This window comes from Bombus bifarius, unplaced genomic scaffold (assembly GCF_011952205.1).
Source record: "Bombus bifarius isolate JDL3187 unplaced genomic scaffold, Bbif_JDL3187 scf7180000009825, whole genome shotgun sequence".
NCBI classification, from domain to species: Eukaryota; Metazoa; Arthropoda; class Insecta; order Hymenoptera; family Apidae; genus Bombus; species Bombus bifarius.
In genome coordinates, this window is record NW_022885359.1 from 15,037 (window position 1) to 153,259 (window position 138,223).

The following is a 138,223-nucleotide window of genomic DNA, read 5'->3' on the forward strand; positions in this document are numbered from 1 at the left end:
TTATTGTTTCGTTTGGCACTCGAGATGTTCGACAAGTATGACGCGATGAAAATCGATTTGGAAGAGCTTCGAGAAGAGTTTCTATATCGAGTATCGACGTTTACCTTGCTACTCCACCACTACGAATAAAATATGTTTTTACGCTTGATTGTTTTTAATGCTAACGAAGTTTTATAATTGAAGTCGCTGAAACGTTCGTTCAATTATCTTTCGAAAACGTGACTTCAAATAAATAAATCTTATTTTACGATTTTTACGTATTTTCTAGAACAATCTATAGATGTCGTAATAGATAATGTTCTACACATTATTCTATAGTAGATATTCTGTAGAAGATAATGCAGTGGATAATCCTTTACCGATTATTCTACAATCCTATTCTATAAATAATTTTACGATGCATTTAGAAATTAGGCAAGTTCACGTATACTTGGCAGGTTTCATCAAACCGATTATTTCAAAAACGAAGCGTCACGATACATCCTATACTTTCGACTCTTTATTTTTTATCATATATTAGAATCAGCTCTTTTCAAATTTTACCGTAATCGCCGTATGACAGCCATTATAATAAGACGCTATCAACTCCAAATCATCTTCAAAACATAATAGATATTACAGCCGATCAATAATATATCGTTTCTTTGAGCTGAAACTTTCGAACTCGAAAGATCAACAAGAGCTCGGCGCAATTATTAATACAGAGGCTGAGGGATTAACTGCAAATAGAATCGAACGCTAGCCGTGAGTCAGCCAGTTCGTTTCTTAGGACTTCCTCGAGAATTCTGTCCCAGATGTCCTCGTCGAACGAAGGACACCAGAAGCGTTCAGTATCGCGGGGTAATTTTCGTAATCGGCGTCCTAGATCCAACGAATTAAATCCGCAGCCAGGCTTACCCCGACGTTGGCTACGCGGATTTCCTTTAAACGGGTTGCTGCCTCCTCCTTTGAGGAGCAACGAGATGCTTCGCGCTCCGCTTTTGTGGAATGTAATGGGAGTTGAACGGTGTACGGCTCAAAAATACAAGGAGGTATCGGGGTAAGTGGTGCGCACGGTGGAAAATGGCGTCAGGTCTTCTTGAGAGGGTAAATCGAAGCTATGGAATGGGACTTTTTAACGGCGCTACCGGCAGAGTTTCTGGTTGGTCCTTTTAACACAAAGTACCGCCATGTTCTTTCGTGTTTTGTTCTATTCGAGTGTGGTCGTTAGTTGCTTCCAAGGACCTTTTTCGACTTAGTTTTATTTTATTTCTATTTGGAAGTTTTAGGTTTAAATTGGAAACGTCTTCTGTAAGAAGTTATTGTTTCGTACCTGATAATTGGAGAGATATCATCCTAAATCATTTCGATTCTATAAACTACAAGTATCTTTTAAAATTATTATTTTATAGTCTTTCTTACAATTCTTTGCGTGAAAATAATTGTTGCAATAATGTTTTATTTTATTTTAACGCGAAGTACAGTTATGTTATTTTATGTTTTATTGTTCCATTATATCTCTTTTTATTCGCAACGTCTAAGTTGGCAGTGCTTTTTTGAGTAGTCGTTAACCTGTTATTGTTTCATATTGCTGGAAATAATCTGAGAGAATTTTTCTTATTTTAATAAATCGTTACATGCAGCGCTTTTCGTAAAAAAGATACTACAAATAAAAAATATATAAATAAATATCAATATTAATACTTCATTCTCGTATAAATCAGTATCATTCGCGTGTTTCAAAATTACTTCAAATTTAATTAAACATTATATTTAAACTAATTATACCCGAAATTAATGTCGGTTATGTAACAAAGTCACGAATTATCCTTTAATTAAGTAACTTTACATTACGTACAATAACAGCGGGATAAAATATTAATGTAGAATTTTACCACAGGCATAGTTGAAGTCAAATTCAATTACCATGTTGCGCAGGGTTTTCTCCAACTAAGGAATCACTTCAGTTTAAGCTGAAATCACGATTCCCATCTCGTCTCCCTTCGTGAACAAAGTAGTTAGTGTTTACTTAGTAATAGGTTTGAAATTACCGGCGAAACTTAAATTCGCTTAAATTCCTCGTGGATATAATAATAACTGTCATCTCGATTTAAACGTGAAAAGGCCCCGTTTAACCGGGCTCTGTTTCTCTTACACAACCCAGTCTCACAAACAATAACGGCACACCTACCTTTCCATGAACACGATCAAACGATGGCGAATTGACGCTGTAACGTAATAACGTTGTGTCGGATGCTTTTGAATTTATAACATTCTTGTTTCCACGAAACAGTCGATGCAGCTTATCGGGTCGGTCAGCTTAGTTTCTATGCGGATCCATTTACCAAAGCTTGGACAAATTCGTCAATTTCATTGATTAATCCTTCTCTAAGACTCTCATAAAGCAATTCAAAGCTTCAGAAACATATCGCGAAGAGTTCCACAATATCAGTTCACTGTCTCTCTCTTTCGACTTAAAACTTTCCAATCCTAATCCACTCTAACCTCTGCAAGTAACCCACCTCATCCGTGAATCCAAGCCCAATTTCGCACGATTCACTGCGAACATTTCACACAATTCTGGTCCTCCGAAACACACAGAGGTCCCGAAACTCTCTGTCCGGTCAAAGAGCCAGGAGTATATTAAGCCAGTGGCGCGACAAATATCGCAAGAGGTGAGCTTCGTTCAAACACGTAGCCTCTATTAAGTCGTCCTGTCGGTCAATACGCGCACGTTCACATGCCGGAAGTAATTCTCGATCAAATCGAGACGCGGAGGAAGGAGAGAGAAAGAGACCTTTGTCAAATACTTGCGGCGGATTTTCATACACAGCTCGACACCGATTAATGTTCTCTCTTCGTGAGTTCACGAAATCCCCCTCGCGTCGCTGTGTTTCGCCACGAATGCTAGATGGCTTTCTACGCGCTCGTATCTACATTTGCAGGTGGTGCTTCCGGCTGAATTCGACCACGAACGGCCTTAACGTTCCCTGTCGCAGACGATGCCGCCATTGCAATTCCGGCGATCTCCAACCCGCTTTCCGGCGTACGTGTGTACGTGAACGCGAGACCACCTCGATACATTTCGCGTGGAAATCGTGGCTCGCGACTCGTGAATAGGATTTAAACGTTACTCACCGAGGAGAAATTAGCGGCCGTTAGAAACGGTGCTTTATTCCGCGATTCTATCTGAGGTTTTTTCACCGCGGATTTGTGGCTCGCTGGTGTTCTTGTTAGAATGAAGAAAAAAGGGCTGGCTTTTGTTAGGTTTCGTCACTAGTATAAAAATGTATTTGGTAACCAAAAGTGGCGAAGTATATTAAAGTTATTTCGAAGCTTCTTTTATTATTCGAGGCTTCTGCCGGAATAAATATAGTCTCCATTATTCAACTATTTTTGGTAAAATTACATAAACACACATAGCATTTTATTAATATATAAAAATTCAGATTTTATTTACATGTCGTATAACATTAACTTAATTATCAAAATAGGCTTCACTGTTCAACTAAATGTTATAAAATTACGTGAATACACATCGTATATTATTGATTCAATCATAAAAGGAAAATATATTCGTCGGGTTCACGTCAAAAATAGGGTTAGGGGCATTTAACGAACTTTCGCTAGGATTAGCCATGGTTGTTATACAATAGCGGTTATGTTTATTATCACAATCGAGTAACCGCGGTAATTAGACATGAATGACGGTGGCCTCAGATTCGATAACGAATCCACGGCCAATGGGACGACGAATGCGATGTGATACACGATCCTGATGTCACTGAAATTGCAAGTAGTACTGTTCTGAATAGACACTAACTTTATGTCCAAGTGGAACTGCCCTTATATAGTCCTCTCCCCACCTCTCGGGTCAATCTTTGTTTTTAAGGAGAACTATATAATTATTCCATACCTCTGTTAGGTACACGTTCCTCCCGTGACCGTGGCTACGTTCAGTGACCCGTTATGTCACTTCGAGCCCAAGCCCATCGTCATAAACCTTGAGCACAACTATTTCTTAGTTTCATCATTTAAGTGTAGCAATAGTAAAAGTCTGGATTAGGGTATTGGGGTTTTTCCCAATATTCCAAAAGGGAGGCCCCGATGTCCTTTCATCTCCGACATATTTAATTATTGCAAAACATATAAATTAGTTGTATACTGTTATTATAGAAGAATAGTTGTTGTAAATGAATGCATTACTGAATTAACTAACATCTAATGATAGTAGTGCTTTGCTTAAAGCAATAAAACACTAAAAGTCCTTTTGATGTTTTAATCCTGTGGAAAAAGAATTAAATGAAACATTAAATCTCAAAAAAGGAAGCACTAAATCTGACAATACGACCGCTAGACAATGTACCATAAAACCGCGTCACGAAGCGTTGCTCTAGCGGAAATAAAATTATCATAGCTTAGAGCACGAGAGTTGATAATAAATGCAGCATGTGCTTGACGATCGATTTCCCGATGTTGTATGCGCTCGCATATTGTCAGGTTTTGTCAAACGATTTCGTTGAACGACCAGACAGCGTGATAAAACGTAGGGAGAAGGAAATCAAAGGAAATCTCTATTTTAGAGCGCGATAAAGAGAAGCAGCTGCAAACTTTTATTATACATATATGGCTTCTCTTTTCAACATAGCGACGAAGAAGAAATTTCACGAAAGGAAAATGAATATCCTACTCGATATAAAAGAAAATAGGGTGTATTATATACTTAGTGTCATTATTCTATGTATGGTTCGTTTGTTTCTTAGGGAAAAAACAGATTTCGTTTTACGTTAAATCAAAGATTCAGTTATTATAATAAAGAGATTTAATATATATTTGTTAGGTATGTAGTGGAGATATTTATGTTTATCATAGCAAAGAGAAAAATTAATTAAGACAATGATAAAGGGTTTCTACAAATTCGGAACAACAATTGCATTACAACTAGTAGATGTGCAGAACAGTGGTCGTTGTAATTAAGAGGCGTACCTGTGGCCGACTATATTTGACTTATACTACTGTACGCTCCTATTAAAAGCCTACATTTATTTCAGTCACTCTTGGAGACATTTAATTTTATTTATTAATTATGAATGAATATGGACAATGAAATATGAACGCGTCATATTCGTATTTTGAACACAGATATTAATGATTTATTTATGAATTTATATTATAACACGCAGTAATTGTATTTAATCTTCTGTGTCGCATTATACACACATGACTGAATGTAAATGATCTATTCCACTGTACTATTTGGAACATAATTTTAGTTCATTTATTGAACGAGTGCAGTACAAAATAATATCAATATTTACTTCAGGATAATTTAACATGTCGAGGATAATTTAACATATACACATACTTTTGATAAAATTAATATCTTTTTCCACTGAGATAGAAACGTAAATATATATATATTTGTTATTCGTTTACACATAATCGCTTACTTTTATCATACTGCTTTTTAATTATTAAATTAATTTTTTAATTATCTTTTTAATTATCACTTATGAATAACATATTTAGATAAACATTAAAAATTGACAGTTTAACATATTTTCATTGCTTTTAAGAGTGCACAAAAAATTGCATAAAGGAATACAAATTTTGATTGATAGAAAACGTTGATTCAATAAATGTACTTCTTATTATAAACCAGAAGCTATAAGAAGATCGAATGATGGTATTAACTATTCACCGTCCAGTCAGTGTGCTTCGTATCTGTCGAACGAGTTATTACATAAAGTTCGGACTAACCTAAACTTTAATCAGAGTTTTCTGAAAATTGTCAATGCCTTGTCTGAACTGCATGAAATTTTAACTAGCCATATCTTGTACATCTAAGATATGTACACCTAATTGCATTCAGTTTTTGGCAACCAGTTTTGTTGTAAAGCTATTAGTAAAGCTACTGGTAGAGACAATTTGCAAGAAAAATAAACTTTGATTGGAGAACGATTTTGTTCGTTTAGAAATATTTTCGATGCCTTCCCAAAATTGAATTCTATCATATTTCCAAATCGATTAAACTAAGACGTCACGTTTATTAACTGATTAAAGTCTAATGTTGCGGAAATATAACGTTTTATTTCCGAATTTTTAAATTCTCAAATTTTCTCTGGAAATTATAAGATACGTTTCCTTTAAAACTTTTACGAAACTTTCTTCAAATTTAGGAAATTTCCCTCAAAATTAGAAAACACGATCTCTTCAAAATTTCGGATATACTCCCATGAAACTTAGGAAAATTCGTAAGAACCATAGAACACGATATTATGTTAATTTTTAAGAATAACGAACATAGATATTTACGTGCAAAAAGCGATGCGTTCTATAAATTCTATCAATTAACAATGTGCTTTGATAGATTAAAAATTTCTTCAAAATTTGTCTAATAAATTTGCTAGAGAACGTTTACCAAACGTCACATGAGGACAACGATGACATCGTTGTTCGTCAGTTATTCGCGTTAACACGTCGATTGTCCTGTAATTCAGACGAATTAGTATCGATGCTTGGTAATACGAGCGGAATTTCGGCCGCTGACGGAAATTGGCACTCGTATCAGTGTCAATCACCTAATTGGAAGCCCGCTCGACTTCCCATTGCAAACGGCTCGTCGTTTTAACGGTCTCGTAAACTTTTACGACGTTGTAATTCAATAATTACGATCGGCTCGCCGCCGATAAAGTCACCTCTTCGCGATTCTCAACCATGGAAGACAATAGAGTAAATTATTATTTTGTTTGTAGCTGGCCGTTTTGTTTATGATAATTGCTGCATATAATAATAAATAAATAAAATAATCGTCCACGCTGTCCATACCTGTATTGATGAAACAAAATGTTTCGTACATGATTTTTATTTCCCATTTTGGCGACGCAGACGTACTTCGTCTTCTCATCAGTCTTTGTTAAAGTGAAGTTTTCACATGGTTATGTGTGTGAGATAGAGTTGGGAACTTGAAATTAACTGAGCTGGTACGTTCGTTTTGTGATATAGTGATTTAGGATATTGGTATTGAATTAGAGGTAAAAGTTGATTTTTGTAAAAATTTTTGAATGTAGATAATACGTAATTGAAATTTTTTCACTTTTCATTTTCATTACAAACGTTAGTCAAATTAGGTATTAAACGAGTGGCACGGATTGTTACTTGAATAGATTGTTCTGAAATGTTTCGAAGATAATTTCGTTTAAAAAGATAATTTCATTTGTAATATTCGAATTTAAACGCGAAAAAATTTGAAATGCGAAAAATTTTAAAATCCTGCACAAAAATTAAGTTACCTTTTATCAGACTAATGGTACAATAGGTTCCAAAGTAATTTTTATTAAAATGACTGAATTATTACAATATTTCCGACACCACTGGAACTTATTTTAGCATACGAATTCTGTCATAAATGGAACTTCACATCTCATTAAAACAATTATGATGAATTTTTTCAAACTTCAGTGTGTCACTGTTTGTATCATTATATTGTTAAGCTGGTTTTGAAAAGAATAATCTGTCTGGAATAAAAGTATATAAAACTAAAACATATAAGTATATAAAGATGTGCATGTGTTTCTAGGAAATTCAAATGTACAGAGACGCGAACGAAGAAACAAATCTTTATTCAGATCTCATTTTCTTAGTCGCAAAAGATATAAATTTCCTCGAACATCTACGATCTACTAATAAAACATATTAGTCACGTAAACGAATTTCGAGCGAAAGAGAATTGCTTCAACGAATCCTTTCCGATAAACCACAAAAGAATCAGTCGAATTGATCCAACTATCGTTCGGATGCTTCGAAAACAAAGGGGAAAAGACACGCGTATATCTATACACTTAATTACCATCTGCGTAAAAGCCACATCAGAGGCACAGGAACCCGCGACGATGACTCCGATCTTACTCGAATGAGATTCGAAGAGCGAGGTTCGAATTTCCAGCGAAAATTAGCTAGTTCGACGCGTAACGACGAGCCATCGCGTTGGCCAGTCCGATTCGCTCGAGTTGTCGCGTAATAGAGTCGATCGTCCGCCGCTCGAACATGGCCGACTACAATGTCGATGAGGGTATGCCACCGTTAAGTATATTACAGAAATCTGGCGTGAGATGACCGGTCCATTTGTAAATGAGATCGAAGCGACCGCGGAAGCGATCGTATCCGGCTACGGTAGAACCGAAAATGGAACGCTGCTATCAAATTGGAAGAGGAAGCCACGTAACGAGGGAAATGGAAAGGGAGAAAAATTGGATTTAAAGGGTTGGTGAGGAGGTTGCGGCGGGGTGTTGGTCGCGGTGCAGGAAATATCGTCGACCCTCTTCATCGACAGTGACGAAGCGTGTATTAAGTCAGACTTCTCTATTCCCTTTTAACCTCTCGTCTCTTGCTACTAGATCTCGTTCCATATGAAGAGGTTACGTAAGTAGGGGTTCTGCAAGTCCTTCAAGCCTTCAGACTTTATCCGAGTGCGTCTGTTCTCGTCGTTTCGAAGAGTTTCGTATAAGATATAAGGCCGTGAGTGTTACTCGAGGAATATTCATTAGCGGCCAACTTTTTATACAACGAGACTGGCACTCGGTGGTCGAGTAATCGCAACACTTGTAAGTACCATGTCGAGGAATTTTGCTTCACAAGTAAATTTTATTGTCACTTACTCAGTATGCGTATAGGAATGAAGATTACTTTCGTCGAGCTCTTTGCTTTGTTACTACAAGATAAATCATCCGATATGTGCGACAGCTATGACCAACGATAAGGGCTTCGGCCAGGCGTGGGTTAATAAAACGTGGAATTTATTGCAAAGATATAAATCTAGAAAAGTGTAGTCTTCCGATGTTTCGTTCGCCATGCTTAATTTACAAATTGATGCACAGATATAGATTCGGAAAAATCCAGTGAGACCATACAAAACTTTCTATAGAATGTATCTACAATATTTTAATGAAAATTCGCAGAATAAATACGTGAGATCCATGAGAAAGAACAGAATATTTGTAGTACAAATTGCAGGCAAAGGAAGCGTAAAAATGACAGAACCAAACAAATACGTATTTGTATTGCGCCGGTTTATTGGAACGGCGAATGCTTTTTGCATATCTAGACACGGGGCTCGCGTTACTCATCTACCAGAATGTATCGCGCGAGTGAAATTTTTAATTAACGCGGCATAAACAAAAGTTATTAAAGCCGACATTCTGGTATACGGTTCGTACTGTCCGCACAACAAACTGCATTACCATACTTGGTAAAAAAATACTGGTCAAATATTTAACGTCTTGCGAGCGAGATACTTTTTACTTATTCACACGAAGCTCCCCTTCCCGTCCTCGTTTCTTTCAGATCACACTTAAATGCATCGTTTACGATCTGTAAATCATTTTCATGGATTTTTCATCGATTATCGATTTGGGAGAACACGTTTAATTAGCTCCACGAAACGTAGAATTTGTTCAAGTATTTCCAATTAAAAAATACATCAATTCTCTTCTGGGTTGATATTTTATCACATTGTCTGTGTTTTTAATGGTATATGTATCAAATGCTTTAACTGGAATGAAGGAATATAAATACAAATTGTTCCCCTTAAAGTAATAAAGTTTATTACAATAAATAAGTTAATTAGATTGAAGTAAACATTATAAATCTCGAAAAAGTTAGAAAGAATATATGCATATGTATACGGTATAAAAGAAGGAACATATAGGATATATAGAAGATATATAACAATATATAAAATAAGATTAAAATATAACAATGCGTAAAATAAAGGTAAGGAATAAAAGAAATGAAGGAAAGGTATTGTTTAACGTAAAAGACGTTGTCGACATCGACATTGCGTATTTGTAAAATATACAAGAAACAGTCTTTTAAAAAGACAATATGTGTGTGTACTTACAGTGGCGAACAGAACAAAATTTAAAAAGTGAGAGGTACGAAAAACTACCAGGAACTTACGAAACTGAATTAACAGCCTTCCTGGAATTCTATTATTGTAAATTCAGTAGAATCATATCGCATTAAAAAGTTTAATAATCATTATAATACAAACAGGTTATAATAGAGGGGAGAATTCAGCTTCAGAGCAATTCTCTTCAGTACATAACAACGATGAAGAATTTTATCATCTTCACGCGTAAGATTTCATTGTTGAGATTGCATAATAAAGATTCCTTTGCAGTTTTCGCACGCTTTGAAATTTATGTATTTAACCGCATCCTTCTACAATCCGCATCACACACGTTTTCGATTCCATTAATTACGCCAATACAAATGAAATTTTTTTGGTTTGCCAGTCGAACGAACCATTCGAAAGCAAAACGACATACAGAGAACGAGCTCGGGGCCATAATTATTAAACCATTTCTATATCTTGATTTTAATATGTAATTATAACCGTTTAAACAATGTTCATCCGGTGAAAAGCGGTTCAATACGCAATTATATTTACGGTAATTAGACTATCCCCGAGTCGACGTAACGCGACTAATTGTAATTAATGCTACTTGCTAATGATTTCATCCTGATTACGTGTGTCTCGTTACGTTGCACGTCTCAAGCTATGATCGCTTCTCTACGCAATTATTTTTGTCTCTTGTCATTCCGACGATGCACAATTGGTCGACGTCTATTAGAAGAATACGACGATACAAAATTTAAATAAAAGTTTCTATTTAAATTTGAATAAGAAATTAAAATATTCTTTTTCATTATTGTAGGATATGTAGCAACATTGTGGCTTCGTATCATTGATTAGGAAATAAGAAAAGATCGAATTTGTTGAGCTTTTTAAACATTAATTTCGATATAAAAATAATCGAAAGTAATTTTCTAATTATGTCAAGTCATTAAGTTAACTATAAAAAACATGTCATCATAAAAATGCAACACAGGATTTGATGATTCTATTGAAAACTATGAACCACCATAAATACGAAACTTAAAGTCTTCGAAAAATTGATTGCATTATATGATGATCTCTCACACAAGTCTGATATATTTGTTCACAGTACAGTTCATGAGTGCTATAAAAATACTGTAAAAAATGCGACGTGTCGTTATTCTCCCCCCCCCCCCGCCCCTTCCCAAAAAAAGAAAGGAATATAAAGAGAAATGGAAATAGAAGAAAAGTTTCGTTGCTGCGATATCGATACGGAGCTAATCCATTGACGCTCCCAATACTACCAAAAGGCTATTTTTCGTTTTTTTCGGTACTATTGGCAACGTGCATTAACGGCGTGAACAAATCCATTACGAATAATGCATCTTTCGTTGTCCGACGTTTCGGTGGACCGTGGGGGAAACAGATGGCGTGAAGCAATCCTGTCGTGGAGTTAGTCCTGTACAGGGTGTTCGGGTATTATCTAATAGAAGATACAGTGACATTCGTTTTTATTAATAATAATTACTAATGTCCGAATGTTTGTGAAAATCCATATTTTTATCAATACGACACTGATTAAAGATATATTTCGGATGAAACTTAAATAAAGATTTGTTTCACCTACTAAATATTGCAACGTGCACTTACAGATATGCTTTATATTTTATATATCTGATACATTTTTTAATATTATACGGAATTTGTAAATTTTTACACGTCCAAATTTTTCATAAATACATGAAATTCCGCAGTCTAATAATTACATACACTCGGATATAGGTATGTTGTATGTAAATTCATATTTGAAAACTTGTGAAATGGAAATTTTCTTTATCCTTTTAATATTGCAATGAAGTCTTTACTCCGGTTATTTTATATTTATTTGCATATTATGTATGTTCTGTTACTTCTTGATACATTTAAATTTCGAATAAACGTTCGAAGAGAATTTCGTGGAGCTGAAGAATTCTTTTATCACTGTCAATATTTCTTCATGGATATTATATGAACTCCTTTGACACACTCTACTTGTACTGAACTTTTTGTTCAACCTCTTCGGAACTGCGTATAGAGTTACACCTTCTAAAGGATTCTGTAGAAATTCTTTAGAATTAGAAGACATTTGTAAGGCAATTTGTAATTCATTTTTTATACATATATAAATAGATAAATTATTTTCACAAATAAAATACGTAAATTATTTACGTACTAAATCAGATTGATAATCTGATAATGATATGTATAACTCACGGGACTCTATAGAAAAATTGTAGTAAGCACCTGTATCTTTCAAAAAATTTGAATCTCTCTTTACAATTATAGGCAGAGATATTTTTATGCCTAAAACACATTGCAAACTAATTAGAGGATTAAGAATAATCAAAATACTGAAACGCTGAAAACAAACGCGGTGGCTTAAAAATTATGATTCTCAGAAATAACAAAATTACGACATTTCATGTAAAAAATGCTTTCTACTCGGAAAAGCTTTTTATTCTAAAAAGAACTTATTGTTTCCTCTCCTTGAAAAGATTTCACGAATGACACATTATTAACATTGAAATGGTCACCCTATGTAAGGGTCATTCGTCGACCAGCGGGGTATTAACCAGGATTTAAAGCGCTATCAATGGTTGTAAACAGCGTTATCTTTGCAATTCAGCAATCCAATTGGGAATCCTCTATCAATCAGCCGCGGAAAGAAGTTAAAGTATCGAACTGCTAGAAGTAATTTGTAACAGGAAGAAATCCGTAGAAGGGCAAGGAGATCGACAATAACGTGGCGATTACGAGCAACAGCACATGCTGGTTTTCCCATTTTTCCATCCTTTTTATCTGGTGCTTTATGAAATCTGTATATTACACCACGTACGAAACGATCTGTTGCAAAAACAATTTGTTTGTGAACATATTAAAATATAAACTCGCGGAACTGTTGTTCGATAACATACTCGTCGACTTATGAAATTTTAACAACATGCAATTGAAGATCCGGTCTCTGTTCGCGGAAAGAAAATAGGGAGTCGTGAAATCGTTGAAAAATTTTTGCAATGGGATTCGAGATCTTTGGTGATTTTTATTGTATTGGAAAATGCCCCTTGAGAGTATATCTTATAAACGAATTGCTTCGAATCGTTGAAATTGGTTAATCTAACATACGTGCTCATCAGAATTTCGAAATATGTATTGTAAAAAATATCGGTTGCTGAAAGTCGACAATTGTAGGTAAATGAATGCTTCAATCACTCACTATGTATTGTAATCGTAAATAAAAATATTACTTAAATGCATTGTAGATCGACATTTACCGGCGTAATAAATATCTTATACATGCGTGTCATGAATGACAAATATCTATGCATATTTGTTTCCTAGCAATATATTTCTAAAGGTGTTGATTTAATCCTTTAACAGCATAAGCTGAAAGAGACGCGTAAATTATCTAGTACTATGAATTTCACGTAATATAAATAATAAAAAGTAGGCATTCCTCGTATTTGATATCCAGAATGTAGAAAATTTTGAACCTGAGAAGAGAATCATTTTTTAAATGTATTATTCTGAACTCCTCGTCATGTTATTACACTGTGAAAAGACTAAAGAATCTGCAGGAGATAAAGAGTTATTACAGATAGACGCTTGTGACAGGATCACTTGCTAGTAAGCCATGTAAAACTGAAAATACAAAAACCTGAACAGATTGTTTAAAATCCACCGAATAAATGTTAAGTCACGCAATGTACCTGAATATTGACACGCAGATGATAAAAACGTTAAATCTACACTGTCAAAAATAGCTATCATCCCCGAACATGTCATAAATCTTGGTTAACTCTGACAAATGTAGTTGCTAGCGCTTCGACAATTCTGAATGGACTATGATAGATTTTCCCCTGGAAAAAGATTTAAATAAAAAATGAGGAATGTGAGAAAAAAGATTCAAAACAAACAGAGGGGAGACGGAAGTAAATAAACAAATAATTGAAAATATAAACAAAAAAGAGAAAATGTAAACGATAACTGAAAATGTAAATAAACAGAGAAAATAAATAAGCATATTGGAACAGTGATTTGATTACGAACTAAGTCAGGGGAAAAAATATAATGGAAATTTCGTCATATCAATTTTTTAATCTTCTTTCTTACAACAAATATTTTTATCTCTTCAAAGACCGCTTAATGTATAGTTTAAAAATCGAAACGTTGCTTATTCATGTAAAAAGTGAGAATTTTCATAGTACTATTTCAAACCACATAAAAAATATAATTACCAGGATTGATATTCCTTGTAACTATTTTTCTCCTTGTGGATTCATTATTATATGTCTCGTGTGCATTAATATCCCGAACAATATTTCTATATATAACTCCAATTTTTATTTTCTGATCTTAATTTCAATTTTCATTTTCCAATATTTCGAATGGTGTCTCTAAAACTAAAAATTATGTCTTTCGTGTATAACTCTGATTTATTAACTTTCATTTATATAAATCAATATTCCTTAGAATCCAGTAAAATACAACAGAGTAAAAATGAGCTATTTTATCTGGATTTGGATATTGTTATTATATGAATCTTTTTGCATGCAAAAATTCGGAGCAGATTCGTCCCCGCTAATTTCGTATGCATCAATACTTCGAGAATTAACTGTATATACTAACTTTCTCGATCCTTGCTTTTTGCCAGCTTAGATTCTTCGTTGCGCTGTTTGTTTGATGAAGTTCCTTTTCCTGACCAAGGAAATAATCCCGTGGGATTACGTTGCCCGTAGTTATGACAGGCGATTAAGAGTTCGAAGAGAAAGTTTTTACCAACACGTCGAACGAGTTTCATCCCGTTAGTTTCGCTGTGAAACAGTGATACCTTTCTTCATTAGGATCCTGTTCGGGCTATTTCTTGTTGGTAGTCAGCATCTGCTACGGTTGGTAATATCGGTTGCGGTGATTAGGCGGATTATATCTTTGTTTTGGCACATTGCTTAATATCTTGGAAAATCGAGGCATAACCGTAAGTATTCTCTTAAGTGTTTGATCCATTAAGGATCATGCAGTGAAATCATGCATAAAAGTTGTGTTAGTGCAACGTTGTTGAAAACGTAATTAAATTAAGTCACATACTGTATCGTCTAGGTAGAACAAGCTTGTTATCAGATTGCGGATTTTCATACGTTTATGAGAAATTAGCAAAATACACAGATTGTACGTAATATGCAAGAATATATAAAATTGTTTATCTAGATTCCATTCCTTTGATTATATTCGTAAAAATAGGAATTGACATGAATATTATTTATATTTATTATATATATTTTTATATTTATACGTATATTTATATTTATTAGAGCAACAGATACTTATCTTGCAAAAATGTCCTGTATAAATTAGAATTACAACAAGGATTTTCATGATTTAAAGGAAAGGATATTATAGTAGAAAATCCAAAATCTGTAATTTTGCTCACATTTTCGTGGTCCGAATCTCTTTCTAATCAATTTGTCATTAACAATTGAGAAAAGTTAAACAAGGAAAAAGGATGGAAAGGATAGCGTTCGCGTACACTCTTGTTAAGAAACATACACGAAACAAAGCATCAGTCTTTTTGAACAGATTACGTAATAAGAACATGAAACAGAAACGAATAAGAAGTCACTAGGAATTAAGACAGGAGCTGTGAAGAAACATTTCAGAGACCTTCCACCATCTTTTTCCCCTTCTTCTCCTCCATTCTCTGAAAGCAACTGGTCTTTTCCTCAAAATAACGATTCATCATCGGAACTTTTCAACCGCTTTAAAAATTCGTTCGTATCTCCGCTTCCGTCCTTGCGAATGCTTTAATCTCTTCAGAATTTCTTCGTCCTCTGTTTTTCTTCTCTTCTGCGTACCTCACTTCGCTGGTAGAGCTTGCTTTTATTCTTGTTAAATTCAGTAACGTCGAGCCAACTTCCTACTCTCTGTCTCTCTTTCTCTCTCGCTTTGTATATATTTTTCATCCGCGAAACGTATTTATCTTGTGGTGCATTTTCAATTCGAAAGATTCAAGTGTTATACCCGTTAATGTTTCTTCGTTAACGTGTATTTATTGTAAAGGACGTGGCTTGAATTTGAATATGCATGTGAATCTATGTGTAGCATCGCGTCATAAATATATAACGCAAATGTTTAACGAGGGTCCATGACGACGTGGACCTCGATAATGAACGAGACGGATACAAATGGTCTTTTAAAAACGCAATCGAGAATGTTTTATGAATATACAGGGTGTTCCAGGGTTTAATGTTTTAACTTTCTTAGCATATTGCATGACTGTAATGACTACAAAAACCTTGGCACACCATTGCAATTGTTATAAGATTAACATATTGATTAGGTGTAAGAATATTAGAATTCATTTAGCAGTATTTCTATACGACTGTAAAAATTTGATATTATAAAAATAAAATGTAGAACCTGATTGGTAAATTAGAATATGTGCTAATACCTCTTGCGATCGTCGTATATCGAGGCTTATTAATACGATGGATTAACATTATTGGCCTGAAACTGGTCTGCATTGAAGAAATGAATTGGAATGTTCACAACAAGGCGCAATTATTAAAAATTAATATTAAAAACACAATCGTAATCCAAAGAATAACAATGTGACATATCGTGAAAGTTAAAAATCTCAGATTAACATTATCGCTCCTCTTTTCTTATTTTTATTATAACTTTTTAATAAAATTATAAATGATCCATGTTTATCGTAACGCTTTTAACCAAATAAAGGTATAACTATTACCTGTAGAATACATTGATGAAGTTTGGTCTTTAAGTACTGGGACACACTGTAGATTGCTTTAACTGTTGTACATTTGTCGACCACGTTTGTGTTCATCGTTTGGTGCCTGGCAATATTTCTAGAGCTCCTTTTTTAAATTAATACGAAACAGACACCGTTTAGACCTCCTCATCAATATTAATAATCGATCAATTGTACCGTTCCACGAATTATAGAGAGATATTTTAAAAGATATCTCAAGGTGAAGAGATGGAATTGAAAGATGGAATTGTTTAGTGTTTGATAAGAAAAAAATTGTTTAGCGCTCAATGGTTGAAAAAGAACGTTCGCTTGACGTTTCTCTAATGTTGTTTAATATTCGAGAGTTTAATGTTCTTGGTGAACGTTTGAAGGAAAAATTGAATCAAGAAGGACGTCATTGTATCGTGTTCGTGCTCCAGTCGAACATTTCTGTTTGATAATGCCCTCATGCGGATGTTTTAAAGTTTCAGAGGTGAATATCGAATATTAAGACTTAAAGGTCGAATCCTTAAAAATCTCTTACTCTCTATCAAAACTTTGTTTCTTTGTGTTGTCTCTTTATCTGTTCTTCTTATGAGATATCCATAAGAAAGATTCCCCGCAATACGTGTGAAATCTGAAAACTACGAAATTCCAACATATCCATTACACGAGTAAAAAATTAATCAACTTTCTTTGTCGAAATAGTCCGCGATGAAATCGTTTAATGCAGCGCCCCGTGAAAAGGAATACGTAATAAATGGGGGATCCGCATGAATTATGAATTTCCATCGTACAAATTTAAATCCGTTTTCGAATTCATTAGCGTTCGGTGTCGTCACATTACGCTTTCCCCTCCTCTTTGACGCTTCCGGCCAAGGTATCCAGGGAAAGAAAAAAGAAAACAAGGAAAACTCACGAGATCGTACAACGAATATTCTTCGAGCAGTGTATGGCTTAAGGTCGCTCGTCTTACTGCTGATTAAATGCAGACGACACCAGTATAAGGTAGTTAATTATCGCCAATTCTCGATTTGCGTGATGAAGGAAACCCTTGAGACTGTGTCCTGAATTAAGTCGATATAAGACGTAATTTAATCAAGCGAAATCGTGCACGAAATTTCGTAGGAAAAATTAGAAAGCGCGTGGAATTTTCGATATAAGAAAATATAATCTAAATTATTTTTGAAAATAGGGTTTCGTAATGTGTTTTGTGATCTATTGACTGTAAGTAATGATACTAATTGGAAATGATACTTAGTCTGTATTTTACTTTCTTTTTTATTTTTAAACCTAAATTATTTTAAATTGCTTAAAGCACCTTTTTAAATGTTTGATATTAAATTACTTAAAATTGCTTTAAAGTGTTAGAAAATTGTTAACGATGATCAAAATTGAGCTTTATGGTTATTTTTCTATGATTAAAAAATATCTCAAAGTTGCTCTTTAACCCAGCTTTAAAATTTTGTTTAAATCTTCGCAAAGAACGGAGACAAGAATGTTCTTTTTAGATTTTTATACAAAATCGATAATTCCCATTTTTGTTCGCGTGAATTTTTTAATTTTCTACTTAAATGATTATATTTGCTGCAAGATTCTTCCCTTGACAAGAAGAATTTTCTGTAAAGAAAATAGTGCCCGACGCCTGAAGAATTCAGTTCAGACTTTACTTCGAAGTGCACGCCTTCTTTACCGGCCAGCATTTCCAGTAAACCATCGATGAACAAAATAAAGAAGTGGAAGATTGAGTTACAGTTTCTTTGGCTCTACTGACCCCTGATCCCGTTCACTTTGTACACGGATACCGGAGGATCTGCAAAGAGAAAGAAAGAAAAAGAGAAATTCACGACCTCGATTTCTTAAATCAATTTTCCTGCACGCAACGCTGAAATAACGAGTATCGTTGTAAAATCTCAAACTATCAAAATTACAAATTTCAAACATAAATCTTCAGCTTCGAATCTCCGAAGTTTCATGAAGAAATTTCGGAAGCTATTTGCTCGGTACACTTCTCTTAAAAACTTTGCATTTCAATCATGTAGTATCAAATGTTTAGTGAAAGTTTGAAATATTTTTGGACGATAGATTCTAACAAATTCGATTTGAAAAATTAATAGAGGAGTTGGTAATATGGAACCAGAGTAAGAATAATATTTTATGTGTCCACGTCGCACAATAATCTTGTCACTACATGCAATGCAAGTATACAATAGCAACGTGGAAGTAGAAGTCTAAAAGATAGCCTAGAAATAATTTCAGCATCTTGAAGTGAACTATCGTGAATTATGAGCACAAAAAAGATTTTAACATATAAAATGGAAACAACATTCTAATTTAACCATTTCATTTCTCAAATTATTCAAAAGGACCACTTTGATCTATTCTATTGATTCAGTATGATACTTGAAGCGCATCACGATAACTAAAGAATGTATTTGTTGTGCCAAAACATCGAAAATAATAAAGAGTTCATAAAGATATTCATAGACATGATATGAAACAAAGAAGATAATAAGCTCATAATATACTAAAATGTATTTCTTATCTTCATCTACTGCAAACGTAATCCATTTCAAGAAAGAATTTTCTAATTGATCATTTAACATTGTACGTTTTAACCCGTTAAGGCATAATCAATCAGTTTATCATAATGTTCCGAACATTTGAATTTCTCTAAATTTCATAAAATCGTAGAATCTATGTAGATGAAAGAAATAGTGACAAAAATAATTGAGCGAATTTCTGGAACTTCCTTTCATAGCTGCAAAGTTAAACAATAGGTTTCAATAGGGCAAACTGATTGAAAAAAAGCTGCAAATGAAAGGTCGCGTTAATACAACGTCGATGCTTAATAAATTAGCATCATTTTTAATTTGATTTAGAAAAACAGTAAGAGTTATTTATTTATTTTTCTCCGGTAGCTTGACAACCTTTGCATCATCTCTCGTAAGCATGTTTCCTTGGTGGCCAAGTGTACCCGGCAATTTTTCCTCGGTGACGCTAATAAATTGCAGCGTCGCCGCGTTATCTGCCACTTATTTAGTTTCGAGCCCGAACCATAGTACACTCAGGTTAATGGGAATCAAGGTGTCCCCGTTATCTCGCGTGGATCCATTCAAGCAGCCGAGATGTTCTCTCTGGTACGTTACACAAAGTCTTTTATGCAGTTTCCACGGGGAAGAAGGAGCCCGAAGCAAATAAATCAAGCGGCCCTCGGGGCAAAACGTTTCCGTAGGAAGTTGAAATTAGTCGTCGGTGCAAATTGCATCGTTCTCCAAAAGTAATTGTACCCGGTGCCCGCGCGCACACCCTCTCGGAAACGATCCGATCGACGATCCTTTCAATTTTAAAAGCCGCAACGAAACCACGAGAGGAAACTTTTTTTCTTTCAAACTCCGTACCTTATTGCGTTTGTACGATCCAGCTATATTTTATGCAGTCGTATACTCGTTCAGGATTGAATATTCAGAATGTATTTGAAAGAATCGCTTTCTTAACTTTACGAGGTTAGAGGTGCGTATAGTATTTTGTTACCAGACGCTTGTAGTTAATAAACGGATTTCCGAAACGTTATTAATGTAACGAAATTCTTACCCTAGAATCAATCACTGTAATCAATATAGCGCGGATATTTATGGATTTATGCGAAAGTTACGTAAATGCGCAGAGTACACGTAATATGCAAATATGTACAGAGTATTCAAAATATACCGTCGTTCATAATATTTAGTGGCTGAAGCAAATCTTTGCTTACGTTTCACTTTTCGAGTTGTGTTGATGAAAATATAAATTTGCATAAAAATCTGCAATGTACTAATCACACGTATGGCGACGTAGTTACTTTCACGCTGCAATTGCTACGCTTGTTAAAATGGCGGGTTACAGATTTTCATTTCTGCAATTGAAGCTATACGCAAGTGCTCTTGATATGGTTAAATATCGAATATTGATTAATATTAACCGTAGAAACCTGGAACGTCTTCACGCTTAAAATGGAAATTTTAAAATGAATTCATTTGATAACTCCTTCACGGAGAGGGGGAAAAGGATAAGGGAATCCAAATACAATATACGCTAAAGAAATATCGCCAAAGAAAAATTACCAAAGCACTTAGAAGGGAGGATGAAGTGGAAGGACAGAAGAATATTGGTAAGATTCAGATGTGGAAACGAGACCAAAGCAAGGGAATATTGGAAAGAAGAGGGAGGAAAAAGATGCAGACTATGTAGGAGGAAAAAAGAAGACCTGAGACATGTAATGGACGAATGTGAAATAACGGGAGGACCAAAGGACAGAGGAAAACCGCTAAATAAGACCGGAGAAGGTTTAATAGAACTGAAAGCAATAATAGAGAAGAGAAGGGCAAACGATAGGAAAGAAGCACAGCAAGGAGGCTAAAGCCCAAAGTTGCAATAATGTTTAGTCATTAGTTGTTAATTTGTAGTTTCTAGTTTTAGTTTTAGAAGTAGAATAATAAAGGGAGTGCAATAGAATAAAGTGGATAAGAGGGGAGGTAGACATATAAGAAGCGAAATAGACATAAGAGATGTAAAACCGAAAATTCGTCCAAAGCCGAAAGGCACGGACTAAGCAATAATAAATAATAATAACTCCTTCACGCCCACGAACATAATGACGTATAACGAAGTTGAGTGTAAAACAACATTCCCGATAAAATGATACATCATTTTTGACGATGAAAGTGAAATTTCAATTTCAAGTGATTACAAGCGACGAAATTATTTAAATATATTTTTAGTATTTCTCCATCCAAATTATATACGAAGTTGTTATGCGACGTTTCCGTGGAAATAACGAACGGATAGTAAATGCAATATAAGCGTAGGCGGCAACGTTAATTCCGAACGATTGCTTCTTGTGTTTCGTGACCGATGGAAATGTCTCACTCGATTTCCAAGTAGTGCATATTACTTGTGCATCATGCACGAGCGCGTTGCTCGCTCAAGCCTGCATCAAGTCTTCTTTCTCTTCCATCATACCATAAAAGAATACTGGACGAGGCTGTCTGTTTGGAAATCCAAGTAAATGAAATCAATATATACGCATGGTTGCTAATTATCCGCGCGTTCCATGTTTCCTGCGAACATCCTACGGTGCGTTTGTAAACATAATTATTATTTCACGTGATTTTGCGTTACATTATTTGGAAACAACGGTTCGTCTTTAATATTCTCGATTCGAACGCATAAATTTGATCATTTCTTTGATATTAAGAAGGTGAAAGGACGAAGAGAAAATTTACTTTCTACGTAGAACAACTTTATCGAAAGAGAAGATTGTGTAAAAATTTAATATCCAGAAGAATAATGGTGGGTTCGAAAGGTTCGATGGGATTGTTAGATTGTATCGTCGCACAGATTATTATTATCGAGGTTTGAAAACTGTTTCGGAATTGGTACGTTATTATTGTTATTATTATTATTCGATGTACAATATTGGATGTGTAAAGTTGCAATTGTATAAGATAATGAAAATAAACGTATTGCAGAATGACAGAAGTCCATAAAAGTGGTCAGTGTTTTTGCTAAAATTAATATAGATCAACGATGATTGACAAAAAATCGCTGTTTTAAATGTGTCAATTATTGCACTTATCGAAGAAATTTTCAATTTCTGAAATATCGTCGATTTACGTTGGCTTAAAAAATTACAAATTTATACGATGATTAGTGAACTTGCTGAAGTTCGGAGAATCAACCGGAGGCCAAAGATGAAAAAGACGTTAGGCAAAGCGCGCGTGACCTTTCGACGATAAATTCGGGGAAAAAAGAAGAAACACGGAGTCGGAGGAAGCGAATCAAGGGTGATATTTGAAATGCAAATGGGTTTACTTAGTCGAAGACAGATAAATCCTTTGAAAATAAATTTCAGGCCAGGAAAGATTAGAAACGGGACGACCAAAAACATACATATACTACTGTACGCACCACCAGAAATGCAAAGGATTACTTGTTTGAACAGGGGAAACCAGAAATCCTGTAGCGTGGAAAATTCAACATATGCATCCTAATAATTTCACCGTCAACTTCAACTATCTCATTTTTCCGATATTAATATTACTTCAATAATAATTTCGTAAAATTTTTTCGATCCGATATTATCTATGCAAAGTAAGAATGCAAAGTCACACCATTATACGAACAATTTTCTCCTCTGACTCGATAGTGCATGAAATAAAGGATTGTTCCAGTAATTGAACGTTGTTCGTAATAATTTCATCCAAGCTTTTAACTTTCGTTCGAATTATTTCATATACTTTATCTCATTTATTTCATATCGAGACCCTTCTGTAAAGTATGATAGTAAACATTAAATCTGTATTAAATATTATACTTGTAAAATGTACATTACATGTACATTGTAAAATGTACATACATTATTGCTTTAACAAAATTAGACTTTTATGTAAATAATTGCTTTTTTTGTCGATACCGCATAAGGTACATATCCATTATTAACAATTTCACGCAAACCACCGATTCCATCTAAATATTTAATTTCAAACATCAATATATTAGGATACCTGTATATCGTACACATTCCGTAAATTTGGAAATTTCTCGTAAATATATAAATATCTATATCCCAATATTAATCACGTCAAATCATGCGTAATTTACAGAAAAGCTTCGCATCACCACTATTATCTATTGCAAGAGTTAATAATAATGTCCGTACGTTCATTCGCTTGAAACGCAGAATCCTTCGTGTGCTTACGAACTATCGTACGCGTGCGCTACTCTATACACGCGAAAACAAGCTGTGTGATGAATCAACACCAGTTCGTCTGCAAACCGGCACAAACACGGCCTAGTTAACCTTTACACCCAGCAAAGTGGTGTTTTAGCTTTTGCCGGCGTGTCATCACAGCGATGAAACAGTGCCAAGATAATCGCAGGTTAACTCTTCGAACGTCTCGAACCCAACAGCGTGTGCCATTTCTGAATTTACGTTGATCTCGTTTCATTTTCTTCCCAGCCACAGCCTTCCTTCTACAGCGTGTTAAAAAAATATTGGCTTATAAGATCGATTCCAACCAATGTAATCAAAAATTAACGCTAGGACTGTCAACCTCTAATCCGTACTTGCATCAGGAAGACTTTAATCTGTACTTGTTAAACTTACTTGCATAGAAGGTTGTAGATAAGATATAATAAAGATAAATAAATATACAGCAACTCGCGAAGGCATTCTAATTCTGTGACACTGTAATGAAACCCAACTACCAGGATCATATTGGTAAAGTTCGAAACTTAAGGTAGAAGCTACGAGATATTTAGTGCAAGTATAGGTGCGTATATTTGGTGGAGATCGCAAACAAATTTAAATAGTTAATTATTCGTTACATTAGACGATGCTCATTGTCAGTGACACTATTTTCTTTACACTTATTATATGTTTAAGATGGCTGTTCGTGCTATATATTAGTTTCTTTTACTAAATGTTTGTATTAAATAAATTCTGTTTTCGGGTTAATATCGTTATTGGTAAATATTCGCAAAACAGTGTACATAATACAACACCCTATATATTGGCAATAAGAGAATTGGAGGGGATTATGTAGGTCGTTGCAGGTGAAACGAACTCATTGAACTCATTGACGTTTTGTACGATGAAGAAACCAATCGTTGAAGCATATTCGAATATGCTATGCTTGCTCTCGTCGCGTTATATTTCCTTCGTTCGAGAGCTATTTTTTCGATCGTAGTAGCTTGAGCTTTATTTATCCCTACCTGGCCTCGTTCAAAGATGATCGACATCGTGTTGCTAATTACATATTAACTTGTTTGATTTGATCTTTTATTCGGTTAATTCCGTCAAGAGGCTTTTATATAGAAGGAATTAACGAGCGTTGTTTGAAAATAGTATCGAAACAAAGGATTTCGAAATCGGGTTGTATGAAAACGCAATTTGTGAGATTTAAAGTATAATTCTAGAAGGGTGGTGAAATAAATTTATGCTTATGTTCTATCTCTTTAATTGTGTTTATAAAAACATAAATTTCCATAAATACCCGCAGCCCATTTATTGAGCTATATGTAGAATGTGTATGTATTTGTTTGTATTTATACAAAAGAACATTCAATTTGAAATTCTACAGAACAGACACACGAGATATTTCTTTCAGATATTCGAGAAACATTTCACAAGGCTCGTGAATGCAAAGGGATTAACGACGCTAAATATAGAATATATTATACCTTTAAAAGCATAGTTTATTAATTTTTCTATTATATTAGATAACATTCAGTTATAAATAATGTAAAATATATATACACGAGATTCTCGTCCAAAGAGTCGTATAAACGACAACGTATTAGCAGATATTTCATTTGCGAATACAAAGGAGGTCAAGAAGTAAGAATCATTTTACGATCTTCAGACTCTGAACTATACTTAAAACGAATATTATAGAAGTACCTGGAAACTTGGACACATTGAACTAATATTATTAGCGAAATTTTCTAACTCGCGAGTTGTAAGTCGCCTGTGTTAATAAATTTTTTTGAGTAACAGTAAAAGTTTGGTAATAAAATTAGTCAAGCTCTGCAGAATTATACAGTTGAAAAAATTACGTACGATAGAAGTTTTCGTGATTTAAGCCGAGTCTCTAGTTTTCTCAAGATTCACTCATATAATTAATTGTATAGTATATTATTGTGCAAATCCCAATATCTTGGAGATATTAATGAACTATCCTTAAACAGCCTGTAAACTCCATCGACACACAGATCACAGCAAGTAGCCGTAGATGCATTGCAACCATCACCATAGTAATGAATTTATAATAACTGAATTGTATGTTCAACGATTAAAGATTTTATCTACAATTTCCAATATGTCGAGAATATCGATAAACTTTCAAACTCTGTCCATCAATAATGAAAAGAATAACCCTACAACAACGTTCTATTATCCTAACGAGCACACAGACAGCATCGAGAAGCCGTAGGCCATTGTCAACCATCAATTGAATCGATCAACTCGAACCGTTTCCCCATGTATGGCAAACGAGCCCGTCTCCTAGCTGTAACGGATCGTGACTAGGCCAACAGAGCCCCTTTTGTCGATCGAAGCAGCTGTTAACCATTCCCTTAAGTGGTAGGGACACGAATTCGTATCAGAGGGACCAATGGTCGTTTCTCATTAACGCGCTACCGTGGCCTAGTCGTTGAGAATCGGCGAAAAAATGTCATTATCGTGTTCGGTGTCTCGTGAAACGGACACGAATCGGTGTCTCGTTACGCCTTTCCTCGGAAGTTCGACGCTCGAAAGGATCCTCGAGGGCGTCCTTTCAGGCCAGCTATCCTTAATTAATCTGGAAATCGAATCGGGAAGGAAGAGGAACCTGTGAATTCTCGGCCGATAGGTCGAAGTCGGTATACTTCGGCTAGTGGATGGTTTGAGAGTTGGAAGGGGATGATCGAGCTACCGGAAATCCCTCCTGGCGGGATTTGGATTTCCCGTTTCGACTGTTTACCGCCTGCTAAATCGTTCCTCCCCTTTTGCCATCTCTAATCGCTTTTATCCCGGCGAACCTGTTATCGAGGAGGGCCGCGATCCTGACGATGCAAGGTAATTCATTGGTGAAGACCCGTGTTACCGGAAATGAAAACTGGCGGAGAAAGAACAATATGTACATTGAAAATTGAAATTCTGTAGGATAGGTGGGATAGTGTATCAATTTTTTTCTTTTTGCGAAAATATGCCTTCTATTAGTTTTTTGAAATGAGAAAGACCGATGCTTCACATTGATTAAAACAGCGACGTGCTGTGAGAAGCCCGGCACGGTTTTAGAAGAAGCTGTCTTACGTGGATCTTATGTATAGTAGTTTATCTGATGGTTACGTAGTTAATATGTAATAATAATGAGTTTAATAGATTTTTAAAGAGTAACAATCACGGGTCCTGATAGTTTATACATCGTATGGAGTTAATAACGGAAAGTTTGAAGAAGAAGTGGTAAAGATGGAAGAAGAAGGTTCTGGAAGAAGTGGATAATTTTCGTAAGAATTTCGGTAACAATTTTTATAGAAAACGTCAAATTTTTATGAAATATTTTGTGGAAAGAGATGGGAAGTAACGAAAGGAAAATAAATTTTTAAAGGATTTGGTGACAATCTTAATGGAATAGTCGGTGTAGTGTCGGATATTTCAGAAAATTATTAAGAAAAGGGAAGAAAGGTAGAGAACATTATTTCTGAGAGGGGAAAGTAATATTTTAAGAGTTTAGATGACAGTTTTAATGGAAGACTTGATATAGTATCAAATATGTTTAAGAATGACTAAAAAAAGGGAGAAAAAGGAAGAAATGAAATTTTTAAGGAAAAAATAATGTATTAGGGAATCGTGTGGCAATTTTAAAGAAAAATAATGAAAGACAGAGTATTTATTTTAGATGATAGTATCTACTGAAAGGGTAAAGCTAAAGGAATAAAAAGTGACAGAAGGGGAAGATAACAGTATTTTTTAATGCAATGAACGTCATAATGTGGCTATGACCGCGAGATTATGATATGAGTACGAAAATTATAATTGGAAGACTTTTAAGCATTAGTGAGTCTAGCGCGAATTTACGATTGTGTTAAGTGATAAGATTATGAAACTTAACAGGAACTGTATTTTATACGTACGCAATCGTAGATAAGGTGCAGATAACGGACCCATGTAACACCTGGAGGTGTATTTAAGCACTTATGTAAAATATTGAGTGAATTAATGTTATGTAAGGGTTCTAAGGGTTCGGATTATGATTCGAGGAAGAGATAGGGAGGTTTATGGGAATAGCCAAACCTAGTAATCGATATAATTTATGGTTTACGTTACAATACCGCATAACACCTCTTTTTACTATGTTACTCACATTCTCTACTTTAGCAGTTAGCTAGAAATATGAAAGTCGTATATCTGTGAATGAAGAAAACACTTAATTTGAACTAATACTAGATTTATCAATTTTATTATAATGCTTTTGTAGTTGTTAGAAATGGGATGCCGTTTTTGACGAGACAATGTTATCTTTTATTGAAAACATAATTAATACCTATTTATATATATATCTATCCATTTTGTTCATAACTCCACTTTCATAATCCTTTGTGTATTGTATATTAAAGTATATGCATATATACACGCTACAGCACACTCTTGCACAATAATTTATCAATTAATATATTATTAAATTGACGAATTGTAAGTTATTTAAATTATAGAATTCCCTTTCGCAATTATATATCAAACAGGACAATAAGATGATCCGTGATTTATAAAATTTCAGTAATACAATAGTATTAGTACAATTGTGCGATAGCGTCCAAAAATATAAAAATTTTTTAAACCTAAGTTAAAATAACATTAATATGTGGAATATTAAAAAATTTTAATGTCAAGTGACAATCTTACCTGATTCTCAAATTCTAAAAGGGAAGGTTTTAAAGTAAAAGAACATGAACAAAATTCTGCCTGATGTTCCTCTTTATTGTTTGAAATGTCATAACGATCAGATATGGATCATGTAAAATTACAGTAAAACGTAAATATGACGAATTCATCATCGTGTATACATATACGTATATGTATATATATAATATATTTATGTATGTATATATAAATTCTTGTACGCCACCAAAAAGGATGCGTCGAGAGATCCAAGAGAAAAAAAAGAACAGTTCAATTATCCCGAACGCCATAAACGTGAATCACCCTATACTTCAACCGCCAATCGATTCAAATTTATGCCTTTTGTCGTTCGATACCAATCACTCTCTCGCTTTATTTTTTAATATTCGTAAAACGAATCACACGTCGCGTGATTGTGATATCACTTCATCCTCATCGAGATCCTAATGAATTCTCCTGCTTACTTTCACCGTGTTTACCCCGACCCACCCTCTCTTTTTTTTAATTACACACCGTCATAAATCTAATTCACAATCATACACTATGTACAATGTCGCGTCTTGCGTAAACGACTCGCTGTTTCAATTAAATTATATTGCTATAGAGCTTTTTCATCTTCGCTTTCCATCTCCTCTACATGACCATCGATATACTTGAATCATATACTTCACGTACTTTATTCATCCTATGCATTTATTCACACGTATATTAACATATTACATGCGTGTACGTAAAATTCCTTCGTGGAATTATTTTTAACAAGAGTCTTTTCTGCATGAGCAACGAAATTTCATGGTGGCAGTGAAGAAAAAATTCGTTTCGAGGCTAATTTTCGCCTAACAAACGAATTCAAAAAGCCTAGCAACAGTAATTTTGTCTCTTCTTCTTTTTGTAAGATTTTCTCTTTGTCAGTGAAAAGTTAAGAAAAAAGTTTTGCCCGCGAATGTGACCGAGAAGACATCTAATGCGAGCAATTTTCTGTGATACGATGAATTTCACAGTGATAGCGAAGAATTAAAAAAAAGTTGTTTTCCTGACTAATATCGGCCTAAAATTTAAAAAGGCTAATGAAATCTAATTTTTTTTAGTCTTCAGTTGCATTGAAAAATTAAGGAAATTTCTTAAAAATTGCTCGCACGAAATATCAACGAGAGCTTCCGCAGGAGAAACGAAATCACACACTAGCAGTGAAGAAAAGTTGGATCTTTTGGCTTCTTTCGATATTTGAGAGGCAACAAGCTTGGGCATATTCGATTGATAGTCGTGAATATGTTTTATGTAAATAAAATATTCGTGAACCGATTATTTCATAATTTTTCAAATACGTATTATTAAAATATAATTAGATATAAAATTACTCTGGATGCAAATCTTGTTATATATATTATATAACAATCTAGTTGTACCACATAAGTTTCAAACACATGCCATTTAAAATTCAATTTTATATTAAAATCCAAATTGTTTATACTTTTGTTTGAAAGAATTGACTAAAACATAAAATATACAATTATCGAATTTTGACACAAAATAGTTCTTATGTTACTTTTAAACATTTAATTAATTCCAAAATAAAACTAATAAAGCATCTAAAACGATACAATATTTTTATTTATATCTCAATCAGAGTATACCCAAACCTGTAAAGCAACATTACCGAACAAAGTGATCCCAGAACGATCGAACGAGCTCCAGTGGCGATTTCCAACTGGTCGTAGGTTAAACATAAGAAAGTGCTAATATACCGTGATTAAACGATCGCAGTAAGAAACAGCAGGTCATGACGAACAGGGATGGAAGGTTTACGATGCATCCGGATCTAGGCGGTTCTTGCGCCAGTCGTTGATTGCTGGCGGCCAACGTTGCGGTTTCCGTTCTCTCAAGCGCCCTCGCGTCCATGATCCCTGGCAAAGTGGACTGACAGCTGAGATTCAAAGTTCCTCCGGGGAAATGGTGTCGTTCCAGGCGTAGAGTCAGCCCTAGTCGCGTCGAGGATACGATGTTATCCTCTGAGGAGGCTGAGCTTGGCAATTCTCTGGTCAACACTTTGTTCACCTGTTGATGACAGAGGGTGATAGTGAGAGTGAGATGGTAGTGAGATGATCCTTGTCTTTCGAGGTGAAATTTCATGCAAGAGTGGAGAGATGAATGGCGAGTATACTAGAGAACTCTGCACTAAATTTTCTGGTTAATGGAGGGACGTTAAGATAACGTATTTGGATGACTGGAGAAATTTGATCAATTAGGGGAAGCATGGATTTAATGGATTATTAATGCGCAGTTTAGACACGAGCCATTTTAAATGTTAAAGTGAATTTAAATTGATAGGAATTAATTAATAAGAACCATTGATACACATTAATAGATAAAATTAAGCTGGATATGGTTATCATAATTTCAACAGGATGATTAATTGTTTAAAAATATCGTTGAATAATTCTCTATCAGAATGTTATAATGCAGGGAAAAGAAATGAATATTTAGAATGCAAGTTTTTAAGCATTTATGGGAAATTTGAAGACGTAAGAATGCATAGAATGCACATAATATACAAAAGAATATAAAATATCCAAAGTAGAGTGTTTGTCATAATTCTTAGTAGATAAAACAAATTTCTATCTAAGTCCTGTTTCTTTAGTTGCGTGCATACAAATATCAATTTTCATAAAAATCCGCCTTCTATTAATGACAGTTCTTAAAACACCATCGCAATACGCAAAACGTTAACCGACCATCTAACTGAACTGACTTTCTTGGTTGATGGTCGAGGCAAATTTAATAGGGCAGCTTTCCGTCTGTTATTTTTTTTAAAACGAAAACAGCAGCTGAATGCACAGTAAGCAACTTTAAAAGTATGCTCGAGTCTAAACTGACGGTTTTAATTTCTCCATGCCCCACCACGACGAACTTTTTAAGGGGCCTGAATAAAGGGGCGCGGTCGCGAGAACACTAAACGAGCACCTTTTAAGCGGTTCCCATGATTTTATATCCTTCGCTAGCGTTGAATTTGCAATTCAAAGGCATCGCGCGTTCTCTTAATTTCCAGGACTTTTTATTCTCAATCCTCACCCCATTCCAGTTCAACGCTCGTTGTTTTACGTTGTTACGTTTACGACACCGTCAATTTCGAGAGACCATTCCAAACATTCCAAAAGTTTCTATGTTTGCAAGTTTCTACGCCTCAATCAAAATCTATCAATTTTTTTGATCAATTTTATCGTGTTTCTGATCACTTAGCAATATTACAGATTGATGTACAATATTATCGGATTATAGACGTTTATGAAAATTAATGTTTTTATGTAAATCGATATATTTATTTTATTCTAATATTCTAAAGTATCCTTTTATGTATATATATATATATTTGTTTTATTACAAAATAAGTGTTTATATACTTGTCACACCCACTAAATATTTTATATAGTTTTACGTACATTGTATCTAGTCCTGACATTTTTGCATTTTGAAATTTCTCAGAAATGTTTGAGCATCCGGAGTCGAGTTGTTATTCCCGATTTAAAATAAGTAAAAATTCGTGAAACGATTGTTCAATCTTTAATTCCAAAATAATTCGGTATCATTTCTGTATATCGCCTCTCAATTAAAAGAATTCAATATTCATCATTGTTTTCAATTAAAATAATTCCACTTGAATAAATACTGTTTCCATTTTTATACAAAAAATTCTCCAATTAAGAAAAAACAAATTAAATATCCATGCATACCCATTACCTGTATTTTTTCTAAAAACTAATACGTAATATTCAATACGTAATATTACCATTTATTTTCTATATTTAGGTATTATTTCTTTTCCGTGTTCTTCATATGATAAGTCTTGCGAGATTAGAGTTAAAATACCCTTTAAACAAAATTTTTCGATCCAGGTATCTTAATTCCATTTAAGGAAGCTACATTGACATTGAAATCTGTTTAAATGAGAATATAAAAGAAAAATCAAAATATCTTGTTAAGTTTCCTCCATCAAATCGAACTTTCATCCGAAACATGTTTATTTTTAGTACTTACAAAAATACTTAATCAAACATTTAAAACAAACGTACTTTAGAAAACCCGTTCGTTTAATGGCTAGAAAATCTTTTGAAAAAGGAGAATGCAATTAGGATAGTTCTAATATTGAAACAAGCAATGTGAAACATCGACCAACTCGATACAAGAACGATTCTCTAAAACAAAGTGGGACGGAATCATATTTATCATCACAGACGATCGTTTATCAAGGAAACGATAAACATTGAGATCAGAGAATCGCCTGAGAGCACCTTTCTTCGTATATCTGGTCTAGGCGATACATTAGGATAGACTGCACCGTATTTCACATTGGATATCGCGCGATCAAACGGACCGCACGTACCTCGCGCTGTTTTACAGATAATAAATGTTTATACACGACATGCAGTGTGTTAAATCGCTAGAAACAGGGCAAGTGCTCGTTCATAACAGTGTCAAGAAAATTCAGCGGTTCTCAGCGGGTTAAATCGAGCCAAAATTTGTAAGAAGGATGACGACAGCTTGTTCTCAAGGATGCAAATCGACGAGTTTCGTTTGGATGAAGAATCGAAGGTTTAATTATGATCCACGTTGAAAGGTCGAATGCTTAACAATGTGATATTAAGTGAAATAGAGTGGAATCAAAACTTCCAAAACTTTAAATTACGAACGAAGAGAAACAAATAAAAATTAATTGAATTATATGGGTGATATTAAATTGTATTATAATTAAATCGATAATTATCCAATTCTTAATATATCAAGAAATTCAACAGAATCCACTGTTAAAGCGTTGAACTAGATAAACGAACCCACAAGCGAAAAGACACGTGAGGGAAAAATCAGAATCGCGGAAGGAAGTTGAGGAAAAAGAAGTCCGCCTCGAGCGAGTCGTTTTTCCAGGCCGACTACAATCAGGAATTCTGAAGTTCACGGATGGCAACGAAATGTCTCTCCAGGCTCTAATACCCGTACATTCTCATAAAACTCTTTCTTTCTCTTACCTCTTTCCCGTTGAGGATAAAGACGAGCTGGGCTGGAGGGTAGCTGGCCGCGGAACTGCATTCCACTTGGAGTGTCTCACCCACTTCGTAAGACGGTCGAAGACCGCGCAGACTGGGTCGTTCCTTTGGCGGGATAGCAACGCTCATGTTTGCCTCGCCGTAGATCGTAAGAAAACTGGGCCCCTCCGAGGACACCTCGCAACCGTACGATCCCATGAGGTTCACCTTACCTGTCGTGTAAATTACTTTGTTACATCGCTGTTCTTTACTTTATTTTATTCGATTAATACATTGGTGACTGGAGCGTCTTCGTACTTTCATCTTGGTCAATTTTGCTGAATTTTTTTCTTATGAATAAATCCTATTCCTCGAAAAGTAAAAGCAACCTTAGAAACTCAAAAAAGTATAACCTACCTCAGTAGCACCAAAATATTTTTTTCGAATATTGGAAAAATATTTTTCGAGCCACTTTTTTGAAAAATATCGAATACAAATATTATATACCTTTACGAATTAAATATTCGTTGGATATAAAAGAAGAGGAATAATTGAGAACCGAAGAGATAATGTAGGTAGTTTCTGTTACTAAAGTATTGGATAGAATGACTTTTTAAATTTATTTTAAATGACATGAACATTTTTCGGATGTAGATTTCATGACAGAAAATTCCTGTCAATATGGAATCAATAAAACAAGAGTAAAATAATACACATAACGGATAGCGAGGGAAAAACAAAGCTTATAATCAATTCGTGACTGATAATGAATCCAACTGCATTTATATAACACCAATGCAGGAACAATGATTAAAACGTTTAATACAACGTATAATAATCATATGCACAGGTAAAAAATTTGAATAAATTGTACTCTCTGCTCGTATAGAATGGGTTTATCGATGTCCTACCGATTAACGCGTGTTTAATTAATGAGCTTTTAAATTGAAAAAAATTTGCATTCCCTTATTTCTGTTAAGACCCTAATTCCCTGAATAACAGTTAAAGAGGATATTTAAACGAATAAATCGAATTAATCTGTTGCTTTTTACTGTATCGAATTAACAATACTTCATTACCATGAAAATTAACTTCTTTCTCAAATATTACAATATGTATTGCTATTGTTCCGACCTACTTATTTTTAACGCAATATGACATTTTATGTATCTGTATTTCCACAAAGATGGGAAATGCGACAGGATTAATACAAGAATATTAAACAATTACGGAATAATATTGAAATGACGAGCCAGTGTTTTGAAATGGAAAAAGAAACAAAATTATTTTCTCATTTTCTATACCTTCGTTAATCTCGAGATATCAAGTGATTATTATGATAAGGTATTACACTTTCTTTCTATGATATGAAATCAGAAAGAAGTTGTTTTCAAATACTCTATGTCATCTCTTAAAAAATATATATTTCCGCATAATTCATAACTTCAAAAATTTCTTTTACACAGCCTCTCTATCGATCACCCCTACCCAAAACCTTCCTTCACGTCGAATCCATACGAACAATATCTAGATGAAACGAATCACTCCCAACCATTTCTCGACAGCACCAATCTCAAAAAAGCCTTAGCGCAGACAAAATTACCATGCTGTCAGTTTCCTCTTTCACGACTTACAACACGCTCTAATTCCTTTTAAGGAAACGTTCGATCGTTGCCGTTGCCCCATCGACGAGGTTAAACACGAACTCGTGTTTTTTTTGCGAGACTGATTTGAAAAGCATACTTCAGATTTTATTTAGATTTCCAATCGGTGGAACGTGACCCTCGAGGCAGTTACAAAATGTTTTCTGGGAAATCAATATGGTTATTTTGAATTACAATTTTGTTTCGAACGAAATTTCATTAGACAAATTTTCGACAATTAGATCTGGATATAGTTAAATTACAATGTTCTGAAAAATCTATTTTTAAGCCTTTAGGTGTTTAATGTGTGCTGAATTAAATATCCGAGAGAGGATGGATCCATAGATTTTTACATTCTATAGCTTGATAAATTACAAAGCAAACAAGATATTATTGTACGAACAGAATCAATTTTCAAATATTTTAAAATAATCTTTTTGTTATAATGAAAGAGCGATAAGAGGGCAATAAAAATACAGGTGAGACGTGTACAAGTTCAAGTCCTAAAAAACATGTTTTCTGGAGTAGCTTTTATTACTTTAGTGAGTCAGAGAACAAAGGGTTAATACAATTTTCTTCGCTCGACTAAATACACCTTTTTCTTAAATTTAAGTAACAAGATTTGCAAAACGTCGGGGAACGTTGTTCTAGAAAAGCATCGTCGACGAACGAAGCTAAATAGAAAAGAATAAGGCATCGCGTCATGGAAATTCATCACAAGATCAGCCTTTTCGATTATAATGAATTAAGAAAGTTACGCGGACTACTTTGAAAGCTCGAATGCAAGCACCTTGAAGATTAGAAACCTAATAGCAGGCGTAAGGATGGTGGAAGAACGTAGATCCTCGTGGACCAGTGAAAAATGGGCGGGAATAGAAATTTAATAGGGGCCAGTTTCATTCGCGACGAGGAAAGTTCGTTGGTTATTTAAGTGAAATTTCAGGCAGCCCGTTAACTTTCATCGCCTGAAGTTTCGTAAGATCTCGCAGAATTACTGTTTCGATTTTAATCTAAAATTGCGAAAAAATCGAGTTTCAAGAAGATTTGTTTCTCCTGTTTCACGTTTGCTTAGACATTACGGAGAAGTATTGCAGTTTGTTATGAGGATAAAAGGAAGGAGATGAATTTTCACTGTTTGAGGGAATGAAGATAGTTAATTGCAAGATTAAGGAATGTAATAGTGTAGATTATTTCTTATTATTCGCGTTTCTTACTGTATTTTGGATGAAAAACTTAAATGGACGTAAAGAAATGATGGAAAACGTGAGTTCTAGGTGTCTGAACGGCTAAAGGTAATTAAATGTAAAGCTAGAAATACAAATTCAATAATTTAGCCTGTATGATAAATGGATAAAAGATGATGGGAAAGATGTATGCGAGTTTAATGAGTTGAAAAGTCGGAAGAAAAGATATATTAGGACTGATAATGGAATTCATTAGAGTTGAAGAGAAAAACTTACGATTCTATATTTTACACTCTTTTTCTTAAATTTTCCTTGTAAAAGATTTTCATAAAATTAAATATCTTACAAAAACTACCAAGATCAATTTTTAAAATTTCGCTTGTTTTATCACCAATCTCAATTATTATTATACCAAACAGTTTTTTCGATTTCACTAACAATATTGCTTTAATTCTACAAAAGGATCCAGATAATATCCAAACGCAGGATGCTTCAAACCTCTCAGGAAAACTAAGAATCCGTAGAAACAAATCGCGATAGGGCATCCTACTCTTACCGGCATTGAAATGCGCAAACCAATACAGAACCTGAAACGCGCAACCTCGTCGACATTCAATTCAGCTTGAAACACTCCCCGCAGCAGTTAACAATTTATCAACACTCGGTGCACATTAAACCGCATAATTTCTTGGTAAATTGCGCTGCTTTCGATGCTACAGCTTCACGACCTCTCGCTCGACAAACCCTCGACAGTCGATCGTCGCGCATGATTCACCTGATACACCCCTTTCCTCGAAATCCATCGATCCTCAGATGCTCGTGAATTTCCCCTCAGACTACGATCGCACAAGCAAAAGCCTCGTCGAGTACGCACGAACAATGATCGTTAAATCGAGCAAACGGGACAAATCGCGTTTCTCTACGAACCTCTTCGATTGTTCGCCTGTCCCAACAGCGTCACCTGTTTGCTGTCGCTCTTGTTCACGTCAACGTATATTCCATCAACGGAGAAATTACGGCCAGGAGGTCTCGAGCCTGGCATGAACCTGAAGAACTCAGCCCCGTCCTTGTACCATTTGACGGAATACAAATCCTCACCGCCCAGATCGTACTCGCATTTTAGTATCACCTTCTCCCATCTTGGGTCCGCCATCTTCGGCACATCTAGCCTTAGAAGCTGTATGGAGGCTCCTGGAAAAATAAAAGTTTCGTACACGTTGAGAATTTTTTAAAAAAGATGTTAGATTTCGTAATTGAGAATTTTAAGGTTTCACAGTGTAATTCCCGTAGGACGTGCGTGGAAAGAAGGGAAGGTCCTCAATTCGGAAATTCGAAAAATTATCCGATTTTGAAGATACGCAGAGCGTATGTACAATGGTTACGAAAGGTATGCACCATTGTATTTATTGTAGCATACATAATTAGGTTCAGGTATATTAAATTCCACGTCATTTGGTAGTACGTTCATATGTTTATAAAACATGGAGTTATTAATAGTACCTTCGTAAGACCGTAAACAATTAGGCAAATAATAGTAGTTTTATACGACTAGAAATAAATCGATACTGTGAAAATGATATGCAAGATTTGCTAAAATAATGCTTGGTGAATAAGTGTGTGTAGTTTTTGTAGCCATTGCAATTACGTCTTACAGAATTTTCTTTTACTGCTCGAATTCATTCCAAGTGATGATAATTAACTTATGTAAATTCGTCTATTTTTTTTATCTTACTTTGTAACTCGTTTTACGACATCAAGCGCCAATAAAGTTTTAACGGATATGCCGATATAAATTTTGAAAGTGGAGAAAAGTGATCGAATGTCTTCTCTTTGGTTCTCTTTAATATGGAGGAGTATTTTATGGGGATAGAAAGGTCGAAAGTTGGTGAAAGAAAGGCAGTAAATTTCAAAGCTCGAGAGTAAAAGAGAAATTGGTTTCCATTGATGTTTGGTTTTCCTTGTGGAACTATGTTTGAGACGAAGAGTATTTCATGGGAGGTGAAGGAAGAGCGGTGAGCTTTTATCGGTATCTTCTACCGGTTTCCTTTAAGGCGTAGAATGTAAATAGGAAAGATAAATCAATGCTTGTGAGTTCGATGATTTCGGAACGTTGGGAATAAAATTTTGCTGCAACGATTCCTTTTTCAGTGAAAATATTATGTATAAGGGAAAAATACTACGCTGTTATCTGCACGTCAAAGAGATTATTATTTTTTAAGTTAAAATTAGTTTGCACTTGCATTAGTTTTGTTTATGACGTGCATTTATTTCGTGTTGTCAATGTGTAACTCAAAGAATTAATAGACATTTAATGTTACCAGAATTAATCCATAAGAAAATTTAGTAGTTTATGTAGCACTCTAATTTATATAATTTTAATTACTTTCGTTCAGCAATATTTTCGTGATTCTACCAATCTCGTATCTTAACCAAAATTTAGTAATTGAAATTCACTCAATTACTAAACTTCATTCAATTCTCTATTAAATTTCGACATTTTGCATCTTGAACTGTGCGATTCATATATTTTACTGTCTTGTTCAAATCAGATACTTCAAAATATATACTTCACCTACGCATATGCCAGACATGCTAGCACTGAGTGCACGGATATCAAGAGAACAGAACTTCCTTCCAAGAAATGAGAACTTCGTAGAAGTTCCTTCATAGCAGTAGCATGTACTCCTAAGTACTATCAGGATTCTAAACACATTTAGTTTATAACAGGATTTTAACGAAAGTGGTATACTTTAAAGTACCTTCATTACATATAATGAGGTCAAAAGTATTATACAGGCAGAAGATGATCGTTTGTGCAAGAATGAATCAAAAGTATGGAATGAAATTATCTCATTTCAAGCTTCATTTCGGAGAAAATCGTCTTTGAAATTCTCAATTAACTTCATATTCTTAGTTTTTAATATCAAATTGGCAGATGAATCTGTATAGCACAATCCTAGCTACAATTGAAAAACAATTACAAATTTTTGGTAAATGGAGTAAATGCATTAGGCAGACAAAAGATTCACGCAATGGATTTCTCGAAAAAGAAATTTTGTACAAAAGGTTTTCATTTTACGCATTTAACATCCTTTCGCTCGAATAATCGGCGTTATTCTGATTAAGAGATCACCGGGCGGAGCTACAGAGAATATTTAAAGCGTTGAAAAAAAGCTAGTTCATTAACGAACGGCTGTGTGAAAGATGTAAATGCGACAGAATTTGTTCAGCTGGCTAGTCGTGTAAACAAACGACAAAAAGTTTACATTGAAAGCAGCTCGCCCCTAGTCGAACTTCGTTTATCGGTTGGCTGAGCGCAGAAAAAAATAGCAATTATCGGCGTAATGAGTGGGTGTTAAAAAAAAAGAAGCACAAAAATCGTGGAACTCCGAATCTCTACAAGGGAATAATTTTCTCTCGTCCTTCGATCGAGTGTTTAACGCGATTGCATTAATTTGTTTATCTCCCTGCTTCGCCGAGCAATCGTAGCGAATAGTCTGGCTAATTAAAAATATCCGATCGACGAGGTTCGTGTAATTATCGTCCTCCAAAAAGCAATCCAACAGGCTCCAAAATGGGTGTTGCTTGGAAATGGCGCCACGATATTCCATTTTGCAGCCGATTGTGCGATTTTAACGCATCGACATTTTTAGAATATCGTTTGCATACGTTTCCCAATTGGAGAAAATGGACGCTTGTTTGATTGCATAACATTCCTTTGACTTGATTTTACCGATATCGGGACTTACTGTACGACAACATCGCGGTAATTTCTACATTTACATAGCTCATTCGGATTTTGACATTACTCGAGATTTAAAGTTTAAAAGAAGTTATTTATTTTTCGGATCGTCCCTATTATATTCGGCTGGAAAGTATTTTTATTAATGACAGCAATTCGCGTAATGGGTGTGTGTGGAGGATAAATAAATGTTGATTATTCTAATGATTTCGTTTTTACGAAACTGGACTACCAGGATTTTTAATTGTAGAAATTCCTCTGCAACTCAAGTTGCTGAACTCCGAACTATGGGATAACCCTCTTCAATTTCACGTGAGCCATTTTATCGCCGTCCTCTAGGGACCGCCTAGAGAAGAATTCGGCGACCAGTGCCAAAAACGATATTCCTGGAGGCTGTAGCACTCGTTCCGCGTCAAATCGCGAGCCAGCTACGCGCCACTTAAAACAATAACCTAGTCTGTCGTTCACGTCCACACAGAGAGCGGGTGTAAAAAAAAGGAAGAAAAATGAAAAAAAGAGGGGGGAGTATGGAACGTGAAAAGTAATTCTGCAGTCGCGACGTGCGGCTAAAACCGTCAAAATGTGCGAGATCGTAAACGATTTCCAGATCGTACGAATTTGTCATGCGTTTGGCACGTGAGCCGAACCGCCAACGGATGCGATAAAACCGCGAGAACAAGCGGAATTACCTCGGCCCATGGTATGGAGGAGGCAATCGCGACGAAACGATTGCGTCAAAGGCGTCAAAGAACTGGTTCCCGGTATTAAGCAGGCGAATGGCCAGACTATTGTTCTTCTGCTTTTTTACTTTGAAAGTAATCGTATTTTACTTGGTATTCTGAAATGATTCTGTAGAAGTTCTCAGTTGGAAGTGTCGTTTTATTTTAAGAGCCCATTCGCATTTGAAGACGTAATTTTTGGATGGATCTTAGAATAAAAATTGATTACACGGTTGTAGGATTAATTTCTTCGAAAATTTAAATAATATTGGAATTCCTAAGAAGATTGCAGAAGTTGGTGACAAAGCCGCGATTGTTCTATGTAGCAATCGGGGATTGACGATAAATGAAAATAAATATTTTGAATATTTCTCGAAAAAGGAATTACAAATATAGAGAAAGGCTCTTCGTTACTGTAGTTACATTCACCAGGACATATACATAACGTTACACTTTACAGAATTCTGAAAATAAATCATTTCTAATGTATTATTAAAATATTTTGTATTCCCACCAACAGCAATTACATTACATTTTTAAATTTACGTTTTATCTACATCTGATTTACATTTGCAATCTAAACTATATCCACACGTTCAAATTAAAAATATGCTGTCAAAAGAAAAATATGCAGAATTATTTGAAAAAATTTATTCACCGCACGTTCACCTTTCATATACAGATATTGCATTCCCAAATTTTTCGCCGCACACATTTGTTCAACGGCTTAACCATGGTTGAAATCCATTCGCGCTTTCTGTTTGGCAATACCTCCAGCAATCCGTCAATTAACGGCATAAAGAAGTCGTCCAAAGGCAATAAAACGGCCGTAAAGCCGTGATTGTTCCATGCAGCAATCTCTCCAGTATTTCTGCAGTCTGTTGAATCTCTTATCGTGCGAGAAACTGTGCATTGTTAGAAATCTTTACTCTCTGTTTACGATCCGACGCGAATAGGCTTATAGTTTTATGGGCGAATCGTAAACGCAGAAATTTCTCAAGCATCGAATAACTATTGCCTGAGAAGCAAATTTATTTGCAGAAATTTCAACTTCTGGTCGATATTCTCAATTTTTCGAATCTATTTGTACGATACATCGCAATGTATCTGAGAAATGCGGTGAGTCTAATTTGTGGCAATATTTGTATGAAAGATGTTTTAATTTATAAAATTAGGAGCAATTTATATACGGGAAAAGAACACGACAAACTATTAAAAATTTCGATAGTTAATTATATATGACTAAATTCTATATTATTAAAACTGTTCATTCATTCAGTTTACGCGCAATATTAACGATATTTTCAAATATTTTGTGTAATATGTTCATAGTATATTCATAAAAGTATTCAATGAGTGTTTAAATATTCACAATGAGTGTGTGAGTGTTTTCACATTTTTGTAACAACATGTAAAAGAATTCTTGGAAATATGATTTGTTACTATACTGTGATCACTATCACAAATGACCTAAGATTACCGCACAGTACTGTACATCTGTCCTCTATTTAGAACGATGAACTCATAAAAATTTATTGTTACAAAAAGCTATATAACAGTTAAAGGAATTGAAAAGAAAAATTCTACCTGCGGCGAATCTTATGTTTGTGAAAGTTTTTGAAGATAAGTTAGGCTGACACATGGATTATTGCAAGGGATCAGGATAAAAGTTAAACACGAAGATGCATTTCCCCGGAATGGGCTAACTTCTGACTTTGTCAACTTTTCACGTCCACGGGAAAGGTTTACGAAGCGTTTCTAGTCAAGTGCACCACCTACACCGCAAGCTTTCAACGTTGATTTTAGAGAAAGTAAAGCTGAGCGCAACGTATTATACTTTGAATTTTTTAGAGTTTTTATCGTATCCTTCGTTAAAAATTTGATAACGAGACACTGTCCGCGAAGCATTTAATTTCCTACCATATTTAGCAAGATAATATAATCGTTTATTTTCGTTCAAGAAAAAAAAAAGAAACAAAGAACAGTAAAAACAATTGATATTCACATAAAAACAGTTTCGAAGCACGAGGAATAAAAATCAATAGCTGAAACAATTCAAATAACAAAAATATAAAGCAGCACAAGGGAATATTTTTTTAAAAGCACTAGGACAAAAGAGTGTTTTATCAGTTTGGTTGACGATATTTGAAGACAGTACGACACATAGCACATTTCGCTCTTGGCTCACACCGCCCGATTGTTTCCACAGTGTATTTTAAAGAAAATTGCGAATGCGACGGAATTGTAAATTCGAGGTGGTTTTTTAATCCGGCGTTATGAAAGTTTGAGGAGGTACTTTACATTCAGAAACGAGTTTCTTCTCTGGTCGGTTTTTACTGATTACGAGAACCGCGCTCGAAATAAAGCCAGACGTATTAAATATTTATCGCCGAAGAACTCCGGGCTTCGGTCGAAAAATAAATCGAACCCACGAGATATTATACGAATAGATTATGGAATTAATTTCATCCAGCGTAATAAACGAAGAAACCCCTTTCAACGTAAATTGGGGTATTCTTTCACGGATGATGATAGAAATTTTTGAGCCGAGTTGCAAAATTGTTTCGAGTTGCTTTATACTTCAGAACGATGACAGATGATAAAAATTTCTTTTATAGACTATAAAGTATCATGAAATCCTTTTTTTTAATATATATATCTTTCTTTGTTCTTTTCTTTTTTTTTTTTTAGGTGATGATTAAAATTGTTGAAAGAAGCCACGAAGTTCTCTTTTTTTAATTTTGAAGCTTTTTCTAGACATTTGATTTTTTTAATTCCATTTTTTTATTTCTTTATTGTACGCTAAATAGTGAAATAGATCACGAAAGTAGTATTTTAAATAAAATTTAAGCATTCATTTAAATATTAACTAAATCTGTTTCGAAACAAAATTATGTATTCAATATTTTCAAGTATATGATACGTAATTAAACAACATCAAGCACGTAGTGCAACATGTTGCATTTTATTCATCCTATCCTTAGTTCATTTCTTATATCTTGTAAAATTAACAGAACGTAATAAAAGAAAGAAAAATCGTTTCACAAAACAATAAGTAAATTCAAAGTGACAGACAGATTCCTTTTATTTCGCCATAGCGATTAATTTATCATGAGCTACTGAATCGACGAGGAGCAAATAAACAGAAAACTAGGGGAGCTGTACAAGAATGAATGGCCCGACGAGTTAGATTGCTTTCTACGAAACATTATGATCGAAGACCCAAGCGACCGGTTACTCATTGATGCGTTCCATTTGTAGCGACAGTTCTGCCTGGTAGTGGCCAATAAAGTGCCTATAGGTCTAGTTCTCGTTGGAAGATCGAATCTCTATTCTATATTTGATGAAAAAATGATAGTTTCTTGATGGAAATACTTTTATCTGTTTTCAATACAATTTTCCACAATTTCTATTTGTTACAAATGGAAATAAAAATATGGAATATTTTTGTACCTTTTACTTTCAGATCCATAAATAACGAAAGTATAAGGAAAGGAAACGTAAAAGTATCATAAAAGCATTTCCGACAATCGTCCAATCAATTCCAAAAAAACTTCTAGCAAACCCTCGATTCTCAAATTGCATCAATCTTTATTTTTATTCGATAAGTAACTAAACTTCTCTAGATGAAAGTAAAATACCATATATATTGGATATATATTAAATATATACTGAAGTAAAATACAATAAATACATCACACATAAATCTCTCATTTAATTCTCATATAAATCTTTCACTTAATTGAAAATAAATAGCTACAAAACTTTAAAACTATTTCACAAAAAGATCTACTACTGAACTTATCCTCTCCAAACGGAAACAAAAAATAGAGGAAGAGGAAAGTTACAAGAATCGTAAAAAGACCTCGACAATCGTTCAACGAATCCCTAGCAATTCTCTCTTCACGTTGTAATAGTTTTTCATCTTACTCAATAAATAACGAATCCCCTCTAAACAGAAGTAAAATACCAAAACAGAAACAGGAAAAGGATTAAAATATAACACACACATCTGCTCCATTCAACTCGCATAAAACACGTAAACGATACAAAATTAATCTAAATATAAAGTACTTCATTTGAAAAAGGTAGCTGCAAAATTATAGCTTGACTGAAACAATCGATTGATTGACTTCATCGAAAATCCTTTGTCGAACTCGTCCTTTCCAAATAAAGATGCAAAAGGAAGACGAGAAAACACGAAAGAGTCAAAAAATTGTCGACAATCGCTCGACGAACCCATATCCAAACAAACTGGAACAACCCTCGATCCGCAAACTGCAACAATTTTTCTCTTACCCAATAAGCGACAAACAGTCTGGCTCCGGATCCATAGACGTGACGGCTTTAGGGAACAATCTAACGAGGCATTTTGAATAATTCGTTGTCTTTTGAACGCTTTATGCCACAGTAAGCAACAGTTAAACCGTGGTAGAACGAAGGCCAGACCCCTTATAGTTAGGCTACGATTCGAACAGGGGTGGTTCCATTTAGAGTTTTCGAGTACCCTTCCTACTTCGTCGGGACCTACTCCACCCTCCTTTCTTCTCCGCCGCCTACCATTTTTTTCGTCTTTGTCTGGCGCAAACAGAAAAATACCGGCGACCGATTCTTTTGTTTCTGTTTCATTCGTGGGCCCGTCGCTCGTTGAGACAAGTTATTGCATTATGCAAGTCGAATCGTGAGTTCCTGGTGAATACGAGACACAATGCCAGAGTCTCTCTCTCTCTCTCTTTCGTTTTCCCAGTGAAGAGCTCCGGGATCTAGGGCGCAGTTAAAATTTTGATATGTTTCGATCCTGCTTTGTTTCCTTCCGTTTCTACGTTTCTTTCATTTTGCTTTCGTCCCACGTTGCTTTTCCACGATGTCTCACGGCGGTTCGTCGATTATTTTTCTGTGATTCAGAAAAGGATTTCAACTGAAGCGAAGGAATACGGTCGGAGTGAATGGATGCGTAGGTTTGTAGACGAGATTGAATTTTTCCGACGAACTTGCTGTTTTAAAAGGTTACTTTTTTCGGTGTTTATAATCTTGAAATCGCTGTCCGAAAAATTATTTTCTGCACGCTTAAAATCTCACGGTTACTATTTTAAAATATTACTTTTTTGAATGTTCATATCCTGGAGATAAAATGAAATTTCTATTCGAAAATTATCTTTGGCTTAATTACAGAAATTTATGGATATTTAAGATTTTCGTGAAAGTTGCGATCAACATTGTTTTAAGAATAAAAATGTTTTTTTACACATGATATTTAAGATACGTAGTTTATTTGATCCATATAGATTGGTTTGTGTAAACTGTTAATGCCATTGAAACGCATTCGTACGCTTTCATGATACAATGCGCCATGTAAAATTGCCATGTAAAGTCTTTATTAATTTAAACTGTTGATCCGTCGATTTTTCCATCGATCCAGTGTATTTTATCTTTGTCGTTGGCCGACGCGTCAATTGAAGCAATATCTTGATAGCAATTGCTACGCAGCACGCACTAAATCAGTCCTACAGGACGATTCAAAGAGCGCGATCGTCGCGATAATTACGTGGATTTTATTTAACTTTGCCTTCATTCAAAACTGGCTCTTTCATTTCGATTAATTCCTCCATCATACATGTTATTTCTATTATTCGATAGAAACAACCCAATCAAATTGTCGAAGTTCATACAATGACAAGAATTCTTAATCGTATCAAGTACCTATAATACATCCTGCATGAAATTAACAATGGGAAATAGTCTGACTCTAAGAAACCGTTCGAATCTCAAAGTAAACTCATTCAAATTTATTATAGGAGTTGAATAAAGTTGACGTTAAGTCGTTCGAAAAGCAGTTCTCCGTTCTTGAGTTGAGACACAGATCGTCATCGAGTTCGAGCACCCTCGGAGGGAGCAGACACAATGGCAATTAGAGACACGAACAACGAGGTCTTGAAGATCTGAGAAGGCAGTTTGTGCACAGTTATTTAGTATCATGACAGAGATGAAATTCCTACGAATTTCGTGAAACTTTCCGTGAAGAATATTTTAAGAAGATTCGGCTTGTTCATACAGTGTAAGACTATACAATTTTTAAAACTAACATGTACAATCTCTTTTTTGTGCATGATATTACACAAAACGAAATGATATAATAACACACAAATTTATATATTCCATAAAAATGAATTCCACATTAGCTTACAAACGCGATCGCAAAAAATATTCAAATCATCGGACGTAGAAATATGAACAGAAAGAATGTATTTTGCTAACTTCGTTTCTGACTTCGTGTTCTGGTTCTCAACAAGCCGTAAAACGCAAGAATCCTCAGGCTTTTCGCGACACTGTCGAGAATACCGAATCGATGATGTTGAACCAAGCGACCAACTACGTCGCTATTCAACCACCCCTTTCTTTATCTTATTTTTCTTCCCTTTATCCTTTCGCTCGTTTTTATCTTGACCCTTTCCATCCCTCTTGTACCTTCGATCTTGCTTTCGTCTCCTCCGTTAGCATCAAGATCGAGCTGAATAGGAGCGAGCTTTTCGCGAGCCAATTAAGCCAGCAATTAGTTTAATAATTAGCGGATTAATTAACATGCCACGCGACGAGGCGGAACGAGACGAGAGGACAATAGATGGAGCAGCTGAAAGCAGTGTTCCCAGTGAGTGTCTGTCACTGAACGACCACCGTTCGTTGCTTGCTTGATTAAGGACCTTTGACAACGTGTGCGTGTGCGTTCATGAGAGTAGAAGTCTCTGAAGACGGGATTGACAGACTTATTTCTATTAGGATCAAGGCTCGACTCTTGCGTCACTCTTTTTAAATAGATTCCAAAATGTTAAGATTGATAGATATAACGTGTATTTCGATGTGTGTACTAAAGGTGCTTATTATTGTCATTATTTTAAAAAATGTATAATGGAACAGCGGTAATAGCGATGGGATTGGGAATTGGAATTATTTTAGCTAGATGCGTGGTTAATGGATTTAACAATTTAACAAATTAACTGTCTCATTCCGTTTAGGAGAGCGAAAAATCTCGTTGGTATTGTCCTTTTGTGTCGTTTTGTTGTTTGGAATTATGTATATAACCGAATTGAGGAGAAAGTAAAATTACTTTGTATCAAATTATAGAAACTCGTATAATTTAGATAAGAGTATTATTACTTTGTCTCAAAGGATTACTAAAGGTATAAATTTCGAATTTAACTTTTACTATTCCAACGACCAACATTTCATAATCAAGAACAGTAACTACAATAATTCCGCGCGCATATAATAAAGATACCAAGATTCCCTACGCATTAAAAAAGTTTTTATAATCTACCTATTCTACATATATTGTAACGAAGTACTTCTGCATAAAACATGGAGATAAAAATTTCACATTTATCACTCTCCATCCATCCCCCATGCAATACGATTATAAGATGTCCCTTTACATATAAAATATATACGTGAAATCAATTGCCTTCAACGCATAAAAACATAACATAACAAATCCAGTTTTAATTTTCAAACTTTTATTACCACCTTCTTGTCTTTCATAAAAGTAATTTCCTTCTAAAAATGAAAAAGAAAATAAAGAAGAATTTGAACTCACGATCTCAAGTTTCCGCTACAACGTTTTCTTTCTCATCTCCAACGGAATAACTCCTAACAAAACATAAAGAGAAACGAGAATGTACACGAGCAAAATCGGTATTTATCCCTAAGAAATTACAAAGGTCGATAGCAACGCGTTTAAATATGGCGTAAAGAAATGTACCAGGCAATTAGTGGTTTCCCATTTTCCGTGGTGGCGTCGCGACGAGAAAAACAGCCCCTCGAAAGAATAAAAAGAAGAGAAGCAAATACACGAGAGAAATCATTATTTATCGATAAAAAATTACAAGAATCCATGGCAATATGTTCGGACATCGTGTTAAAATAAAATCTATCGAGCAATTAGTCGTCTCCCATTTTTCCCGGCGATGCCGCGACAAAAATACTTCGGCCATTTTTCTGCGAGCAACAGTTTTCCAGCACTGACATCCTCGGTGTTCCCAACTGGCTACGACAGCCTATCGCGTACCGGCCGTTCTCTCGTTAATCGCGTTATTTGTCCATTAATTAAGCGCGCAATAAATTCGACAGGCAACCGGTAGGCTTTATTGGAAACGCCTTGTGTCCTGTTTATTTCGCACGTTTACCCATTGACTTGTGCCGTGTTGTTACTTGATTCAAGATTCTTCCTTCTTCTTTTCCTTCCTCTTTTTTCCTATAATTCTTCTACTTCTTTTTTCTCTCCTCTTTATTTTTCATATCTTGCTGCTTTCTTTTGCGCGATCGTTCCACTAGCAACCGGATAAATTCCTGGTTAAATCGAGCGATACGTAAAAAAAAAAAACGACAGGTTATATGCAATCTAAAAATTATTTTTTGAATTACACAGATTGTCTCACATATTGCGTGTTTTGAAATGTAAAATAATTTCTGAGTAAAATTATTATTTTATATCCAGTTCGCTTGTAAAACGTATCAATCTTCTATCCTCTCAAATACGTTCACACATTCTCAATCAAGTTCCAACTAAACCAAATCAAACATATACATCTTACTCAGTCGATATTATCTCCTCATTAAAAACAACTCTTTCAATTACCAAAATCGAAGCTTCCGAATGAAAATCATATTTTCTCCAAAGAGATGTCTGGAAGAAATCCGTTCATTCTTATTATTGTTTTATTTATTTCAGATTGTTTCTTGAACTGTACGTTATATTACATGTTCTCAAACAGCTTCGAACTAACCCAAATAAAGCGTACTTTCGCTACAAAAAATGTTCTTTCAATTACCAAAATTGAAACTTCCGGATGTAGATGGCACTTTTCTCAAAGAAATATTTGGAAGAATTCCCTTGGTCGAGCCATTAATTAGCAATGGCAACGGAACAGAGGGACTCGTGTCTCGTGGACGCGGGAAGATTAGTGGGAATTGCTGTAAATTTCTGGACTACTTGTGGGAAGGGCTGTAGGGAGCAGTATACGAGATGTGGGCGGGTCGGGATGTCAAGTGGCTGGCCGTCGTAAGTCGTGGCTCGTCGCCGTGAAGACGACGCTCCCTCGTCGTCGTTGCTGCGGTCGTCACCGTTTACGACGTCTATATACGACGTCGTTTTAAAACCGAGCCATATACGCGTGCCATTTAACGACGCGTCCTCGTATTCCGTTTTCCGGCGAGCAGTCGGCTGCGAACGCGCGGCTTAAATCGCGAGCTAACGAGCTCGCGAGCGTTTCTTCAGCGAAGGCCCCACCCTCTCCTCCGTAGCCGGCGTCAACGTTCTCATTTGTGGCATCGCTAATTGAACGTGAACGTGGTATTCATCGTTTTTCGTTGACAGGGATCCTCCACTTTGGTAATATTTTGTTCTCTGTGTTTAGACGAGCCTGTAACCGAATGCATCATCTGACTATTTTGAGGTTTTTTCGGGTAGGCGGACGCGCTTCGAAGCGGAATTTCTCCAGTGACAAGAAACTACTTTGCATCTCAGAGTCGTAGAAAATTGTTATCATCGGGAAGAATAATGAATTTGATATCGGAAAATATGTCATTTTTTTAAAAGGTAGACTCAATACACTAGCTCTGGGACTCAGATATTATTTTTTAGAACGTTTTGCACGAGATTTTTGGTAGATTAATTTAATGCTTTTTAGTATTGGTTTTGTAGATCACGTAATTTGAATCGTATCTCATCAACTCGATAAATTGAAAAGCAAATACAAGTTATGGTGTTGCAGATTTTATTCGTTAAAATTTACCTCAGAATTTATGATTATTTACAACATCCTATCGCAAAAAATAGACTTATGTAATAACTAACTTAAGTTCTAATTCATGAGAATGTAACAACTAATACTTCTCATAACACGCGGAAATAATATTCAGTTCCGTATTCCATCTTCCTCAACTAAATATTCCCAATTACAAACGTTGTCCTCTGTTCCCAAATACGAGTATTCACCCAGCTGTTTCATTAATACATATATAAGTTCGTTTATGAAAATTATGTTAAACATTCTCGTAGATCGTGGATTCCATTGTGAGAAATACAATACATACTCTCTTCTTGAAATACGATATTTCATTCTACACATACGGAAGAGTTACAGAGTAAAGCATTGTTTCCCAATTTAATACATCCGAATAAACATTATGATAATAACAATATCACAGCTACCTAAAAAAATGAATATAAAAGGAAATTCAGAAGCTTATAGTAAGCAGCGGAGCTTATTATGCAGCGAAGAAAGTTCCATTGTAACCTCGAAGAATTCACAATTTCTTAACTCGCCTAACGAGCAATAGCAACTCGCTGTCGTTCTATTCTGATTGCATTTGAAACTAGTTGTAACAGTAGCAAAGGGAAGCTGCTTGAAGGAGGAAATTGAGTCTTTCTTGGCTGCTTGTCGCCAGAAAATCCGCCACGACGTATTATACGTTGCGCCTTGAAATTTTCACGGTACATTCCCTTTCTGAAAGTCGTCGAACACTACGTCAAATTCCTTTGGCGGTGTGTCACAAACCGGGAATGAAAAAGTATCGAGTACGTATATATATATTAACGTGATTATGGTAAACTGTCCAATGAATCGCTTATTTGTCAATTCTGTTAATTCCATAAAATAAATAACAGAGAAAATTCCTGAAATTGTATAAGTATCAATCAAGTGTTCTTGCACCAAAATTTTAGAAATTTTATAAAATAGGGTTAATCAATTCGGTTCAAATAACAAATACTACGAAAAAGCTAATGACACGAATGCCAAAACTGATAATAACAGCGGCTGACAATTACATTAAATACATGTAGACGAAAACAACTGAGAAGAATTTTATTTTAATGTTGAATTATTAAAAGGGGTTTTTTAATAATTTCAATAATTTTAATAATTTTTAATAATAATGTCTCAGTATTAGCCAATTCTTTTAAAAATCTTGTAACAGTCATTATATTTGTTACAAAGCCGGAAAAGTTTAAATAATCTGAAGTAGGATAATCTGATACTCTATATCACAAAAAAAGTAACTAAGGCACGTGATGAGGTAGAGTCGTCGTACGTAAATGGAAGATAGTCAACTTTGAGAAATCTTCATTAATTTTTATGATTTCTCGTAATGACTTTCAACGTTTCATAAAATGATTCACATAGACACAAGAAACTGGCGAAATGCACTTGAATGTATTATATTTATGTTCCACAAAGATACAATAAATATTAACCTCGACACTTAGAAACTTTGACTTCATAAAAAGATACTTAACTTCATCGCAATAAAAAGAAAATATATTTCTCCGTTAAATTAATATTCTACGTCACTTCATATTCTCTTCACAGAGGGTAATATTCTCTAAACGACGAAGCAAATAAATAACTGTTCCACAACAGGCCTCCATCTATAGGAACCTTTCGTTGGCCTCGTTGATTAGTGCTTATTAAAAACGATTAGTTTTCAAACGATAGTTGACTCGAACCATCCAAGAGAGTAGAATGTCAGCCGTAATCGTGAGGGTAAACTAGCAACATTAATTTTATCCAATTTCGGTCGTACGAGCTGCTCGTTCATTGGCCGATCTACTCGGGATAGGTTGTAACAAGACGTACAACTCGAACGGAAGTGCGTGGTCGTAAAAGCAAATGTGACGCTGCGCGACGACGAATAATTCTGTTAAGACGAGTTTGAGAAGCTTGCTCGTCGTTGAAATCAATTTATAGTAATTATTCGTTTACTTTCGTGGAAAAAGTTACAGAGATTATATTAACGAGACTAATGATCCTCTTTTTTTTCGTAGAATAAGTTAGAAAAACTTATATTGACGAGATTATGAAGTAGGATAACGGAGAAATATCTCTTTTTTCTATTGTAATGAAGTTAAGTACTTTTTATGAAGCAAAAGTTTCCAAATGTAAGTCGCACGTATATTGTACGTTTCGATGGCGTATAAAATTAATATTTACCGTTATAAGAAATTTGTCAAACATTTTTTTAAATCTTATATCTTCGTAACTCAAACACGTTCTTAATTTTATAATTAATTTATTATAATTATATTATTTTGTATAATTAATTTTTGTTACTGCATAATTCTATCATAGACTAACGTTAATTTCATTCTTTATTGTAACTTCATCAGTAAAGTTCTGATTCTGCTAGTGAGCGAGTTTAAATTCTAATACCTGCATTTTACTGTAATACGTTTTAAAAACGTGCAAGCTTAATAGTGAAACAACAATAACTCTTAATCCTTAAGTTTTATTATATCTACCTGAATTCTAATAATTCGAAAGAAATTTTAAGACGATACTGATATATGTACGAGATTGGAAGAGAATATAATGACATAAATTGATATCAACGATAAAGCGATATATTGGAAGGATATTTCAATAATGAGGCATAAAGTCGCGAACACTCGAGAACTCTGTGGAAGGTCGGATTTCGCAAAAGGAAGCAGCTACCAAGCTCAATTTAACTTTATTTTATCTGAAAGTAGCTTTCGTATTTATTCTCTTATCCCATTGTTCGATTTTTCATTAATTTAATCTCTTATGATTATCGTAAGATAGAATGTAATAATATACACATAAGTGCTAACTAAACTATAACACACTTCTTTTTTATCACGTATTCTCCATTTAAGTCTGTAAAAATGGAAATGCTAAAATTGTCTATAGCGTTCAAGTGAAATGCATATTCTCTATCAGAGAAATCCTCCACTTCATCCAACAATTCTATTTAATCTTCCCATCAAGCATTCAAACTCGAGACCAATCTAACTTCAAACCAAAATCAACGCAAAAACGAAGCTTTTCGGAACGTATATATGCATGGATATATCTTATGAATGAACAACAATCTCTTTTTTCAATCTTCCCACCCATCCTTCCAATCAGAGATCCAAACTTAACAGCCATAACGCTTGAAACCGAAAAATCGATCTAAAAGTAAAACTTCTTGACACGTATATATATGTATCTTATAAAGCAACAGACCTTTCTTTCCAACAATTCCATCTAACCTTCCAATTAAAGGTGTAAGCTCAACAGCAATGATGCTTGAAAGCAAAAGATCAGCCCAGAAATGATTTTTGAAACGCAGATATCTTAAATTTCAGATATCGTAGATATCTTACAAAGTAACAATCCTCGTGGTATAAGCCTTTGGAACGTCGAAATTATAATCCGCGAATCTGAATAACGGCACGAGATATGAATATTCGATAGATATCAGCATGTGTTATCGATGTCCCAATATACTACTTTATATATCGGTTCGCGCATACTCTGCTCCTGTTAATATACCTTGAACATTATATCGAGCCCTCCTGGGTGTCATGACTGTGTCACTATAAATGATAATAGGACCTCCGCTGCGGAGTAATAGTACGTACCCTTAACGTAAGTTAATACATATTACATAGTATGTTATGTGCATGACGTTATAACGACTAGCAAACCGTGATGTATGAAAATAATGCTCGGCACGAGGGTGTGCGCGTTTGAATTTCATAAGTTCAGAGGGCGTGGAGGGGGTTAAAACGCAGCACGGTTCAGATGAGAGGGTGGTTCGAGGGCCAGATTTCGAAATCTCCACTCCTTCGTCGATTTATTAATCCTTCGTGGCTTTCAGCCGCGCACCATGCTTTTCCAAGCCTGCGCACTCATGACCATTATTTGATCCCGCAAATATTTCGTTCGTTTACGAATATAATTTACTTGCGGATTAATTTTCGTCTATTGGAAACTTTGTAATATGGATCATGCTGATTTCCTGATTTTAGTATTTACTGTGATTTACTGTTTAAAATTTTATTACTTACCGTTTTAGTATTTGCTTTTCGTTACTTAACATGTGTTTCTCTACTTATTATTCTACTATTTCATGTTATTTTATATACGATGGGATTCCGTTTATTCAAACTATGTTTAGCCGAATCAATGCCGTCAGAATCAGAATTTCCGATTTACTAAACTCGTTGAGCTCTTGCGCGAACCAACTGCCGTGGTATACCGCTCATTCGAACTCACGACATTCGTAGAAACAATCGCAACACGTTTGAAGGACAGTGGACGTTTTTCCTTAAACTCGTTGGTCCACTGTCTATGAATTTAAATAGATCAGTGTAAAACCAGTTATACAAACATCAGCTCCTATTATACGAACGAAAAAGAAATAGCGCAAAGAGTTAATGAATTCCTATTGTCCGAATCGTTTTGTTCCCCGAACGATTTAGATAAATAAAGTCCAATTTTATTATTTGCTATCCTCTACTTTGATGTATAGGTATTATATCTTTCTATTTAATTAACAGTAATATAGCGATAATATTATTAATGTATGAAATTATTACTTTACCACTTTAATATCTACGATTTTATATAATTTCTTAGTGATCTGAAGATAGAACAGTTCATTGATGCTCAAATTTTTCAATAGCGTTAGCAGGCAGATCTGAATCTGTAGAAAGAGTCTTTCGTCGACATAAATTGTTATTGTGACAGTTTTGAGTGATAAAAAAAGAATTGATTTACTGGGCCAGCTGTTATCACCTGGCTTGAACGCTCGTGTTCATAAAAGAACTCGAAACATACAATGTGATAAAAAAAGAACGATAAAACATAAACAGACTGTGAAAAAAATGTATTTGAAACTAACCGTTTATAACGCGCTGCATATATCACTGAAAGAGACATACGTATGAAGACCAGATTTTTTTATATTGAGTTTTTAATATTAACGTCAGTTGATGGCTGAAGGGAAATACATACTACGAATAGCATAAAATTTTACTAACACAGAGTACAGTTTTAAGAGGCATAAAATTTGATCAATATAGAATTCAATAGCATTGAAAATTTGTTAATTAATAGTCCTTTAAATACAAATAAGTTTAATATATTCAAGTACGTCAAATTCAAAAATTTCTCGTCTAAAAAAAAAAAAAAAAATATAACTAATCCTGTTCTGCTCTACAGTTTTTATGTTTCTACAATTCATAAAAGGAATCAGCGTCTTCGTATAATACGATCGCAGAATTTGATTCATTGAGATAATATGAAAATCGTCGTTATTTATCGTAATGGCATTACGAGAGGGTGGACATAAATCCTCCGCCTGTATTGCGAGGATTTTTCGCCGGGAATAAATTCGAATGTAATCAGTTTGCGTTTTCACAAGGAAATCTTTGGCGAGCAACAACAAAGGCAGCCATTTATGCAAAAATTCAGGTCGCCAGTTCGAGCATGTTCTGTCGATGCATCCTCGATTGTTATATCGTAAATAAATTTCAATGTATTATCGATCGCGCACGTAAAGATCGCATGTAGGGAACAGGATAAAAAGAAAACGACAAAACGATTGAAATGCCTGTTCTGCTCTCCTAGCAACAAAACCGTATATATCTTTGTTCTCCATTTTCTATGAAATTGTATCCACAGAATCCATCGAAAGAAAATATAATAGCTATATTTATCTGACAGTGAAAAAGCGAGCTTTTGATCTTGTCCCAAAAGATTGAAATGTTTAAAATCTAACTAATTCTCTCCTACGTTCAGCTTGTATAAGCTGATGTTCATTCAAGCTTATATTTATATATATATATATATATATATATATATATATATATATATATATATATGTCTAAAGAAATAGTATGTTTCGTTTTTCGAATATTTTAACAAGTATTTTAGTTTGGATATTTAATATATTTCTAAAGAATCTTTTACCTGTTTATTTTTCAGATTTAAGTCTACTTGCCGACTTATTAGGTATTCGGGTCATTTCATGTCAAATCGATCACTCTTTGACGTGGATGTCGGGGATTTTCTTTTTAAATAAAATATGACGTAGCAAAAAATATTGCTAGAACGCGTCAAACCTTCTACATTTGAACGAAGAATAAAGATAAAAAATAAAAAATTGAATTCAACAGCGTTTTTATAACAGTTTCTAAAAATTGTAAAATTCGAAACTCTTTATATTTTTAAATAAATTCGAAGCTAGCGAAGTGATGATTTAAACCATCCTTTAATATCACGCCCACTATATCATATTTTATTTTGAATAAAAATCTCTAACTTGATGTAAAAGGTTGCCATGAAAAGTAGTTTTAAATATTTGAAGATTTCTTTTCTTTTTAATCGTTTACAAGTATTTGATTTCTAGGGAAATTAGAAGTAAATTAGAAAATGTAGCAAGTAAAATCTCTTATAAAAAGGAAATAATTTTACTATAATAATGCTATATTCTTAAATTTCTCCTATATTTTTAATTTTCCACATAGTCGAATCTTTTCATACTCATAAAGTCGTATCTTTTAAGTAAAACTTTCTTTACAGTCTTATCCCCCCATACGTCCTGTAACTTTGAAATATGTTTACTTTTTATTTGCATCTTCTTAATTACATATACTAGTTTTATATAAAAATGAAGATAAATTCCACAAAGAAAATATTTCACGTATTTCTTCATCCATAAAATTAATAACCATCAGTTTCTTTTTAAAACACCTAATTTCTTACTTCAAAACTCTAGAACCTTTTAAATTTCTTTCTTCATAAAGTCAATCATTTCCACTTGATGAAACTTAAAATAATCTTAAAGGCAGAAGGAAAAACAGCACAAAATACAGTAAACTCCGATAAGTTTCATAAAATCAATTCTGATCGCGTAGATAATCATAGGGTTGCTATTCTAACGAAGGCGATTTCGCCACAGGCAAGTTTCGTTTGTTCTTTGGGCGATAATATAATTTTAGGACACGGGCAAACTTGTCGACGTTACTGGCCACTGCACACGGTTCACCAGAGTATACTATCGCATCGGATATTCACTACTTACTGGTATATTTACGCGAATCCGCGTTTACTCCAGTTGCGATAAAGTTTGATAGAATGCCAGTTAACATACGCACGTCTGATCACAGATCCATTTCGCTAGCTGTGCCGCGTTCATGTGTGTCTCGTACAAATCGAACTCTCGAATGTTTCGTTGGAATCGAATTTTGTTCGATTAATACGCGCGGCAATCGATATGACTTATGAAAAAATAAAATATATCACAAAGGTAATTCGATAAAATCTCGACTATTATGGAGTGTTTAATATTTATTTGTTACAGATATGTATTCTTCGTCGTAATATGGATCCTTTCAGTTTGTTCTAATCTTGTCTAGTAATAAAAAATAAATGATCTGAGAGAATGTAGAACAATATAAGTTTGAAAGAATAAAAGGAAATAAGAAGAAAACGGGGGAAAATTGTATAAATTATAATCCTGGTTAAAGCGTAGAATTTGATACTGAGAAAACAAAGACCGTGTAAGGGAAAATGAAAAGAAAAGAAAAATAAATAGAAAGGCTCTTAGAAAATAAAGAAAAGGGTTGAAGATATCGAATTTAATAAAGCAAGAATATGTACATACAACTTTATTTTTAAAAGGGTATAATAAAAGACGATGAAAATAAATACGGAATGAAAAAAAAATAGAAAGAAAATAAATTTAAAAGAGATCCTTAGAAAACAATAATATGGGATAAGAAAATATAGGATCGAAGAGTAAAATGACAGTTAATTGTTATGTGAAAACATTTAATACTAAAATGACACATATTAAATATTTTAAGGACTTTCAAAGACCAATTACATATCGGTAAAATTAAAATCTACTTATATCTTTTCACGATAAAATCGATTCATTTCCTCAATCACAAATATATAAACATTTAAGTCTCTTATCTCGTTCCACCCAGTGTATTTTATAACGAAACAATACAATTCTATAAGGAGACACGAATAATATTGATACCGTCCTGAAAATAGTTTCATCCGAAGAGAGAACTTTTTGATGCGTCGTAAGTCTCGCAATTTCTTTGCGAAAGAGCATCTATATTGTACCAAGGACGCCCTTTTAATGAGCCACCCCGTACCCGGCCTGAGTTACACAATCTGTTCCGAACAGTTTTCCCAAGAACCCCTCGAAGTATAACGAGGAAATGCTCGATCGACTTGTCTTGCAAACTCGCTGCAAGACTGCTTTCATACGATGAGAAACTAACCCTTAATTTTTCTAATTTCTTTGTCTTCGTTTTATATCTTGTGGATCATTTATATTTCGAGTAGTCGCGAGTATTTTCTCTCGAAACAAAGAGGCCAAATCTGCTTAAAACATTTTTTCCTTATTTTACTGTGAATGATAAAAGAAAGAGAAAGGAAGGAAATGCGATGAAAAATATTTTGACAAACAATGCGCACACATTGTACGTGTATTTCCTTCCCATGCAAAAATATCGGCACCGAGAAAAGAAGAGCGAATAAGGAAAAATCGAAGGCGATAATTTCCATTCGTTGAAATGAGAAAGAAAGTGGATATTAAGATCGTTTCACAATTTTTCTAGTGTTTCTATTAGCGAGCCCTCGGACTATCAATACATATTGTCGATATTTCAAGGTTCAAAAGGAAAAAGAAAATATGTATTATCAAAGGAATATTGTCAATATTTAGCAACGAACCGCATTTTCGTTGAGGACTTTGAAATATTGACAATACCATAATTGATTGACTGGGGACACTCTTACAAGCCTGACATGGAATTATAGCGAAGTATTTTGGGTAGATATTACGGATTTTTATGCATTTATGGGAAGTTTATAGAAGCACAAAATGCGTATAATATGTATGCAAAAATATGTGACACGATAGCCAAGTGTTTCGTGCATCTGATCAATTTTTAACATCGATTTCCTACAAAACAAAGCTTCGGACGAGAAAGTTCCACATCACTCTTGTTACATATGTAGGTATTACTATTAGTAGTATTATTAATTGGTTCAGAAGTTCGAAATTCACGGATTATTCTCAGATTTCCGTGCACTTTTTCTGTTCCCTATGACTCTGAGATAATATATGAGTCTAATCGATATTCTGTGCTCCCAATTCAAACACACCAAACAATTAACTCCACGTTTAATAACAAAACCAATTAGCACTCCATGAAAAACATTCCCTATCTCTGTAACGATAACGCTGCAATAACATTATCTCCCATAAAGTAAGGATTTCACATGAAAAATCGTGAGATTACGAGGAAATCACGATCGAAAGGTGCGCGATGCATAAAATCGCAAAGCATTTTTAATTCGATTTTAATGAGAGAGAAGGACAGAGAGTAGTCTCGATAATTGATTCTCAAGAGTCGTGCGTCCACTGGCTACTCGCCACGCCTACGTTGCGTTTTCTTTTTCGGAGTAATTCACAGCTGGTTCGTTGGTCGAACCGAACGGTGCTGATATTCTAGCCACGGGTTATGCATTAATTCGGAAATGTTCTCGCGAGAGGAATAAGGAATGCCGTCGGTGCTATTCTCGTATCAGCCGCTCTTTGGCCACGCTCGGATAATTACTTACGAGAGTTTACCCAACTATGAACAATCCTTTGCTTCGTGACCATTCCGGCGGAGCCCAATGGCGGGCTTGTAGATAGTGAAATACAGATTTTGTTCTTTAGTAGGTAGTGGTGGTAGCGTTTTCGCGTTGATAGTGTTTTCTCGCTTGATCGAAGTTCTGTTAATAAATAATTTTTGTAGATTCAATACTTGTCTGGTTTTCTTTATCTGGCTTTCTCTATATTGTAAAACATTGCTTATATACTTTAGATAGATTCGTATAAAAAATGAGAATCACAGATTCATGGATCGAGCAAGGAGGTATGGAGTTAAATGATTTTGTAAGAAGTACTGGGGTAGTAAAATAAGTTGTTATTCAAGTTGAAATTTTAAAGTTGAGACTAGAACTTGTAATCTTTCGTGGGAATAGAGATTCATGTCAGTAGATTTTGATTTGATGTAACGTTAACTAGTGTAATAGCAATTAGTTCGATGGAACTCATCAAGTTTTTCAGATTTATATTTATGAAATTATATAAATTTTGGTCAAACAGAATAAATAACGTTTATTCATAGAACAGAAATTTTGCAATCGATAAGCCGAAACATTTCCCAACCAATTTCCAATCATCTAAAAATCCCGAACTTCTCAAGTACTTCTAGACACTTATACACTGTGCTGCTAACAGTACATACATGATGGTCCACCATGTTGCATAATTGCATCTACACGTCCTTGTTTGAGTAATCAAACACAGCCACTATAGAGATAACTTTGGATTGAAACGATGGCAAACTGAAACGCCGTCACCGGTCCACAGTCTACAGAAACTTGAAGGTGCTCGTACTGTGGTACCTATCTTTAACAGTTCCTTTGAGACTAATCGCTTTTGCATGTATATATGCATGACGAGTCGTAGGTAATGGAAAGCTATTATGGCATGTGAGAAGAAGGGAAACGTAGAAAGAGTGGAAAGAATGTTCATGGAAATAGTTGAAACGTTTAACTTCTTCGAAGAATTTTCTGTGTTACATTATCGTTTGGATATTTTGAATCTCGTGCATTTTGTTCGGACTCAATATCGGTAGTCGGTTATAAAGACGAGCGCGTATGGAGAGATTGAATTGTATTTGATTTAGTTTTTTCTCTTTTGTTTTACACATTATTATATATTTATAAATATATATATATATTTAGTCATAAATAATATATTTGTAAAACAATTATAGCATACATTGCTTCTTGATGTTTACCCCGAAAGTTTAGATTTGAGAGTATTTATTTGATAAAGCTTGTTATTTGTGTAATCAAGAGCAGCCGACAAGAGCAACAGTCTGGTCGCATAATTTCAACGAAATAATTGATTTGGAATTCGGGAAATGATACACATAGAATTGATGCAAATCTCTTAATTATAGTAGTGTTTATAAATAAACGAAATTGTCTTGCATTTTTCTGTATTTTAGGAATCCCATAAACGGGATGATATGTATACATTTAATTCTGTTTCTAAAAAAATCTTTTTAAGATACAATTTAGAAACGCGATCTAATTCTCCTTTTCTGATTCTCACGATTTATTTTGATCTAACGTGGTTTAAATAATACTTTACTAAAATTGCTACTACCGACTTTAATCCTTTGCGTTTACAGATTTTCTGTTGTACTGTTATTTCATGTTTCAAGCGATGAAAATAATTTAATATCAGTGTTGGCTAAAAGAACTCGTCCATTGTGAAAAAGTGAATTAAATTTACTTTTTCTCTCCGAAGAATAATTGTCTTTACATGTATACCTACAATTATTTCTGTATCTTCATACAATATGAAATGTACTTCACTGAATAAAAATAAAATAAGGATGTAATTAAAGATACGCTGTTTGTACTGAATTTTCACTTAAAAAGTCACGTTTGCATTTTCTTATATTCACTGTTATGCGTTTTTTCGGGATTCTATCGTAAAAATAAAATTAAGTATATTTGCATAGAATTAAAATTAGAGGATCCAAGGAAATTAGGAGATTATTTTAACATGTAACATAATACTGACAAAAGGGAAAATAGTAAACTATCAGAGAAGTGAATTGGGATAGATTCCCAGAGCTATCCACGCAACCACTAGCTATCGATTTGCCCTAATTGTGGTAACAGAAACGTCATGAAACGTTTTACAACAATGATCTCCCAACGAAAGCGTAATGAAACATGAAACATTACTACAGAAGTAATTATGTTATAATTGTTTCTGCCTGATTGTCTTTCTTTCAAAGAAATCACGTGGCACAATAAATCCTCCCTATTATTCGACGTCGAACGTGAATGTAAAAGCATAAAGGACGAGCATTTTTCGCATAATAAAATAAAGGAAAAAAGGAAGTATGATAAACGCGAATCACTGTTTTAGTAGAAAATTTTTATTTATTTCATAAGAAAAATGCGCAATTATCACGATTCTTTCCATTGTGCCTCAATAAATGACGACTACGAGATCAAAGACCTTCATTTTCTATTTCACATTCATTCGTTGATTGCGACTCTTTTAATTTTACCATGAAATCGCAGTCTGATCAATTAAAACACACGGTAGAATTTGCAATAAAATTACAACTATATCATTGATATTATTTCATTCGTACTTCAATAATAATCAAAAACTAGTTTAACATGAAAAGAATTTCGGAAAAATTATTTGAGGAATTACTCAAATCAAATATGTAAAATTTCCAAGCTAAGCTATCCCTTATAACATTCAATAACTGAAGCACATCTTTATTTAATTTCCACGCCCTTATTTATGTCCATAAAAATATAAACCCGCATAAAGATTCGCAGCCTAATTATCACATAGCCTCCATGCCTGTCAAACAATCCCAAAAATCAACAATCAACGGCACACATCGTGTATCTCACCCCTTACAAACCTGTAATTAACAAGAGATCTCGCGAACGGTGCAATGTTCATAACGAAACCAAGAGATAATTCGATCGTATCAAGCAAACCAGGTTAACGGCTAATTAATTTCGTGTTATTGCTCGACTCGACGCAATTAACGTACACACGAGCCATGTATACCACGTAATTTTAATTGTGAAATTTATTTTACCGCCGAACGCGTTCCAGCGGTTGGCTCAATTATAGTATTAGTTAATCGACTCCGGTATCGGTGTCACGAAAGTGGATTAGCCGCGTTTAGCGATCTGTTCGAGCTCGATAGCCGGTTACAACCTAGCTCCACTTGATTCGGCATCCGCCGACGGAAATTGATCGAAAGTTTCGCCGTTTGATTGGCGTCGTTCGATGTTTCGTTGAACTTTATGATGAATTACGAGCGTCGTTGAACGGACGTAGCAGCGGAATTGCGGCTGATAACTCGATTATACGACGTAGGTTTAAAGAGAAGGAGAGCGCGTGTGTCACGTGTAACAGATCGTTCAGTACACTGTGGCGGATACACGAAAGTTTAAAATTCGTTACACTATGGATTTTAGTAACTTTTATACTAAAAGGTGTTCACCATATTGGTAACAGCCGTCTGTTCCGCGGTATAGATAAGATATATATGTATTCGTTCATTGCACTTATTAAATAGAAATACATTTTGTAAAATTCTGCGGTCTCTCTATATTCCTTATTTTATAAACTTTCTTTTATTCGTCACTGTAAGTATTCGAACATTGTGCAGTATGAGATATGACGAGACGAATTGTGAAAATTTATTACAATGTTACTGAAAAATTTAAGAATCGTTAGTTTGCTTAACAAATAGACAGAGCAACAATGTATCTTAATACTTATAATATACAGGGTGGTTGGTAACTGGTGGTACAAGCGGAAAGGGGGTGATTCTACGCGAAAAAAGAAGTCGAAAATATCGAATAAAAATTTTTCGTTTGAGGCTTTGTTTTCGAGAAAATCGACTTTGAATTTTCGCTCGGTACGCGTGCACTTTATCACGTCTAGTTATAACGGATCTCACTGTAGATCGTTGTCTCGATGGAAAAATTTAAAAAAAAAAAATAAAAAAAATTGTTATTCTATATTTTCGACTTCTTTTTTTCGCGTAGAATCACCCCCTTTCCGCTTATACCATCAGTTACCAACCACCCTATATACTTATAATGTAGCGTAAGTAACTCGTCGAAAACATGGATCGATTCTACTTTGTCTATTGATCAGTTTGGATAAAACGTGGAAAAAGGGAATATTATTATCGGAAATGAAGAGGTGAGGTATATATTCCGCTTATTAAAATAACTTGTTTGTTTGACCAAGCTCGTACAATATCTAAAAGGAGCAAATTATTCTGTCGAATTCGCAGTTCCGTGATATTCAAACACAAATCCTGACCTAATTATTCACGATGTGAGAATAATTTCGAATTCAACAACTTTTTCTCTGTTTCCTTGCATCCTTTGTTCGACGAAAGAAATCCAATTCCGTCGTCCATTTTCTATTCCGTTTCGTGTTCGTTCGTGTCTCGATACGACGCAACATTCTTTCCCGTTCTGCTCCGTTTATTAGCATAATTCAATGGAAATCGAATTCCAACCACCCAGGCATCCCGGAAATGCAACCAGACGCGTGTGTATTCTGCGAATGCATATAGTGACCATTAACCCTATCGAGGTGCAGATTGAACTTGTTTCGGGGCCGGTAGCCTAATTCCATCGCTGTAAGAACAATGGAAATACCTGATTAAGTTTCACCACAGACGGATACCGGGTCACTAGTGTTGAATCGTAAAAGTAATCTGAGTTAGAATTTACGAACAGTAGTAACGGAGAATATTTTTGTTAGAGTGCCCCAGCGTGTTTTTCTTTTTTTTTTTTTCGGAAGAAAGTTCCGAGCTACTCCCGTTGGACTGAATTTGTTTAACGAGTAAACCCACCTTTTTCTGATTCTCTAGTTCGAATGTATGTAGTTTGGAACTACTAGTTTGTCGATCGTGCGAAGAACAACCTCCCGTGCAATGTAAGTATCAAGTGGCGAATTGTTCTATTCTTTAAATGTATTCCTCCCTTCGGCTACGAAATTTTCTTTTCCTCATACTGAATCATAAATTTTGTGGCTCTGACGGTTAAATTAGAAAACGTACGTTTTTGATTAATAAGCTAATAAGCCAAAAGAATTTGGAGAGAATAGCAATCTACATATTGGTAGAAATGTGTATTTAGATATGTACAGAGTCTCGAAATCCTGTCAAATAATATAACATCGAGGCTGAATTGTTGCATCTGACCAGTTTAAAACATAATTCACGTTTACATTAACAATTCATTAGTAGAAATGATGGGAATTACTCATAAATATCGAAGATTTGAATGACAAATCAGAAAATTCGTTAATTTGTTAACTGAAACCTCTTGCAATTTCGTAGAAACATCCCCGGAAAAATGTCCAAAACCTAACAGACAGCTACACGCCTATTAGTGTAATTCATATTCGGATAACAATTCGCAAATTACCTAATATAAAACATAATCCAGGGTTTAACACAGTGTGGTTTCGAATCGGTGGAGATTAATATTCGATGCGTGCATTAGTGGCATCGAGCATTGGCGTGAGCCTATCTAGTCATAAATGCAATAGAAAATATATACCTATATTAACGGTTTGACGTAATAAGTGAATTATACTAAATACATTTACACCGTACTTAAAATTTTGTTTGACTTTGGTTATGAATTTAGTAGATACTAATCAATATCGGTGAAATATTTAAGTACGAAACATTCCTAAAATTGAGCTTTATCTTAGCCTGAATTATTTTATGTTCGTGTGTTTGTATCGTAATCACAAAAATACATAGACACCGGGAAAATTTTCCGCATTATACACTTGGAAAAAGAAAATGGTTGAACGTCGCACAGCCGCGCTCGCATTTAGCATAACGCACATTCTGTTAGAGGAATGTTTGAATTTACTAATTCATAGGGACGCGTTTTCATATCCAGCAGTGCAGTTTCGCTGTTCTACGGTGCCTTGACCGCATGAATTTTTATTATTAACCAGAATTTTTCTGCGTTGAATATTATATCCGGCCTGGATACGTGTGGTGTAATACGACATGTAAACCTTGAAATCGTGGAAACATTCTCTTTTTTTAAAGAACAGGACGCGACAAATTGCGAGTTCTCACAACTTCGTGTGAAAAATTTGTCCGATGAAAAGACCATATTATTCTGCTGTTTCGATGTTATTACCGTTAAAATTGAATTTTATTACTTAAATATTGAATTTATTACATTGTTATTTAAAATAATGTCACGTAGTAAATAATATTTCATCGCTATTTAGAATAATTTTGAAAGAATACCCTTTCCACAGGAAGCGATACGGTTAGTTAAAATAAAATTACATAGGGAAAAAGTTACTTTATTACTTGAAATTGAATTTTATTATTAAAATTTTCGTTAATTTATTATTATTTATTATTATTTAATATTTATTATTTAAAATAACATTCTATAATAAAATTATCATTGTAGTGACACTTGAGTCAAGGGAAAATTTCAATCGGGAGAGACTCATATTATTATGCCTTGGAATACCAACGTTGTTTTGGTTTACAAGGTCTAAAGGCAAACGAACTCCCGACGAAATATTATTGTCGTTACTGGTAATCTTCAACCGGAGTTACATAAGAACTTTAACTTTGAACTTTCTGTATATCGGATGTCGATATAAATATACGAACGTGCTCTCTAGAATAGTTGAATATTTGAATAGTTAGAGAGTTGGAGAGTTGAATTGTTATCCTTCCTGCGATCGGCATACGAGTATTGAGCGAGCGACGATTATAACCGGTATACACTATCGCTTTACTTGTACTCACACTGATTTTAATATAACTGACTATTACGATTTCATCACTCGTTTCTTTGTAAAACAAACCAACACGTTTAATACCACCTCATCATAAATAATGTAATAATACTTATTATTATTTTTCTTCTTCAATAATTTTCAAATGATATTATTTTCTTAATATATTTTATAATGGTTTCCTGTTCGTGATACTTGAGAATTACAATATAGTTAATCAACTGGTGGATCTAGAGATGGAAGAGCTACAGATGGTGTTCCGTAGCCCGTATCTTTGTTAATATTATTAGAGAGCTTATTTATTTGGATGGTTTTCTTCGTTCTTTCTGAGGAACTCTCCCGCCGTTCGATTACGTCATGAGATTATTACGACAATTTGGTCAGATAACGGCAGAACCTAGTGTCTCGTAGCCTTTCGGTGTTCCGTCGTAATTGATTACGTACCAGTTGATATAAGAAAGGGTGAACGACTCAAGAAATAGGCTACAGCAGTATGAGCAATAAAAGAAACAGAAACATAATATAATAGGAAGAATATAATTAGAAATAGGAAGAATATAATTAATGAAATTAAATAGAATAAACTTCTATATATATTCTATCAGTTAAGAGAGCAATACATTTTTTTGCTCACATAATTATAACTGTAGAAGAAAAGTGCAATCTCTCTTTCTACAAACTATTTATATTTCTAGAACTGTTGAAAATCTCGCGAAAGTTTCAAATGCTTAGAAATTTATATTTTATATCGAAACAAAAAGGAATAATATTGTTCACCAATGACATGGCAATAGAAGTAAAAAATGAATTAATAACATAGAAGCAAACACTTTGATGACATCACTTGCATGAAAAACATTATGAAATATTTCTTCAAGGATTATGAATCGACGGTTATACTCTCCAGAATGGATCAAGTAGTTATTTTACGCATTACAATTGGCCATATTCATCCCGTGACAAAGAAACTAGTCCACTTACGCAAGGAATGCAGCACGCTAGTCATAACAGACCACTTAATTCTAAACTGTGTTCAAAGTACAATACCGGTACATACATTTATCTTCGCGATGATTGTAAATTAACATATTCACACGACTTCTATGATGAAAAAGTTCGCGATTTATTAAAATTCATAGGAAAGGTAAAATTAACTACGCATTTAATACATATATAGCACATAATATTTTCACAGGTAAAATATTTTCTAAAGAAACGTTCTTTTCTATAAACGATTGATGATTGCTCTAAACGCAGTATGTGTCTGCATTTTTATATTTCTTCCCCTACATATCTTCATGCTTTCATCAAGCTTGACATAATACAACATATGACTATTACCTTTTACCATTTGTTTTTACTTCGTTTTCAACAAATTTAACATATCTTCAACAACTTCTTATGCAAACTATATTTCTTTTAGTATCGATATTTCTATGAATTAAAACAAGAATTCAAGTGATACGTAATATTGATTAAATATAAGAATCAACAAGAATATTTTTAAAAATTGCTACAAACTTGAGACTGCTATATATATCTTTTTAAATTGAAACGTGTTTTCATCATATACTGGAGAAAGTTTCCAATCCAAAACATGATCAAGCGTTAAAAGATGAAAAGGCAAAAAATAGATCGACGCCGTCGAAACAGATCGAATCGAGTCGATTTGAACGTTCTAGTCCCCCTTTCTTCGATGTTAATTAATAGCCAGCCGAGTCGGAGAAGGGAGGTGGGTGTCCCCGGTGGCGATCATCGTCATCAGCAATCTCGTTATACGAGCCAGCAAGCACCGAGCGCTGTTATTCCTTCATTGTCGTGATTACTGTCCTCCCACATTGTCATTCTACAGGCCGTGGCGTTACAATCATGCACTCCCCTAGTGTCTGTTAACGCGGAATGCAGCGGAGTGCAGCCAGTAATTTTAAACGCAGACCGACGGATATAATGGATATCCTTTCAGATGCGTCCCCGTTCTTCTTTTCCGTTGCTTCCTTTTGGATCAGACGCGACGCGTCGTCTCGTTGCCTCCATTGCGGCGAAGGCTGCACCTTGCTCGTAATTAGCTTTAATTTTTTAATCATCGTGGGACATGGTTACTTGGCCCCTTCTTGCGTCGAGTAACGTATGTCGCGATGATTGATGTCGAGAAGGAGACTTACAGTTGATGAAAATTGGTTAAATTCTATTCTTTTCATTGTTTTAGTCGTCTTTGTGTTGTTTTATGAAGATTAACACAATGATTGCTACGATGATAGTCAATGTTTTACTAAATTATTTAACACAATTAAAATTTGAACCAATAGAAAAATTCTCATTTGGCGAAAGCAATTATTTGTCCATTTTATTTTTCCAAGAAAATACAGCGGTAATTAATAATAAGGGATCTGAATGCAAGAGTAAAAAATCTTGAAAGAAGACCAAAATCTGTATGGCATGTATTATTGGCTTGTCATTAATCCATACAGTCTAGATTCTACATTCTTATATTCTTATTATTCATTCTACATTCATATATTCTTATTATTTATTTGCCACTATAACAAAGCAAGTGGATCTATGAACTATACTTGTGATTATATCGTTTTTACAAGATATTTCATCGCAAAAATTGCATGTACAAGATATTTGAAACATTTTCGTACAACATTCGATTTCATGCGTTGCAAGCAAAAATTTACATTTTACACATTTTTTTCGTTTAGTTCGAATTTCGTATTAAAATTATACACAATGGAATATTGGAGCAAAACAAACTTTGGAAAACCTAGATATTTGAGCTTGCGATATGATATGAAAGCATATTGTATAATTCGATGCTGGGAATAGAGATCGAATAGCTGCGTGGTGATTTAAATTGAAATATATTTGAAAATTTCGTTCAGAATACAGAATTTGGAAATTCCTTTTGATTTTTGTCCAGTGACACTAAAAAGGCACGAAGGTTGGCTTTTCACGCGCAATGAGAAATAACTTTCTATAAAACGGAATTGAGAAGCCTGTTTGCGATTGTGAACATGTGCTTGCGACAGAGAAATATCCTGTAAAGGTTTCAAATGAGAAGAGCATGATAATTACACGTGGCACAGAGACGCAGCTCGATCTTCTGCCGTCGTGATCTTCTGCCGTTTGAAAAATTGCAATTTTTCGGCTAATGACGGACCCCTTTCATACGAAAACAATGCAGGCGCGTTAAAAGTAATGAGATTTCTCCATGAACCTTTCTCCTCTGGCTTCATCCTTCCCTACAGTGTACTTTGTTGAAGAATATAAAAAGTGAATTTCAACCAGCATAATTTTCAGATAGCAAAAAATTCTTCCTCTGTTTGTTCCAAGTGTAAAAAATTTATTTAATTATTAATCATACTCGCAGCTTCCGAAATAGTGATCCATTTCTTATTCATAAATCTTGATTAAACATTATTCAGAATAGGTTTAGGCGTGCAGTGAACAAAAAAGTATTAGCAACATGTCTTGTAAAATTTGATGAATAGTTGTAAAAATGTGATCCTTTATTCAATTTCTTTATGTAAAATATAAGTAGATTAAAATAAAAAATGGTATAGTTTGAAATGAAATTGTCAAATAAAACGTATAAATATACAGAGCGAGTATCTTGGTTTTGACGACTTCAAATAACTAAAAATTCGCGTGAAAAATGTTTCTCGAAAAAACATATATATGAAGATATATGTACTGTGTGTAATGTTCGTATGTGTGCAATAGGTATAAAAAAAGAAAAGCACGTATGAACGTAGGTAAAAAATTCTACGGTTCTCTCGATTTTTATTTTTTCTCTATATGATTTTACTATTTTATTTATCTTTTTTATTTTAGCGCAATTCAATGTTTTCCAACAACAATTCTACAGTTCATGTCATCAATGATAGCGTGCAAGATAAACACAGGCCTACTTCAGATAGGATCGCGTCGGTCAACACCGTACAGGATTTATTCGCATACCACATATGTATTCACGTCCATACAATTTTTTTCGAAATACAGTGTTTGCCATAGACCAGAATGCCAACACAAAAAATCTACAAAATCGAAATTTATTTTATTCTTACTGAATAACAATCAGTTCCATCCATTTCATTAAGAGAATCCGGGACTTTATCCTTTCCAGTTTTATTTGTGCAGCACAATCGATATTATATACCAAACAACTGGGACAGTTCTATTGCAACGTTATTACAAAAGTAAATAACGAAAAATAAAATCGCTCTACCTTCTTTTACCAATAATACTACGATTAATTATCATTCTATGGAAAATGGACAAATATCAAGCTATTTTTAAGAGTTACCGTATAACAGATAAAAAAGAATGAAATTATTAAACCCACCATTTTACCTACTATTATCTTATAATAAAGCTGTATCCCACTAAAGGTAAGCAGATCTTATATTTGTAAGCGCTACATTATACATACTCTCACACAAAAACAGCGTTTATGCGAAAAAAATTCGCTATTGCTCTCACGATCGCTTTTCCCTCCTCCCTCATGACGATAACGTTAATAAGATAATTTAATCGGTCGGCGTGTGCTCGATTGATTTTTCATTACATTGTAAAGAAAAGAAAAAAAAAAGACGAGAAAGAGAAGCCTGGTTCTTTTTCGCAACAAAAAAGAATCCAGGAGCTTAACGTTACGGAACACTTTGCTCGTCTGCCACGAACAATGCGTTTTTTTCTAAAGTGCGCAAAGAAATGGAAAAAGTAAGAATGCAAGAGAAGAGAGAGAGAGAGAGAGAGAGAGAGAGAGAGAGAGAGAGAGATGGAACACGAACGCTTTAATCTCGAATGATAATAAAAACACCGGAAGTCTCGGATGAATTCAATGTTTTCGATTCGCTAGTTCCATTCTAGCGACGACACCGGAAGCTATCGGGCATTCGAGAATTTGTAATCTATGCGTCCGTACGTTGCCACATCCATTCACCGGGGCCATAATTCACAAAGGATTCCGATTCCCGGAGCGGCCGAGCTGCAATATCGACGATTGATTAATTTTGCCTCATTACGCATCGGATAAATTTCGCATTTCCACGCGGTTCTGCTTCGGACAAAGACGCGCCTCTCACCTTTGTCACTCGAATTGCTTCGTCCTGTTGCTGCCGCGCTCTGCGTTTACGGCTGGTTCGAATGTTAAAAGCATACGGGGCTAAGAACAGTCGATGGGAAACTGTGAATGATTCGGCGCCGGGTTAGATTGTATTATTTGGTTTATTTAGCGTATCTAGATATTTATTGGGATACTGTCTTTTCTGGAGAAGGCAAGTCGTTAGGAGGAAGCTTTTTACTTCTCTATGTTGCAGGTTATATATGTAACTGAAACGATTCCTTGTGAGATTAAAGCTTGACTGATTACTGCGATTCTCGTTCTTATATAAAAGTTGAGATTACTTTTGAAATTCCTATCTTTGCCGGGTTGCAAAAATTGATCGATGTCAAAATTCCTATTACCATCAGGAACAAATTATTCGATACACATAGCATTATAAACTAAGAACTAAAACATGTACCCATACCTGTACGAGTACACAACTTTCAAATCATATGATGTTACGATATTATAGTTATACAATCGCGTAAAGAACTCGATAAAAAATCTCTTCTCAAAGGAAGCAATAAAAATTGATACAATAATCATCAGGCTACTGTAAACACTTGCAAAGAAAGATGCACAAAATGATCATTTGTAATCTTCTTGATCACCATTATTCCCTCATTCTTCTCAAAGTTTTCTTGGTGTAGACCTCAATAACCTCATCTCGTACCGTAAGATTAGCGAACGTCATTCGAAGACTTGGAGAGGGCAGGTTCTTATCTCACGTTTCGCGACGATTTTACGAGGGAACACCAGTATATACATATCATGGATCGTTGCTAGAGGCTGTTCACTTATCTCCCTTAAATTCCAACCCCGCCAGCCGCGAAAAGGTACGACATTCACGAGGTATCACGATTTTCACGTGCCTCGTAATTTTTAATTATGCTTCCGTTTGCAGTCTTTTGTTGCGCGTTCGTGTGTATCGGTGGCGGATAACGAAGTCCTTTTTAGCAACATGCCGAATACGCAATTAAAAGCTGCTACGACGTCGTCGTCGACGACACCAGAACGTTGCACACCCTCTCCAATTCAAGCGGGGTACGACTCGTTGTCTGCTCGCATTCACGTTCTCCTGGCTTGTCGAGGTTTCCTACCGTTTGTTTTATTTTGTCCTGCGAAATCGCTCTCTTCTCGTTTCTCTTCGTCCTTCGATGTTTACAACTTTCATATAAACGACAAATGATTTATTACCTTTTAACAGAAAAGAAAGATAGAATTTTCTGACCAATTCAATGTTACATAATATTCTTCGCCTTTTATTTTGTTAACGTCGAAATTACACGATCGCATCTTTGAACAATAGTTGAAACCATACTGATCACTGTTCAGAAGTTGACAAAGAAGACAAAAGTAATGTCACTGCAAATGTTTCATCTTCAAATTTACTTTCGATCATTTCTATTATTTTCTTGTAACGAATAAACAAACGCGTTGAAGCAAGTTTTCACGTCCATTGGAAAGTAAATAATAAAATTGAGAAATTTACTAGACATGTAGAGTAGACCAATTTCCATACTCAGAAACGCAGCCATACTTTTTAATTTATACTAATATCGAACGAATCTATTGAAATCTTAATTTCGCCGATATTCTATTAGACATCAGACTTACAGAACCTTATGCTCAAGCTTCAAATTTTACCACAATCTCCTCTACAACCAGAATCCACGTAGAGGAAGAAGAAAATATATGCAGAGGATCCTTCGTAGTCTCGTAGTTGCTACATGTATCGCAACCCCGTTGCATTTTCGTTGAATAATGCTTCTTGTTAGGACGCAGAACCGCGTTGCCCTCATAATTATGAACGATTGTAAGTACACGTCGTACGGGGAACCGGTACAATGTGCTTGCCCCGTTTTCTCCCGCCGCGTATCTTCTTTCTACGTTTTCGTTCGCTCTCATTTTTCCGGAAGTTCCATACGTAGTTGGAATTTTGCGCGCGTGTTTGTCGTTCGGTTGGTCGTTTCGTGCATCCGTTTCGCGTTCGTCCTATTCGAACGAATTTTCACAGTATCGGCAGACTTTTCTTTTTAGCAATAAATACACACGGTTTGTTCAAAATCGGGCCCGTTATTTTTATTCCTGTTACGTATGGAATAAATGCCGAGATCGTCCGCGCTTTTGCTGGAAATTTGTTTGTTCTTTCTAGTACAAGCGCATGTTCGCGTTCTCTGAGATTTGCAGGTGGTTTTATCTGCGCGATATGATATACGCGCGGAAACGAACGACACGCTCGATAGGAATCACCGGTAAAGATTAATATTTGTAAGTGGTTTCCTTGAGGGATTTCCAGGTGAATGGGGTAAAAGGAAAGGTTCAGCTCGTGATTATCTCGCCAGTGAGTTATTAGCTTCGATTAATTTGGTTGGGTTAAATATGGAGCGGGAGGAAGACTGATGCATTGGAAAATAAGTGTTTGGTAAATTAGTATGTAGTTATGTAAATTAATGGATTTAGAGCGAGGAATAATTTTTTAATGTCTGATCGCGTGGTGGTAGAAGTTTTTGCGCGTTGATTAATCCGTGGCAATAAAGAGGAAGGTGAATCTTGATACTTTCCGTAATTCCATCTTTGTCAAAAGTGAAAAGGAATTGTGAAACAATAAAAATTTAGTTACGTGTGAAGGTATATAGATTAGTTTTTTCTCGATTATCTCAGAAATGTACAGAGATACAAATAAGCAATATAAATTCAATACACTTTTTGAGACTCAATCTTTGCCTGGGCAATCATTTGGGTAGTCATTTATATATTTCTTTTAACAATTTTTTATTTTTTTATTTTTTTGTGAAAATATCACATAACTAGATGCTCGTTCTTTGAATAGTTTTATTAAATATGTGCAACATGTTTTTCAATATTATGGTATCAAACTTATATATTGAAAGACAGGAATATTTATGTATCTTAGTAGCATTTACGCTATACATATCACACTAATCTTATATATACTATAAGTTTGTTATACTGTAGGAGATAAAATAATACTTAAAACTACCGAAAAGAAGAAACTTCTTATCCATATAAGAGATGCTTACTAAATGCTCTTCGTTCAAAGACTAAAAAGGTAGACGAGAGAAGCTAATGTAGAAATTGCCATTATTCCATCATTACAAAATTCTTAATCCTAAAAATACCATTCAAATTAATCTTATTTCTACAACTCCAGAAAGAATTCAAACTTCAAACTCTAAATATCTTACCAATCTCATTTGTACCCAAGTTTTCAAGTAATGTCAAACTGACTCTATCAAACTTCCACGATTTTACTCTTAACCTGCCCCACGAACCTCCACAAACTACTACAAACTAAGTCCCCACGTCCCCAATCACCCGTTTAGTTCCAACCAACCAATAAACGAGGCTATTCTTTCTATATATATTCTATATGTAGTATATTTCTTTGATTCGGTACAAGAAAGCACGTAAGGTAAACAGCAATCAGGGCGATTCTGTGGCTGGAGGATCGCCTCGACGAAATTCTTACCGTTAATTAGGGACGCGATGCAATTTCAATCGGAAGTTCTAGGAGTACCAATCGCGAGAACTGGAAGACCAACGTCCAAGTAACAAGCTAACAGTCAAGGACTGTCCAATCAGCGCGAGACTCAACGCGATAACCAAATAATCGTCGTTCTGGTATCTTCCGTCAGCCGCGAAACTCGCAACCGTATCGTTCTTACCGGTTCAACGAGCTGTAGCGAAACTTTTTCCCCGTTTTAGACAAGCTCGTTGCCAGTGTTTTCGTTCTTCTTCTTCTCGAAGGCAGATTTCAATACGGCTGGGAAGCTTCTACATTTGGAAAGTTGGCGAAAGTCCTCTGGTTGCTTGAGCGTCTCTTTCCAGATTCGATTGCGGGACCCCGTTGTCACGTGATCTTATAAGGAAATTCTTCTGAGAAGAAACTGAAGAGAAACGATGTCTGTGAGTTATTGTCCCCTCTTGGAACTCTTGCAAAGGAAATTGCGCGAGTTGAATTTGTTCATTGTAATTTTCACGAGTTTACCGGGATTGAAGGATCTTGGAGTTGCGAAGTGGATGTTGAAGTTAGCAGACGATTTGTAGGAATTTACTGTGTTTTCTTTGAGAAATGGAAAATGGTATTAATGAGAAGATATTTGACAGGACGGAACACACGTTAATGGATAATTAATATTTATGATGAAGATGCTTTTGTAAAGTACCGAGTGTTGTTGGAGAGGTCGTTAAACCTGGGAACTGTTTTTAGAGATGTCTGTAGGAGACTTATAAACGATAATTGACGTCTATTACGAATTACGAAATGCGAATTTTAAAATTTAAAAATTTTTTCAATCCTACATATGGTAGAATGTCGTGAAAAAAAAATGAGACAAGAAATAATTTTGAATTTTTCATGCGAGTTCTTCGAGTTGAAAGGAATGCAAAATTAGGATTTTAGCATTCTCTACAAAATCTAAAAATTCCATTAACTCTTCAATATAATTAAAATTAAAAACGTTCCGTATGTAAAGATAGAGATACAATTTTTTTAATCAGAAATATACGTATAAATGTTTGAACATGTGTTTTAATTATTTTGTATAATTGATTATAGAATAACAGATATTTAAAGATTTCCCCACGAAGAAAACAAAAATATTTCAGAATAATAGAATTCAAATATTATTGAAAATTATTAAAACACACATTTCAGGTACACTCATTCTCTATACTCTTTAATCACTTTGTTTACGCTTTTCAATCATCGTACATCGCAATCATATAATCATTTGTTAATTTGCATTGGCTTGTTCAGCCCTATGCAAACCAGATTTAATTACTTTTAATAATGAATCATTATATACGTAAATTAATTGTTAATTACTAATAATACAAGAACATACAACAACCGGTGTTACGATCTATTTTCACGGGTTTCAATAAAAATAAATGAAAATTATGAAATGTTTATAAATTTTCAAAAATATACACCCAAATCTAACTACAGTGGTTACAAAAAATATTTGTACACCATTGGATCTATTATAGAATTTTTATGCTAATTAATTAAGTCCAAATATATTAAATTTGTAATAAAATTTAAAATCTAACAAAAAGACGCTTCAGGGGGAAATAAAGGTATGTTCAAGTATTTCCTGTAGCCATTGTATAACGTTTCAAACTTCTGCATTTGCCACATGCTCTACAAAACTTACTCGTATCAACTGTATAACAAAGCAATAGTACTTAAACGTGACTTTTCAAAGAAATGGCAATTCTAGCTAATACCACAAAGGCACACGATAAACATCGACATAGAAGTGACACTCGATTCACCTTTTCGTCTCTCACAAACGTGTGTCTCATACCCGTTTCACCGTAGTAAAGTGCACCCCTTGAACGTCCGTTCTGTGGACGTTAATTTTTCTCTCTCTCTCTCTCTCTCTCTCTTCTCCCATCTTTTCCTCCTTCCTCTTCTTCACGTGGGCGTATGTTCCACGCGATCGTATCTAATTACACAGCGCCACCGCTCCAAAGGATGGTTGTAATTAGCGCTACTCCGAACATAAAACGCGCGCGTATGGGCGCACTGATTTATTTACCGCTCTTAATTTGCATTCGTCCACTGTCCACGGCTTTTAATTTATGACTGATGCGGCAAGAAGCCATCTGTTATCGTTGCCACGTGAAATTAACTGGCTGACTTTGGTCAGTAGAATGAACATGGAAACCGACGTATTCTACTATGCATACTCGTGTAGTAGGATACGTGTTACAACCAAATAGGAAATTGTTCTATACGAACATTCAGTTGAAAAATGTAGAAGAACATTTTTTCACTCGAAGCTCCGTTTCAAATCAAAAATATAAAAGTGTTAATTGAATTTGGGAGCTTGTCAAGTAGCGAATTTGATCAATTACCGGCAGGACACGAGGGAACAATTGTACAGAATGTTATTCCGCATACGAAAATATCTCTGAAACGTTCAATGTAACTTTTTTTTCAATGCTAGTCCAATGCATGCATACTGAATGACTTTTTAAGTTCTATTGTCTCGTAAACGAGATTTAAAATGGGACGATTGTATTCTGCGTGAATTTGGAACTTAATTTTGCATATAGAATAACTTTCTGCCCGATTATGCTGTGTACATGCAACTGAGCGGCCAACAAGTGCTGTCTAAAATTATAAACTACGATGATCTTGAAATTCCAAGAACCTCGATAATAGATTTACAAATTTTAATAAATAAGTCTAGAAAATTTTTAGTAAGAATTAGTAAATAATTCGTAGTAAATAATTTTACTAATTAAGAAGTAACAGGATATCGTGGTAGCTCGTTATAAAAATTTATGTTCTTGTATAGAACAAGTGTAAAAGCAAGGAATCTAACGGCAGGTTCGAGGCAATAATCGCTTCTGCTTCGATAATCACAGCGCTGGGCCTAGCGCTTAGTTTTTGCATCCCGGCCGACTAAGTCGTCGCATCTGCGTTCACATTATTTTCGAGCCGTTGATCATTGTTCTTTGAATTCCGAAGTTCTAACGGCGATGCTCGCCTTACTTCGGCAGTGTTCGGCGGTAATTATTTTTCTTTTCGCGGCCGCGGAGATAAAGGGCACGGAGCGGTATATAAATAAACGGCTTACGCACTTTCAATCGCGATCTGGCGATAAATAGTGAATAATCTATGTGCTTCGCGTATTCGCTAATCGCCGATCTTGGCCTTAATTTATTCTAATCGGCTTACTGATACGCACTTGTATAATGTTAGCGCCGTTCTCGGATTTTAGAAACATATTGTATACACTCTATAGATTATCAAATTCTGAACATTAAGTACTTACGTCCTTTGTATTATTTTCTTCTTCTTCGCTTTGTTAATTAAATTTAAATGTCAAAATAAACTCTAATTCCAGAAAAATTTCGCGTAGTCCGATCTTCTTGTTTAAACTTTAATTTAGCACGACGTAGAATTGGTGTTTCCAAACATTCTAATTAAGCATCAAGAAAAAATGAGTAGTCTTGTAGCTCCAGTTTTGTGATTCTTGATGGAGCTTACACGGTCTATGTTTATACTTGCATTGAAGATAAACAAGGAAGTTTTAATTTGTGGAAGCATTGCAACGAAGATTGGAAACTTCTAACGAAGGTTTGAAAACTTGTGTTGTTGTCTTGTAAGCTGTTCTCTTTAACGAAGAATTTGAACTTTCACCGACGCAAGGACGGGATTAAACTTCTCTGTTTGCTTCAGTTAAATCTGTACCTAATTTCTTATATTGAATTTTCTGAACATATCGAAGAAATATTATGATAATTTTGGTATTTATAGATGGTTGAAACTAATTTTTCATGTGAATTTTCTAAGTATAATTTTCTTTTAATTGATTACAAAATTTCACGTTATTGTACAAACAGAAGAAATAAAACATCTAACGAATATTATTTGTAATTCAATCTTCAATGTTTTACATTAAAAATTCTGGATTACGTAATCTTCAACTTTTTATATCCAATGCATCTCGATATCTTGAAAAATGTTGATCGTTCTCGTTTAGAGGAAATCTCTGTCCATAATTTAATCCTCTTAGTGTGTATTTCATTTCTGATTAGTACAGATCAAATGGATAACGCAAAGTAGAACATCAAAGTTAAAAGTTTCATCAGTTGAACGAAAATCTTTGACACAGATTCTATATAACTTCCACATAAAGCATAGCGCAAAATACCAATGTTTTCCTACAATTATCTGTTCCACAGTTCTTTTTCAACTTGGTTTTGAAATTCTGCTAAAACCCTCAATTACGTTTGTATCAGAGAACATACATATTAATTGATTCATTACTTCGTGGAAAAATAAACCATTAGAAAAAGGAAACGAAAAGTAATAGGAAGATAAATTCAAAGAGGACGAAGCTACTTTTTCTAATTAAAATTCTCAAGTAACAGCATTCGTTTTAACGTATAAAAAGTTCCTTTAAAATATATGGACTGAAAAGGATTAAAAAATGTAAGTTGAGGGGAGGGGATGAAACTTTCTGTAATTAAAATTCTAAAGTATTAAAGCTCATAATAATATTTTCTTTACCGTTAAATAAAGGAAATGGTGGTTCGGAAAAGGATGGAACATTTATTACACGAAACTCATTGTTTTATCTAGCGTGTAAGAACACAAGTATTTAAAAAGCATTGAAATAATGGAATTTTTTAAGTATAAAAATTTTCATTTCTAAGTTCGTTGTATGTTTAAAAGAAAAAAATGCAAAAAGGCATGGGGAAACGAAATCGAAGACAACAAAACTTCTTCCAAAAGGACAGAACTATTTCTCGATTCACTGATCAAACGGTATAACTACGGTAAAACGATTCGAAATATACAAAGTTGTTTTACGATTAAGCATTAAAAAAGACGAAAAAAACAAATTCGAGGGGACCTTTTTGCTGCACGTGTTGAAAACACATCGACACAAGTCAACCAGAATGTTGCACCAAATCGGCAACGTATTGTGTGAACTAACACACACTGCCATACGACCTCGAGCGCTATAGATCGCTCAGATCTGCCGTGAAGCATACGTAAAACACGGTCGTGGAATATTGCACGCACGTACGCACGTTCCTCGTGCGTACGCCTATAATATGCGTGCGCTACCACGTTTCGTCAGCCGATTTAATCATTAATTTAACAACGAACGTACCGGTGGATTCTGTCGAACAATCGGCAGGGCGGTGTAAAAGTACACGGTAAATAATGCGCGTCAGAGAACCGAATCGTGTTTCACGGATGCTTCCATTTTGATTTAACGTCCACTCATGACCGCTCGTTCGCTTGACCGGCTCCTCGATGCTATCGTCGTTTGGATGTTTGACACATTTTAGTTTTTGACGTGCAGTTTAATTTATTTTCTTCGTGTATTGATATGGTATGTATATTAAGATTTTTTAAATATTTGTTTGTCTATTTACGTTATTTTTTTGCCTTGATTGTATTCATACGTATAACACGTACACGTATCACGTATCACATAAAACAGTATCACAGGTAGCATACAGTCTGATTTTTTAATCCTAATATTTTGTAATCTATTTATATATATATTTTTTTCGTTTTAATTGTACTCATATTTACGTTCGTGTTCACAAATGTTAAGATACTTGTTGTTATTAATCGGTTAGATTTATTAATTTAAGATCAGGAGAAATATATTTCTATTATCAATAATTGAATTAAAGAATTGTTTACAAGGGTGTAAGAGGGTTCAATACATGGATAATTATTGTGGTGATTGTTTATAGCACAAAGATAAATTCAAATTATAAATACTTCAAAAAATATCGATACTCGAATATACTTCTAATTGACACTTTAAAATTCCGCTACCTTCCAGAAAAATATAACAACCACCCCTCAAAACTTCCTAACCATCCCACTACTACTACTCGAAACAACTGGAAACAATGCAGAGACCATTACATAGTTTTATCGTCCCAACGTTTCCGAATCTTCGGAAGAATAAAAAAAAAAAAAGTCAAAAGCGACACGATAACGTTAACTACACGCTCGACAAAGAAATTCGAAAAATTCTCCACAGTTACACGGTTTCCCGTATACACTTTAAACAAAATGAAAGTTTCGCTTGATGTGTGTGTTTCCACGAGAACTCCTATCGTCAAACCAACTCTGATATCGGAAAAAGCTGGAAATTGCAGAGTCGTGCTGGGAACCACGTGAAAGTAATTCGATGTTGCTTCATGTTGCACGTGTAATGGCTACGACACCACCTACGCTCGTCCGCCATTAATTACGCATATTTGCAAGTTATGTGTAGCCTGGTGTTCCTCCATTCGTTGAAGACTATGAAAGTAAATGAATATCAATGTTTGGTTAAGGGTGTGAAACCAACCGACGAACCAAGATGCTTTTGGTGTACATTCAGGGGACACAGGTGATCCCAAGTTCTCGTTCGTTCTGGTAGGATTATTGGTCATGTTGGATAAGAACGAATGTTATACGTGCTAATGAACGGTAATCGTGCTGACGTTGCTGCTTCTAGCTCGTTCGTTCGGTGAACAAGGATTTAGTAATCGGATGAAAGAATCATGGAGACATCTGGGTGTTGGAAGTAGGTCCTGTGGGTTGTAAATAGAATAACCGATGACCGATTGTATAGCAAGTCGTTTAAGCGGATATCGACGATGAAAGTCATCGAAAGTATTGCATACATACCAGAAATACCAATAAAGAAATCATCGAAAATTTTAAAACATCAAGAAATGTAGAATCGAGAATATATATAGCTAAAATATGGAATATGGAAAGCATCAAATTTCAAGAGCACTGAAAATACCAAATTATTAATACCAGAATGATCAAAGATCCAGGATACCAAATACCTAAAGTATCGAACACTGAAACCATTTACATTATTCATATGTAATTCCAAGGTTCTAAAAACACAGATCACATAGTGATCAGATACAACAAAAAATTCTACAAATCTAGAAATTCAAACAACATCAGCAATAATCAAAAAACGTCTAAACGTCTAAACGCAGCAACCTACAAAAATGGTAAAAATCTAAAATTTCAAAAACGCAGACCTAATACAAACCAAAAGCCATCCTCGATTCTAGAAATATCGAAAAAGCTAAAATATACCATACACTAAGTGCATACCAGTATACAAATACCGATGCAAACTTACACGAGGAACAGTCTTCTATTTTACATATTCATATCATGCACCGAGAGATAAAAAAACGCATGCGAATAGATTCAGGTTCAACAGCCTATCACGGCTCGCTTCTCTGGTACACAGACTATTACCATAAAATCTTCAATCTATCGTTAAAATAAGAGCGTCGGTGTCACCAGCAAAGGTTGTATATAGCGATCTCGATTACCGAAGCGGCGCTAACGCGTCACCTGCGCTTCGTCAATCTCATTACTCGCGTGCCGTCGGTCACAACCTTTCTAACCAAGTAAAAATCAAGAGAAAAGAATGTAGAGAAGAAAATCGTCCGAGGCATGAAATTCCAATCATCCTCTCTATCTCTTCCATGATCTTCAGGACCATCGAAGCTGACACGATACGCTGTTCATCGTCAAACGTACGTGCACGGTGCATACGGTCTTATGTACATGTATATACCTGTGTATGTACGGTAATGTATACACCCGCTTAAAACCCTTGTGTTATTTTTTTTTAGCAAGACTTCAATATCAGGTATAAACTATAAATTTTAAATTATATAGTTTTTATATGGTTTTTAGTGGAACTGTCGATATAGCAAGGTTGGGTTATTTTTGAGTCATCTGTGCTTAAAATTCGATTTTGAACTTTGCGCAGAATATTAAACTTATCGTATATCACAAGTGGACAGCGGATTTTTACAATATGCATATAATATACAGATACGTGTAAATTATCCAAGGCAGAATTCTCGTTATATTCCTTAAAAAGTACAACAAATCTCCATTCAAATATTCCTCTAGTCGTGTTCACGAAAATATAAAATTGCATAAAAATCCGTAGTTTAATTATAAGACATAATTAATCTGAACTAATCATCGCATCTTATACGATCTTGCTGGCTGTCCAAACTCATAAACAGGGGTATAAAGTCAATTTATATTCGAACCATTTCACCTCGTCGTGAGACACCATGCACACTGAACCCTAAAGATATTCTCGATTCATACACGCGTCGATGGCTTTGATCGATTGTCCAGCTCGTGTAGTAGCGCCTCCCTGGACCAGCCACATTGCCGACAAGAGTAGACAACTCGAGACCGAGAGATAGATAGATAGATAGAGAAAGAGAGAACGAGAGAGAGAGAGAGAGAGAGAGAGAGAGAGAGCGAGAAACGAGAGGAGAGAGGAGATCGACAGATGAGAGTGGTCCTCGAACGTTTGCGGACCGACCCGCTTCCTCTCTCGTTTTCCTATTGTTTCTGCGGCCGACGTGAAGCACGCGACCGAATAATAAATTCGAGTTCCCACTCGGCAGACCACTCGCGAGTCCAGCACAGATCCAAGGGACAATGGCGATCAGAGCCACGACGATCAGATCGACCAGAGGAACCTGGCGAACGACACCAGAACCGCCTCCATTACCTTTTCCCCTCATTGTCAATTACCAGGCCTGGTGCCATTGTTACGCGCCACCGCCAATAAACGGATCTTCCCTTTCGTTCGTTTCTTTTTTTCCTACAGCCCATCTCATTCTACATCATCGTCGTTTCATCTCTGGCTATCTTTTTTTTTTTCTTTTCTCTCATTCGATCAGAGAGGCCCATTCGCAGCGTCGCGACCAGGCATATCTCGTTTTATATCGATCCACGGAAGCGTTCCACGTTGAACGATCATCGTGTTTTATTGCGTTCCCCTACAGCCATTGACGATTTATTCGTGTGCTGAGATATCCACGAAGAGTGGATTCTTCAAAATGCGAATGGAACTCACGGGATACCGAGATTCGTCGAGATTACGCTTGGTTGGTGAAATTGGAGAAGGTAAATTTTTTTGGTACCGCTTAATGGTACTTGGAGTTTGGCGTTTGGGAGCATCATAAGCATTTTATCCATGATTTTATGGCCTGTGTGATCACTGCAAGTCTGTCTTTGTGCGAAGAGTAAAAGGATCGCAGTGTTTATCGTAGTTTATTTTATCGTAGAACAATGGTGGGAACGTTTCTTTTATTATGACCTTGAATCGATTGACATTCTACATTATTTTTAATTGTGAAATTATTATTAACATTATTATCAGTTGTAAAATAATTTAATTACGCTGTTTACGGCTCAAATATATGCAAATTTCATAGCTTAAGAATTATCGTACGTAACACAAGTATTAGTATTAGTATAGTATTATATTTTCTACAAAAAATTAGATCTACTATTCTTTCGTATAGGAGGAAGAAGCACAAAAAATGCACGAAATCTCGACGATAGAGAAAGAATTTCATCATCTATTATCTCAGTCTCAACTCAGATTTGCTCAAGTCTAGTTATAAATATACAAGGGAAACCTGATAGAATTTTTCAACTACCCTAATATTTCTCGCGATTCAGCAATGAAGATCGTCTTCGACTTTTACAGTAACTTATCGTCGCGATAAGACGCATGATCTCGATACGTTTGATTTGTAGATGCTCGAAAAGCAAATGGATGCCATTGAGAGATTTCGATGGTAGAATCGGGGAGACTATAATAGATTGGAGATAATATTATTATTTGTGATAAAGTCGAATCGAATGAATGTTGCATGGCTTCAAAAGGAACAGAGGGAAATCTTCTTACTGCTGAGAGGTATTGAAAAGTATCGACGAAACTGAACTGCGGCTTCTTGGGTAGTGTCCCAAATATTTCTACAACAGCTTTTCTTTGTCGTAAGACATTGCTTGTTCAAAGTCTTACGTCGGCAAAAAAATAGAGATCAATATCTCTACATTTATCGTTGATCGTATTCAATGATTCTTGCATCATGGAAAAGATCGAACATCACACGATAACGGTTATTATTAATATAATCTTCGTACATGTATTTTCATGGAAATTTGTAAATTCAGATAAGGTTTTCTCGATACTCTAACAAGATAACTCCTTCTCGTATGTTAAAAGACACGACAAAGGATGTACCTGATTCAAAATATAAAATTCCGTGTATTCTCCATATTTCCGGATTTCCGGAAGTTGAAAGAGGGAAGTGGAAGAACGGAGAGAGGACTGTTTCGTAGAATGAAAATATGACGGAGGAAGCGAATGGAACAGAGAGTATCTATTATTTCTGATGTTGTATATCGAATTATCGACGAGCTGCACAGCTGGCTGCACGCGAATAATAATCGGATCTCTCATTTCCCGCTTTTTCTCTATTGTTTTAGCCCCGTCACGCCTGTACAGACGTAAACACGCGACCAAAGTTCACCGCTTCTACCGTTCCACCGTGTCTGAATAGCGTTTCACGACTTTTTATGGACGGAAACTTTCACGTGTTAACAAACCGTCGCGGTTTAGCGTGGTTTTGGCACTTTGGATTAGCAAGGGGATGAAGAATCGGGTTTTTTGTGAGATTTAATTCGTTATTGTGGTTTTTCTGGTTGAGTTCATTATATTTGGAGGTATTTAAATTCTATTTTGCAGTCCATTGATCTCTTTATAGATAGGTGTATTGATTAACGTGAGAATTTTTAATTAGTTGTGTTTTCATATATACGAAATGAAGAAAGGTACCGGATGATTTTGTCTTTTCTAATCCTTTGGTGTATTCTCGGCGTTACCAGTACATATTAGGACCAAAAAAGATAACTTTATTTCTTCCTCTTCTAAGAAAAATAATTACACATACACAGTCATTAACCATTATTAGTGGAAAGATATTTGTATTAATCTTATCTTTCTTATTAAGCCGCGAATAAATGCATAAATTTGTTAAAGAAATAAAAACGTTTAGAATATACAAAATTGTATAGAATACTCCAAAATCCATTCAAACAATCATTCTAATTTCGTTTGAAATTAATTCATACCCAGCTATCCAAATTGAATATTTCTAGAAACAACTCGACATAACATTTCATGAAGAACAAACACCAAACAATATTAGCATACAATAAACCTTATTACTCAAATTAGATATTTATTAAACATAAAAAATCAACGTATGCTGCTCGTTTAAATATTCATTATAGCACACATATGGCTTGAAAATTAATTGAAACATCAAACAATCGAACAATAACCGTACATATTTTCTCACCGTATTTATTCGAACAAATCGAGTCAATCGCGCGAACACGTACCGCGTGGGCAATAGGGAAACATAAACCATGATAAATTATAAATTAGAAGCGGCAATCGACGATAATCGGCTGGACGGATTCAACTCGATCACGTCCATGCGGCGAACTCCAGATAGACCGATTATTCGACAATCGCCGGGCATTTCAAGCCGATTGCTGAACAGAACAAGCTCGATAAATTGATGTCACGCGAATCGAGGATCCCCGCGACGAGAGTTTCATCGGAATCAGCCGAACAGGCTCTCGGTGGAACGTACGGCACCAGACTTAACGATCATTTTCACATGCCAGTTGCCTCGTCATCAAATTAGTGACACTACAAATATTTGCAATGTTGGGATACTGCCTGTTATCGACACGTGAAACGTGCGACACAACAATCGGATTACTGCAGGAATGATGCAGCTATATTAAAAAAAAAAAAAAAAAAACACATTGGAATTATGGATAAATAAAACGCGAATCTTACGAAGATTGTATCTCAAAGAGATTAAAATGAAATACATATGAAAAGATATATAATTCGTGGGAGAAAACAAGATTTTATTCACACATATTATCGTTCATAAGTATAGACACATTTTGGTTGATTTGTAGTAAAAATACGTTAAGTTAACTAAAATGTACAAATTAATGATGAGTTAATAATCGTGAACGAAAACTTGCTACACTTTTATGGAATAGATAGATAGAAAATTAATCCAACCTTCTTCCAATTATTCTTCGTACAATTCGAGCTATATGATCGAACGTCCAATAATCTCGCGTCAAACGGATCGCTGCATTTCGATTTCGAATCGATATCAGAGGGTTGTTCGACTTCGATTTTTCATTTCTCACTTTTTTTCGGAAGTTTTCGCTTTCTGCGATTCCACCGTTTTTTATTTTCGTCCGTATAGGTATATACCTATATATTTTTTGTTGTATTTTCAGTTCCGGAGTGTCGATTGCCTAGGGTGATTTTGATGAATCGGCGGTAACTTCCGTTATATACTTCTTTCCGCGATGACGCGTCAGCACGCGCCAATGTCGCATCAGTTGACAGGTCACGAATTATTTTCGCGACACCCACGAAGCGCGATTTCTTCGCCCCGATGGAAACGCGACCAAACGCGCGCAATTATTGATGGCAGATTCCATCGTGGGTTTCTCGTCGGGCGCATCGCACAGATTTAGACTTTAGTTTCCTGACTACTTGCCCGAAAGGCGATTCGATAACTCTCTGATATGAATTCTTCCGCCACGAGTGTTTCGATTTTTAAACGATTCAATGTTCGTACATTGTCAACGATTCACGGATCGTTCATCTTTGTAGTAGGCATTGTTAATTGTTTCAAAATAAATTTATCTGCAATTACTGTTTTACAAAATTTATTGTAATTGTCCTATACAATTACGCTGTATCAATTAAATTTCTCACGCCAACGAGAAAAACACATATCTACTAATTTTCCACGTTCCTTACGGCATTGAATAGTTGATAGAACTCGATGTCGCATTTCCTCGCGCTTTTTCATTTTGAATTTTTCCACGGCAAAATAAGAGCACTTCACATGTAAATTAATAACGCAACACTTTTTTCTTCCGGTTTTCAGTCTGAATTAAAGTTGATTCCATAAAAACAAGCTGAACGGAGAGAGGAATAAAATTTATTCCCATATTCTGTAATACGAATATCAACTTGATGTTTCGTAATGAATTGTACTATCCTACACGTGTAGTATCGAAATGAAAATTCTATTATTTCCTCGTACTAATACCTTAAATCTTTTTACGTTGCCTCAGAAATAGAAGTAAAAAGAAGTAAAAGATAAAGGAAGGAAGGGCTAATTCTCCTGTTATTGATAATATAAATATCTAATAATTGCAATCTGTTTACATTTCTTAAAAAATAAAAGTGAGAAATGTAAGGAAAGAAGGGAGAGACAAAGAAAGAAAGGAAAAGACTCGTCTCTAAGTAAAAGGATACGAGACGTTTCCAACTTGTTGGCATTGGCATAATCAAGATATTAATTAACAATCGGCGATTTTCCTTCATTAAGGGGGGCCAAGGTTAATTCGTACAAAATAAGGCATGTTTTTGTGAATTATTTGTGACGACACAGTTAAAATCTCTTTATTAAAACCAATAGTACATTAAAGTATGACATTCGAAGAATATTGTATAAAATTTTCACGGAGAAATATTAAAAAATACGGCAATGGCAGCAATTATTCGGATGTGTCTGGGAAAAAAGTAGAATTGCTCATAACTTGGTGCTGGATCATCTGAAATCAAAAAATCAAAGTTCATTCGTTAGGTAACAGTTTTCCCCAGGTAACGCTGGGAGGGTTTTTCGAAATTTCAATTTTTCACTTTTTTGGAACACTTTGAAGGGATAAATTAGCCGATTTTGCGAAAATTTGCGGCTAATTTTCAAAAACAAAAAAGTGAAAAATTGAAATTTCGAAAAACCCTTCCAGCGTTACCTGGGAAAAACTGTTACCTAACGAATGAACTTTGATTTTTTGATTTCAGATGATCCAGCACCAAGTTATGAGCAATTCTACTTTTTTCCCAGACACATCCGAATAATTGCTGCCATTGCCGTATTTTTTAATATTTCTCCGTGAAAATTTTATACAATATTCTTCGAATGTCATACTTTATTGTGCTATTGGTTTCAATAAAGAGATTTTAACTGTGTCGTCACAAATAATTCACGAAAACATGCCTTATTTTGTACGAATTAATCTTAGCCCCCCTTAAGTTGTAGCAACTCGACAATCCAAAACAGCTGCGAACTATTTCACTCTCGCAAATAGACGTCGACAGACTTTTATTCCTTGCCATCTTTCTTTCTTTAGAAAAGTTATGCGATTTCTGCCGGAATTAAATTCGCTAATATTCATACATTATAAATCATACAAATGTTTCTACTATTCGAATATTACGAATACTTTACTGCAGCATTTGTATCGTTCCCTCGAATAAATATAGCGGAAAAGAAGATCGTTATCGGATAGAGAAGCTACGTCTTTCTGCTTAGATCGGAAGAAGACGATAATAAGCTGTTTGCGTTTATCAATGTACGTAGAACAAACTAACTTCTTTTCAGCGAAATCGATTGATATTCTTGTTCCAGGATTTTTATTTGTATTTAGAGGAATTTTTATTTTCAACTTATTTAGAGAATCCTTCGTTCCTTATTTTTCAATTCTTACTTACTCACGTGCCGATTTCAGTCATATATATAAGTGGAATCTATGCGGGGAAAATGGTTATGTTAGATGATTGAAGTCCGCATTTCAAAATATTTTTCCATTTTACTTATTGCCAAGCTTCTATTCACATCTAATTAAAAAATTCTGCTGAGAAATTTCGTACGTTTCTCGAGAATGAGCTTCGATGGAAATATTTTTTAAAAAGATTCTCTGCAATACAGAATAAAACAAAAATTAATCAAACATCTGGAATAATTTCTGGCATACATTCGAAATAATAATCTCAACAAGATTTCACCAGTAAGCAGACAAAAATACATTTTTCCCCTTCATTTTCAAATTTCCGCCCGCAAATATGGAATAAAAAAATTCTGTTGAAAACTCCTACGCACGCGCACACATACATATACGTTTTAGAAAATTAATTTTTTTCTAATTCCATTCACTCTAATATAACATGCAAAATATATTAGTGATGCGTATGGAAGGGTGCCAAAAAACGAAGAAAATATCGCTCGAATTCGCGATTCTCGGGCAGCCATAGCAATGTTTGCGCATTCGCGCGTGAACGTGAATAAATTACGAGGTGGAGAATTTTCGCGTTGGTATTCCGGGCGCTAACACGAGATACCACGTGAAATACAGCTCATTTACCAAAAATAAACGAACTTTCTAAACAGATAATGAAGTTAGCCGGTCAACTTTGCCGGTTATATTCGAGGTCCGGATCCCAGTTTTCTGTTTGAGGGATTAGCTAGCGCGCCTCGGCATTCGACCCCACTCCTTAATCTAGATAAACATTTGCAACTTTAAATTTAATCCTTTCAACACGTCGGGTCATCGTTTTCATGAAAACGAGGAAGCAGTAGGAATTCTTCGTGATGAATATCCTAGAGAAATTAGTATGCATAAGAAAGATCTCTTACAGACTGAAATTGGACGCCGTCATATTGCGTTCTTAAATTGGGCAAGTAGAAATTCAGGAAGAAGAACCGAAGGTCTGTCTAGTTGGCTTTCTTCGGTTCGAAACTGCCGAAGAAGATTCTTCCAGCAGAATTAATTTTTGATATTAATGAAGTGGTTGATTTTATTTGAATTTTAATGCTCCGTTATTTGAGAAGAATCTAATTTCGAATTCGAAGGGAGAAGGAACTGCTTAAAATAGATTTGTATCCTTAACAACATAAGAAGGTTTACTGAGGCCTTTTTAAGTATGTTAAGTATGCATGATTTACCCGGTACGTATAACTAGAATAGACGATAACTAGAATAGAGTAGACGATAAAGATAAATATTTTAATTATGCAATGAAGTTGACATTTGTTATGTTGTATTTTAAATTTTTATAAGCCTACTTCTATAAATATCGTGTTTAAAGCTTCTACGTATCTTATAATTTACAGACGAGATTGTGGAAACTTTTTTCTTCGTTGTTTTAGTTTCAACAGACTAATTTTAACTAACGGTAATCCCTTAAAAATCGAAAATTGTGAAAGCTTCTAGAAGGGGGTGAAAACATTAAACGTGCCTTTTCTTCCAAACATTAACCTTTATATTCTTAAAATTAAAAACCTGCTGAAAGATATTATAAGGACAGGTATCTCGTGCGAATGCGTTGAAGCGAGTAACAAAGTTTTCACTGTTAGGAGTGGACTGTATATTCCAGATTGGAGGTATAAAAGCAAAATGCATGGTCACCCAAGATTTTCAGCGGACGTGACTGAATGTTCTGTAGGAATATCTGCAGAGTCTGCTTGAATCAAGTGTGAAAGAAGTGTAGAAAAAAGGAAGGAAGATGCAGATGAAAAATGCGTGCGCAAGTCAGTTTTTACTCAACCACGAATCTGTCCTTAAAAAATCTTTAAAAAGCAAGGTACAAATACAAGTGAAAATTATTTAGAATAATTATATTCATATAATTACATATACGTATACGTATTTCGATGGCGCGTGCGATTTTCGGAGATTCCAAGGTAAATTACTTAGGAAGACGCAATTAAAACCTAATAATAAACTTTCGATCAACCTAATATGCATGCATCTCCTACAATATCTTGCAAATTGGCGTTCCATCCCTTTTAACCGAAAACTCAAGCTATCTCATCGAATCAATTAGAAAGTCAGAAACTTCGACAAACGAAAGCCTCGTTGAGGATAATCCTCGATTTCCGGTTTAATTATCCTTCTCTCCGTGGGATTACCAAAGAAGCCTTTCTGGATAATTTTAATTTAATACTCAAGCCTACGGTTGAAGGGGGCGAATAAGTTTGAATCCTTTGAATTTTCGGGTGACATCGTGGTTTCTTGAAATTCGTGGCTCGACGTTGCGTGGAGTGGAAAAAAGAGAAATACTACTGGGTTGTTGTGAAGATCGTAGAAATTCGTGTCTCGGTGTACCTTTTGATCTGACACCCGCGCCGTTGAAATATTCAAGCGGATCCGAAAAGGATGAGGTTTGCAGGACACTTCTTCGTAAATGTCTCCTGCAACACGGAGATATCAGGCAACTCGGGTTATCCGTTCTGCTTTTGTGCCACTCGAAATATTCCATCGCTGTGTTTCCTGTGATACTTCACCAAGCGTCTCTGATGTCCTCTGATGAGGATTCTATTACCGTGGCGATGTGTTTCCACCAGTTTGGTTCACCGAGAATTTCGGGAATTTCTCGTGTGATCGTATTGATTGGTTTTGATATTTACGTATGTTTATGGGGAACGTTCAAAAATATTGAAAGATACTTGCTGTCTCGTAAAAAACGCAATAATAGTCGTAGATTCTCGGAGAAATGATTAATCAATTAGAATTATGCGTTCATGCAAAATATAGATCCAGGCTACGCAGAGAAGATTTGGATAAGCCATTTTTTGAACCACGACGAATAATACGTCGAGGATTATACGTAGATGCTTACAACCCTTTGATTTAAATTTCATTGAGAAAATTTTGGATAAATTTATCGGGAAAATCAATGAAGCCCGCAAGATTTAAGTTTCACACGTGGAATTAAAACAGCGATACAAAGCGGAGACTATCATTTACGGATTCTTGCTATAACATAGAATATTTGGATTTTCTATAAGCCGCAGTCTAAAATAAAGTAATAATTATAAAAATCTTAATAATTTCCAATAATTTCTCAAGCTTATCTTATTTCCTGTAAGTGTTCTAATGTTAAACTAACAAGAGTATGTATTCTATCTAGAATTTCGAAATTTCTCAAGTTCTATTGCGTTTAGGAAGAAAATTTGTGTAGTGTACAACCTAAGGACTTCGAAAAAATTAAAATCAAGATAAAGAGATGAAAGGCCAGTGTTATTAAATTCACATTAACCGTTAATAGTACTATAACGTTTCATTCTCGATACATAAAACCAAAATTAGGACGACGCGTCTCCGTAAAACAACGTCTTAACGACAGTTTCTATTTAACCACCGTCAAGTCACAAAGAAAGTAACCTCCTTCCCTGGCTCCAGGATATCAGACTATCGGAAAAGAGATAAACGCTGCGCCACGAAGCCGCGCTGTGCTGCCACACTCGTTAATCATCATTTCGAATTTTTCTCTAAAACGCCTTCCAAAACATAATTTCAATACGCGTAAACATACAAATATAATTTAACCGAAACGAAAAAAGGGGAAGCAAAATCACAAAAAACAACTAAAACCAAAGCCAAAAAATAGGGAGAAGCGAAACATACAGGAAGTGACAGGAATGGGAGTGGATATAAAAATCACGAGTGCCAGATAAGCCAGGAATTCTGTTAGATTTGCTGTGGACTGATCCCACTTCGACAGTGAATCATTTGAAACAGACGAAAAATATAAAAAAAAAAAAAACAGAAAGAGAGAGGGAAAATAGGTAACGACGACAGGGAAAAGCACGCGTGACACGAAACTGACGTAAATCTCGTTCTCCAATGTCATTGTGAGAGGTATTACTGTTGGCTGCGCCGAGGCACAAGCAAAGTAAACAGTTATTTAGGAACGCAACAACCGACAGAAAGCGGTTCAACGGTAACCCCCAAGAGACAATCTCCACCGCTATTGCCCTTTCTCGTCCCTTAAGCTCTCCTACGGACAACGGTTACAAATGCATGCGAACACCGTGCAACCATAATTACATATTTCCTTGCGTCTGACTTTGGAGCAAAACCTCTTCGAGCATCCTTTGAAACGCGCTGCTTCCACCGTGTTGGCTTTCTGTGTTTAAAACACACGCAGCAGCGCTTTCGAGTTGGTCGCTGATCAAAGACGACTCTCCTTACCACCGTTAAGACCGGGACTTGGTTTCGATTCTATTCAGACCGGTTTAGCAATGAATATTATCGGAATACAACGGGATTCTCGATGCCTGAATAAGGAATGTTAATGGCGCGAGGCTATTGCAGGGTATTAGGAGGTATTTACAATTCAACGATTTTTAAATTAACATATTTGTTGCGTCGGGCAACACTGTACCTAGACCAGGCCACACACCGCTGGCCAAGCGGGAACTAGATGTCCGCTCATCCTCGCTGCGTACCCTCAATATTCTTAAGGACCCGTCATAAATCCCAGTAATTTGCTAGCTAAGGTCCTTCCGACCCAACAAACATCTGTTTTCCGAATCATTTCTAAACACCATTGCCTACTACGGCTTGACAAGGGAAAGTTAGTTTTTCTCACGTACGATGCAACTTTCCTCCTACTAACCACTTTCTATCGAGGGCGGCTAAGACCCTTCCACCCTAGTCCACCAACCTTCGTTTAACCAATTAACAACGAATCCTATTTCCCTCACTCTCTTAGCCAAAATCGTCACCAACAAATCCGATGGTCCCGTGCGCTAGACACACCCATCCTTAGCTTTCCTCCGCTACAGCATCGTCACCGAACATCACTGATTTTCCATCTTTCAAACAGTCAACATTCCTTCGACCTGGTTTACACCCGAAGATCAGTCACTCACTTATCTTATACATACGCACCAGCGTAACTGTCTTCTTCACCAAGTTGTTGGAATAAACTGTCATTTACAACTTGTTACATCAGTGTAATATTCAATTAACCACTTCTATTATCCTAATCGAAATAGGGGATCGATCATCTTCGTGGCGTCCATTATCTAATCGTAACGGGAATTTACGACTCCCGTTGGCGTGCTTCCTCGCGATCGCGTCTCTCCGCGAGTGGTCGAAACAATATTTGGAATTAGAAAATTTCAGAATTGAAATATTTGTGACCAGGAAGGCGTTAGAGTTGGAAGAATTTAAAATTGAGATGTTTGCTATTGGAATGGTTTAGAATCAGAATCTTTGGAAGATTTTAGAATGTACTTTTTAGAATCGAAGTATTCAGAATTGAAGTATTTGGAACTGGAAAATTTTAAAATTGAGGTATTTTTAACTGGAAGGATTTAGAATTGAAGCATTAGAAATTGAGTGATTTTAAAGTTGAGATATTTGGAATTAAATGGTTTTAAATTGCAAGGTATCAGAATTCCAGTATTTGCAATTGGAAGATTTTTCAAAGTAACGAAGCAATAAATGTCGGTTTGACAGTAGGCGAGAAACATTTAGTAGCATCTATGATAAATTTTTAAGTATACATCCGGAGGAGCTACACACGCGTATCGCCAAACAAATCACTGTATAATTATACGTATTAAACAAAATGTTCAGAAAAGAATGTACTCCGCATATCCTGAAGCTTATGGAAAAAAGTAACGAATAAAAAGAAGAAAAATACAAATATTTGTTACGTAAATAAAGTATCTGATTTTTAATTTCCAACACAACTGATCCATAAACGAATCAGTGGATGTATAACGTTGTTAAAATTTCATAAAAGTCAAATTCTACTCCGAAATAAAACATTCACGATACAGTTTTCAATTAACTGTCAATCGAAAACAGATCCGCAACTCGCAAAACTGTGTCACAATCATTCACGATTAGTCACTCGTGGAACGAGCGCGACACGCTGCGCGATTTCGAGGCGCGTGCGACAGCGCGACGATAATTTCGCAATCGGCTTATGCACCGCTATTATGCGAGTCTCATTGTTAATTGTCCAGGGGTCACTGTGCCGTCCGACCAAGTTAATGCCACATGTTTTGTGCAGGTTACACGCAAACGAAAGAGACCGACAGTAGGATGGAAATGCATTGTGCGCGCGTATCGAATCGAATCCAAGCATCGTGACGAGCGTAGTATGCGACCCTGTACACTCTCATACATAAATCATCGGGGATTTCACGGATTTTAAAACTCGATTCAATGCTTATCGTGGTGGATTTTTAATAACGTTGTTAAAACGTCACAAATTATACAACGCGTGTCCGCACCAGAAGTTCATTAATTCCTCTGTTTCCAATTCTGCGACATTACATAGTATTTACTTCGTTATATATAGCTTTTAATTTGCTTTATAAATGACAAGTTTGCGAGAGAAACAAGGAAAGATAAAGCTTCGCCTTTTTGTTTTATATACAACACGATAGCCTGAACAGATTTAAAAAATTTGCTGTACTTTTCGAATAATGACGAGATAATCAATGTTTTCCAATTAATTGACCTAAACTTAACTTTCGTCACAGTTTTGAAACGAATATAAAAAATACAAACCATTCTCAGACTGTTGAGCGCGGGTGTGTCGAGATGACGAATCATATACCGTCATTGCTAAGAAACAGAATATCTCTGATATATCGTTATTTGAAATGAATCGTTTTAGAGTGTAATTTTGTTACATCTTATAGTTTCTGCATTTTGGTGATAATGGCTAATCCACTTACTAATTTGGTGGTGTATAATCAACTTACCAAGTTGGAAGTATAGTAGATAATTGACTTACCTCAGGCTAACGACATAGGTCGAGCCGGAAAGGAATAAAAGGAACCAAGGAGCTCATTCGTAGACCGAAACCTTCCGCGTTTGATTTGGAATGTAATTGTGATTATGATTTAGATGAGGAATTATATTATAATTGAGTCCATTTCAAACATCGTTAGTTTTAATGGAATCGTATAATACGGATGGTGTGATTGTCAGAGTATGTATGTATGGTACGGTGCAAAAGCTTTGGATCAAACAAAAATATTTTATTTTCATGAATGAATGTAAGTTTGAAATTTATTTTGAAATAGAGGCACGAAATAATAATTTAATATATGAATCGTTCTAACTACTTCATGTTACTCTAGAATTGACATAGAGCAATTGCTTCTGTTCACATCAAATAAATAATTTTTTATTTTAAATTGAAATAACTAATAATTTGAATTTTAGATATTATATTTTCCAAGCGTTTGTATTATAATCAATATAACCAAATTATTCTAAAATTTCTATTACTTTTGAGTAATACGTGTCTGAGTTTGTGTATACTGCGATAAATTTAGTATTTCTAATGCACTTGATAATATCGACATTATAGAATTTGAGAGATTTTAGAAAACCTCTATTACTAAAGTACAAAACTACAAGTAAATAATGTGAGATGGATTAAACGTGGATTAAACGCGTTTGTTTTATAAAGAAACGAGTGGATGAATTCGTAATAGTACGATGTATTAAAATCAATATAAGTACAAGAGATAGCGTATTCCAGTTATAATCGTCGCTCGCTCAATACCATTATGCCGATCGAAGAAAGAATAACAATACTCTGTTCCAACCTTCTTATGTAACTCCTTATGTAACTCTTGTAATTGAAGATTACAAGAAACGGCAATAACAATCTGTCCCGAATTCGTTTGCCTCTAGACCTTGTAAACCAAAACAATCGTTAGTATACAAAGGCATAATAATATGGGCCTCTCGCAGATTCGAATTTTCCGTTGACCTTTCCCACGCTCATGTGCCGCTACAAATGAAATAATTCGAAAAAATATCATTTGCTTGTTCAAAGAAGCCAACAGATAATTATTTCAAAATAAAGTCTAGCTAAAGAGAGAGGTATATCATTTATTTAAATAATCATTTTACAAGTATTTCACGAGCTGGAATTTTTGCATTATATTGTACATATTACATGTATTTTCAAGAATTGAGAATGGCTCAAGTAAAGTAACTTTCAAAGATTTGTCCGAAATAAAAATATTTAATTTTAATTATAGTTTGTTTATTAAGTGTACGAACTGTATGTAAATTGATTGTGTGAAGTAATTAAAACGGAAGTTCTATGTTGTTATAATGAGACTTAATATCGGTAGTGAAGTAATTTCGTACATAATATGTTTTTAGAGGCTCATTAAATTTTCCATTAAACTTTAAACGCTCCTATCAGAAAGAGTTTATACCAGTTTCTACCCTTTATACCAGTTTATGCCATCATCTGCAAAATAACAAGAAAGATATTTATTTATGGTTAGCAAAACACGATCGAGAAACTTTAATTCTTAACTTTATAAAGAAAAAAAAACGATTCGATGGAAAATGAATCAATGAGCGAAACAACGCTAAGAAGCCTATAAAAATACCCTTCTTTGAATGCCTGAAAATTCCTAATTAAAATCCCAAGCTTAATAGCAGTACCTAATCTCACATCTAAATCCCATAATTCCCTTCAAAGGAATAATTATACCTTTTCAACTTTATCATTCACAAAAAAGCACCCTCCACAAAAGAATACTGGAGTTAAAGCCAACTTATATAATATACAGTGAAAATCCACCCTAGAGAATTTACGTTTCCATCTTATCAGAGGCACCGGAGCAGTGCATAAGGACTCACTAATTAAAAAACATCTGTACTTATCGATTGCTAAAATATCAGGTTGAATACGAGACTCGAGAACGTCCAAATAATCGTCATAAAAGTTCCATTTATCTTGTACTACTCTGCCTAGTCCCGTTTCCTTCGAGCGAGTTAACAGCGTCTCTTTGATCTTCGAGCGTTTTGCGAAGACGGCGCCCAAGGCAGCGAAGAAATAGCATTTCGAAATTACTGGCAAATGAAATTGCCGGACTGTTTCGTTACGACGACGGCAGCGTTTTAATCGCGCAGTCTTCGGTGAAAACGCTGCCGTAATGGCAACCCCTGAGAGTGTCTAGCTCTCAGAATGTTACATATGCTTTCGGTCCACGAACAATTCCAACTAGGACCGAGAGCAATCTTTAAGGAATTTCTTGTCATTGATTTGTTCGAGAAGGTTTTCGGTGATGTATGATGATGCTTTGCAGATAGGAAATTGAAATTTGAACAGAGGACTTTGGATGAAAAGAATGAATTTTATTGTGAAATTTACAGATTTCTTACTGTAATACTATAGAGGAGTTTTAAAAACCAGATCACTCTTTGATTTGGTGGAAATTTTGGGAAGTTTATTATTACGATAAAGTAAATTAATCAAGTCAGTTGTTTAGAATTGCAGACACTATGAATCCTTACTGTATCACCAAAGTTCGAACAACAGCTGAAACAGTAGAACGGCCAGAAATCACTGGACTACTTCAAAACTTTACACTTCATTCCCCAAATCACCAAATAAATTCATTTTACCTCCATCTACCACTAAAGTTTCATCTAAATTCCTTCATCGCCAACAATTCTCCATCAGTTCTCCAACTATCCTTAAAACGATAGAAATCTACAACAATAGTATAATATAAGAATTATCTGTATCGAATAAGCGAGTCTACAATTTCAAGTTAAGAATCAACGAGACGAACACCTTGACTCCTTCGAATTAATAGCCCGCGTGAAATTGAATTTTCCAGCAGACAGTGGCATTATCTTTGTGGTAATTCAAACAGAGTAGAAATCCGCTAGGTCGGCGAAACCGCCTCGGGATAACAGCAGCAACCATTCGTCTTATTGCCGTATCCCAGCCCCGCCCGTTTTCTCTTTATTCGTACATGTTTACGTATGAAAATGATGCGACCTAAGTAGACGCAAGGACTCTCTTCGTCTCGGTGTTCCTCTGGGTTACTTGTGTTTCCTGTCGAGAATTTCCATCTCTGTTCCTCTGTCTGAGATTCTGTCCGCCTCTCTCTTTTTGATTACAACGGTATTCCGCGCGCGCATACGTTCGTTACCACGGTATTATTACATCCGGAAATCATTCGGACCGTGAACCTTTGCGAACTAACCGGCAGCGCAAATTGCTTCCAGCTAATCAGATTTAAAGAGACTCGCATAATTAAGCTTGTTTCTGTGGCTCGGTTTCGCTTCATGTCTAGGCAATGTTATGATTTTTGGAAGATGGAGGATGGAGAATGGATATCGCTAATGATTAGATACGAACGTCACTAGATCGCGAATTTTTATACATTTATGGAGAATTTAACACTTAAAGGCTATATAAGTTATCAAAAGATTTTTGCTTTGTCCATAATTTACCAGATTACAATAATAAGACCAATAAGAATAATACCAGATACAAAAAGAAGGTGCTTAACAGAAATATGGAAAAAAGCAAATCCTATAATCTCTCCTACCAAAGAATAAAAGAAAGCGTTTGGTATTAATATCCTTTTAATAACAAACTATCGCTTTCGTGAAATTTCGCAAGAAGATTCTTTGGGACATAAAATGGCATCCACCGTGTCGAATTAGCCAATGCAATCTAGCCTCAAAAACTCTAAAACACGTGACAAAGATACCTTATCTGTTGGATTTCGTTCTTTACTGTACAAATTTCTAGGAACAATAATATCCTAACCGGAAGCGTCTACACGGAAACACGGTCGAATCACGACCGAAAGGAGCGAATCGTTGCGAGTTGCGAGACACGTATTGTTGGCGGAAACGCCTGAGAAAAAAGCGGGGATTGTTTGGCAAAACTTCTTTCGCCGGATTAGAGTTTGACGACGCGAGGATTACCAGACCAACTACGTGTGCTCCGTCTGATTGCTTCTGGCTGCTTTCGTTACCTTTCTCCGGGAAGACTTCTAAACTGGAGGTGAGATTTATCGAGCTAAAGGGATTAGATGCGAGGATATCAATGAAGGCTGGTTATTTGAAGTTTTCCGGATATTGTTGCCGATATTGCGAAGCATGGATCTTTTGTAGGATTATTAGGTGAAATTAATGATTTTGTTACACGCTGAAGAGTCGACAAAAATATTCAAAAATGTCTAGTTAAAAAATCTCACTTCTGAATCCACTCGAAAGAAGAGCTGCACGCTTCTAATTCATATTTGTTCGTAGGAAACGTTTAACTAATATTCGAATATGGAGAAAGCTTCGCAAGTATTAAGTTCAAACTTCGTTTCTCGCTACTAATTGTAGTTTTTAATTTTGTAATCACAGGATATCGCAAACTGTGGCAATTTAGTAGGATTGTTTAGTAAAAATGGGAAGAAAAAGATTCTTTCCTGTCGAATCAAAGCTTTAATAATTGTTAAACCAGAAATTCCCTACCTTTATTAATTTTAAATTCTTAATTAGAGATGTTACTCGCGATATCGATTGTTTGAAGGTTACCGGATGTTGTCACAGATATTTTGAACCATAGCTGCCTTTGGAGGTCGTTTGGTAAAATAGATATGCAAACTTGGGTGCGCAGGAAGAGTCTTTGTCGTTAAATCGAAACTTTATCTAATTATTAGTTCGCAAGTTCTGTTATTTATATGAGATTGTAATTGTAAATTCTTAATTGCAGTATTGTTGTTAATATTATTAATCGTATTTGTTATACTTAACCATGAAGGAAGTTTTATTGATTAACTTTTTACAATTTGCAAGCCCACAACTTTAAGTTTATTATTTTGGAAAAATATATGAATCCCAAGTGCTACGCTTCTTTTATAATTTTGCTTCATACTGTTTGATTGTTTGAAATTTCACAATTAAAAATTCGTTTACCGTCTAGTAGTCTTTCAGTTTCTCTATCAACTGACTCCGTTCTCAATCATTCCACTTTATTATCCTGACATAGATACATCATCGTCGTTCTTCCACCCCTGACTTGCACACTGCTTAGTCTCCTTACTTGCCTAATTTGTTATAAACGTCCTTCCAAATTCCTATCAGCTAAACTTAAAGCTACACCACCTGGTGTATAAGCGATACTCCAATAAAGCTTAGAGTTACAAAAGTTCAAGTTACACCATCTGGTGTAAGTGATATTCCAATAAAAAAATCACAAACAGGGAAAATCTATTCGCTAAATTTTGCCACCTAAAATGTTGACCTGGAAAAGTAATGTTAGAAAGAATCAACAAATTAAAAGTAGTGCAACAAGCTGAAAAACACTTTCTGGCTTTCGTAAATAAATAAATATTTATTCGCGAACATTTATTTAATTTAAAAAATAACAGGAATACATAATTTTCCGTCGAAACATATGTTTTATTATTTCAACGGAACGCATCAAATGGTAATAATTAACGTGTAGATGTTTGTTGCAAATCCATCCTCTATTTCTTAACATACACAGACATATACACACTTTTACGTTTAAATAATAAAATTACACGCATGAAAGGAATCTACTTCATCAAGGAATCTCTGCCGAAGAGATAATCAAATTTTCATTAAATATATATATCACAGCTAACAAATAATTACTATGTAACAAAAATTCCATATTAATGTTTTGCTTCTAACTTTAGATATAAATTTACGAATGCAAATTTACGCTCAATATGTACGGAACTCGATACATATTGCAAATTCAAAAATTAAAACCTCAAATTCGAAGAAAAATATTTATAAGAACGGTAAAAGGAAACTTTAATATTGGTATTTACCTGTGAGTATTAGTAACTTTTATACCAATCATTATTCGGAATCTGACCATATAACAGCCATCTCTTCTGTACGTATACTATATTTATTATACAAGTACTTATTCGTATCAATTCGTTACTTTTTTTCAAAGAATTTCATGATATTTTAAAGCTAAATATTTTTCTATCTCTTACAGTTTCAAAGCTATAGCTTGTTCTAGCTACGTAAGACTTCCTGTCTACCGATTCCAATCGAAAACAGCCATATCCGTAACATCTTTATTCTCCAATATGCCCGGAAGTTAATGTAACATTAGCGTCCCAAGAAAACACCTAACCTAGTTCATCGCGTTAATCCTTGGTCTCCCGCCGCGTTCCGTGTAATTAAAGCTGGTCCAACCTGGCGTACATTCAAATTCGCCTCGCAATTTTTTACCGCTCATAAACCGTGACAGTTTATAGTGTCAGCTCCTATCCACCCCTCTGTTGGCATTCCTTGCATTCGTTTTACGTACCACGACTACGACTATGAGACGATGGTGGACAGAAAGAATAATTCCTGCGTTAATCCATTAACCAAGCGTAAGGGAATTCGTTTTTCTCCCGGTGGGAACGCGATATAAACTATTTCGCTTATTTGTACGAGCGATTACAGCCGCCGAGCTGCGGCGGACAGATAACTTTAATCGCTGCGCTGAAGACATCCGACGACTAACTGACAGAGACAGGTTCGAAACTTTCGAGATTCTCGTACGAGCAAGGTTGTATTAGGCGTTGCTAACTGATTTATAAAGTCCGTTAGCGGTGGCTGAGCGCGTCAAACGTCCTCGTTGTCGATACAATTCGCAGTCGTTACGAACATGGAAGACTCGCGGCTAGAAATAGAGCAAGATGTTTGATAATCGGAGAGGTTAATCTGCTTTAGTGGGATTTGAAGCGAAAAGGGAATCATGCTGACCTATTTATAAGGTTGATGCAATGGAAGGTGAGTCTTCGCGGAGGTTATTATAGTAAAGACAGTTTATATTTAGATGAAACGATAAAAAGTGATCGGAAGATTTGTTGACTCGCTATTATGAAAAAGAAGTATGCGGTAAATATTTGGAATAAGAGAAAGGGAGGACGATATGATATGAGAAAAGTGCTGTAACTCACTAAAGGAAGAATAAAGAACCGTCGTTAATAGTAAAGACTGTTTAATATTCTCGAGGATAATTGTAAAACAACGATAAGCTTCACCGAGCACGCAAAGACATAATAATAATTAATCTTCCGAGGTCACGAACTACAAAAAAGCTTCAAAAAAGAATCGTAAAGATAAAGGATCTTGGTCTTCCTGTAACTAATTCAAAATGAAATTACTTTTGATCCACTTCACAGATCTATACTTTCTACATGAACATCTCATAGGAATTGCAGCAGCAAAAAGTCACAAAGAAAACCTTATTTAAAGTCAAAAGAGGAAGAGATGAGTAGAACGAAACGAGGGCAACTTGAAAAACCTCGAAGAATAGTTACTGAAAATTTGCCGGGCTCTCTGCTGAATTAAAGCAAACATTGCACGAAACAAGAATGTCACTATTCCTCGAATTGTAGAATTCACGAGGAGGCCCTCTATTTTCACTATATGCCGCGAGCGCAAAAATTTACTCTTATTCGCCTCTGAAGCGTAGCTGCGCGACGTGTATTTTTACAAGAGTTTCGCAGAAGAAGCAGAGTCGTACATAAAGCAGAAGATACAGAAGCGTAGCGTCGTCTGTTTTGAAATTTCATGGCGTCACAACCGGAGTCTTCGTAGTAACATCCTTCAACTCACGTCAACGTTTCGTTAAAGGTTCCACGCTCGTCGTAAATCATTCTTTGCGGTACTGTAAGACTCGCGACACTCTTTCATCTCTTCAGAATTCGAAAAATGTGCTATTAAGATGAAAATTCCGCAGAAGCTTTCATTATTTGTTTTCGAGTTAAAAAGGAAAACACCGATTCCACCGTTTTGAAACTTACTTTAATTGGATCAAACGTTCTACTGCGTGTCATTAACATAATCTGAGAGGAATTTCATTTCTATTTCACGAGAATCGTACAATGTAGCGGAAAAGCGATTTGCAGGCGTGTACGTCCATTTTCAACGTCAAATGGATTTTTTTATTCATTTAATGGAATAAAAGCGGTTCGCGGAGATGTAATGGGCCGAAAATTACACGATTCCTGGAAATTGCTGGTGTAGGTGTCAACAGACTAATTGACTTCAAAGAGCAACACATATTTCAGTATGTTAAAGAGTATGCGTCTTTTTGTTTCCTTTCTTTTCGACAGATGCAAAAATGGAAAATGAAATTGTATGAAGTTTCGAGATACTGTAAATTGGAAACACAGTTTCTAGCACAGTCAGAAAGATACAAATTTATTTGGTATAATTCTTTATAAGGCTATTACATTTTAGTTAAACATCTCGAACTTTCAGAATCCATCCCTCGAAAGACGGAGGTACCTCAAACAGTTTCCCGTTTAAGAGAGCGATACATACATTTTATGTTTTAAATTATATTTTACAAACTGCTATCCGCAACTCGGAGGGAAGCATTTACAAACTTCCGGAGTTGACCTCCCAAAGGACGAAATTTCACCAAACAACCTCCAATTTAAAATACAAGCAACGAACAACGTATCTAGCTAATTTTCTCAAGTAAAACTAAATCCCCTAGCATCTCACTTACTTCCACCGAAACTAAATTCAACCGTTCCACTTCCACTCAGGCTAGAAACCAGCACCTTCCCCTGAAAGATAAATTCAAACATTCTGCCCACTACTCAAACACAGAATCAACTATAATATCGTACTATACAGAAGCGAGCTTAAATATATCATTCGTATCTAGAAAGCTATTTCGACGATTCCTCTGCTATTTCATCCTTAAACTCAGCCCCCTTCGCAGCATAATCTTTCGGCCGTTAAATCTCGAGGACGAACTGGTACCGTATAAACACTTCCTCTTGCGCGCGCAATCTACCAGACGATAATCGGTGCTTTCGATACTCGTCGAGTAGATAGAAGTACGAAATTCGTCGCGAGATAACGTTCGCTTTACGTGAACCAAGAGGTTCGGTAACACGGCCAATAAGGCGGTCGAGTGGCGTTTACGTTCGGGAAACGCGTTTCCTCGCTCGTCTTCAACCGTAATCCGGAGGACGCGGGCCAATTCCAGTTCCTCTGCTACGTTTAATGGCTGAGACGAGTCGTCTTCGTCGAGAATCCGCTCGTTACGAACGCCAGAGTATCCTCGATAAAAGGACGCCCGATATTGACCCTCTCTACATCGTGATTAATACACTGCGCGTAATCCCTCGATGCTTCCTTTTACTCTTTTCTGTCTTTTTCCCTAGTTGATTTTTGCTTGTTGCGTACGATTGAAATGCGTAGCGTTTAGAAGGTATCTGATCGAGAGCCGGCCTCTAGGATGGATTTCCACTGGGACTGCAAGTTAATTCTACGAGGACGGAAGTTTTAAATACATACGGACGATGGATGTAACAGAAGTGAAGGTTTCAGCGGAGGGGATGAAGGGTGAAATCGGCAAAATGTTTGAGAGGCGTAGAGAGTAATTTCGTGATAAGAAAAATTCGAATGTGGCATGAAACTGAAATATATTCCCGTTTTTTTTTTTTTTTTTTTTTTTTGTTGAGAGAGAATGGGATAAACTTTTTTTCCGTGAAGCGGGGATCGATTTATAGTAAGACATTATTTCCTTGAAGCGAAGAGAAGATCCGGAAAGATTTGTTTCAAGAGGATTCAAGGATAAAGGAAAAGGGAAATTTTTATGAAAATATGAGAAATGTCATAGAATTTAGATATTATTTATTTGCAGACTGATAGAAGAAAAGTGAAGTTGTACTTTGGTGAAAAAGTTGCACGGAAAATTTGTGGTGAGAAGATTTCGGATAATATGAAAAACGTTATGCAATATAAATATCGGTTATTTAAGGAAAACAGGATGATGATGCGCTTTGCTAAAGAAGCTCGAGGGATAAAGAAAATATTTGTGCTGCTTAATAAGGGAACTTTTAGAATTCTGTAGAAGCATCGATAATCTTCTATTGTAACAAAACAATGGATGAAAGGTTTCTTTTATAACCAATTGATTGTGAAAATACCACAATGCTGCCTAGTAAAAAAAAGTTAAAAATACTGTGAAATTAAAAGCTCCCTTTTTTGCAAGGAGGAATTTGTAGGCTAGAGAAAAGAATCAATTTGTACTCTAGAGAAAAAGTTCTATCGTTCATTAGCAATCTTTCACATTGTTTCGAAAAGGAACATTCAACAGAAGAGAAAAAAGGGAGACTTTCTTTCATGAGCACTTGATGGTGGTAATACTACTTTGCCACCTGATAAGAAAACTAACAATGTAGTGCAATTGAAAGCCTTTTTGACGAGGGAAAGGATCAATTTTTGCTCTGATAATGATACTCAAAGAGCAAAAAATGTAAAATATATAATTAGCCGATAAGAAAGTTGAAAGTACCACGATATCGAAGAGTTTTTTTTTAGGATAAAGAAAAATGGACAAATCTATACTTTACAGTCGGTGAATTAAAGAAATTTCTTTTTTATACTAATAGAATCATTAGTAATCTTGATCATCGTATGGCAGATTATGGTAGATTCGAAGAAGAGAAAAAGAAAAAAGCTCCTCACAGTGACAAAAGGTTATTCAATGCGACATTCTTAGTAGATCTACGATCCTCGAGGACTTTCTGTCGTATCCAGACATCGGAAGAGAATTTGGAGAATCAGAGACAGAACAGTTCGACTCGAAGCGTCTTTGAACAACGGTGCACTTTGAACTTCTCTCCAAGCAAACTGAGAAATTCATAAGAAGTCCACGGATTATTCGACGACAACTTGGCACTCGCTACGTGTTTTTATTAAACTCTGCAAAGAGAACTTTTCACTTGAACTGACACCTTTTAATAAAACATCTCTTAGCTTACGTATAGCTTTCCCCCTGAAGAAAAACGATGTAGCTCGTATCCCACAGATCAACTGAATTTATATGACATTGAATTGTCAAATTTTAAAAAGGAGGACAAATATCTTGAGCAAAATTTGAAAGATAAAAACGACCTTTATCAAATTTCGTCTTATTTTTGTGAAAAAAAACTTTCGTTTAATATATTTAGAAATAAATGTACGTTTTAATATCTTCAATTTTCTTTTTCAATAAATTCCAATTGTTTCTAGCGTTCGATCTATTAAATCGATCAAAATGTCTGATTTCATATCTTTTGTGTTTGCAATTTATTATCTAACGTTATTTAATTTGACATTACTACGTATATTAATTTATTTTTATCACATTATATAATCCTTCAATATATAAAAAGAAAAAAACAAAATCGGTCAAGTTTTGATTTCGTTAACAACTTCCAGTTGAAAAATATCGTCGAATGGTATTCGAAAAGAAGATTTTAGCCTTTAAAAGGAATATGTAATCAGTCTAAAGGATAAAATGAAAGTTAGATGGATGTTAAAGAGAGGCTTATCATCCAGCTCTGAACAACTTTTCGAAAGCGTCAATGAAAGGTAGGAAATGAGAGAAAGAGGCGGGATTAGAGTCGAGTGAACCAACCATGGTGCTTACGAAAACGATAAAAGCCAGAAAATTGTCCACAATATAAGGTCGAAATATTGCGGTCTGTATATTGCTCTCTTTCACCAACTTTCCCCGAATGATATTTGTTTATATCCCTACTGGCGGCAGTGCTATTCAGATCGCGAGACGACTGGAAACGTAATTTCGATATGAATACGCACGAAACGATGTCATTTCAACGTTTTCGCGCGATCTTTCGGACGCCTTCTGTTTCGCTGAATTACCGCTACAAACGGTCTGTATTTTCTACATTTCCGCTTTAGACGTTCACGAATAAGTAAAAAATATCTCGAAATAAAACATAGAGAAAAGCGATATGTTTGAAACGAAACGTGTTTTAACGACGAGTAGAGAGCACTACTATCTGTGTGTTTTTTCTAGTTGTATTTCTAGGGGGCGGAAAGAGGGCTGAATAGATAGGATTCCATATAAAGGAAATTTGTATACGTATCTACCGTAATGCTACGGGTAGGTACTTTAATTTCTTCATACTTTATAAGATTATAAAATAATAATGTTCGAAAAGAAGATAGCATGAAAGAATATTAAGCAAAAACATACATTTCATAGAAAATAATTGCAAATAAAATGATGTCAACTCGATTTTGTTCTTTCATTGTGTTTTCATTATACTTAGGTTAATTATATTTTGTATAAGTATCAAAATACTCTTACATCCTAATTTCTTATCACCTCTGATTAATGTAATAGCGACATATCTTAATAAATATACTTAAAGAAGTATAACCTAGGTAGAAAATTGTTTTATCTACTAAATATTGCAGAAAGTACTGTATTTTGGACATTCTATGTATTTTTGCAAATTACATACATTCTGTGCGTTGTTGAACCTTCAGATTCCCTATAAATGCATAAAAAATCTACAGTCTAGTAATAATTTCACACTATATGAATTTTACTAGAAACCAAGATCAAAGTAAGTGCAGCATTGCATTGGAAGTGCATAAGTGCATAAGTCTTGACAAAATTGCCGATCGAATCTACAGTCAAACGTATCTTAATCAATTTTATCGGAGGTTCGTTAGTCAGAGGTCGAACGATTCCATGCTTGTCCTTCGGTCTTTATTTTCTTGCTTGATCATGGGAAAGAGTGGGAAGCTCATTTACCTCGCAGGCGGATCACTACGAAGTGATTGATCGCGTTCCGTCGTGAATCCATCGGTCAGCTTACTCTGATCGATTTCGGAGAGAATCCGCTGCAATTTTTCTTGCGGTGCATCCGGACATGAAAAATTATCTCGTACTCGTTACGAGCACGATTACTCATGATCGAGACTTTCTGTTTCAGATAAGATGAAATTAGTTGGTTACAGTTTTTGTGGGAGCCGAACGTTTCAGCATGAGATGAGAGAATTGACGTGGAAAACTTCAAATACCCGGTATGCTTAACATTTCCGATAATCTACGTTTACCTTACTCAGACATTATTTATCAGCTATTTGTAACATCATCTCTAAAACTAAAAACAGAAATGATGCCCCTTGAAGTCTCCGTATATTCGATCTGTCGCATTAAATACTTAAAATACTTCTACTATCCTTAATATTTAATACTTCCAGTGACCCACATTCATCTCACTCACACACAATTACTTATTTAGGAACAATTCCCACTATCACTCCTTAAACTAAAGATTCGAAAACCAGAAAGCAGACTGAAAAGCATACCAAACATTGACGGTTCGATCCAGCACCCTGGAGATCACGCACGAATTAAAGCTTACTAGTGACAATGTTCAAAGAAGCTCGTAATCCGTAAATCATTGGGTTGGTCTGATAATGCAAACTTAATGAAAGAGCCGACACCAAGCTGCTGCGCTTCAGTCGCGTGACCTCGGGACTACGCTGATTCCCTCGCTGGATATTCTAATGGGTGGCAACCCTTATGCGGACCATGAACGCATTTAGTCGAATGGGTTAAAACTGCAGTTATTTGCGGTGCACTTCAATCGAATTGGCTGCCGTTTGCATAATCTCCGGCCTTCTTCGCGTGCACACCGAAGCATTCTGTGTGTGCAGGCAGCTTCTTTTCCGCTTCTCAGCCGGTTCTTCCCTTTCTGCACAACCTCCATCATGCCGTCACCCCTTTCCGCCCTTCGCCGCGCCACTCTCTGGCACACTACCGATGAAAACGTTTCGCGGTTCCATCCTTCCTTTCGCTGCGGCTGTTTACGACCAGATGCAGTCTGATTTATTCCAGTCGCTACTGCTCTCCTAAGGAGCCATCGATTTCCCGATCACAGGAGCAAGATCGTTTCCGTACGCCGTCGTTTTCGAATTATACATCGTATATGTATTATATGAATAGGGTAAATAGAACGGAGTCTACAAAGACTACGTCGTTCGTTTCTCACGGTATTGAGGTGGGTATTTCGACCTGTTTGGATTATTATTTGTTGCTGCATGGAGGGTGGGAGATTGGTTCTGTTTGAAGATCTTACACAAAGAAAATTGATATGTAGGAATTACATAGCATACATGTGATGGATGAAGTAGATAAAACACCTGGAATCCTCAAAGCCAGTTACGTTTCCACCTTAAGGTTTTTTTAAGGTTGTTAGTTAGTCACGTTTGATTAGTTACTTCTGTTACTAGTTGAGGATGAGCAATTAATTCTGTTTGAAGAGCACATACTCGTATAGGGAAAATTTATGTGTTATGGGGTTATATACCATACGTATAATATGTAGAGTAAATAAATTAGAATTTTCAAAGTCAGTTCTTTCTTCTGTTCTTTTAAGACTGATAGTTAGCTATGTTTGGTTAGTTACTACTATGACTCGTTTGGAATGAAAGATTAATTTTATTTGAAAATTATGTGTAAGGAAAATTGTTTGAATACATCTGATGGTAACAAATCAGTTCAGACGATAATGCTGAGGTTTTGTAAATAGAACCAAGGGTTTAATTAATGTTATAACAATAAATATTATCGAGCTGTTTAAATTGTTTTATCAAATAGATATACACGTGATCAGATTGTTGTTGTATTATCAAATTTTATTAACATCATATCAAATATGATCATTAAAATCAGTCTACAATCCAGCATTTAATTGTCAAAGATCTTCTAGCATGGAAGAATCATGAACGACAAAAGCATTTATAGCGATCATAAGATCCTCAAGCACAAGTTACGATCGATATACGTTGTCGAAGCTATGATATCTCTAGAAGGCGTTATTACTTCCTCTCCTTAGGGAGCTCAATAACAGAGGACCAATAAATCAATCTGGTCACCTATCTACTTGATATATTGCCTGATTTACATTCAGCAGATTTGCATTCAAGGTGACTAATGACGAGCACTTCTAAGCACTCGCGAGACAGATTCGTCAGTATTTGTTTTCTAAATTTCGAATGGACAACTATCTGCCTTGATTCAAGTAACGATAAGTGTGTATATATTAATTTAATGTTCGAATCTTAGATTGATTGAAATACATGTTTCTATGTTTCTTCACATTACAAAACATTATATGTATAGTTTTCATGGAATGTCAGCCATTTGTTACGGATAAAGAATTTTGTGAAATTAGAATTTTACATGTACATTACCATTCAGAAGTACAAAAACTTACGGATAAATTGAAAGTATATGTAATAATATACAGCGTAAATAGTAAAATGTATTAGTTCAATATCCATATAAAATATTTTAATTCCATAAAAAGGTAGTGAGTGTTGTTTCTAGTTACTAATTCATATTAATTCAATTATTACAGTTTATAGATTTTGCTAAAATTCACGTGCTTACTATTATCACAGGTCATTAGAAATGTGTGAATACTCATGAGTGGCAGTACATGTATATATGTTTCAAATTATGTTCCAACGAAATTCGAACAAGATTTTCAAAGAGGAAATCAGAATCCTCACGCTTTCAACTCAACGTCATTTAACTTCTCCTGTAGAAACGCTAGCTAAGCAGTTCCCATTTCACCGATAGCAAGGAATCGCGCAAACGACCAATTCTGCCCCCATTCGAGAAATTCCTTTCAAACGATGGAAACAAAAATTCTTTACAATTTTTATCTCAATAGAAAAGGTTACGCACCTATAAATGATTTGTAGAGGCAAAAGGAACGAAATATTCGCAGAGACAACGAAATTCTCGTGCTCATTCGCATTGAAGCGTGGAATTTTCAATGTGAACGTATTTCGCATGGATCAGCTGCACCTTCAAGAGTGAAATGGATAATATTAGATAGTAGATACAATATTAAGCGGATAAGTTAATTCAATCCCTTTAAATTTATTTATTTCTGATGATTACCCTAAATTTAAGTATTTTATCCTTTTACATCAGCTTTGGAAGACTGTCGATGTTCATGTAATTTCAGATGACTTCCTTGAATAAAGGAGAATATTTTGACAACTAAGTTTGTATATATCACGTAGTCCATGAATAAAATTTGAATTTCCGTCCAAGAGACACGGGATTAATATACACAGCTTATCGGATGAGGGAAAACACTTGCTGTTTACATTAAAAGAGGAAGGAAATACTTTCCTCTAACGTAAAATAAAGCATTTCATTTTTTATACTATTCACAAACGATTTTCCATAATTTAGTCACATTTCAAATTGGAAAATATTCATATTGATGTGAAAAATTAATGAAATACGATTTTAACCAGACGGGATGTACGAATGATATGTCGAGTACAATTTTCCCTTCCAATTTTACGTAACGGGAATATGCTCAAAATTAACCTGGACTTTTCTTCCTTAATTAAGCCAGTAATGAGTTCAATAACGAGTTCGAAACCTTGTTCGCCAACTTCATGATCCAACGTTGCTTGTGACGACACATTAAATTCTCCTCTATAAATTGATTTCCCTCCTCCATTTCAACGGCGTACGCTACTTTCGCTTCATTTCGTCCTTTGTTTTTTTTCTTCCTCTTTTCTTTCCGCGTCGTGTTTCACGAATTTATTCGCAACGTAACCTTTGTTCACTACGCGACTCGGTATAACAACGTTTCCGGTGTTTCGAAGCCACGAGTCGATTTCCCATTTGCCATCATTCCTTTACAGTTGTAAAGAATTTGCGCGTAGAAACATATTTCACTTTAATATTTGCTAACATCGAAAAAAAGGTGGGATCTTATATAGAATAAGTGCAAGAAATTACACTTAATTTGAACTTCGATCTGAATTATTAAATTATTACATGTTTGTAATTTTTTGTATCATTTATAAATAGAGAAAAATATGCACGATATAATGTCTGAAGGATCTTAACTGTCAAAAGAAATTAATTGAAGTTAGTACATATTTCACGAAAATATTCTACTCTTACTTGCGAAATAATCATACAAGGAAATATTAAAGTTGCTGTTTAACATAAATATCGATATTAAATTTTTGGATAGTGTAAAAATATTGTGAAATTTAAGTCCTGTAAGATAACACTATAAAATTATTATTTCACGAAAATATACCAATCTTTAGGAAAAACTGAACGTAGGAAATATTTAAACTTGGCAAAATTACGAATAGAAATGAAATTTCTTTAATTGGATTGCAAAATTTTGTAGTTAACGAATTATTTCTAAGTCCACAAATTGTAAGTAAGAAATATTATAACAACGAACGAAAGAACACAGATTCAACTCTAAGGATGCAATTCATGAATATAAATGGAAATGATGAGAGAGTTCAGAACATGGTACGCACATCATGCTAATTTGCGCAATTTGTTACACTCAGATGTAACAACGGCCAAAGCAAACAGGTACTCCTGTTAAAAATAACAGGTAACTAGGTGTAAACAACGCATCGTGACAAATGACGAAACGTGTTGCGTTCTAAAATACACAACCATATGTAAAAGTCATGTTGAATTAATTTTAAAAAATAGCAAAAGCTATGAATAAATAAGAGGGAACAAATACAATTATTTCAAAATCACTTGTGTCTAAGCTTAAGCAAATATATTTAATATTTAAAGTACACATTTAAGTAGGAAATAAAGGAACACTCGGAAGCTTCAAGTCAAACTGAAGACTATTCACATATTCGTGGAGAGCTTGAACAAACCTTTGAGCTTGAAAACTCAAGATTAAACAGAAAGCTCTTTCTTTGCAACGAGGTTAAAAATATTTAACCATAAAAGCTTAAAATTCAGCTGGAAAAAAGATTTAAATTTAAATTCAAGGATGAACTTGAAGGTATTATTTGCATAAAGAAATTAGAAAGAATTTCCCTCTGAAAATTTAAGATCAATGTGAGCTGCAGTGGATGTCATTATCGTAAATTCCACCGTACTACTACTATTGTCTACTGAAAGATTGTACCATATCAAAGAAAATTCTAAACAAGTGATTCTGATTATAAATTCAAAATCAGGTCTATTGAAGTTCTCGAAACATGTTAGAATTCTTCATTTGATTTGCAGTCTTCTGTAAATTAACGTGGCTGCTAATGAGCCAAATAGATCGATGCAAGAATAAAATCTTAATGAAAAGGAAGATATTTTTCAAAATGTAATTACCTGTCAAACTTTACGCGATTCGCTTGGGATTTCTATATGTACTTCCAGTTATGATTTCAATCAAAATATCATGCGTTTGAGTTTTACAACGCGTGGAACAAATATCACCCCGATAAAAAGCGAAATTGCACCTGGTACGCCTCGTTTCGTCAAACAACGAATTGTGTAGGTGAAATATATTAAAATATTTGGTTAGCTGAAATATTTATTACACGGGATTTCAGTCGCCCTGCCAATCTACGCTCTTTCGCTATCACCAGTCGTTCGTCGAAACATCTCGCGATTCGCTTGTACATATATTTCCGTTCATATTTATCGTCCGAGGTGAATGAAAATTACAGAAACGCGCGGCTGAAACGTTACGTTATAAACGACGATTACCGGATTCATTATTTAACAAGTGCCGCGGTTAGTCCACGGAATGCTTTTAAAGCCTCGCCCACGATTTTCAACTCGCTCTTTTGTACGAGTTGAGAGAAGGCGATTGCGTCTGAAAACGTTCGCGTCGAATAGCTCGAATTAGAAAAGTTCGTTGTAATCGCTGCATTTGGCGCGAATTTTGCGTTTCACGCATGTTATTTAGTTTTTACATCTTCAAAATGACAACGAATTAGATAAAATGATGACGAATACAGTGCGCTTCTTAGTTAATATATTCTATTTTGGGATTTCCTTACATTTTTTTTAATACGTCGAAATAGTTTAAATTTTCCATTTTTTTTTACTTTTTAAACTGTATTCACATTTTTGTGCAAATTCATGTTTCTGAGAACATAATTAAAAATATAGAATCTCGATAGAAAATTGTTTTACAAAATATTATCAAATATTACTGATATTGTACTTTAGGTATTTCATATATCTTTCATACGTGCATTCTATATAATTTTCAATTTTCAATAAATGCATAAGCTGTATAGCTGTATAAGCCATTATTAGGATAATAAAACGATGAAAGGAACAATAATATTTTTAATTAAATTTACTAGATATTTTAAATGCGACGTTTTAATTAAAGAGAACATTGCTATGAATTTCACGTTTCGCGTGTATCATTTAATCTGGATATTGATCCTAAAAACAGAACCATGCATTTTCATAAGTATGAAATTGAAATTTAATAAAGACAACTTAATTTGAAATGGGTCGATTTAATTTTTTCAAATGTAAATATAATTTGTTCTCCATGTAACGACGCAGAATATCAAAGAATAGATATTACAAACGTTAGGAAATATTTGAAAGTATATTAAACTAATCGGCTCTTCTCAACATCTCTTCTCAGAAGATGCTTTCTATGGAATCCAATACGTATGCAAAACAATGTCAGTGTTTAGACATTGTGTAGCAGCCATTGGTATGCTCGATAAACGTCATTTTCAAAAGGTATATTTTACACTCGAAATTCATAAAAATATATAAAGTATTCTCGTAACCACTTACGTATACAACAATAAATTTCGGATTCACCGAGTGTATAAAACATGGTGAAAAAAGCAGAGAGTGTCATTCATCTCAATACATAATTCACTATAAAATATTCTAGAATTTGAACGCAAATGCGCTCTTATGATCAATGTTATCCCAGTAAACATTCAGATGACAGAAATTGTAACAATTTCGATCTGAAAATTTCACTTTGACGTATATTTAATTAAGCTCTAACGTTACATGTCGACAAACGTTGAAATTGATGAACATGTGGTTAATACACTGAAAACTGTCAATTTCTGTTATGATACACTATATCAATGAAAAATCTATTTTTTCGTCAGTATTGTAATATAATATTTCGTTGCAATTCGTCCATCTACTTTCCGAACGAAGATATAATAGAATTATTGATACAAAATAAAATAAAAATTTGGAATCATGGACTAAATTAAACTACTTCTCATTATTTCCTATTAATCTTTTGATTTTTATTCTAGTACGCACAGTATTCCATTTTATAATTGAGTTTTCTGAATATTTATGTTACTGATGGAATGATATTGATTTTCTTCCATGGTTCAGCTGGAATTACTCACTTACAGGGTATCTTCGTAATCATATTACAAACAGCAGAGGAACGATTATACGTGCAAAATTAAATGGAAAATAAAAAATGTAATTTTTCATTGCACGCTCTGTTTTCGAGAAAATTGAAATTATAATAATAAAATTAAAATTATTTATCTTACGAATTGTTATATATATATATATATATATATATATATATATATATATATATAATACCAACCCAAATCCCAATATCTGAATCCAAGAACACTCAGCTATCGGCTATTTTTCACATTTCACAAAGTTAACACCTTCATCCTAAAGGTTCTGATCAGTTCGATATTTCCCAACTTAACACCTGTGTCGCAAAAATTCTGTTCAAGATCACAAACATCTAGACTATCATCCATTTCGCATATTTTCAGACCCAACACTACGTTCAAAACTACGTTCTATAGAATCCAACAGATGGCTGGCCAAATGGAAGAATCTTGTCCCGTGAATCATCCTCGTGTCTACATTCGTTAATAACTTCCGCCCCTCGGTTGCCAGTCGCCCTAAAATAAACGATTTCTCCAACAGGAGTAGCGCCAAGGGATCAAGGATGTTTCGTTGCGGGTGAATACAGCGGCCGGCTATATTTCTCAGAGCTGGTTGAATCTCGCCGTAGCAATTAAGCGTCTCAAAGCCAAAGTCTGAACGAAAAACGCGATTCAATTTACCAACCGTTCGGCTATCCGGTCAGATAGCCGGTAAACAGCAGGCGAAAACCCGTGAAAAAGTTTCAATTATCCTAGGCGAAGATTAAATTCCCTGCCGGGCATCAGAGATTAAAGCGTTAAGAAGAAACGGAAATTTATGGCCCTCGATGAATTTGTCTACCAGCCCATCAGCCTTTTGTATTCAACAGAAAGCAAGAAACAGGGAAGAATTTAAACTACATCATTTTGTACCCAATCGCTGCGAAATTTCCTAGTTCGCAGAAAAATATGAAGAACCTGCTTCCAGATTCCAGTCTCACATTGAAAATTTTCTCAAAATTTGCTTATTTCTAAATAAGCTTTAATTTATGATTTAATTGGATTTGATTTCTTTCATTTGAGAAAATATTCTCATAAGTACTCAAAAAAATTCCGAATATAAAAATATACAGGAGAAAAAAAAAGACAGTCATTTTGAATAAACTGAATTGTAGTATAGAAATTCTTTGTAATTTTAAATATTCAAACAAGTTAATAATGTGTATACGTATTCACGAATGCTTGGAGATCCGTAAAACGAAAAATAATCGGTAAAATAGAAACACAATTTACGTTTCCTAATATTATCCGAACACACGGCTAACAAGTGTGTACTTCATTTCCTAACCAGAGCATTCTCATTTATCTCTATCGTAAACGTAGTATTGTATATGTTCTGCGACTTGTGAATAGTGGTGTACTGCTTTAGCTATTTCCTGCATTAGCACAATATCTAAAGCAAAACAATGAAATATTATACGCGCGTTCCATCGATCTTTCAATTTACAATTAACACTCAAACTGTTCATGACTAAAGTATGAAATTTGTACCAAACCAAATTAAATTGAAATTAAATTTATTGTGAAATTAAAATGAAAGATATACAAGAAAATACACAATACAATGAGAAAAACAAGCTTTTATCCAAATATTTTACAAAATATTATCTGTTTCAAAAATCTCTTCAATTGATCATTTTGCTCATGCTTTGTTCAGTTCTAGTGTCAATATCAGAATTAAAATTTCACTTCGATACCGGTATAACCTAATTGATTTCATTGATCCACAATCTATTATCCACACACTACTGTTAGTCACTATTATAGATATTATAATAGATTTAAAAATCTACATCATAGACTGAATAGAAAAAAATTCTACAATCGTGATTCTAATTTTCTTTATTTCAATACTGTCGTCTCATAATAATACCATTGCAATGCTATTTATATCCACTGCAAGTGATAGATCTTCCGCTCCTTCTCTATTATTAGACAGTAATAATTAGATTGCAGATATTTACGCAGATTCATATGTTTATAAACGTAATTTAAGGAGCGGTACCTAAGTAGTATTCTTTTATTCACGTACTAATTCTTTCACGTACTAAATACTGTAAGGAATAATATATTCACACATTTTATATTTTATTTTCTGTGTATTTTTGTGCCTTCAAATTTTCCACAAATGAATAAAAATCCACAGTCTAGTAATAATAATATATTAAATTGTTAATGACCTCTAAAATAAGAAAAAATGTGCGACGAGCTCAAATTTCACCCAAAACAGGAATTAACTCTATAGCCCCAGTTCCGACTCCGATTAATTCTACAAACTTCTGCCCATAAGTGTTAAGCGAATTCTTAGAAAGAAGTAGAGACGTTTTCTCACCTGTCCCGAACAGAGAGCAGAGCAGCAGTAGCGCGAGCCGCATTTTCGTCGGACACATCCCCTTGCACCTGGAACACGAATCGCTCGCGATCGAAGTGACACTCGAGCCACTCGCTCGCCTCGAGTGCTTCATCGTTCGCTCGACATCTGAGAAATGTCTCCGCGCAGACCGGTCGTCCCTCGAGGGAACCACTCGCGTCTTGTAATTTGCACCCTGCGACTGTTAATCCAACCGATTGGGACACCTGGATAGCCTCGATCCAGGACACCTCGCACTTCTTTACCACTTGGCGAGTTTCCACCTTACTAGATTACACTTCCTCTCCTCCCTTTTATCCTCTTGCTCTTTTCCGATCTCGTCCTAGAATTTCAAAGGCTCCTTCGAATTCTTCCAGCAATTCGTGGTCGACACCGAACGTCGAAACGTTCGATGGGCGGGGACATTCGGATCGTTTGGATCGAGGTGGCGAGATGTAATACCGTCTCGAACGTTTCCTCCGCTCTTTATTCGTGATTCCAAATTATTGAAACATTGATTTTTGAGCTTGATCAGAAATATCGCTATTATCAGAATTCTTCTATTTTGGATTGATCCTTTGCTTAAAAATTAACAATATAAGTCACTCTTTGGAGATTTAGATTTTCTTTTTCTTTTGTTTTAATCTAGTTTAATGCATGGATTTATAGACAGATAGAATCACTTTAATTACACTTTATAATTATAACTGGATAATGTAGATTGAGGAAATAAATCCTTCATAAGACAATTCGTATCTTTTTCGTGTATCTTTGGATCACAGACTCGATTAGATCGAGTAATCCAATCTAATGAAATTTATAGATACTTAAATCGCTTTTGTCACTTTTTATAATTATGTTTTTATAGCGGAACGTATGTCGGGGAAATAGATGGTTTTTAGGAGATTTATGTTTCAGCAAGAATCCAATTTATCCAGTTCCGATAATCCGATTTATAGACACACAAATCACGTCGATCATCTTTTATAATTATATTTCCATGCTGGAACGTAAATCGAGGAAATAGCTTCTCTTTAACGGATGTATATATATTTTCTTCGTGTAACGTTGGGGCACAAGCTTCAAACGTTTCCAATAATCCAATCTATTAGAATTTATAGATACCTAGATCAGTTCGATCACCATAAATCGAGGCGATAGATCGACTTTGAGAAATTTACATACATTTAATCCTTATATTGGAAATTCATTTCAAACTTGAAATATTCTTAACAAATCATTTTGTCGACACTATGTTTAAATCACCTTTGATCACTTTTTATAATCTCACGATAAAACTCATTTAATTTTTTCAAAATTCTCACATCACTATTATCCCAGACTCTTGACCATACGCACTGCTGAAGCTCACGGATCGCTTAGTTGCTCGATAATAGCTAAGAGAAACCGGTTTCAGTTGCTCATATACTTCAAGTGACCCACATCTTTTTTCTATCCACTCTCGATGGAAATTGCCAATCTTGCCGATACTTTCCGTTCGTCCTTCCGGTATCTACCGCGTTCTTACGAGAAGCTTTCGAGGCGTCTCCCCGGTCTCATTAGCCCGCCCTTTCATCCGAACACTACCAGGTCATCCGATGGCGAGTTTAATCAGCAAATCCGTCGAACCAACCAGTTCGTCAACCACCCGTATTTGTCACTTTGGTCAGCGACTAATTAGTAACCGAATTAATTATCCACTATTTTCCTGAAAGACACATGTTTTTCACCGACGATACCATTCGACTATATTCCTCTCAGTTCGTTAATCATCCAATTAAACAACATTTAGGTGTTCCAATGGAATTAAATACAATTTCAAAGAGATTGTTTCGTCTAATGATTTACGTACACTCTACTGTACAATGTGTTTACGGTACTGCAGTAGTCGGCTTCCGCGTTGACTTCTGGTAACCTGCTGCAGAAAACTAAGAGATGCTTCCTGTGTCACTCTAAAACGCATTCAAACGAGACACAGCCACGTGCCACTTAGCCGCACACCACGTGACACTGCCTCGCGATATGGTTAATTGTCACCATCTCTCTTCCTATCGATCGATACGATCGAACAGTATCACTGTATCACTCTAATCACACTTGCTGCATCCGATCACTTGTCCTCCATGAACCCATATAATCCTCATAAGGTGTAGGTATTTCGTGATTAAATTATATTCCTCTATCACTATCCGTTATATACACTCGTGAACAAGTTGTGTCGATACTTGGGCACGACTTCGAATGTAAACAGAATCTCACTGAAGGATGTTACCCAACGTTTACACGCACGGAATACAAAACGAAGTGTAAACCGACGTTCACAATCGCACACGGTGTCGAATTTTGTCCGAGTGTTACGTTATCAACGAAACGTTTCACTGTAAAACTGCTAGATTATAGAGAACTTTTCGCGTCGATCGTACACGTCGCGATATGTTGACAGGGTATCTTTTCCGTCCGAGAGTTCGTAGTTGACAGAAAGCCTTGGCGGGAGCTGCACGACGAATAAGGTGCCACTCCCACCCGCGCATGCTCCTCCACTCTAGATCGTCGTGCCCTCTCGGTCGCACGCGCTCTTTCGCTCTCTCTGCTCGTTCCTTACCTCGCCCTTTTGCCCCATTCCAGTGCACGCGCTCCTTCACCGTTCTCTCTTGTCGCCGCGTGTTTCTTGTTTTGCTTGAACGCGCTTTCTTTCTGTTTCGCCTCACCCCGCTGTTCGTTCATTGCCTTCGTCGATCACGAACCATCCCCTACCAACTCGCTGCTCAGGCACGTGCTACACGCTCCACCCGCCTGATCCGTAAACCAATTAATGTGGGAAATAAGTTGAAAATCGACTCTGCACTCCACAACGGCCAAGTTTCATCAGATGTTTGCGTGATACTACCTGGTTATGGTGGATAATAACAATTGCTTGTGAAGCGATGAGAAGTCTCGTGTATAGTGGCTTACGTTGGATTACATCGGAGATGTTTGTTCGATGGTTTTATCCTATAAAGCATTATAATATATTTGTATCGAATAACACGAAAAATTCGAGGCATGTAATCGTATTAGAAAACTTTAGAATATGAGATCATCAAGCAAACAACTCCCATAAAGTCCAACCGAAATAATAAATACTCGCTTGAGATTTTTGTAAGAGAGTGTTTGATGCTTACTTGAGTTGATTGAAGATAACTTTCGATAGAGATCGAGAGTCTCCTTTGCGACGCGCTATGTTTTGAATGTTTTGAATATTTAAGTATCTTGAAACTTTTGGGGATTTTTAACGCTTTGGAAGTTTCTGGGATATTTAATACCGTACAAGTTTCGAGGGCTTTTAATACTTTGACACGATCTCACTTCGCTAATTTTTTTAGCAACAGCAACAGTTTCGTTTGGGCATATTTGAAGCTCTTTAAGCATTCTGAAAATTCGTGACGTTTGTGACACTTCGAAGCAATTTGTCGAATATTACGAAACTGACAATTTTATTTGAATCGTATCGATACTTGTCTTTTCACATAGAATCTCTCACTTGCCGATTATATCGTTATTACTGGGATACGTAGCTTACTGTGTTCTTATTATTGAAAAGCAAAAGAACACTATCTACTGCAAAAATCTGACCTTACTATTTAGCCAACCCAATATTATCAACCCAAATTCGGAAAATCTGAAAATCATATCAAGACTCTTATTTGACATTAGCTCGTTACTCATTGGAAAGAAAGAGGACTCGAAGCAACCAAGGAATGTGAACATACAGAAGAGTTCCAGAAGCTCATTTTCAATTTCGAGATCACGGATCTCATTTAATCTGTCTCACGTTCCACTGGAACTACGACGACCAACGATCTCCTTGGGACAGATCGGACTGTCCTATTCAAATCGGCCGTCAACTCCGGAAATTCATAGCACGTACGTTCGAGTATTGCTTCACGGATAATTGTTCCGGTGTCGGCGACGCGAGTCACTATCGATTGCACGCCAAGGAATTAAATATACAGATCGGACGATTAATCAAGTCACGTAGGAGCACCAAGATGATAATCTGTAATAGAACGCGCATCAGATACCCCGATTTCATCCCTTTATTTGATCAGTAGAGTCAAATCGTCGATTGCCCATAACGCGAATCGGAAAACTGCCATTGTGTAGATTGAATTTTTAATGGGACACGGTTATTCGTTCTGTGACAAATATCGAAATATTTCGATTATTCCAAGATTTCCCGTTTCTCTTTCGGATGTTGTATATTTATATAGTGGCTCATGAAAACATCCGGACACTTACCATACAATTTTTTGGAATTTCGTTAGCGCCATAACGAGACACGACTATCGTGATTATAACAGTTAAATGTGAAACAGTGTCCGAAAGCGTGTAGCGAAGTTACAAGATATTTATTGCAAACATATCCTTGTATTTAATGAAAAATTAATACACGCGAACAGTCTTGAGCATACAATTAGTGCGAAAGATGGTCTCGCTAAATATTTTGGCTTTTTAATATAGCGAAAAATTAGGTGTTCGAATACTTTGGCGATATGCGCGATATGTTGGTAGATGTATTTCCAATAATATCTTGTAATTTCCATATATATTTTCAGCTCCGTTTCGATATAATTACGATAGTCATCTCTCGTTTCATATACTGTATGTATAAAAGTAGATCATTTTATACATGGCTTTAAAGCTAAGAATTTTCTCTTGCGTATAATATTTTAATTTTTAACTTTTTGACGAGAGATATCGTTAAACAGTGAAAACTCAATGAGATCGTGATTATAATTACGCAGACTCAACTGAAAGTTCGCCTGGAATATCGTGCTGGTAGGTACTTGCACCACTTTGTCATGCAGGTATCTAACGGCCACTGAACGAAGCTAATTGAAAAATTCTCTCACGCTGCAGTCTTTTGAAAGAAATGGCATTAACCATCTTTCCCTTCATGGAATTTCGAAAAAAAAGAAAAATAAATGAGCCAGGGGGATAGATGTGGAAGACTCTTAGGGGAGGGAATCTTGGCCAGCTTCAAGCGGCGAGTAACTGGGTTAAATCGTAGAATACGTCGCTGTTCGTGGATCCATGCGATTAATGAGCTCGTTTCTGAAATTTTTTGGATGTCGTTAAGTCTATAAATATAGTTTTATTTGCTTATACGTGCACTGCTGTTATTTATATGAATTTATATTTCTGAATTACTGAAGAAATGGATCTTAGATACAGATTTGTATCACAAGTGCATAAACATCCACAGTCTAGTTATAATATTTAGAGAGTGAAACAAATCTCTATTTAGTGGGATAAAATTCCATTTTTTTAATTTTGCTCATAGAAATAGGAATTTATATAGGTACATAAACATCCATAAACTAATTATAATGAACATTTTTCTTCAGATATTTTGCATATCTTATATATCTAAATTTTTTAGTGTTTCTGGAGATTTTAAATCGCGCGTACTTCGTATTGCAAAGAATATAAAAGGAATTAAAGCGATTAGGAAGGAAGTTGATTATTGAATGAGAATAGACTTTCGTGAACGTAAGTCTTGAGAAGATTTGGTAAATCTTTGTAATCTTCAAGCACATTCTTAGTATCATAATATTTCGCGGATCTTTCATCTGAATATTTGAGCTTTGAATGGTATTCGTGGTTTTCGGTACAGATAAATTCGTAAATTCAGATTGATTTTGTAAAATAAATTTGTAAATAGTTAGAGTTAAGATTGTTAATTTTTTTTCAAACGACAACTAAAAGGACAAGTTATACATCATGTTTTTCGTTTCTCAAATTCAGTAACTTTAAACTTACATATAGTATACACCAACATGTTCATATTTTCTACATTTTATATTAAATTCAAATAATTCTTTGTAACAATTATTTTCAAACTTTATATCAAGTTAAAAGATGCAATCAATATTGTTTCCTAATAAGTTCAATAATGTTTCTTCATGAGCGGATCGTAGAAGCTCAGTAATATCAAAAGAAAAAGTCGAGATTTATTTACAATCATATCGTAAGAGTCTTTCCTCGATACAATAGAAACGATAACCCCTCACGATAAAACGAACAGAATGTTTTCCAAAATACAATAAAAGTATGTATAATATAAGTATATGAATATATCTATAAACTATAAAAGATAAGGAAATAAAAATGGAAACAGATAAAACTTACCAAAAAATACATCATCCAACGTGATGCAGCAACACTCGTCAGCCCAACAAAAGAATTATTCTCACAGTCTATATTTTATTCCCTTACCTCTCTTCTTTATTCATTATCCACATGCAAAACACCTTGCACCAAGGTGTGAAACATGGAAAATAGAAAACACTATTCTACGAGCACGCGAAGACGAAGGTGAATAGAATAAGCCGGCTTTCCGTAGTAGGCAACCTTTCCTGGAATATCGATTAAACATCGATTAATATTCATCACCGTGGAGAATTATTCGTTGTGTGGGGATAGCCCGTATTGAATTTAAAATCAACGATTATAAATTAAGTCGTTTCCCGTTTGCTGCTGCCAGGACTCTTGTATGCTCTCGCGCGTTCCACCATCGATTCGATATACACTAACCCTCAAAAGTATCTGAATATTTGCTTATTTTTAACAAGATGTACTTTGATTACGATTAAATCAAACTTCAATGATTTTATTCCTTATAACCATCCCCACTATTTGTAACAGAATATTATAATCGAATTAAACTGATTTTTTTATATTTATTTATATAAAATTGGCGTCTGTTGTTGTCAAGCCTTATAGAATAGAATATTTATAAATGAAGTGAGTTAGTAATATACATACACACACATATATATATCTATTATATATACAATATATTGTAGTAGTGTAATATGCATATAGAGTACTAAACAGTAAAACTTGTATCTAATAATTCCCAAAAAGTAGTTAGCGTGGCTTCTAATTACTTATTCATTATTAATTTATGCACGTTGATAAAATTCAGATATTGCTATTACAAATTGATCACAGTATTCAGGTACTTATGAGTAATAGTGTACAGTGTATCGTGTCATGTTCTAGAATAAAGGAATAAAAAAAGAGGGGAAAAACAACAAATCGATACGATTCTGTAAAAAAAAAAAAACCGTGAAAAGGCACGAGTATCGCGCGAAAGCAAGAAATGGGAAATTTAATAAAGTCGTTGTGCAAATAAAACTTATTGGTCCGCTCGATGGTAAATCCCATCGGTGTTGCTTTGTTCCACAAAATTGATCTTTCTCTTTACATTTTCCGAAAGACATATGTTTGAAGAATTCCTTAACGCAAGAGACGGCGTGTTGGATTTTAATACAGTAAATTTTATATACTTGAGTATGTACATTTGCAAAGTTGACGAAAACAAAACAGTTTTCATTGAACAGTATCAAACGTGTGATGTGTGTCGTACATTTCAACATATGTTTCAAGCTTAAAATTACTTAACACAGATAGTATTAAAAAAATGATATTTAAACAACAAATACAACTATATATAATTACATAAGTACAACTAAATATGAAATGAAGACTCTTCACTATTCTACCCTCGTTCCGCTCATCAAGTATTCATACTCTGAATTCCTTCGCCCGAGAGTCTCTCAAAATATCATCATAGTATCCGAAAACTCATACCCACGAAGAGCGCCATTAATTATTTCACATAATTGAACTTGTAACACAGAAGACTCTTTCTATAAATTTTAATATACATATACAACCTGAAACATCTTCAAACCTAACTTATACAAGAAACTGTAACTAATATAAGTATTATCAACACGATTCTTACTATTAAAACGAGGTAGAAAATACTTTATGCTTATCTCATTACGCAGAATATACAAACTTATCGCGTCGGAAGTCTCCAAAGACATAATACATGATGTAGATCTCCGAAGTAACGAACAATGAGCGCAGCAAGTGGATGTTAAGCACATGAATGTTTTACGAGTTGATACCTGTAATCATGGTTGCTCGCTTATTATCATATTGTTCTTTAAATTATTTCGATGGCAATGGTTGGTTCGCATGGTAAAGCGAGGGACACATAATAAACTGTATTCGTAATATCACGTTATAACGAGACAGGATACGAAAGTAAATCGTCGCCTCCCTTCGAAAGGACAATACCGGCTGAAATTAATAATTAATTAATGGATCTCGGTGGAAATGGTAATTAGGGTCATAAAACGATCATTGATGACCCCAGCCTGCAATTGAACTCGATACAATGCCATTGGGAAACGCGAAAATGGACATAAAACGGTTTCGAAGCTGACGGAATTTAAGTTTTTGTATTACTATCAATCTTTGTTGTATTAGGTGTAAAAAGGAATTTTGCACTCTTAGTTTTGTTGTACGATCTACTATAGCAAGGACTTTTAATCATATCACGCGTGCTATAGTATATTCATCATACAAAATTTTATTTTTAATATTATCGTGTACGATCGTCTGAATTCTGAGTAAGATTATGGGTACAGCGAATATGTGCCCTGACGAATACATCAAACCAGTCGAATAGATTCTTATGAGTAATATTCTTATAAGTACGTATTTCAGACTTTAGATATTTTATTCTTCAGAATGAGTCTACTGTAAACATAGTTTAACTATGCTTAGGATCATATAACAGTAGCCTAATTAAGTTTGTAGTCTTAAATTCTTAAATATCACATATATTTTTCATGGTGGTACTAAAATTCGGTAATTTAAAAATTTTTTGAAAAATAAAAATTTGTTAATCTTCCTTCGAATTCTTTTAAAATTCTTGCGCTAATTGTTGATATTCACAATGAACGAGAATAAGATTTAACAGCGTATGAATTAAAATGAAATTGCACAGTGATGTAGTGGGATTTGACTATAGTAAAAGTTATCTGTTTTAAATACCGTATAGTTTACTCTTTTTCGACGTAACTTGAAAAAACAATTGCAACTACAATAGCAGCCTATATTCATGACCCACAGTACATATATACACAATTCTGTTGAAACCACGTTGTTAACACTATTTTTTACGACATTTTTTCATTTTTTATACGAAATTCTTTTCCAAGACAAAAATGAAATTTTATTTGTTGATCGCTGTTTGAGATTGTTTTAGATAAAAAGATTCAAGATTGGATTCAAAGATTTATGTATAACAGGCTAGAATTTATGTATGATAGAAACACACGTGAAGTTGGGCGTAAGTAGTATAAATACACCTTTGGTCAGACAATAGCACAAATGGATTTTAATGAAAAGAAAGGTATGTACATGCTAATAAAATCTTTCAAAGCTGAGAGGTTGTTTTTAGTATTGTATACACGCAGATTAGATTAATTTATACTAATAGAAGCAATACAAATATAAAAATTGTAGATGCATGAATATAGATTATTTAATATCGTAGTAGCATAAGCACAAAATTAATAAATCAGTAATTCATTTTTATATAATTACTTACATTATGATTACATTGGATACTGTTTACCAGAGTATTAAACAGCACATAAACATCATAAATACAACGTCAAACAATTGCTCGCTTTCTAATGGTTTCTATCGATTCATGTTCCACGAAGAAAAAATTCTCATTCTTATACTTTGGTTGGTTTGTAAATTGCATTACAGCGTAGAAAGTTGTTTGTTGACCGTTCAGTGTGAAAGCCCACAGTTCAAATTTGCCAAGTCAGCAAATGAAGCGAAAGAAATACCTAGAAATGTAAATAGAACTGTAGCAGACGGTTAATGAATTTCCCGTTGTTTCGCATGTTTAAAGTGGGACAATTAATTCTATACCCTTTATCAAATCGGAAATATTCTTCGTGACGTAACAATTTCAAAACTTTGTCAACTTATCTTGAACTTTTCCTTCCCTAAATACGTTATTTCACAATTACTCGCACTTTTCCGGTTCTTTAAGAGCTAAGTTATTTTTCCATTATCATGTAACCCAGAATTTAAATAAAACGATGCTCAAATACAAGTTTTAAATCTTACTAGCGAGATGTCAGTATTCGCAGGAAATGCAGCATATTTTAAAACTTAGAAACGAGATCAAATGTGAAAATTCAAATTGTAGAACGCGGAGATCTTTAAAATCTAAGATTTCAATCATTTATGAATTGCTAAATAACTAACATTTTCGTGATTTCCCAGATATAGTCTCTGTTCCATAGATATTCTAATTATAAACACAGATAAATTTTACTTTAATAACCACTTAAAAAAATAACTATGAATAGAGCGACTCAAGCTACGAAACAATATGCATACTAAACACAAGAAAATATGTTCAAGAACCATCCAACAGCGATAACGTCAAGAACGATTCCAAAAACGTCGCAATCTTCTCAACCCACAATTTTCTCTGTTCATCGAGCAACGAGAATGTTCTTAACAAAACGATTTCTCCTCGAACCACCGGCTTTTCACCCTCGGTCAATAGTTATCGCGGTCAGAACAGACGAAGATGTAACGACGTTCAAAAGAGGGTGATTCGAAGTCACTATCATTTTACACATCGACTTGGTCCATCGACCTTCAAACGGATGGAATCGTCTCCAAGCTCAATCACCTACCTCCTGTTCCACGTTCAAGATGATCCCTATGATCTGTGACTATCCTGCATAGGCCATCCCTCACCACAGAACATAGAGATGACCTTGTCTAATTCGGAAGAGCATCATAACCACGGCTAATGGACCACGGGGGACAGATCAATCTGTGTTACCTTCGTGCGAATTATTTTTCCCCCATCGAGCGAACTGTTTCGTTGTTTCGAGGTCGAGGGAAAAAGGATGAGGGTGAGGCGTCTGCAGAATGTTGGATGATGATTAGAGGAGATTGGTTGGCGAAATCGGAAAGGGAAAAATTGAACGTCGATTCGAGGAAATTTTTTTTCAATGTACATAGTAGATTTTTAGTGTATTGTAAAAGCAGCTTCGAGGAGGATGGATTTATTTAGAGAAACGTAACCAGAGGTTTTTCTTTCCAAAACCATACTTGGATGAATGATGTGGGATTACTTATCATTGCAGGGGTTTATAATATTTCTAATATCGATGGTCTTTTGTGAAAATTTTGTGATTCTTTAATTTTTATATTTACTGTAATTGTATGGATGATTAATACAAGTCGTTTATTGATACGTGGAAGTTACATATGGAAGATAATGTGAGAAAATATGTTCAACACCAAACGCTGTACAAAGTCGACCGCTCTCAATTGCATTTTTCATTATATTTTCACACACGTTTTGGAAGACATGTTCGCTATCGCTTCTCGAATATCACCTTTTGGCTCAATTGTGTTTGGTCTATTGGTGTATATTTTATTTTTAAGAAAACCCCATAAGAAAAAGTCCGGTCCAGTTAAATCACATGTTAGAGAAAAGCGGGAAATTTTTGGTATCAACATTAGAATGCCACACCACCTCTATTATATATTTTTAACAGAAAAGTGCAATTTTGATAAAAATTCTTAGTTAAATTTGGTTAAATTGCAGAATACTAATTACACCAACGAAATTACTAATATACATATTAATATAAATCATCCATAATTAAAATGTTTAGTTTTACGCTACGCATTCGGCATGGATTTACGAACATTTTCATATTTATGTTAGGAGTGTTTGACTTCGATACCATGAGATATACGCTGATTTATTATCGCAGATGGGAGTGGAATTTTGTAAATGTAAAACACGAGACGCTCTGAAAAGAGCGACATTGCAAAAAAGTTAATAAAGTTTCGCTAATTTTCACGAATACTTATGCAAGATGCTTTTCGAGGGAAAACATTTATTGTACCTTTGTAAATATCAGCGAAGCTGTAACATCTCTCTCTCTCTCTCTTTCTCTGCTCTGCTTTGCTCTGTATTCTTGCACAATAAGTAGCTGAATTTATATACCTATATATTAACGTCCATTTTATCATAAAGAAAATATTGTATTCATTTTAAAACAAATTTTAAAACAGCAAAAGAAGATGACCCAATGTTAATCCGTATAAAAATATGTCGAAAAATTGAACAAAGAAGATCAAGAAAAACCCTCGGAATTAAGTTTTAACTTTAAAACCAAAAAATCAGTTATTTCGAAGTACTTTTCTCTTCATATTGTTGCAATTCAACTTTCTTTGTAGCACAGACAAATTACTAATTTATATGTATTAGCAAAAATGGAAATATGTGAAAAAATGAACTCAATATAATAAGTGAATGTTTCAATATCATCTTTGTTACACGTATCTATTACACGTATTATACATGTATCTTTATTGCGTGATTTATTCTCCACTTTTCTCTTTTAGGGGAAAGCTTTCTTTCCCTTATATTCATTTGAATTCCTTTTCATTTATGTTTGTACTACACACATTATACATCCTGCCTAAATTTTCATATCATATTTACATTTTCATTTCCAATTTTCTTAGTATACCTTCTTTTTCGTACTTTAATTTACCCTAATTCTACTTTAATTCTACCTTAAAATGTAATAATTGGACTATTTATATAAATTCATGTTATTAGGAATGAATTTACATAAACATCTGTAATTTAACTACAACGAGTTTATATTTCGTACAACCTACTTTTTCGCTTTTAAGATTCCCATGTAATAATATTTTCATACAATAATAATAATGTAACTCACTGAACAATCACACTAATCAACCATGAATCGATTTCTGCATTTCAATTCTTTATCATTTTTTTTTCATTAAACATTTTTTATAACCAATCACGATACAAACCTCACCAATAATCAAAACTTACAATACGTTCTTCGTTAACGTACAGTGAATGACAATAAAACGAGGAGTAATGGCGGGAATTTCAAAACGAATCATCCAAGAGCAAACGCGACGCCATCGATTATTTTTAGTCGATGCCGTTTGTCAGTACATTTTGCGTTAATTCCTGTAATCGAGGGGCAACCGATTCAACGGTCGATGTTTCACCCGACGTTTTCAACATGGACGTCGAAAATTTGAAAATCCAAGCGCGAAACGTGTCTTCCACAGCCGCAAAGCCGCGTTACGTAAATCCTTCCGCGTCACTTTCGCGCAAATTGTTATTTATCGAGTGGCAAAGTTTACCTAGAGCTCGCACTGCACCTGCCACGCTACGCCACACCGTATCCTTTTTCCTCGTTTGTCGAACTGTCCAACTGTAACTTGACGTACTATTCTACAATAGTATGAAAGGCATCCTGATCAAACTACGGTGGCTCGCGAAAGTATTCGCATAATTACTATACAAAACTTTTACGTATATATTGTGCATGTTTATATAAAACAGTTTGAAATTTCATTGGCATTATAACGAGGCGCGATTGATCGATGATCATTGGTGATATTTGAAACCAATCTGAAAATAGAGAAGTTGCAAGATATATATATACTGCGAACTTATATTTAGTAAGAAATTAGTATACAGCATGAATAGCCACTTTAAGCATATGATAAGTATTGAGGATAATCAGACTGAATGATGAGATTTATTAATGTTAGGGATGATTGCCTTTTTAAATACTTTTGCGATCTCTGCAAAATATATGCTTGTACTAAATATCTTGTAATTTTTGTATACATTTTCACAATCATTTAGAAATAGAAATTTTAGAAATATACATATGCACGATAGCAATAAAAAGTATTGGTGCGCCATTACATTTATTATAGGGTGTGCATAGTAATTAATTAGGTCCAAGTATTTTATACAATTTGCTAGTGCTTTCATATGATAGAAAACATTTGATACTATGAGAAGGGAGGGTAGAATCCGATAAAAAAAAACATTTCATTGGAAAATAAGGGCGTGTGTCAATACTTTTTGTAGCCACTGTAATCATAATAGTTGAGTGTCATTATAGTGTTAATGAAATTTCAAAATTATTAAACAACATGCACAATATTACACATAAAAATTTTCTATGGTAGGTGTACGAATACTTTTGCAATCCACTGTACCTGTGTAGAATCAAATAATTATCGTGAAACAATTGATTCAACGAAACTTTGTGGTTGCAGAAAGTTTGACTTGAATGATGGAAGTTTGTTGGTAGAGTTTTACGCTCAATAATGGTGTTATAAATCGCGCTCGCGCAAGAAAGATGATTGTTCCTGAAGAAATATGTTAAAAGTGTAAAGTGTCACTGTTTTGTATAGTATGTTGGTTTGGAGGAGGTTGGTTTACAAATTTTAAATTTGCTGGGTGCATACTTGTATTCAGTAATAGTATTGCAATTTATGTTTTCGTAAGAAGGAGTGTTATTTATAAATGTTTTGCATGGATTTCTGGTTTGACAATTGCTAATTTATTGGATGCATATTCGTATCCAATAATGATACTGTAATTTATGTTTTCACAAACAGAAGTGTTACTGTTTTTTACGATATTTTGAATTTACCTTGAAATTTTTAATTCTCTGTGAGTATTGAATGACATTCTAAGTATTGAATGATGGCATTCGAATTTATATTCTCATAAGAAAATTCAACAACTCTCTTTTATTATACAATATCTTTGATAAAAATTTCTAAGAATATGTAATATTTCTTTGCAAAATTAATGTCGACTATTAACATTCCATTCATCATACAATTTAAATTATAACTCAAATAGAACATGTTTAAATACATATTTCAGAAGCTGGTTATTCCAATGTTAAATTGCAATTACTAAGAACATAGAGGTGCTTTTGATAAAATTAATGTTGTCTTTAACGAAGATCAGCTTTATCACATAGTTTTAATTATAACTATTCATATACAGCATATTTAACTACATACTACAGTTTCATTAATCTGGCGTTCAATTATGCCTAAAATCTAGCACCCGTTACATAAACACGAACTCGTTACCAGACTCATTTCATATGGACGCAAAAAACTACATCAAAATCATGAAACGCACTAAACCGAAGCTTCGTTTCACAAAGAATCGACTTCAAAGGTCCGTTGGCTACGCGGTTACCGGAAAATGGCTACACAGATGATTCTCCGCGCAGCCGAATCTTTTGTTACAAAAAATTATCATCGGGGAGCACGATTGTGAGTGCAATTTAACAGACTTCTGTGCATACACGATCTCTTTTGCGCGCCTAATTGATCAATTGTTCTGTGGTATTCTCGTTGACTCACAGAAAACACGGTTGAGAACCACTGACGCTCGAGCACGAACCGAGCGCGCACTCGACCGATTTTTCAGAGCCATTTTCCTCGAAAAAGAAGGCTCGCGCAAAAAAATTTCATTCTACATTTTCGACGTGTTTTGTCACGAAGAATCGGCTTCCTTTACCGCGATGATGTCCTGAATTACGCCGCATACCCCGTATAATGCTTGTATTTTCAGCGTGCCACGTCGATTGCTCCATTCGACCGACTCGTTCATCGACAAATTGATCTACAGTGGAAATTTCGCTTTAGTCGCTTTAACGGCGAGCTACGCTAACACTTGTATTTTTAATTTCTGCCGTGCACTCAAACCTGCTGCCTAGATTTCAGCTTTGCCACGTTAAAATAATTAAATTCATTTCTGAAAATGAAGGAGCTCGCTAGAAGGACAACTTTTATTGGAATGATTGAATTGAACATTTTAAACTATTTTTAAGGTATTAGTAGCGTAAAACAAACTGTTCGAGGCAACATTTGCTTATGAAAAGGAGGAGTACGTACACTAATTGCTAAAAATTTATTGTTATTTTTCTAGTTGTTGCTAGAATAAAATATCTGATTAATATTTGTATTAGTTGTGAATCATGTTACAGATTTATTAATTATATTTATAACTGGGATCATATAATGTTGGTTACATTATTATTTATTATGATTTACTTATTTAATGTCAATGCTACAAATATAAACAGAAATCCCTCTTACTTCAACGAATATTTGGATAAAAATTTTGTTATATAATTTCTATTCCAAACTTTTGGATAATCACATGTATTTCTCCAAACTGCCCACGTACCAAATTCTGAAGATCTTGTTACATACGCTTCATAAATGACAAAGACACAAATAAACATTTATTGACATGTACATGATGGAATAAAATGAAGTAAAAATCTGAATACGACGAAATGGTCGGATGCAAAACATGATTGATGTTTTGTAGCAAATACTATGTGAAAGGAGTAGATACATAAAGAAACAAGAGAATATAAACGAAAGAATACTACTCATTTTGTATAATTATACAGACGTGACATACATTTTACTTGTTCTAATTTATTTTTATCGAAAATCGTCTCAATTACTTTCCTATAAATATCTTCCGGATCTTTTTACGTCATCTATTCATACAAATAACCGAAATCTACTGTGAAATCATTAATTGCGCAATAGTATATCATACATGCGACATACTACATGACACGTCCAATTTGTTTATTTAGCAAATTTTGTACATCTACGTGAATAGAATTCTGCAGCACGTTGCATAAAACTATCATAACGAAACATGCAGCGATCGATTTTCTATACATCGCGTGATGATAAACCCGTTAATTCGTACATTTTAGTAAAATTTACATACTGTTACTACAAATCGTTCAAATTGATCGGATACTCATGAGCAATAGTAAATGTCATTATATTAGGTTGGTATATATGAAATGTCATTCCTGCGGCGTTTTGAATTAGACTGGCTACGACCAGCCATTAAATTTTGCAATTGTTATTAACAACATTAGCGGAAAAGAAATTTGCTGCAATACAAGTACATCAAACGCCAACGAGGTTTACAATAGAGATATTGTAATCTCATTATCAATTATCGCAAATATTTATCCCTTTGTCTGAATTTAAATTTATAAAACAAAAGAAAAATGTCACAACAGTTGTTGAAGAATATCAATTTAGGATTTGAAGAAGGTTATGCACATGTTATATTTGTTCAAGGTTGGTTTGTAAAATTAAGAAGACAAGTAAAAACAAACGCTGTTGCAGGATGGTTGGATGACGGTAAGACTAACTGCGTCGAAAGTAGTCAGATAAAAATGTCAAATAAAACTACAATATGAAATTTTATAACGTCGTTCGTATTTCTTTAAATTTTGTATCTACACATTTGCACGTTTTCAAACAATTATTATTAATTACTAATTTTCTAACATTTCTTTAATAATTTTGAACAAACTGTCACCGAATGAAGAAGCTGTAAAAATAACATTGGAAGTATTGTCTAAATCAATTACCGACGATTCCTAAAAGAGCCTATTCCCTCCGAGAATGGAAAGGAACAAGCTGTCTGTACTCCTCTTTTGGCATTTAAATCGCATTAAGTCATTTGCAAAACCTCGTAAAAACGGACCATCTGCCGCAGAAACAACGTATACTCATCGATTCGGGAGATTTCCAATGTTTTCAAGTATTTTATTCTCTCTCTTTCTGTCTCTTTATATTTTCCCGATTGTACATAGGACAGCTTGGTCCGATCGCCCGTTTCAGACCAGGTTTAATGCAGACTTTTCCCATTTGGAACTTCCAAACTACCGGAATCCATGTCCCAGTGATTTTTATTAGCCGTATTTTACTAGTAATGACCGCACGCATGGATTTTCGCTGAGGAATCGGTGAATAATCGCTTCCGGTTTGCGTTGCCACCAACCGACGCCGACGAACAGCCAACGACTGGTCGATAGCACTTCGACCAAGAGTGCTTTCATTAAAATGTAACAGCGAAATAATCACGTTGATCGGCCGTTACCTTGCGTTAACCAGTCACGAACGAATTTAAACAACAAATAACAGAGGCTAAAAGAAAGAGGGAAATGAGAAGGAAAAGATTATCAATGAAGGAAGCGTTTCGTAACGATCTAGAAACATGCCGTGTTTCATTTCGTTTGAATATTTCTGAGGAGAGCTTTGAATATAGAGAGACATTTATTCAGTTGGTTCGAGCTGTTTATAAATGCTTTGAGAAATGTATTTTTAAGCATAATGGAACTTTGATCAAGCAAAAAGATTCGACTCTATTAAGAACATTTTAATCCTTTCAATGGTAAGTAGGTTTTGGAAATGTACTGGGCAGTAATATATCTGTGAGTTTTGTTGTCAAAGATCTTTTTATTATACTTATTGATTTGATTAGACAATTATTAAAATTGCGGAACACTAAATTGTTTTATATAGTATGTGGAGAAAATTGAAACATGCGAGTTCCTGATGCTATATAATGTTATGTGAGAAGATATGTATAGTTTCTTTTTTATCAGAATTCAAATATTACCTTCACAAACTTGATGTAATAGTTGCTTTTTCTTCGGAAAATATTTTCCGACGAATTAACTGTTGGATCGTACAAAGATATACTTCGCGGTTTTTATCAATTTGTAACTATTAATTTTTAATTTGTGAAACTGAAACTCGAAGATATTGTATATTTTATTCATCTTGTACATTGTAATGTGTTTGTCAATTCTTTTGTTGTGTTTTCGTTAATTAAACTTTGCTAAAAATAGTTTCGAGGTGCTTAGTATTTTTTTAGTAGCACAAGTAATATATACTATTTGTTTATTATTCGATAAAAAAGTAAAGTCAGAATAATTTTGTTACAAAATATATTTTAAATCGAACGTAAAATATTGCCTCTCTTACAATACATATTCTTGCAGTCAAATCGAATTTCAAACGATAAACACTTGTAAAATACCGGCGATACAAGCTACCAACCGAAACCAACACCAACGATATTTATACCCATTAACAGAAAACTAGAACGAAAGCTGAAGCACAATACACTGCGCACGAGCGACGTTCCATTAGCATAAATCGCCAAGCGGAGAACGATAAAAGCTACAAACGAGTCCTGTTTTCTAATTACGAAACCAGACCCGCCCATAGTCGTGTCTCATTATGAATCTTACCAACGTCCAGTGCTTGAAACATGGACAATAAAAGGTTATACGTCGTCCAAACATTGGTAATTTATTCGAATAGATTAAACGAACGATTTATTCAATTTATTAGCCTAAAATTTAGTAGATAATAACGCATACATATACGTAATGATTTCGCTATATCGATTTGATACTTCGATTTCTGAACCTTTCTCTTTTTCAATAAATATTTCTTTCTTCTGGTAAATTTTTATATTTATAAAACTGAGCATTTTCCCTTTTGTATATGATTTTACTTTCTCAACTTTTATACTGAGTGTTATAGACTTCTCCAGCTAAACTTTATTGATATATTCTATAATCAGTATATATCAAGGAAAAAATGTTATATCAATAATTGTACATAGAATATATGTACTCCTAGAATATAT

General features: G+C 34.9%; 1 protein-coding gene across 1 annotated transcript; it reads right to left on the bottom strand.

The window, feature by feature from the left end:
• Window positions 1–28,119: 28,119 nt before the first annotated feature.
• On the bottom strand, window positions 28,120–119,062 carry LOC117215805. The gene is made up of 4 exons (XM_033462281.1): window positions 118,930–119,062; window positions 36,832–37,095; window positions 33,081–33,310; window positions 28,120–30,117 (listed from the first exon to the last, which is right to left on the bottom strand). The coding sequence occupies exons 1-4, from the start codon at window positions 119,060–119,062 to the stop codon at window positions 29,782–29,784; spliced, it is 963 nt and encodes a 320-aa protein (XP_033318172.1). The 3' UTR covers window positions 28,120–29,781.
• Window positions 119,063–138,223: the final 19,161 nt, after the last annotated feature.

Excerpts from the sequence above, each read along its gene's own strand:
- LOC117215805 (XM_033462281.1), bottom strand. The coding sequence starts at position 119,062 with ATGAAGCACTCGAGGCGAGCGAGTGGCTCGAGTGTCACTTCGATCGCG. Across the intron at positions 37,096-118,929 it reads CTGCTCTCTGTTCGGGACAG|GAGCCTCCATACAGCTTCTA; the intron begins GTGAGAAAACGT and ends TTATTTTTCCAG. Across the intron at positions 30,118-33,080 it reads TTATCCTCAACGGGAAAGAG|GTGAACAAAGTGTTGACCAG; the intron begins GTAAGAGAAAGA and ends TGTCATCAACAG.